Below are 141172 nucleotides of genomic sequence, written 5' to 3'. Positions count from 1 at the left end.
AAATACATCTCAGTACTTCAGATTGCTAATAGTTTGACAGTATAGGATGAAGTGATCAGTGTTTGCTTATCTGTGCAAGTATGAGTGGGTGCTACTCCTAAAGAGAACTTTCCTTGCCTCCTCCCACCCTCCAATACAACCTACTCCAGTAGGTAAAACTATATTGCTGGACAAGGATGAGAGAAGGGCATACTCAATACTGGCCTCATTGTGCAAACTACTTTTATTCAAGAGTCCCAATTAGTAACTTGCCACAGCCAACTCACTGCAGGACAACTCGCCATGGGACAAGAGTTACACTAATATTGAAGAAATAGTGGAATAGAATAATTAAAGAAGGGATGCCAAAGGAGGGACAAAATAAAATGTGAATGACAAAAATTAAAATACGTTTTAAAATTATTTCAAATAATTGAATTGTTGACTTGTCCAGCAGTGAGCTGTTCCATGGTGAATTGGCCATGAAGAGTTCTCCTTTGAAAAACTGGCTGTGGTGAGTTGGCCGTGGGCAAGTTGGCTCCTTCCAGCTCACTCTACCACTGGGGGACCCAAGCCTTTCCCATAACCAAGTAGCTGTTTGCCAATCCACACAAGATTTCTTTCAGGAGAATGGAATTGTGCTTTGCTATTCTAAGGAGAATCATAGTAATGGGGACCCAGCTTGGCATTAAAAAAATACAGTAATATAAAGTAAAAAAAAAAAAAAAGGAGGAGGAGTGATGCAGAAGAATCCTGGGTGGTTTCTGAGCTTGGTTGCTTGCAGATGTTTTGTTATGACTTCACTGCATGTCAGGTGTTACCTAGTCAGGTATCAAACCATCTGCAAACAAGCTCAGACAGCACCAAGAACTCCACAGTTCAAACCTGAGCTACATATATTCCCTTCTTCTTTTTTTAATGTATTATTAGTTTTTTTATTTTTAAATATGCATCAATATCAATACATGAACAGTGTGGTCCCGGGGCATAATTCATTTTGATACAAAATTTTGATAATGATAACCATAATAATTGTTATATTACTCAAACTTAAATAATCCTTTTGTTGCCCTCCAACAGGAAGAACTCGGTATAGGAGCATGTAGATTCGCTTTTCATGTCGGATACCACCGTGACATCAGCCAGAAGTCCCCTACAGATATTCTCTTCTATTGGTACAAAAGGATCCCACTACAATTGGGTTTGTGATGGCAGAGGAAGAAATTAAGTACTTGGTACATCTTAAAATTATATCTGCTTAAACTTCCTCATTATGCTATTACCTGCTACCGCTCAAAAGGCAGAGAATAACAGGTATCTCCTTAAAAAAGGACTGGAAGGGCCGGAATAGCTCAGGCTGTAAGGAGCCTGTTATTAGAACACAGTAGCCTGCAGGTTCAAGCCCGGCCCAAGGTTGACTCAGCCTTCCATCCTTTATAAGGTAGGTAAAATGAGGACCCAGATTGTTGGGGGGGCAATAAGTTGACTTTGTAAATATACAAATAGAATGAGACTATTGCCTTACACACTGTAAGCCGCCCTGAGTCTTTGGAGAAGGGCGGGATATAAATGTAAACAAAAAAAAAAATAGTCAGGAAATGTGTGTGTGTAGATTAAAAATGAGTCCTGAATTCAAAAGATTAGAAGGCCATGAAAACTCTCTTTCCATGCAAATCAAAAATTCGGTGTGACACTTCTTCTGCACTTCAAGTGTATTCCGGAAACTTCTGGAGGGTGCAAGAGTGTCTGTGGCAGCATCATGTGAATTTCTTTCAATATTCAACATGCAAAGGATTTCCTGAAAATACTGAATCCTGCTGAGGCATGGCAGCGATTGCTTCAAGATATATGGGCAATATTCCGATGCTGAAATCAATGAGAAATTTGAAACCAACGCTCAACGCCAGCTTGACGAATTTATGGTATCACATCTGTTTCAGATGCCACAAGAAAGGGAGATCTGTTGTGCAGATATAGTACTCGCAGCCTACGGCAGGTGCTGTTGGGGCTATCATCATAAAGGTTCCAGTTAATAATTTCTCCACTTTCATTGCAGAGCTTTATGAGGAGGAAAACAGAGAGGTTGTTGTGCCAATCCTGACAGCTTTCACATCCTGACCTCTCTATGTGGCTCAAGCTGTGCAGAGGCAAAAGTTGTGCAGAGGAGAGCATTTTCTGCTCTAATAACTGTCATTGTTAGTGCTCAGCCAAAAGAGAAAGATAAGAGAGAGGGAAATGTTAAGCCATTTTTTAAAAATGACACACAGGTGCTGCCTTTTTTGTAAAAAAAAAATAGTCAACTACTGGGATCACTAAGTGAGAGACAAAGAAGAATTAGAACTTGCAACCCAGAGGAAAAGCTTTATTAGCCTATCTAATGTCATGTGTTCAGCCATATATGAAAGGCCATTGATTCACATGGGAAAAATGTTTAATTCTGATCCCACTTAACAGAATAGAATACAATAGAATTTTATAGGCCAAGTGTGATTGGACACACAAGGAATTTGTCTTGGTGCATATGCTCTTAGTGTACATAAAAGAAAAGATACGTTCATCAAGAATTCTAAGGTGCAACACTTAATGATAGTCATAGGGTCCAAATAAGCAATCAGGAAACAATCAATATCAATATAAATCGTAAGGATACAAGCAACAAAGTTATAGTCATAAGTACAGTCATAAGTAGAAGGAGATGGGCGATGGGAACAATGAGAAGATTAATAGTAGTGCAGATTTAGTAAATAGTTTGACAGTGTTGAGGGAATTATTTGTTCGGCAGAATAATGGCATTCAGGAAGAAACTGTTCTTGTGTCTAGTTGTTCTGGTGTGCTCTATAGCATCATTTTGAGGGTAGGAATTGAAACAGTTTATGTCCACGATGTGAGGGGTCTGTAAATATTTTCACAGCCCTCTTTTTGACTCGTGCAGTATACAGGTCCTCAATGGAAAGATACCTGAAGATCACATATTTGGCCTGAATATTGAAGAAGTACTGCACAGACCTAGCACACAAATACACGCACAAAGAGAGAGTATATGTGTTCTGAGCATTTAAATTTGTTATATAAATTGTATCACGCCGCTCCATATTATTAACTTGGGAAGGGAACTGTTTCAGTTTGTCTTAACATTAAAAGCTACTGAGTTCTCAAGGGCATGTGCTGAATGATCATTCTGTTTACATACTTCTATATATATGCATGAAAAGGGACATGGTGGCTCAGTGGCTAAGATGCTGAGTTTGTTGATCGAAAGGTTGGCAGTTCAGCAGTTTGAATCCCTAATGCCACGTAATGGGGTGAGTACCCGTTACTTGTTCCAGTTTCTGCCAACCTAGCAGTTCAAAAGCACGTAAAAAATGCAAGTAGAAAAATAGGGACCACCTTTGATGGGAAGGTAATAGCGTTCCATGCGCCTTTGGCGTTTAGTCATGCCAGCCACATGACCATGGAGATGTCTTTGGACAGCACTGGCTCTTCGGCTTTGAAACGGAGATGAGCACCACCCCCTAGAGTCAGGAACGACTAGCACATATGTATGAGGGGAACCTTTACCTTTAACTTTATGTATATACATAAAGTAGAACTTTCCTCCCTAGCATCATTAGGAGAAGTGAAGAAGGATCCTGTGGGGAGAAATCATGGTTTTATTATCAGTGTATTTACCTGTTCAAGCACGAATACACAATAAATTAAACTTGTATCCATCTTTGATCAGCTAAAGCAGCTGGAATTTGCCTTTAATTCCCTTTGAACTGGAAACACCAAGTTTTACTTAACGATGTGCTAATTACCTATGATATTTGGCCCAGCAAATTTTCCCTATAGAAGAACCTCTTTTAATTACTTTGCAAATCTATCGTACAGGAATTTGGAACGGGATCCTGATTACAGTGTTGGAATTTTTCTCTAATTACTTGCATTTGATCTAATTTTAGCAGCTTAGAGAGTTACAGTCAAATATGTCAGACCATTTTGGAGAGTTTGCTTTATAAAAACCTTGCTGAAATTAAAAGTTGACCTCCTGATCAAATGACTATAAAGTGTTTCCCATCAATGTCCCTGAAGGAAGCTCAGATATTGCTGTGAAAATGTCAACCATGCCTCTCATGCATGTGACACTTCTTTTGGCATAGCTCTATTGGAAGCATTTAGACTTCCCTTCAGTTCGTGGTTGATTTATTTATATTTATTTATTTAATATGTGGCCCATTTCACTGTCAAGTAACTCTGAACAGCTTACAAATTTCACAAAAACAAAGATACAAAACATTCAAACATTAAATATTAAAATAGAGGTAAATAAGTTTGAAAACTAGAATACTGTGGGATAGAGATAGGATCTTCTTCGTACTGCAATAGACATCTCCAACATGGAAAGCCCTCATCAGGATCCCAGGCCAACTGGCAGAGTCAGTTTTTAAGGCTCTTATGGAAGGCCAAGAGGGTGGGGGAAGAACCTACCTTCTACTACAATGAGTAGGGAAGGCCAATTCCATTGGGGTGAGATGGTTCCTCAAGTGGTCTGGACCATAAAGTTAATAACTAACACCTTGACTTGGACCGAGGAGCAGACTGGCAACCAGTGCAGCTTGGGCAACTTGGGACACCTTGAGGACTTCTAGAACTGACCACATGGCGGCATTCTGCATCAGCTGTAACTTCCAAATACTCTTAAGGGTAGCCTCATGTAGAGGGCACTGCAGATGTCCAAATGTGAGATGACTGGGACATGAGCGATTTAATTAACTAATAATTTAAAAAATATAATATCAATAAATATTAATTTAAAGAATAAATTATAAACTCCAAATTAATATTAATTAAATACTTAAACAATTTAATATCATATATTAATTCTTAATTCATTCTTAATACTTAATTCATTCTTAACAAATAAATCCTTGGCTTTAAGACATTTAAGCCATTTATTCAGCAGGTTCTGACTGGTTCTGGAGAACTGGTAGTGAAAATTTTGAGTAATTTGGAGAACTGGCAAATGCCACCTCTGGCTGGCCCCAGAGTGGGGTGGGAATGGAGATTTTGCAATATCCTTTCCCCAAGAGTGGGAGGGAATGAGGATTTTGCCTTCCCCTGCCACGCCCACCAAGCCATGCCCACCAAGCCACACCACGCCTGCCAAGCCATGCCCACAGAACCAGTAGTAAAAAAATTTGAATTCCACCACTGATTTAAGTCATCCTTGTGCAGGGGTTCCTTAACTTTTACCATCATACCTTGCTTTAGGGTAATCTTAATGCACACAGCCTACTCTGAAAATCCCATTGAATGCAAATGATCAATGAAAACAATACAATGGAATGTTAGAGAAGGTGGATTTATGGTAACAATGTGCAATTAAAAGGTTCTTCATAGGTCCCCTGGATTCAGTCTGTTCCACCCGAAGGGAAATATATGGTACCTCATAGTTTGAGAAACCTTGCCCCCGTGGAGTGGTGTCCAACTTTGACAACTTTAAAACTTGTAGACTTCAACTCCCAGAATTCCCCAGCCAGCCATATTCCTCTCATAGGTGAGACCAGCTTGTAGAACTCTCTTCACATCCATGTTTAGAATGCTCCTTTTCATATTTGTTTTAAAGTTTCCTCTCTTAGAACTTGGTTTTTAGGAAGGTCATTCAAATAGTTTTAAAGTTTGAAGTTGTCCAGGTATTATTAGTTACTATTTCGATGCTCGGTTTTGCAGTTGATATTACTGTGATATACTGTGATATAGTACTGTAATTACTGGTAGATTTATATTTTTAATCAAGATGTTTTTTCCCAGGACTGAAGAGTTATAATTATGGTTGTTGATTGATATTACAGAAAACTAAATTGCCTTGGGAATCACTGCAACAAATAAAGAAAAGGGGAAAAAGAGAACAAAAATGAAAATTCACAGAACAAGAGAATTCTGCTAAAGCAGAAAGTAAACTTTGTATTAGGGATTTATTTATTTCTTTATTTATTGCTACTTTTGATGTAAGCTGGCCAGAATCATTTTGGCAGCCCCCAAGTCTCATAAATAAATAAACTACTTCTCCAAACTTTAGCCTGTTGTTTTTTTCAAACTCGGGTTACATGATTGGTTAAATGTTGAACAGAAAGTTATGTGAATTTCAAAAAGCTGAGTTAATTGAATATCTCATAGGTATTAAACTGTTGTGGAGCAATTTTGTGAGAATGCAGCTCCTGAGATATCTGCAGCGTTCCCAAACATAATTTAACCTCATCTTGACCAAATTAACTAGCTGAAATGAATTTTTAATGGTTAAACACCATAGAAAGCGAAATGTTTTGTGTATTTTCTCAGCAGGACCTTTCTTAAGTTTCTCTGAAACAGTTAGGGAGAAGAAAGAGATGTCTGGCAGACATTTCTTTTTCTAAAAAAAAAAGATCCTTGGAGGGAGTAGGAGTAAAATTCGGAATGAGAGGGATTTTCTTAAATGCAGGAATATTATAGTGACAGTAAAGGGATTTGTCATCAAGACCGTGGTTTTCTCAATGGTAACATAGATCATAAAGAATTACTAAAGAAAAAATTTTGTGGTGCTGGAGAAAATCTTAATGGTGCTGAGAATACCTTGAATTACAAGAAGAATTCTTCTCCTTCTCCTCTTCCTCCTCCTCTTTAGGTTCCTGAACGTTCTTTTTTTTTTTTTTACAAGATTTCAGAATGGTTTGTCATTGCCTCCTTCCAGAGCTAAGAAAGAAGGACTACCGGTAACTCAAAGTCACCAAACTGGTGTTAAACCTATTTTATTTTATTTTTTTTATTTTTTTTTTATTATTTAAATTTATATACCGCCCTATCTCCCAAAGGACTCAGGGCGGTTCACAGGCATATAAAACATCAATATACAAAATTAAAATAATCTAGATTTTAAATAAACCTAGAGCAGAACTAGAATGCACAATCTCCAAATTTCTATCCTGGTACCTTAATCACTAAAACAAAGTACAAGAGAAGTACAATAATATTTCAGAGATATTATTGCTTAGCTAGTAAGACATCACTATTTGAATGCATCTGCCCATTTTAGAAGGGATTGGCAGCTGGCATTGCAAAATCTGCTATTCTGCTTCAGATTAAGTGGGATTAGTTGTGGGAATTTTTTATAGATACATAAAAGATGTTTCTTAAACCTCACATGGAAAAAAAGTCATTTTATTTTTTCATTTCTATGTATTTTGGCTCCTGGAAAGAATTGTCAATAATTTCTCAGACTTTTTTACTTATTTAATTCATTTATATCCTGGGTTTCCTAAGAAAATCAAGTATTTGTGTATCCCTTCATATTTATCCTTAATTTCAACCCACACACACAGGAATCAAATCATTTATGTCAGACAGATTAGTATGATGAGTCTTTTACTCCTGTAATTTAGTGTTTGTCAACCTCAACAACCTTAAACTGCATGGACTTCACCTTCTGGAAATCCCCAGCCAGAACGCTAAACTATTCTGGGAGTTGTATTCCATACATCTTGAAATTGTGGAGGTTAAGAAACAGGCTGGGGAATTATGGGAGTCGAAGTCCATACTTCTTAAAGTGAGGTTGAGAAACACTGCGGTACTTTACCAATCTAGCAAAAATCCTATTGAGCAACTGCACCAGCATATTAAAAAAAAATGGCTGATATGTCCACTATGGTTTTCTCATATAACTTTTAAAACAAGCTTGCTGTTGTTAGAGTTCAGATCCTTAAACTGGAGACATAAAGTCCTTGAAGCAATTTTTCACACATTTCCATTACAGTTGCCCACTACAAGGCGGGGTGGGGGAAAAGAAAAAGAAAAAAAGCAAGCATTTAGTTTTCAAGAATGGTGCCTAAGTGTCTCAGAAGCTGCTCATACATTGCATGTTAGCAGACATCATGACTACTAAAAAGTAAAGTGGGGGAACTTGCTTTTTTAAAATCACTTTCATCTCTAAATACCTAAGTTACTCACCAACCAGTGTATCTTTATGAATTACTCCAACACAGCAGGAAATACGATTAAAGCCACTGCATTCCATGCCATAAATCATAAATTGCCTGCTTGTTAGTCATAACTGTACAAAGTCTATATTTTATAAGGAATGCAATTAAAGATACAAACATATGTCTAAGATTACCAGAGATTTTACTATAAAACCTATTAATGGGGTCTTCAGCTCCATCAAGAGGCATTTACTTAAAGAATCAGCATATTTTGCCTTGTTTAAGAAAATGTGCCAATTCCCAGAACTATATATGTTCCTGAAATAAAAGGTAACATTGTTAAAGTTCTCATCTAGGATAAGATGCTAGACTCTGCATGTAATGTAAATTGTGCTTTGTGTCCAGCGTACATATGTTCTGTATTGTGTGAAATTTTTACTTCTTGTTTCTACTGTACAGTTTCTGTATTCTGTATTGGATTAAGACCGTAATGAGCCCAAGAGCTAGTACCTTCCACTTGATTTTCAACACTCATAATTTTCTTTGTAAATAAATGAATAAACAACAATGAAAGCAAAGAAGTTATGGTGCTTGTGAGCCAGTGGTGGGATTCATTTTTTTTAACAATCGGTTCTGTGAGTGTGGCTTGGTGGGTGTGGCTTGGTGGGCATGTGACTGGGTGATTGTGGCCAACTCGATGTCATTCACATCGAGGGACGCCTCGCCTGGTCTCTCCTCACCCCTCCCCTCCCAGACAGTCCTCACCTTGACTTGCATGTTATGGTGAGAGAGGAAGCTTTTTCAAAGTTATCTTCCCCTTGATACTAGCCAATAAGATGAGATTTTGCTATCAGAAGACTCAGGGGTGGGATTCAGCCGGTTCAGACCGGTTTGGGCAAACCAGCTGTTATGATTTTGGGCACCGGTTAGCCCCACCCACCCCACCCTGCCTTATATATTATCTTCCCTTTGCCATGCGGTCCAGCTAATCTCTGTACCTCGCCTCCGCACCTCACCCACTCTGCTCACCAAATATAAGCATGCCACCTGTTTGCCCTTCGCCCAGGGGCACGGCATTCCCCATCTCTACCCTTGCCCCGGAGCCGGCGCCTGCTCACCCCTGCCCCCCCGGCCTCAAATTATGTCCAGGTTCTTCTTACCTAAAGTACTGCAGCAGAGATCTTGCAGCCATCCCTTGCCGAGACTCGCTCGCTCATGGAGACACTCCCTGTGGTCTCCAGGTTAGCAGTTGCTTCTCTCCACTGCTGCTCTTGCTGGGAGATAGAGCGTCTCTTGTGCAATTTAGCAGCTGTGAGCTGCCACTTTCCTGTAAGTCCCATCCAGAAAACGTGCCGTACAGAGAAGCAGCATTCAACCAGTCTGCCAGCCACACTTCACAAGCCAGCCAGCCTGCCTAGCCCGAGTCCAACAAACTCCTGGCCAGTCTCCCAGGACCCGGGCGTGAAGGGATGATTGCGCTCAGCCCCATACTGCCAGGAAAGGCTGGAAAGCAAGGCTTCTGGGTCCAACAAAGGGGCCGGGATAGGACTTCCTCCCCTCCCTCTTTTGGGAAGATTTTCAACAAAGGGCTGGGAACTTCAAGGAAGATGTGCGCTGCAGCCTTGCCCACCCCTGCCAGCAGCTCTGGGCTGGGCAGCAGTTTGGCTTTCCTGGCTGGCTGCGACTATGACCTTACCTTCCTCCCACAGCTGGTGGCAGAGGGGAAAAAGAGCCAGGGTTGAGGCATTGCCACTTTGCTCCCCTCTAGCCCACATCTCGCCCCTTGCCCAGATTCTCCGCAACTGCTGGACCTCACCTGCCAGTGGGTACAGGGTGGGGATGACCAAAGAGCACGAGGCATCACCCCTCTGTCAGCTGCCCCTCCCTCACCTGCCTGCCAACCCAAGTGCTTCAGCCAAGCACAGGCCACTGCTGTGAAAACAGTGCAAGTCCCAGAGGCTGGAAGGTAAGGCTGACAGCAGGGAAGGATGATCCACTCTGGGCTTTCTGCACTCAGCTGAAGGGCTGCTTTGGTGGGGATGGGACATGGAGAGGCTCGGCCCCCTTTTGGACCTTGCTCTGGGCTGCCACCTGCTTGACTTCCACTCACCTCAGGTTCCTCATGACAAAGGGACATGCTGCCCATAACAAGGGGACATGCTGCTTCCAGGCCAGCCCAGCCAGCAGATGGGCAAGTGGGTGGCCCTCGGGGGAGGCATTTTCTTTCAGGCCTACCACCAGGAGGCCCCACAGAAGCCGAAGCTGGGCCTGAAAGGTTGCCAAGCCTCCCCATGTCCCCCCCACACGAGGCGGCCCTTTGGATGAGCACAGCAAGCCCAGAGCAGACCTTCCTTCCCTTCTGTCAGCCTTACCTTCCATCCCATGGGGCTTGCACCATTCTCACAGCAGCAGTCCCAGTGGGCAGGTGAAGGAAGAGTGGCTGGCAGAGGAGAGATGCAGGCCATGTATCCTCAGGCTCTCTGGTTGCCCCCCACCCCTGTCTGCTGGCAGATGAGACCCAGCAGAATTGGCTTGGCAGGAGTCTGTGGGGCTTGGCCTAGGCAGGCTGGCCTAGGCAGACTGGTGCTGGGGTCACCACTTGGGATGAAGCCGGGCCTGGATATGGCTGGCTGCAGGGCGAGGCAATCAGATATGGGTAGGCTGCGGCTGGCGACCAGGTGGGAACAGGTCGACCACTCTTGCCAGCCCTGCTTCCCCAAGGGGGCAGCTGTTCTTCTGGTGGAGCAGTCGACAGCAGCCCCCAAGGCAGGCATCCGGGAGCAGGCCAAGATGAGTGAGAGGCTGCTGCATCGTAGGCCGTGTCAAAGGCAGGCAAGCATATCTGAGGCAAGGGAGCCAAAGAGCAGCTGCAGCTATGCTGCAGCATGACTCTAAGGCACCAACCAAGGCATGCAAGGCCAACAAGTAGTGGAGGGGGTGGGGCAGGGAGGGGAGGGGCGGGGCGGGGCGGGGCCAGCCAGAAATTTAACAACTGGTTTGTCCAAACCAGCCCTAACCAACTGAATACCACCATTGCTTTGAGCTATAATAACAACTATTATAGGTAGATAGATTTGGATTTAGTGAACAAATGTCCTTTCTGCAAATAAACAGGAATGGTTAATATTTTCTTTTTTTTTATTCAATATATGTGTTATTTTTTATTCAGATTGAATATTCAAGGCAATGTAAGTTTCACAAATGGTAAAATGTAAGCTTTTGCAGGCTTCCAGCACCTCTTTGCATCCTTGAACCTCTCTCGAATATGCAGGCTGAATATTTTTTTACCTTATTTTGACATTTGGGGATTTATCAGTCTTTTAAGTAGAAAAATTATGCCTTGTGGCAGTGTTTTTCAAACTTGGTAACTTTAAGATGTGTAATCTTGAACTCATGTTGACTGGGGAATTCTGGGACCTGAAGTCCACACATTAAATTTGTTAAGTTTGAAAAGCAGTATTTTAAGCCTTGTAAATGCTTCATATTCATTTTCTTCCTTAAAATCTCTCCCTTTCCCCACTAAAGTTGAAAGAAACTGGGCCAAAAGCTGAGGCCCCACCCACTTTGGTGATATCACATGTAAATAACATAATTAGCTCCCAGGTAGAAAGAAAATACGAGTATCCTTAAGTGAGCTTCAGCTGACATCATTTTTCACGTAGATTCATATCGTGGTAAATGATTCCTCATACTGATGATTCTGCATAGGCCTTAAATATTAAAATCAACTCCTTGGTTGTTGCTGTGAAAGCAATTTGTTACCAGTGCAACCTTTCAATGTGATTTATCATGTGATGTGAATGTTTTACACTGATTAGCTGCTTAGTGCAGGGGTCTCCAACCTTGGCCACTTTAAGACTTGTGGACTTCAACTCCCAGAATTCCTCAGCCAGCAAAGCTGGCTGAGGAATTCTGGGAGTTGAAGTCCACAAGTCTTAAAGTGGTCAAGGTTGGAGACCCCTGGCTTAGTGGACATCTGGAAATCCCTTTATCCTCAATTCCACTATCATGTTAAGCTACTCAGAATTTCAGTAAGAGATGTAACTCATAGTTATGATTTGCTTTTAAGCATTTTAATGTTTTCACTATCACTTTGATTAAAGTTACTACAATATTGGATCCAGCAGTGAGTTTCAGATATTGTTACCATTGGTTTGCCGCTTTGCTCACTCATGAACCTTCTGTGCATGTTCCCAGTCTCGAAAACATGGCTAATTAGGATGGCATAGTCTGGTGCGGGTGGATGGGTGGACGGACCCACCCGTGAACTCAGCTACCGGTTCGAACAAACCAGATGAATACCATCTGTGATTGGATCTCATAGCAATTCTCCCAGACTAAAAATCCTCCATAGATCACTCTTGATAGTAATGCAAATGGTTTCACAGTTAAACAAGGAGTTTAAAAATCTTTAAATCCAGGATTCCAAATCTTTTGCTCAGCCTTCCATTCTTTTGAGGTCGGTAATATGAGGACCCAGATTGTTAGGGGCAATATGCTGACTGTGTAAACCACTTAGAGAGGGCTGTAAAGCATTCTCTGTGAAGTGGTATATAAGTCTAAGTGCTATTGCTATTAAGATTTTGTGAGTACATCAAATAAAATGGCTGCTGTAGAAAAGAGAGGCTTATCCATTCATGCAGTAATGTTAGTTATAAATCATTAAGTTACCAAATTCAAAGCCAGGAAACTGCTGACACTTTCTAGCTCTTAGTACATGCCCTATTAACTCATTCATGTAAATATATTCTGAATAAGATGGCACTTTTGTAAGCAAAAACTGGAATGCAGCCATTTGTATTTTCTAACAAGATCTTGGAGATGAATCCCAAAGTTGATGCTTTGTTATGCCACATGCCAGCTTCCATTATAATATTGTTCAAATCTATCTTGAAGAATATTGGGGGGGAAAAGTAGAATGGATTAAAACACTTAGAAGAGGGCAAGGAAGACTGAGAATACTTCTACATGTTTTTTAAAAAAGCCACATAGATTAGAAAAGCAGTGAACATCATGGATCTGCAATCAAAATGTTATGTATGCTGTGTTGTGATAAATTTGAGCCAATATTTCTTGCTGAATGTATAACATGAGATGAGAAAGTACAGTTATTCATTTTTGACTTTCAGTTGCAGATAAGATGGGATGAGCAGAAAGTAGCTTATTATCTGTTGCTGGACAGCCAGACTCCACCTAATATATGTTAATTACTAGATGCTTGGAAATCAGGAGGAGGATTTTTACGGACAACTCTCCATATGTGAATATTGTTATTAGATTGTCGGTACATAGTGATGTTTACAGACTTAACATGTGTGTTAAGCCAGGAATTTCTTTCTAGTGTTCTGTTTTTTTTAAAGATGAAACAAAGTTCTTGTAAACCTTTCTGATTAGGGCTTCCTCTGAGCCTTCCACGACCGGGTGATCCACTGAGGCAATCTGAAGGAACAACGCACACACAGTGCATCTATACATTTACTATAAGCTTACTTTAAAGAATGTTAAGAAATTGAAGAAGGGAAAAAAAAGCAGAAAAATTGAGGTAGAGGAAGAGCAAGCAGAAACTACGTAAGAGTGAATTCAAATTATTCACTCTGGAGGTTTATTGAAGTACATTTGTGGCCTTCACAATCCAGAAGTTTAACAAGCCTACTCTTGTGCTTCTGGTCATGGCTTTTGAGATCACAGGGATATGACTGGAGAGTCCTTCTTCTGAAACTTCACCATTGATTGTCTGAAAATAGTTTGGGAGTTATTAACCCCAGCAAAACCCAATTCCTGAAGAGAAGGACAAAAGGAAGGGGGAGGGAACACCCCTCTTGGCTACTTTAACAATTCAGAAATCTTACTGATTTCAGACAAACTGGATGAGGTGAAAAAGCAAAAGTAGCTAAATGTTTGGTATTCTTCTGTGAATGCAATCAGATTCAACCAACAGTATCTACAAAATGATTATAAATGTTAGCATTTCCATCCATTTTCTTTTTACCCATCTGTTTGGAAGTCTGAAAGCCTATAGGTACCATTTTCCCATTTCCTCTAAGGGAAACAGGCATCCGATGACTAGTCTCAACTCATTACAAATTATCCTTTTCTAGGCAGAATAAACAACATATTAACTATAATCAATGTTTCTATCAAGATATCTTTTCCCAGGTGGTTTGACAAGACTTCAGAACACCAAAGGAATCCTGTCACCCCCATCATTAGTGGTCCTCTTGTTCGTCCAGCTAAGTTTCTTTTCTTCTCCCTTTGCTCATTTTTTTCTCTCTCCTTTATCTGTATTTCTTGCAGCCGCCTGTGTTTAATTCCACACTTTGTCTATCTGTACCTTTGTTCACACCTTCCCTCTCACAAAGTCTACCCTTCCTTAAAGGCGCCGTGAAATTATGCAAAGCTTTTCCCTCAGGTCTCCCCTCCATATTTCCCTCCTGCAGACAAGCTCTCACACTCCTAATGAGGTTAGCTGCTGAAACTCAGCAGCTGCCTTCACTCATCTCAGATAAGCTCATAATGAGAGGCACTGACTCCTTGGAACATCAGTTTTGCAATATTTGAGGGGGGCGGGAGAGGGAGAGAGAGGGAGGGAGGAACGGAGGGATGGGGAGAGAGAGAGAGAGAGAATATGATGTGGGTGAAGAGCAGAAAGTGTCTGTGAATTCTGGGAAGAATTCACTCATGAGTACCAAAGGTTCTTGGTAAACATCATCAGAGTAAGGCTTCACAGAAGGGAATTTGCAAGAGACAATAGAAGCAAAGGTTTTTATCAAAGCCAAGGACAAGTGGGTTGGGTCAACCCTAGTTGTGTTCCTATCCTCTCCCCTCACACCCACAATAATTGCCATTCAGACAAGAGGAAAAACCTGCAATGTTTTGCTGAGTGAAGATGCTCTTTGTACATAGACTACTGTCTTAGGATAAACTTGAAATGAGCCTAGTTAATTATGTTAACTACCCAGTGTGCTAAACACTTTTGCATAACTAATAAACTAACGCATAGTAATTGTGTTTCAGTTAACTGGATATAGAAGATTAAAAAAACACTTGTGGAAATAAGCCCCATCCTTGTCACCATATTTAAAAGTCAAGAATAAAATAATGTCAGCAGAAATTAGTAAGCCAGTCAGTTAATAGTTTAGTATTGGGAACGACAATGTTATTACTAATGTGGTAGAAATTTCCCCTACTTTCTTCCTATATGCAACAAGTTATATCAGGCCAGAAAGTTTATTTGACATGTTCTGCAGCCTCCACACCAGCCAGCTTCCAAACTGATGGGTGTGGGGGGGGGTGCCTGCATTTATAGTCCCACCATATCTCAGAAGCATAATTCTTTGGATTCTTTTGCGAAAGTTTTCTAAGATTACAGGGAGGAACCTTCTACAAAATTGCTACCAGAATATTTTTCAAAGAAAACATGCATTTTATCTTTAGCTCCGTTTTCTCTAGCAAGGTTAATTCTGGGGTGTATCCAAATGTTTTTATGTTGGAATAGGTGGGAGTTGATCATCAAATGAAAAGGAAATATTTTTTTTGTTGGGATTGTGATACAGACAAGGGAAATCAAACCTCGTTCCACAATTATCTGACGTGACACAATTTTTTGAGAATCAAACTTATGGTACTGTTGGTTTCTTTAAGTCAAATTATAATATAAAACATGCTTGATGACTTGGCCTGGTCACTTGGTAGATTCATTTGTAAGTTTCTTTTACATGTTTAATAATTATGTATGAAAATATTAAGTAGACCTGATGTGTACATTCGGATTAAGAGCATCCGGCTTTAAATCATGATAAACAGAGCAGGGATAGTATATACAGAAATGACTTCCCTCCAGAAACATTTTATCCCATTGTGTGGCTTACTGGGTTCATTGGCCAGCAAGGCCATGTCATTGGATTTGGGGTATGTTGTACCCCTATATGTGTTATCCTATCATACTATAAAGAAGATAAAATTGGTGATTCCACTGTTTCATTCTTTAGATAAAGGGCTCTTTCCATTTTTAAACAAATGGTTTAAAACATGGACTTTAATGCACACAAGTTTATTCTTTTTCAAAACTCTTAGATTCTAAAGTAACTGAGCCCCGGGATAATTTTTGATGAGTCAAATTATTGTCTGTCTAGAAAAGCACTGTCTGCTAACTCTTAACTAAAAGACAAATTGCAATTTACACTATTCCTCCATTTGTTTATAATGTACATTCCTAGTCATTCAGAACAAGCTAATTAGATTTGCCTGGCCTTTGACTGACTGTTCCCCATTTTGTATTTTAATTGTCTGTAGCAAGAAAATTCTTATTTTTCCCCACTATATTTGGCAAATATAATGAACACATATGGAGAGGAATGTTCTTAATTCCTTGCTATTTTCTCTGAAGTCCAAAAGAACTGGAAGTTCCCAGTTGGCCTTTCCCAATCCATGCAATACTTCTAGTAATTTATCTTTTTGGAGAAAATAGTAAGAAAATGTCAACCTACAGGCCATTGTGGCATTTTGTTGATCCGTCACAGCTGGCTAGCAATAGAGGCAGGAAAATCCAGATTCTTTTGGGAAGCCATTTAGATCCATCAGATACCCAGAGTAAACCTTTTCTCATCCACCATCTCAGCAGAAGTTTAAAGTAGCAGCCAATCTATATCTAATCAGTGAATGATATGCTTAAAACAATAAAGTTACATGTAACTTGTTTAGATCATAAGTTTCACCAGAATAGAAACCATTCGGAGAGTTGATTGTATGCATCTAGCCCAAGGATGTCAAACTCGCAGCCTGAGGGCTTGATGCGTCAAGCACTGGCCATGCCCATGCCCAGTTTAGCGAAGGGGGGGAAAGTCATAATATGTCACGTGATGACACCATGACGATATGAGTTTGACACCCCAATCCAGACAAATACATCCAAGTATATGGATTAATCGACCTGGATCGGGGTGAAATCCAGCAGGTTCTGACAGGTTCTGGAGAACCGGTAGCAGAAATTTTGAGTAGCTGGTCCCAAAGTGGGGTGGAAATGGAAATTTTACAGTATCCTTTCCCTACCATGCCCACCAAGCCACACCCACCAAGCCACACCATGCCCACCAAGCCATGCCCCCAGAACCAGTAGTAAAAAAAATTGGATTTCACCACTGACCTGGATATAGCCTGATCCAGTGCATGTACCTGAAGAAATTTAGAAAATCACCTGGGGCTGAATAAATACAAACATAGACAATCTAATTGGTAAGCAACCCAGTTGCGTTGGCCCCCACCCTGTTGTTTTTCTGAAAGGGCCCAAAACCATGGTTTTGTCAGTGGGCCTGGGAATCACAAATGGAGATAGAGCCAATCAAGTGGTTGATTTGATTGTGTTGTTGCTGCCATGGAGGTGGGGTGGGTGGGGATTTTAATGGTGGGGGGATTATATATTGGATTTTAAAATGTTGTAAGCTGCTTGGAGTCACCTGTGTGTGAGTTGGATGGCTATATAAATCTGTTTAATAAATAAATAAAGGTAATGAGGAGATGCCAAAAATCACTGAGTCATGAAAATACCCGTAGATACACGCAATTCGCCCTTGACCATATGATGAAGAAAAAAAATTACCATATGAATTGGCAGAAAAAAGTTGTAAGTTCGTTACCGTAAGTATCAGGCTTTCAGCTGTGATGACACATGAATCCTTGCCTCATATAAGATTCTGCTGAAGGAAGTTTCACAAGCACACATTTGGCAGCAATATACACTGTTTAATTTGGCATGCCCACTTCCTCCAGAGAGATCCAGTAGGTCAACAGCTGCACACCTGCATAAAGAAATTATTTTGGGGTTGTTGTTTTTTGGCCAAGCTCAATCTATATCCTGTACTTCTGCTTATATTTTTATTAAACCCTGTTTTCTTGTGTGGTCTTACCCTGAGCTGCTCTTTCCAAATGCCTGAAATCATTACTGTATCTTTGTATCAAGCCTCCAAATGAAGAAGTGTCCATCCTTCAATGTGCTGCATTTCAAAAAAATCCCAATGAAGGTGGTTAATTTTGTGTGTTATGCTTTTGTAGATCGAGAATGTTGCTCGTTCTTACATTTTGCATTCATTTCCCTTTTTTAAAAAAATGTTTGCATTTTATTTTTATTTCAGGATTAGAGTTTTGATAAAAGTATATGTTGTGTCTTGCCCGCCCTCAGAGCAGCCGGGGCCTTCTTACCTGCTCCCCAACACTGAGGAATGTATGCCTTCCGGCCCAAGTCCTGGCTCCATGCCCCCACAAACTGCAGAAGAAGGAGCATCTCCCTGCCCCAGCCCTGACTCCATGCCCAGGCAAACGGAGCAGCTAGACCCCTCCCCCTCCTCCACAGCAGGTGAGCCTGAGGAGGGTTTACTCCCAAGAACAGCTGATTGGAGTGACCCTCGCATCAGAAGATTGGAGAGGCGGAGGCAACAGAGGAAGGAGGGCAGGCCTTAATGAGTGCTGAGTCATGGAGCCACACCCCATGGCCTATATAAAGGAGCTACTTTCTGGCAGTCTCTGAGTCAGGCAAAAGTCAAACTTATCTTGCTGAAGTCACTTACTGGTCTCCTGCCTGCTCTGAGGACTTTGCTAGGACTTTGGGCAGAGCTGCAGAGGCAAGCCTGATTCGGATTTCCCGGACCCAGCCGTCAGCGGAGGAGTGGGACACGACAGTATACCTTGCAGTAGCTGATTTTCTTTATTCTCATGGAAACAGAATTCGGGGGTTGGTTGTTGTTGTTTACTTTTTGATGGTGATTTTGAGCATGCTGTATTGTTGGATGCGTTGTAGGTAGATTTCCCCACCCTCTCTGTAAGAGTATATGGCAGTGATGGCTAACCTTTTCTGCATCAAGTGCCCAAAGTGCACGTGTGCGCACAAATACATGTGTTGTGTCTGCGCCCCCCGAGCCGGGCCTCCTGCCAGAAAGTGACTTGGGAAGTGAGGGGGAAGGGCCATCAGGACTTACCTTGGGAGCACCGGCTTCCCTGGCTCAGCTCCAGGAGCCAGAGGCAGGCCAAGTGGTAGAGATAACAAAGCCTCCGTCCCCTGACTCTTTTCCCCCCCAGGCCATGCCTTCAGACCCAGCTGATAGCAATCAGGCCTGGCTGGACCCTAGGTTTCATAGGCAGGAGAGGCGGGAACAACAGAAGCAGGGGTGGGGCAGGCCTAAGAAGTGCTGGGTCATGGAGCCACACCCCACAGGATATAAAGGCAGCAAGAGCTGCTGTGCCTCTTCGTAGCAGGCAAATTAACTGCTTAACTAAGAGCTGAAGTACTGTTTGTTCCTGGGTGACTCATTGGTGTCGAGGGAGATAACAGAGACACTTGGCAGATACTCGCTATTTTGCTGCCAGAGCTGATAGTGCCGGCTAATTAAGCCATCGCTTGGACGGAGGTGAGTGGGGGGGACAGAACAACATGCGTGTGTGTGCACATACCCATAATGTAATGCACACTTGACCCCCCTGCATTCCCTGCCCCATTCATGTCTGTGTGACCCACACACACATGTGCACGACTCCCACATGCCCCACCCCTGCACATGCGTGCGTGACCCTTGTGTGCGCCCCACCCACACACAATAGCATGTGACCCCCGTGTGTACACCTCCACCCCCGCATGCACACATATCTCCTGCATATGCCCCCCACGCCCCCTGCATGCGTGGCAGAGACCCGAAAACTAGCAGGCCAGCAGGAGACATGCACGCATGCGTGGCAGAGCAGAGCTGGAGGGCTCTGCGTGCCACCTATGGCACACATGTCATAGGTTCCCCATCCTGGGTATATGGGAATGACTGTGGGGGACAGAACAAATGAAATGGTTAGATAAGAGACAGCATAACCCATAGTTGCATAGTGGGCAGAGAAAGAAGCTCAGAAGGGAACCCTTGCTAAGTTCTCAGGCTGTAATGGTAACAGCAGGAGAATTGCACTTTCAGACGTCCAAGATTTTTAAATGGATTTTACAATAAAATAGAATTAGCTCATCAGCATGTGTTTTCTGTCTGGTGTTTCCATCTCATCCCAAATCTCCTTGACTTATCCCATCTATAAAAATCCAGTATGTTCTCTTGGGGTTTATTTGAAATGGGGGAAGCAGATTGATCAAGGCTACTGGAGAGAGAGAGAAAAAAACCCCAAGATTTATATACATACTTGGGAACCTTGTAGTAAACTAAGGGCATGAGCATAATACTCCAGCTATGAGAACTTTGCTGAAATTATCTCCTGCTCCAGAAACAAATGGTTTTCATCGTTTTGAATCAAATTTGTTAGGGAAAAATAAAATTATGATACTACATAGCATTATTAACAAGTATAAATATTTTAAATGAGAGTTCCTTTATTGTGACCTGTAAAACACACATAAGCAGCCTAGGAGAGTAGCAGAATATTTTGGGAAGAAAAAGATCAATAACCCTACAAGTAGAGAGCGGAAGGACATTGAAGAGAACAACACAAAAGTCTAACTGTGCATAATTCCCCAGCTCACAACTGCAGGGGAGTCTTTTAAAGGACACTTAGTTTGCAAACCTAAACTTATAATCACTGTCGGAAATTGTTTGCTGTAATAACCATATTAAAGCTATTGAAGTGACCTTCAGAACAAATTCGAAAAGTCATAAGGTGAGTTTTTCTTCCCCTCTGAACAAAAGAAAAATGGCAAGATTGAGAATTTAAAGAATTTGAAATAAACAGTAAAAAGCTAAGATTCTGAACTTAAAAAAAAGTTACACATATATAAGGGTCCAGATAAATTTGGAATATTGACTTTTACTGTAAGATTTTGAAATTGAAATACATAGCTTTGTATGGGAAACCCAGTATTTTGGCTATACTGGGTATTGTAAGTCAAAACGAAACAAAAATAAGTAATAATTTTAGAAATTAGAGATTAGAAGGAACAAAAAAATTATTTAAAAAAATAGAACCTGATCTTAATGTGAGTTAATATTGGTACTTATAAAATGACACAAAATATAACATCGGAAACATTAAAGGAGATTTTTGAAGAATGGTGGCAGAAATTAGTAACTAAAATATCAACACTGTCAATTATGATGTCTGCTTCTATGAGTAGACTATGTTTAAAAGATGTTAATGAAAGAATGACAGATGTAAGACAAATAAAATAGAAAAAGTATTGGAAGTGGAATTACAAGTGACATGCCAAAAGAATGATTTAGAAAAGGACACTTTAATGGATATACAAAAGAAACTGGCCAAAGGTTTAAAAATTAAAAGAGAAGTGCAAACAATAAACCAAGTCAATAATAAACCAAGAAAATGTTTTCTTATTGGATCTGCAAAAGAGGGTTGTTAAAATCTTGAAGAAATCTGTACAATAGGATTTGATTTCTGTTCAATTTTTCTGTATCCCATGACAATATCTGACTGAGTTAAAGAATGAAAAGTAAGGAATATAAAGTTGGTTTATTTTATCAAAGTTAAAATAAGACATTTCTTTTTGCAGTGTTCTGGAAACCCTTTAGGGACTTTTTGCAGACACCAGGAAACTTTGAAAACTTGATGTTTATGGATTTCTTTATAAAAAAGGGATGGGACATAAGATGAAATATCTGTAACCTTAATACATAGGCTGAAGAGTTACTAAATTTATTTATACCTGTTGTGATAAAGGCTGGAAGACATTTCATTAAATGTTTCTTTTTCTTTATTGTATTCTTTTTTCTTTTTCTTTCTTTCTTTTTTTTTCCTGCACATTTTCGTTCCCCATTTTCTTCTCTGTCTGTAAGTTTAGTTTGTATTAGATTTTACTATTGTAATTAAAATTCTTAAAATTGGAAGGACACTGAAGAGGAGGAAGTCTGTTTGCACACTTGATTCATTTCAGCAGTAACATCAGTTTGGAGATCTGTGAGAGGATATTATCAAAAACACCTGAACTAGAAACATTATTAGTTTCCTCAATAAGCCTTTTCATCCTGCTGTATTTGCTTCAGTGAATATTTAAAAATGACAATACATTAGAAGTATTTTAGCACAACCTGGTGGGCAATTAATGAGGTGCAACAGAAACCTTTATCTTCAGAATTGGACAGAGAAGCTGGGCTGTAGAGACTTTTTTCCACCAACCTAATAAAGGGTTGTTTGAAGTCCACTTGGTATATACATAGTTTACCCAGTCAGATGACTCTATATTTAAGATATCATGCATACACACAACTTCAAAAAACAACAACAAGAAGAACAAAATAGTAATAAAAAGAACAGCATTAAATGGGAAGGACAAAGAAGAACAAAATGGAAGCGAGAAGGTAACCAGACAGCTAAAGTGTTAAGAGAGAGAATATTCCTGGTTATGCAATGCAAAAACAATATAGTTATCTGACAGGAATGTCTTCCATGCAATAGCTAGCAATCTAATCTTCCAGCTAATTTAAAGATATTCTCAGGACTGGAGCCATTTGCAATTACAATGGTGTTTTTCAAAGTTGATATCTTTAAGAAGCGTGGACTGCAACTTGCTGGCTGGAGAATTCTAGGAATTCAAGTCCATCCATCTTAAAGTTGCCGAGATTGAAAAACTCTGAACTATACCATGCATGTTTTCCTAGTAGTTTTCCCCTGCCATGCCCACCAAGCCACGCTCACCAAGCCATGTCTACAGAACCGTAGTAAAAAAAATTGGCTTTCACCACTGTTTCTGACTTCTTGGCTCTCCCCTTTGCTGTTACTCCATTGTGAAAATTGCATACTTTTTTATTTCTTATTTCCCTGAAAACCTCATTTAGAAGCTTCCTTACAGATAGTCCTTGACTTACAACCATTATAGAGCCTGCCTGTTGTGACTCAGGTTCCCGGACTCGGATTCCTGGAGGATGATTCAGAAAGTGAGGAAGAGGAACTGGCAAGACTTGCTTCCCCTGGGCCCTCTCCCTCCCTGACACCCACCCAGGAGGAAGAGGAGGGGCCGGCAAGACCTGATTCTCCCGGGCCTTCTTCTGATTTGGCAACACCCCAAGAACAATCTTGGCTTGATGCAAGACTGCGCAGATGTGACCGGCGCACGCAGCAGAGGATGCGTTGGGACAAAGTCAAAGAATGATGAGTCACAGAGTGACACTCACAGGGGCTATAAAGCAGGAGGCGGAACTTCCTGGCTTTTTGTCTTGGACAAAGTAATGAATTTGCGCAGGCAAACTGTATCATGGATAGAAGAATCTGTTTGTGAGTGAATCGTGCTTTATCTATAATTTTCTGGTTATCTCCAGGGATTTTGGCAGGTGTGTGGGGAGACATCTCTGTGCCAGAAGGAATTCAGCCAAATGTAAATAAATTAGAAAGAGGCCTTTGACTGACTCTTTGTTGGAAGTATTGGGGAGGGAAACAGAACACTGCCCCTCATGGTTATAAGTCACGACAATTGTAAAGCAGGTCCCCGTATGACTGATGCAATTTTACGACTTTTTTTTTTTGCAATGGTTATTGATTTGATTGCCATGGTCATTAAGTGAATCAGTGGTTCATTCTTGGCCAGTTTTGCCGAAAACCAGAAGTAGATCTGAGTTCTGACGAAAATGTTGTAAAATGGAGTCATGTGACTCCTGAGCGCTACAAATGGCCATAAATGTGGGTTGGTTGTCAAATACAAATATAGACTATGGGAGTGGGGCAGCAATCGGAACTTCAGAACCAGGTTGTAGGTAATAGTTGTAATTGATAATTGATAATCATTTATAAACATAAATAAATCATTTATAAACATGAATTTTATATATTTATAAAATTGAAGGTTTAGCCTTTCACATTGTCTGAAGGGTTTTTGTCATAATTTTACTTTCTTTTTTTAAAAAAAAAATCCTATACATTATTTTTATTTTAAAGTAGGAAGGATCCAAAAATATAATACCTGAAACTGTTTTCCATATAAAATTTAATGCAAAGTGCAGCCTTTCCAAAGGAATAAACTATAAAGAATAAAATAGAGCATCTTGTAAATAAAAATTCTATTCAAGCCATAGAAACAGAGTACAAAATAGAACATCTGTATTAACATGTCTAAAAAAACATTAGCTGAATTAAGTTTATGCAGCTTTCAGCATTCATAACTTTAGATTTGTTGGCGATTCAGATGAATTCCTTGTACGTACAGTGCCATCGTGAGGCCATGTTTAGATTTGCAATTTGAAAAACTTTTACTAGAAAGTTGTGCTTTGGCAAAACATGTCCACATTGCTGTTGAGAAAAGAATATCTATCATACCTTCTTCACTAGCTGAGCTCATCAAAGGAATTTTAACTTTTTAAGGTTCTTTGCTCAGTTTGTAGTCTTGTAGTTCTCAATTTAAAAATATATTACGCCATATGCAGGCATATGCAGGGAAGGTCAAAAAAGTCAAGATGGTGACTACAAGCGTATACTTAAAGCCTCATCCCTTTTTTACATGTTCTGGGCATTCAGAATCAGTTGTGCTTTCTTTTTGGATACCAACCTGAATATTTTCACAGACAAAACTGTGGATGAATAACTTTCTTCTTAAAAACAACAACAAGGAAGAGAAGAGCCGTTCTCTTTTTCTGGAACTATGGAAAAGACCTTTATAAAAAAAGAAGTATGCTTTTTTACTTCCAAAAATATCAAACAGTACAAATCAAAACCAGTGATTAAAATCTCCATACCTCCATACAAACATGCATACAAAATTCACAGTCTTCTTATATTTACCCAAAAGTTCCTCATTCTTCCATATTGTTCCTTGGAGGAAAATAATCCTTTGAGTTTTACAAAATGTGTTCTCCAAAGGAATGCCCATTTCTAATATTCCGGTTTCAATTTTCTTTTGCAGGTAAGATTTCTGTGGTGCGGACGGAGGATTGATTAAAATTCTAAGCCATGTCACTTAAAACTGGATTTGTAGGTCCATTAATAGAACTCTCTGCTTCCCTAGATGTATCCTTGGCTTTGATATCATCGCATATTTCAGCATCATTTCCATTTTCTTGACTCATAATTTGGAAATCAGATTCCAAAGAGTTACTCTCTTCTTCCTTCTTGACTTCATTCTGGATGTTAGTGATTTGTTCATGGCATTGGGAATTTTGTAGCTGCCCATTCTGGGCAGGATACAGGCTTGCAATAGTATCATATAGAAACTGATAACCTTCCTAAATGGCATGTAAAAAGAGAGAGTTAGCATATGTGCAAACTCATTATGTAGTTTCACTTAATGATACAATAATGCTCCAAAACTTGAGAGAAAGACACAATATGCTGTCTAGACTTAATTAATTAATATATTTCAGTGTTCATAAAGTTCTGCTACTCTCACACTTGGTTTTGATGAACACAGGAAGCCTTTACAAAGTATTCTTAAATAGAAGATATGAGTAACCATTGGCAAGGTTTCCTAAACTATACCTCAGTAATGGCTAACCTTTTCCGGACCAAGTGCCCAAAGTGCGCCTGAACTCCCAAAATGCAATGCGTGAATGGCCCTCACATATGCACCCCATACACATGCGCATGCACCCGTGAACTTGCCCTGCGCCCTGCACATGCAACTCCCCACAAACACCCCACCCTCCCATACATGCACATGCGCCCTCTTACACATGCCCTGCCCACCGCGCATGCGCGGCAGAGACCCAAAGACCAGCTGGCCAGGGGTGGTGCGCGTGCATGCACGGTGGAGGGGAACTGGGGCAATGGCTCATGTGCCTACAGAGAGGGTGCTGCATTCCACCTCTGGAACGTGTGCCATAGGTTCGTCATCACGGCTATAGCTTGTCGCTTGTCCATCACTTACCGTCCCTCACTGCTATAGCACAGAGATATAGCAGAGGAACCCACAACAGGGACAGGAAAGTATCCCCTCCTTTAAATATATTCAGAACAGAAGCCAAATTTACCCAGTATTTACTTCTTCGATTCAACAAAGTATGTGTGTCCTACTTTATATGTTCAATATTCTTTAATATGTAACATACTTTAATATGTTCAGTACTCAAGAATTAAACGACTCTCCAAAATAAATCATAAGGCAAATACACCAGCAAAGCAATCATTGTTTGCATTCCAGACATTTGCCTACTGTACAATAATGACAATGAAAGTATTTCTATAGAACAGGTAGACTTTAAAAAAGAATATAAAAGAAACTAACTACTAATATAATTTACTTACAAAGGAGGAAATCATTTCTGTTCTGGCTCTACGAAGAGCTTTCACAACTTGGAAAACATCGATTACACCTTCAGTCTCAGCAGAGTCCAAGAGATTTAGCAAAGCACAAAATACTCCCGTTTGTTTAGAACCATCACTATAAAAATATTATATTATATTATATTATATTGTATTATTTTACATTACATTACATTACTATATATATATATATATATATATATATATATATATATATATATATATATATATATATATATATATATATATTTTCTGAGGTTTTCGGTGTTTGTATGTAGGTCTTTGGTTATTCGGGTTTTCTCCTGTGTAAAATTGGAAGTGTCTTGGTGATGTTTCGAAGTCTCATTCGTCATCTTCAGGCTGGTGTTTACTGCTTCGTGCTTCTAGGAGCAATGTGTGATCGCAGCTGCCTGAAGATGACGAATGAGACTTCGTCGAAACGTCGCCAAGACACTTCCAATTTTACACGGGAGAAAACCCGAACAACCAAAGACCTACATACAAACACCCGCAAAAACCTCAGAAAACAAATATATATATATATATATATATAAAATCGAAAATATGAGTTAAGAGCAGCAGTAAAATGGAAAGACCAACAAAACTTAACATAGTACAGGTCAACGTATGACCACAATTGAGCCCAAAACTGATATTGCTAAGTGAGAAATTTGTTAAGTGAGTTTTGCCCCATTTTACAACCTTTCTTGCCACAGTTGTTAAGTGAATCATGGCAGTTATCAAATTAGTAACACAGTTTTTTAAGTGAATCTAGTTTCCCCATTGACTTTGCTCGTCAGATGGTTGCAAAAGGGGATCACATGACCCCAGGACACTGCAACCATCATAAATGTGAGTCAGTTATTAAGCCTCTGAATATAAAAGTCACGTGACCACAGGGAATCTGCAATGCTCATAAGTGTGAAAAATAGTCATACGTCACTATTTTCAGTGTCATAACTTTGAACGGTCACTAAGTAAACTGTTTTAAATTGAGGACTATCTCTACAACATATGTACAACTACTATAGGGGAAATTAGAAAGAAGTGCTAAATCCTAAATTAACAGGAGGGCTCACTAGAAGTTCTTAAAATGTAGGGGGGAAACGAACAACTTACTTTGATACTAAACAAATGTTACTACCATTTTTGAGAAAAGAGAAGAAACAAAAAGAACATTCAAATGAATTAACAGTTCAAAGAATAATACAAGGGGGATTAAGAACAGTAATCCATGGTTCCTTGGAAATAGCGCCAAGAGCAGGGGTGAAATGCTATCGGATCGGCCCGGATTGGGCGAGTAGGTAGCGGAGACTGGGTCTGGTTCGCCGATCCGGTAGCAATCGCGGCTGGCCACACCCCGAACCAGTCCATGGCCTGCAGTCCAGCCTTCGCAAGCTGGACACCGGGACACCGGGAAGGCAGTTTGCCACCTGCTCGCCCTTTGGTCAGGGGGCGGGGCCCATTCCCTGAGGCCTCGGAGCTGCCGCCTGCCCCAACCGGGTCAGGTAATGCACCATTCCCCAACTCCGGCCTTTCCCCAGAGCTGCTGCCCACTCACTGCCTGCTCGCCGCCCGTTCGCCCTTCGTCTTTGGTCAGGGCTCAGGGTCCAGGGATGCCTCATTCCCCTGAGACCCTGGAGCCACCACCTGCTTGCTGCCTGCCTCAACTGGGTCAGGGAATGCACCATTCCCCAACACCAGTCTTGCCCCAGAGCCGCCGCCTGCTCTTCCTTTGCCACACGTTGAGGCAGGTGGCGGCTCCGGGGCCTCGGGTAATGGTGCATCCCTGGGCCCCGGTCCCCGACACAAGATGAAGGGAGAACAGGTGACGAGTGGGTGGCAAGCGGGCAGAGAGGCTGCAGCTGCAGGCATCTTGCAAAAAGGGAAAAGGAGAATAGAAATTTTAAAAAAAATTCCTACTGGGTTCTGTGGCTTGGTGGGGGGGGGTTGTGACTGAGTGGGCATGGCTGTGAGGGACATTGAGTTGGCCACGCCCACTCAGTCACAGGACACACCCACCCACCAAGCCACACCCACAGAACAGGTAGCAAAAAAATTTAGATTTCACCCCTGGCCAAGAGTATAGTATTGAACCCTTGAATAATTGTTGAAGACTTAAGTTTTGGTTTAGGGTTCTGCGCAAAGTATAGATTATTGATATAATTTAACCTTATTTTCTTTTATTATTTACATGCTGCCCATCTGGCTCTCCATCTTGCTTGTTGGCTTATTGGTTACATATGTGAATTAACAAAGTGCAGTTGAACATGGTAGGTTTGTGCTTCCCTGATTTATTTCATATTTTCTGAGCCTTGTCCAAATTTCTAATTATTAATCATTGTGTAAAGATAGGTGAAAAGTAAACTATGGTTTAACACCATCATGCTTTCAGAGCACCACTTTTCTCTGTAGTAGCACCAAACTTTTGCTGATTTGTCTCTATGAAGGAAGCGCTGTAGGCTTTTGGTAAGAACCTGCACTGCACAGGGTTACAGATGTTTCATAGATTCGGATAAAGCAGTTTTGAATTCAGAGAGAATGAATATTTATTCCAGAGTTTGGTCCTGGCTAATATGTAGCCACTATGTTCAAGGGTACCACCTGGAAAAATAGACTCTGGACTAAAACAGTATAGAAATCTTCCTTTGGGTAGGATCCAGACAGGATTATAAAACGAATATAAAATAAATAATTTAACTCCTTTTAAAATAGCTGTATGCCACCAAGAGTCTCTTGTTTGTTAAATTGGTGGCTACATAAAATAGTTTAATTCAGCAATAAATAATGTTGCTTTTTTAAAACAAATAATTTATATAATAGCATGAAAGGTTCATTATCATTCCTGTCTGTGGAACAATGTGGTGTGCATTTTCAGGAGGGAGGGGCTGCTTTCCCCACTCAGTGGGCAGAAGGGCAGTGGACTTTGGAAAGTTTGGTTGGCAGGAAAAGAATTAAAATGGTTCCTTCTTAGCTTTTCCCAGAGTATATTGTAGTTATGCATATGGGTGAAATCCAGGGGTGAAATCCAGCAGGTTCTGACAGATTCTGGAGAATCAGTAGCAGAAATTTTGAGTAGTTTGGAGAACCGGCAAATACCACCTCCGGCTGGCCCCAGAGTGGGGTGGGAATAGGGATTTTGCAATATCCTTCCCCCAGGAGTGAAGAGGAATGGGAATTTTGTGGTATCCTTCCCCTGGAGTGGGATGGGAATGGCGATTTTGCAGTATCCTTCCCCTGCCATGCCCACCAAGACACACTCACCAAGCCACAGCATGCCCACCAGGCCACACCACGCCCACCAGGCCACACCCACACAACCGGTAGTAAAAAAAATTGCATTTCACCACTGATATGGTGGCTTTAGTCCGGCAAGATTCTGTCTATAGGTATAATAAAGAAAATTACTGCTAAATCAATCTTGTTTCTTGGGCCTGACATTATCACACTTTTTCATTTTTAGCAAGGGCAGAGCTTTCCTGTTTATGGGACTGATACTATAAATTTGTACTCTGTATCAGGATCAAGAACTACAGAACATAACCTACTCCAATATAAAGATGAAAGTATTATACATGCAACAGGCACACCTCAAAGCATGTCAAAATACCTCTAAAGGTGGTACCTACCCACAGTGGACAACAAGTGGAACGTTCTTCTTCTTGTTGGTCACATTTGCTTCAGCTGCATCTTGGGCTAAAAACTTCTGTTTGAGATTTTGGATCATGGTGATTAAGTCTTGGGGGGTTTCTGGGAGAGAACAACTATCCCATTTATGGTACTGATACTGAAACACTTTTCTGCTGTCTTTCCTCTGTAACGAATGCAGATAGAACAAAACAATCTATACATGTTTAGAGCTGAGGACCCTTACTTGTACATGCACAAAGATCAAAATAGTGAACCTGGAAAGTCTGTCATAACGCTGACCCAAGTGATGACTTTTGCTGCTGAAAGCAAAAGACCTCACTAAGGTTTCCTCAAAAGATTACCTAGAATCTTAGGAGCTATGAGCGTCTTTACAGAGGTTATGAAAGTGTTTAATTGCTTAGTGCCTTGCTCCAGTTTGTCAAATAAAACATGAGTTGATAATTCTGTTGCTATGTGGGGGTATCTTCTGCCTGCAATAGAGACAGAATTCTCCTCTATCCAACATTTCCACATAAAGAAAAACACCAACCTGCAACTTAGATGTAAATGACACAAACTTTGAAGAGAGATTTCCCACTAATACATAGATGACTCTCACAGACCTGTTTTCCAATATCTCATTGACTAGGCTATGTATACAATGAATGAAGGCAAATATATATGTCCTAAAATATTGTTGCAGTATCTAATCTGGGTCGGTTACTGGGACCAGAGGTTTAATCTTCCGAGTTTCAGATTCATGCTGGAGCCCATCCTCAGGGAAATTCTTTCCGGCAGAATATGTTGGAGAGAAGTTAGAAAGAAATTCCCTGAAGATGGGTTCCAGAATGAGTCTGAAAGCTTGGAAGACTAAACCTCAGGATCCTAGGGATCAGCCCAGATTGGATCCTGTTTTTACAATACTTGCTATTTTGTCCTTTTCTTTTCTCTAGTAACAGGTCAGCACTCATAGCTTTATTGTAATTGTTACTATTTCTGCTCATGTGTCCAAACATATTGAAATGGTATACTTGAAAAAGTCACAACAAAATAAAATTATTTAAATAGGGGCTTCTGGTGGCTCAACAGACTAAGCAGTCTGTTATTAACACAGCTGCTTGCAATTACTGCAAGTTCAAGTCCCACCAGGCCCAAGGTTGACTCAGCCTTCCATCCTTTATAAGGTAGGTAAAATGAGGACCCAGATTGTTGGGGGCAATAAGTTGACTTTGTATATAATATACAAATGGATGAAGACTATTGCTTAACATAATGAAAGCCGCCCTGAGTCTTCGGAGAAGGGTGGGATATAAATTAAAAAAAAATAGAAAAAAATAGAAAAATAAAATTACTGCAAAAAGCAATCTTACATAGGCAAGGGAGGGGAAGAGAAGGGAAGGGAAGGGACTCTACATCCTGGTTTAAGTTCAAGATACATTCCTAGTGAGTTGGAGATCATTAGAATCCCCAGAAAATATGGTCAAGGTTTATCAGATTGGCTGAATTATAACAGCTGAAGTCCAGCACGGCTGAAGATCATCAAGCTGAGAAAGCAAGTTGCTATGAATGTGAATCCTATTTACATAACAGTAAATATGCCTTCTTCCTACATGCTACATTAAATCATTTGAAAAACTACAGTTTGTCTCCAAGCTCTGTGCATTAAAATAAATGTTTGTTTATGTATCTCCAATATTTGAAAACATCTATAGTACTGTAGCATTTAAAATAAACCCAGAATTGCTTCATGATATTAATAACATATAGAAACAAACAGGGACACCAAAGGAAGTGGAAAATAAAACTTTGGAAGTGCAACCAAGAGTCAGAGACGAAGTAGACGAGGATGAATAATTAGTCCTTTTACCTTTACGTGAGTTATGTCAAAGGTGCGCATGGTGTAACTGGGGCTACAGTTGCTGTCTTTTAGTTCAACAGTGATATTATCATATGTCATTTTTTCTTCTTGCCAATACTGTGCACAGAGTTCCTAGGATTGAAGAAAGACCAAATCAGTGTGGAAGAAGCATACATGGAAATATGGACAATATGGATAAAATGAGTTGTCTTGAACCAAATTATATAAGAGCAATATACAGGTAGTTCAACCATTTGTTCAGCAACTGTTTGAAGTTAACAACGGCACTGAAAAAGGTGACTTATGACCATTTTTACAGTTATGACCTTTGACCTATGATCATTATGAGCGCTCCATGGCATAGGGCCGGGTTACTTACGGGACCGCCTGCTGCTACCGAATACCTCCCACCGACCCGTGCGCTCTCACAGAGAGGGACTCCTCAGGGTGCCGTCGGCGAGGTAGTGCCGTCTGACGACACCCAAGGGAAGGGCCTTCTCTGTGGGGGCTCCCACCCTCTGGAACGAACTCCCCCCAGGACTTCGTCAACTTCCGGACCTCCGAACCTTCCGTCGCGAGCTTAAAACACATCTATTCATCTGCGCAGGACTGGATTAGATTTTAAATTTATATTGGTTTTAATGGGTTTTATTATTTATATTCTTTTAAAAATTTGGCTATGTAGAATAAGTTTTTTAACTGTTATTTTATTCTGTATTTATATGTAATTTTTTTATTTGCCTGCGAACCGCCCTGAGTCCCTAGGGAGATAGGGCGGTATACAAATGTGATAAATAAATAAATAAATAAAATAAAATAAATAAAATGTGATCAAAATTCAGCTGCTTGGCAACTGGCTCATATTTATGACAGTTGCTGTGTCCCAAGGTCATGTTTTGCGACCTTCTGGCAAATTGGGGGGGGGGGGGGAAGCCCGATTCACTTAACAACCAGGTTCCTAACTTACCAACTTGCACTTAGCGACTGAGGCAGGAAAGGTCGTAAAATGGGGCAAAGCTTAACAAACATCTCACTGAACAACAAACATTTTGGCCTCAATTGTGGTTGTAAGTCAAGGACTGTCTCTAATTTCCATTTGGTATGGTTTCCAACGAGCAAAGCCAGTGAGGGAAGCCAGACTTGCTGAACAACTGACTGATTCACTTTAACAACTGCAATGATTAACCATAGCAAAAAAAAAAGGTTGTAAAATCAAGTTCAATTTTCATAACAATCACCTTATTCAGAAAGGGAGATTCTCATCGCAATTGTGGTCATAACTTGAGGACTACCTGTACACGGTATTCCATTGAGAAAAAACAGCCATTCACTTTCTCGTGAATAAGGTCGCAAAGTGGATCATAGGACATAAACACTGAAGATCTTTTCAAACACAATTTAGTCATGTAGCACGAAGCCCCATTTTACTACTCTTATGTGTGCACAGACCTATTATTTAGATACGCAAAACTAGCGACTTTGGTGAGAAATAGGAAACCAGGCTGAGGAAAACTAGAAATAAATTACCTGGATGAAATGTATGGATGCTTCTTTCACGAATTCTTGTAAATGCTAATGTAAATGTGAAAGGCCAGATAGCTCCAGGATATTTCATGCCAAATTTCATGCTGAATAGCCTGATTAGGTGGCTCATTGGCTAAGACACTGAGCTTGTTGATCAGAAAGGTCGGCAGTTCGAATCCCTAGTACAGGTCTCCTGCATGAGCAGGGGGTTGGACTAGATGACCTCCAAGGTCCCTTCCAACTCTGTTACCATTAGAATTGTCGATGATATTTAGGGAGAAGTTCATTTAGTTTTTTAAATTAACCTAAGTTTGCATTTTCAAACTAATATATGAACTCAACACTATAACATACTGAATATTTTTTTCTAAATGCATATTTCTTGATAAATGAAAATACTTAAATACTTACAATCACGTCTTTCAACCTAGGAGTAGGTGCCACCGAGCCTAGATTCAATCGCTATATTTTGTTTCCTAATGGATATGCTTTCAGTCAGCGTATGTCTACAGTGTTTGGTTTAGAGAATTGAAATCGGCATTTTTCCATAACAGAAACTTTGCAGTATGACTATAGATAAATAAATTCGCTTACCTGATTGTCCGTCAGCATAGCAATAACTTTGACTTTCTTTTGATAAATCATGTTCCAGAAGTCACCTATTGTTTCTGGAAGTGGTCCTTGTGTTGCTATAATTCCATTTTGAACCCAGTAACTCTGTTAAATAATTAAAAAAAACACCAAAATAATTAAAAACCAATAGTATGAAAATATGCAAGGAGTAACATATACCAATACACATAAATTGAATACATGGTAAATTAAAGGAAAGAAATGAAAGATGTCTGACATTACTGTCTGACATTACTTAAAAGTTGGTAACTTGCTTTAAAGACTCGCCTATGCACGGTCACTCACACTCTCGTGATATCTCATCTGGATTACTGCAATGCTCTCTACATGGGGCTCCCCTTGAGGAGCATCCGGAGATTCCAGTTAGCTCAGAATGCGGCTGCGCGGATGATAGAGGGAGCCCCTCGTGGCTCCCATGTGACACCTCTCCTGCGCAGACTGCACTGGCTATCTGTGGCCTTCCGGGTGCACTTCAAGGTTTTGGTAATTATCTTCAAAGCGCTCCATGGCATAGGGCCGGGTTACTTACGGGACCGTCTGCTGCCACCGATTGCCTCTCACCGACCCGTGCGCTCTCACAGAGAGGGACTCCTCAGGGTGCCGTCAGCCAGGCAGTGCCGACTGGTGACACCCAGGGGAAGGGCCTTTTCTGTGGGGGCTCCCACCCTCTGGAACGAACTTCCCCCAGGACTTCGCCAATTTCCTGACCTTCGAACCTTCCACCACGAGCTTAAGACACATCTATTTATTTGCGCAGGACTGGACTAGAATTTTTAAATTTTGAATTTGGTTTTAATGGGGTTTTATTATTTGTATTTCTATTTTAAATATTCAGCCTTATTTAATAAGTTTTTTAATTCTTGTTTTATCCTGTATTTATATGTATGTTTTATTCTGGCTATAAACCACCCTGAGTCCCTAGGAAGATAGGGCAGTATAAAATGCAAAAAATAAATAAATAAATAAATAAATAAAAGATCATCCATGCAATTGGGAGACATCAAATCAAACCAAATCAAACCATAACAAACAAAAACAAATAACAAATCAAACCAAATCAAACCATAACAAAGGCAAATCTCTGTTGATTTAGTTAATTCCTGATACAAAGTTCAAGAAAGCAATATGTTTTTATATATCTATAAGTATCCATTGAAGCATGGGGGCTCAGTGGCCTAATGACGCTGGAGATGGTCTCAGCTCTTAGCAGTCTGAGCGCAAGCAGGGTGAGCTTCTGAAACTCGCCTCAGCTTCTGTCCGCCTAACAGTTTGAAAGCATGTTCTATGCAAGTAGATAGATAAGTATCACTTTGGTGGGGAGACGAGCTGGTACTCTGTGCAGGCAGTCAGATACTTGATGGCTCTGAACCTTCCCAGTTGCATTGTCCACTTGCGAGGCAACTCCAGGAAGGGAGAGGCTTTGGTTGACACTGCAGGAAGAGCCACTCATCTTTCTCTCTGGTGCAAAACCAGCTCGCCCTCCTATGACGTGCCTTGGGAAGCTTGAGCATTTCCTATAACAGGCTGGTACCTTAGCAAGCCAAACTACTACTCTGCAATAGCACTGTTGTTGCCTGGCTATGGTAGCAATGCCATACCCTAATAATAATAATATCCATTGAAAGTAGGAGGGGAAAGAAACAAATACTTTTTACCTCCATGCAAAAAAATCTTATAAGGACATTTTAGGTTTCTATGTTATGAAAAATGCCTTTTCATTAAATGATTTTTTAAAAAAGTTGGAAAATAACTGTCACTTCCGAGACTTATGGCAGTGGCAAAATGAATCAAGTACACATACGGGTATAAAGGAAGCATTGATGTATTTATTGGGTTCCTCTTCACAATCACTATCCTCATCAGATGAATCAGCACCTTGTTCATTCTCTCTGTTCCCTTCCTCTTCGTGTTTGAATAACACTCTGTTGTAATCATCTGCACCACAAGATAGTCAGAACATACAAGTCAAATAGCTTCATAGAAGTTAATAGCACTTCTCGTTACTAGCGCGCTCCCGTTGCGAACCGGTAGTAAAGATAAGTAGAACCCACCCCTGCTCTCAACCCAACCCATCACACAGGGTTCTTACTCTGGGGAAAAACCAGGAGGAAGAAATAACCTGTACAACATTTTGAGTCCTTATAAAAAGTGGATATAAAATTAATTAACAAATAAAGATGATTGGGAAGATTCGGAGTTGTAAAATTCCAAAGTCCACAAGTCTTAAAGTTGCCAATGTTGGAGACCTCTGGCTTAGATGACTGAGGCAAAATCTAATATTTTTAGGGGTCTTTTGCAAATTACTTGGAGAAATGTGTGACTTCTCACAGGAACAGAAAATGCAGAAAGTAAGTTTCCATGCAGTTTGTTATAAAAGGTCTAAGTAAATTGTTTTAAAATATAATGTTATTTTTTACAAATTTCATGGATCAGTTTGAACTCAGAATATATGATTTGCAGATTTCCCCTTGTAATACTCACATGGAATTACTGTGGCACTCCGGTTTTTCTGTGTGTTCTCTTGTTGTCTACCAGCTTTCTGATTCTGCCAGTTCCTGTATAAAGGCAGTCGCTAAAAAAACAGATGTACCAAAGAAAAGTTAGAGTTAAGCAGAAATTCTAAACTGTATTTCACCATTATGCTATGTTTGTTTGTTTGTTTGTTTGTTTGTTTGTTTATTTATTTATTTATTTATTTATTTATTTATTTATTTATTTATTAAATTTTTATACCGCCCTTCTCCCGAAGGACTCAGGGCGGTTCACAGCCAAAATAAAACCACAATGAATAAATACAAAATAAAACAATAATTAAAACACTTATTAAATATGGCCCCAAATTTAAAATGCATTTAGAACAATAAAACCCACTTTAAAATTTAAAACCGAATAATAAAAACTTCTAAAAATTCTATGCCAATCCTGCGCGAATAAATAAAAACGTCTTCAGCTCGCGGCGGAAGGTTCGAAGGTCAGGAAGTTGACGAAGTCCTGGAGGAAGTTCGTTCCAGAGGGTGGGAGCCCCCACAGAGAAGGCCCTTCCCTTGGGAGCCGCCAGCCGACATTGCTTGGCTGACGGTACCCTGAGGAGTCCCTCTCTGAGAGAGTTTACTTAATTTTAAATGCGAATCAACTAAAGTGAGCAGAAACCAACTTGCAATGATACAGAGTATTAACATTCCCACCTCTGCTTAAAATTAAAGTGTTAGTTTAGTAGTCATTTGCTGTATTTATTTTATTTCATTCATTTACTTATAAAAAAAAGGAATCCCTGTGGATTTTATTCTGCTAATCGTTGCTGACTATAGGAGGTGGTTCTCATCATTTCAAGGCCATGTTATTCTAGTCACTTGGCCAGCATGACATCACCAAGTGCTGTTACCTTCCCACCAAAGTGGTACCTATTTATCTACTTGCTTTCAAACTGCTAGGTGGGCAGGAGCTGGAGTGAGGTGAGGACAGAAACTCACCTCATTGCAGGGTGCTCAGGTCTCGAACCTGCCAGCTTTCCAGCTGCTAAGTCACTGCACTGCCTCATTTAATTATATTCCAACTTTATTATTATTATTGTCAGAAATAACTTATGCCAGTGAACATACCCAACACATCTTCTTCCTCATATTTTTCCACAATAGCAACCTTGTGAGGTGGATTGGGCTGAAAAAGATTGACTGTTCTAAAGTCACTCAGCCAGCTTTCATGAATTCACCGTTTGTTGCTTTCTAGCCTGGTGCCTTAACCACTAGACTAAACTGGCTGTTTCTGTATGGCCAGAGAAAGAAATCCTATTTACCTGAAATTCAGCTTCCAGCAGAGATGGATCACTGAGTGAATCCTTTTTCTTTAGCTGGCTGAGATAGTTGGGCAGTTCTGAAACAAAGACCTCTGTTTCGCCAAATTGGACATATTCAACCAAAGCATGGTGGATCAAGATGTACTGTGCCTAATGGATCCAAGGATTGCAGATATTGTAAATGGCAGATGGAAAGTTGCAGTAAAAATGGGACTGGTAATTGAATCAATTCAACATTGGATAAAGTAAAATACAGTGGTACCTAGGTACTCAATATTGATTGGTTCAGGGAGGCACAATGAGTATCTAAAACAATGAGTTCCAAACAAATTTTTCCCATAAGGAATAATGTAGTAAGTCACAAGGTAGTGACACTGACAAGTTCTAGCTTGTGCGTTGAGTACCAAACAAACAATGTGTACCAGGACAAAATTTTCACCTAAAAATTCATTGAATACCAAATTAGATGAGTTTCAAAGCAGTTGAGTACCAAGATACCACACCGTATTCCATTTGAAATAAAATTCTTTTAAATGCCCATAGCATATATGTTAAATGACCCTGATAGGAACTCTGTTTTTAAAAAAATTGCTGGAGATAAGCAAGTTCTTATCTTTGAATGCTATGGTTTTTGTTGCAGAAATATATACAGTCGTGGGCAAGTGAAGCAAAATATCACAATATAACAAAGGTGAGAATTATCTCATACATTACAGAAAACTAGTGCTAATTAATCAAACTCTTTATATATACCTCCACTTGAACCATGAGGCATCGCTGACGTCGTAATTTTGCAATATATCCGTATACATCAACTCGTCCTTCAGCCTCTAATCCCTCCAGCATTGCATCAATCCCAATATAGGTTCCAGTGCGACCTACACCAGCACTGTCATCATTGTAAAAAAAGAAGAAAATGCAACTAGCATCATTCAAGCTGCTGCTGTTAAGATTGACAGATTATGGGAAACCTGCTGAGATTTGCCCTTAAATCAGTTCAACCGAACTCACAGAGATTTTGATGTTTGATAAATTTATTCCTCTGGTTACACATTTATAACATCCCTTTTATTGTTTAAATTGTTAAGTAAGTTTAAGCAAATGCATTGCTTAAACCATTTAGTAAAAATTATGTGTTCTTATCAGTATATCAGGTTTTATCAGTATCATCTATTCTAACTGCATGGGTAAAGGAAGATCAATTGGACACAAGCTTATTGAGCAAAACTTATTTTACCTGCAATGGACTACTATTGGGCCACTAAAGAAGTTGCTTAAAGTATTGACTCGGCGCCGCAGCTTGAGTAGAAGATGGGGGTCATCGGGTACCCCATGATCTGGCCAGCTTGTAAATTGAATGTGGGTCACATCTCTTCCTGCTGATTTGTCTCTTCTCTGGAAAAAAAGTCAGTTTAATGTGAGTTATATATCAAAACGTCCATGTAGCAATCATTGATTAGTATGACATAGGCCAGAGGCGAACAAGATTATGAAATGCCGTCAACATATATTCATCCCAATGACTTTTGTTAAGAGTTCTTCAGCATAATCCAGTATATATAACCCTAACCCTATCCAGGCAAAATTTACGTAGTAGATATGTAGGTGTGGGATAACGAAAATGGGATATGAATCAATAAACTATTGTCAAACTATTTATTAAGTCTGCACTACTATTAATCTTCTCATCATTCCCATCACCCATCTCCTTCCACTTATGACTGTATGAGTGTAACTTTGTTACTTTTATCCTTACAATTTATATTTATTGATTGTTTCCTGATTGCTTATTTGTAGCCTATGACTATCATTAAGTGTTGTACCTTATGATTCTTGATGAACGTATCTCTTTTTTTAGTGTACATTGAGAACATATGCACTAAGACAATATCCTGTGTGTGTCCAATCACACTTGGCCAATAAAAAAATCTACTCTATTCTATTCTAAACCACTGGTCCACATCTCATGATTCTAGGCATTACGTGATACAATTATTGAGCAAACACAATTTTTTTAGTTTCTTACTTACATGGTTGATATGCAGCTTCTGAATTATGTAATCTGGACACACTTTGCGTTCATTTATGTTTACTATAATGTCCCCATAAGATGCAGTCTCCTCCTCCATTGATGGCCAATACTTGGCACATTTGATCTATGGGAATACAAAGATGCTCAACTATTTTGGCAGGATGGAACAGACTGCTTTATTGCTAAACTAATGAGTTGCATAGATTTTCAGTTTGTCTTTGTTATTGAGTATATCACCCTAATGACACCTTTACACAATGATCTAGAGCAAAATATATTTAGATTAAAAAAAGCCATGGTGGCACAGTGGTTAGAATGCAGTATGTGGGCTAATTATGCCTACTGCCAGCAATTCAGTTCTCACTGGCTCAAGGTTGACTCAGCCTTCCATCCTTCCAAGGTTGGTAAAATGAGGACCCAGATTGTTAGGGGAAAATCAGTGGTGGGTTTCTACCGGTTCACCCCGGTTCGGACAAACTAGTAGTGGCAGCGGCCGGAGGCTCCACCCACCTGCCCAGACATCATCATGGATGCTCTGCGCATGCACAAAAGTACCACGAGTGAACAAAGCAACCGCATGCACGCGCGCACTCCCAATTCCAAACCAGTAGCGAAGATAAGTGGAACCCACTACTGGGCAATATGCTGACTCTGTAAACTGCTTAGAGTGGGCTGTAAAGCACTGTGAAGCAGTATCTAAGTCTAACTGCGATTGCTATTGCTAGTTGGGTGTATGCTGCATGTCAAGCTTGGCCAAAGCCAGGTGAAGATACTAAAATAGTTGTTCACTTTTATGCCTTCTAGCTAGCATGAATAAAAAACAAGTCACACCAGAAAAAAAAAATTGCAGCAGTTCGAAACTAGTTTAACGTTCAAATCAAATTAAATCTTTTTTTTAATGGCCCTATACCAGTTTAGATTTACTGTTAGCATTGGTAAGAACTATTTTCTACTCTTGCATCTCCTATTCCAGTTTTGTAACCACCTTTTCACTGAAACAGATTAAGTGGCTTAAGTATTATACTTAATAAAACAAAAGGCAAACAGCAAACCCTCAACACCCTTATGTATCATTTCAAGTAGCTTATAGAAAAGAAGTTTCCTACTAAATTAATCAGCTAAGCAAATTGTGTCACTTTTCAAGTAGCCATTGACACACTGGGATAATGGATGGTCTAAAAATATGGGATTTTTTTTTCCAAGTAAAGGAACTAATAAATAACACAATGGGTATTTTTCCGCTCACCTTGCTGCCTTCCTCACAGCGAGTCACCATGACAACAATGGTTGCTTTTTGTTCCCAGATCATTCTCCAGAAATCATCTATTGTCTCTTCCTTGGGACCTGCCAAAAATATTACTTTGATCACGTGAAGCATTTCAAGGTGATAATTAGGGATGGGCTAATTTGTCAACTGAAATGCCACCGAATTTTCCTTTCCCCAGCCCTAAATGGATTGCATCTCTTAGCTTCTTGGTTTTTCCACAGCATGAATATTTGCAAAAGCGTTCTTTTTCTATGGCTAGCAGAACATTACTTTCTCCAAGTCGAACTAGCACAGGAGAAAAGTGCATGCAAATATTCATATAGTCATGCATTTTTGTATATTTTAATAATAATCATTTATTAAAGCTGTTTGACCCCTGACGCTGGGTGACATTTTTCCTAATATACGCTTGTTTTAGAAGGAATGTTCATTATAGCCACACACATGTATTTAGTTTTATTTACAGGACTCATAGGTCACTCCGATCAGTTGGTATTTGTCTCTGATATATGTATAGGGAATTAATTGTTTACTTTTTATCTGAAACATGAATAATATTTGGCAGAATCTGCTGCAAAGTTCTTTCAGGACCTTTTTTAAGTAGATTGTACTGAAATGGTTGGGATAGCTTTTTATGTGCCTTCTAGACATAGGTCCCCAAAATCTAGGCAATGAAGTATTTCCTGATTGTGTACTACACTCTGGAAGGTGGCTAAATAAAATTTGTTGACTCTGAGCCTTTGAACTAATTTTGTATCAATTAACAGATAAGATTGGAGAATAACTGCACAATTTCATATGGTCTAATTTTAGTTTGCTGTTTAGAAATTTCATAGCAACCTTTGAATTAATGTGAAAAGAAATGAAATTGCTGTTCTTAACCAGCACATTATATCACATTAAGACTTTTAAACTGTATTATAATTTTAAAATTCTAAAGGTTTGGTATTTTTAGTTTTCCCCTTTCCTTTTTGCTTTATTTGTAACTTTTTAAAAATTCTTCTCTATTTGTTTTATATTGTTTTCATTCAATTCCATTTATTTTAATCAAGCATAATTTCTAATTAAAGAACAGAAATTAAGAGGTTGTAATGGCGTTTATTATCAAGAGTTACCTAGAGACCGACATCTCTGTAAAACCCAATGTAAATATTGACAGATTTTGTATAACAAAAATTATATGCAACAACAGAATGTATTTTTTAAAAAAACATTTCTATGGGTTTTTTTAATTGCTTAGGTTTTCCCTTTTATATATTATTTTTACATACTACACACACACACACACACACACACACACACACACACACACAAATACACACATTTATTTCAGTTGGAATATGGAGTAAGTATATATCTTCTTCTTGTGCCATATCCGTCATCGGACCTTGGCAATCATGTTGGTGATCCTATTTTTATCAACAGCTGCACGAAAAAGTGTTGTTGAGTTTTGTCCAAACTAGTCCCTTAGATTTTGAAACCATGATGTTCTTCTGCCTGGACCTTGTTTGCCTTAGATAGATAGATAGATAGATAGATAGATAGATAGATAGATAGATAGATAGATAGATAGATAGATAGATAGATAGATAGATAGATAGGTAGATATTCCATACTCCAAGTGAAAAAAGTAAACTAAAATAAAATGTGAGGGTTCTTTGCTGCTTTCTGAGCTGAACTAAGTTCAGACAACAACAAGAAATCCTAATTTCAATCCTGAAATAATATCCTTTATTGATAAAATAAAATATTTACTGTTAATTGCTACTAAATTGAATATCTTTTAATTTAAAAAAAAAAATCAGAAAGTGGTTTTAAAAAAATGCTTTTAACTATTTTAATTGTTTTCTGGGTTTTGTAAACTACCAAGGGCCTGTTGGAATGGGTGGCTTTAACAAACAAATAAATAACTCAATCCTTAGAGATGGTTAACAAGAACCAATTAAACCTGACTTTCTTTTCAAAGTAACAGCTAGTTAGACACATATTTGATCATCTTTGTACAATCCATGGAAATGAAATAAATTAATCCCTAGTGATGATCATCATAACCAGCTAAAGGTAAATCTATGGAACTTAAAAAAATTATTATTTTGCACATTGTTATGAACGTAAGGAACACATTGCTCTTTAGGACAGAAAGAATAATGGACGAGCAAGTTGTGATGTAGAATAGGAAGGAAACTTCTACCCAAATTTATTTTGTGGTATGGAACAGCACCACCATTTTGCTTGGCGGTCTACTCAGAGAAAATAGAGGCAGCAATGATTGTATTAATTCATTTCTACGTGCTAATCAAAGTCAGAAAGATAATACAAACCTTGTGCAGCAATGTATTTTTTCAATTCTTTAAAACCCTGTGATAGAAAGTCATATATTATTATCCTGCATGTACGGGCTCAGAAAAAAAAAATATTTGCACAATCTGAAGAGTTAGAAGATGATGAATAGCGTCTGACTATGAGTTTGTACATTTTAAATGAAAGTCACTCACGTCGATATAGCTTGCATTTATGTAGTCGTATCCCTGCTCCCCTGGGCTTGAGTTCAGCTCCACACGATTGTAATCATCTTTTCATATGGAAACAAAAAAATCAAGACCAAGAATGTCAATCAATCAATATTGTTAGTTTGGTATAATTTTTGAAAGCGGGCAGGGGAACAAAGAAGTTGAAAAGTTCATGTTTGCATGATGCGCTTACAGGGGAGGATATCGATGTAACGGTTCTTGTTCTGGTTATAAGGCTTGCGTGCTTCTTTTATGGGGTATTTACTGAAGACTCTGGGAATGCTCTGCAAAAGACAATATGCATCTGAGTCAAAAACTTTAGGTAAAAAACATTATAAACTCAGACAAAGAGGATGAGTTACTGAATCCTTGTTTGTTTTTTTTGTTTTTTGCTGGCTATGCTGAATCCAGTTTTCTATTTGCATTTGTTTAGCAAAAGATCCAAATCAATCAGCAGGATATATTTCTAAAATAAACCTATGTAGAAATAAAAATATTTCAGGCCTATTAAATAGACAATGTAATCTGAATGGAAACATAAAGATGCTTATCTTCATTTTCCATATTACGTACTTCAGATTATTATGATGAGGTTGCTATAGCCCTATTCAGACATATCTAATCTCCCTGGTATTGAAAGGGAGGCTTTTTTTATGACCCTGCAATCCCTTGCTTTGGGGTGGGGTCAGGGTGACTGATTGGAACTGAGTGTTTATTGGCCGGATGCCCTTTCTGATGCCTATGCGGAGTTTGCAGCAGACAATTACTCATTGCACCCAGAGAGAGAAATATCTGTTGCTACCTAAGATCGAACCCACAGTCTCCTGTTTGTGAGGCAAAGCTCCACCTCTAGGCCACCATGCTACTCCCTGATATTGAAAGGGAATAAAAGAATTAATGTGTGAGACCCTTAAGGTGGGAACTATCTAGTAAAAAAAGCTAATCACCAAGACCATACAAAGATTTTTGATTGGGATACTAACCTGAAATTCATCCAGAAAAAGCCTTCCTTCATCTGCTATTTTTCTCTTATAAGCTTCCCACAATAACTCTGCAGGAATTGGGTCTATGTTCTTCATCTGTCTTTCATCATCTTTAAAAGAGTTAGAAATATGTCCAGATAAGCATATGTGCATCGCTTCTGATATGTGCAATGAAACTGTAATTCAATACATGCTTGAGCACACGTGTCAAAATTATTGAATGGCTTTGCTGCCTGAATCCAGTGAGCTAAGCTTTAAAATTTACCACCAAATTATTCAATCCAAGGGCATTTAATTCACTTACGGTATATGCATTTAAACTTTCACAGTAACAGTAGAGAAGCGAATAAAACAGCACGTAAAATTAATATGATCATACAACTGTAATTCATAACAACAATTTTTCCATCTTTCCTTTTGGAACCTTACATTTGCCAAGGTTGAGAACACTGAGATGAAGGAAGCATACATTTTTTCTGTACTTATTCCTTTTTTTTTTCAGGAAAAAAAAAGTTACGCGTGGATATTACTTTTAGATACTTTTTTTAACATTCTTCAATGATGCTAATTGCATTTTTTTTTTTTAAAAAAAATCCCTATGTAGCCACAAGGGCTTTGAAATTTGTTTTGATCAAGGATCAGGAAAGAATTAGTCTTTTCCCACATATTGTATAGTTCTTGTGATGCTAATCAGGCCACATTCTGTTTACAATCCAGCCTGAATTAGAGCAAGATGACTTTTATGTCTTATTGAAATTGGTCCTCATTTGCAAAGGAAAAAAAAAAGTCTTTTAGAGTACCTAGTTTAGCACATGTGTATTTTGTATTAAAAATTATTGAAAAGGCTCTAAAGAAATATGAAATTATGCAGAAATGAAGTTTACATTCACTGCTTCAAATGACATCATAATGAAGCTAAAACTTCATTTGTGAATAAAACAGAGAGAATAAGCTAAATAAGATAAAGAGTGGGCCCTGATTTTTACAGTTATTTTCACAATAATAATGAGGGTGTGCTAATTCCATTGATATATAGGCCATGTATCCATTGATGTAAAAAGGGATGATGAAAGAGACAACATTGTGCTTAGAATTTGTTTGTTGTGTCTGCGCCCCCCGAGCCAGGCCTCCTGCCAGAAAGTGACTTGGAAAGTGTTATGTATCTTTAAATATTTTGGCGGGAAACAAGCACGTTGCTGATTGGTTGAAGCCGCCGGTTAAACAGTATATAAAGGGTTGTTTTTCCCCAGCTTGGTTGCTGGGTTCACCATATATTAAAGAGCTGTTGTCACTACCTTGGTCTCCAGCCTCGTTACTTCCCGAACTTAACACTGGCGACGAAGGTGGGATATCGAGGCTAAGGAGCACCAGAACCGAGCTGAAGCACGGAAGAACCGAACCCAGCAAACACAGGGCAGAAAAGCGGAGATGGCCAGTTACACTCCGCCCGCACCGTTTGACCCAGCTAGAGAGAAATGGGGAACGTACATGACCCGTTTCGAAAGCTTTCTAGAAGCCAACGAACTGCAAGGAGTTCCAGACAACCGCAAAAGGGCATACTTCTTGAGCCACTGCGGTCCCGAGGTCATCGACATCGCGGAAGCCCTGGCAGAGCCAACGCCGATACAATCGGTATCGTGGCAAACTCTGCAAACCCTGCTAAAAAACCATTTTGCGCCAACGCCGTCCAAATACGTGCGGCGTTTTGAATTTGGAGAGCGCCGACAGCTAGAGGGCGAATCCATCGGCGACTACATGGCCACCCTGCGGAAAGCCTCCAAAGACTGTGGGTACCGAGACCTGGACGAGGTGCTGCTGGAGCAACTCATTAGGGGGGTCCGAGACATGCGATTGCGGAGGCGGCTGCTATCGAAAAGCAATCTGACGCTGGCAAACGCCCTGGACGAAGCCAGAGCGCATGAAATGTCCACCCAAGCGGCGGAGACACTGCAAAAGCCTCTCACACCAAAGGCGAGCACAAAGTCAACCCCGGTGCACCAAGAAGAGATCCAGACCGAATCCGACGGAGAGGATGAGGAAGGGGTCTGCCGAACCGAGAAACGCGGCAAAGAGGACCGGGACGAATGCGGAAGTTGCGGAGGTCAACACCAGCGCCAACGCTGCAAGTTTAAGGACGCAACATGTCGGCGGTGCGAGAAGAAAGGGCACCTAGCTCAAGTCTGTCGAGCTCCCCAACCTTCCCGCCGAAAATTCAAATCGGCCAATCAGAGCGCGGGATCGGCAAGGCGACCCGCGATTGGCTCAAACAAAAAAGGCACGGATTCGAACCAAACGACTGTGGTCATAGGCCGCGCCTCAACCCGAGTGGAGAAGAAGATCTTCACCAAACCCAAAATAGAAGGAGTACGGTGCCGACTCGAAGTGGACACCGGGTCAGCAATCACCATCATGTCCTGGGACACTTTGGCGAAGTCACTGCCATCAGTCGCGAAGCGCCACCTGCAAACACAACGGCTACGAGTCCACGACTACCAAGGGAATCGAATCCCTGTTCGAGGGACCACCTCTGTCCGAGTCGAGTATGGACCACACAAGAAGACCCTGCCCATCACGATCGTCGAAGGGACCCTGCCTAGTTTGTTGGGACTAGACTGGTTTCGTGCACTGGGCATGGGCGTGACTGGCATCTACAGAAGTGACTGTAACCTGAAAGACATACTCATGAATGAGTTCGAAGATGTCTTCAAGGACTACCTGGGCAAGTACAAGGGGACCCCTATTTCCTTCAACTTAGACCCCCAGGTAGCCCCCATTAGGTTAAAGGCAAGGAGAGTCCCTTTGCCCTCAAACCTAAAATTGACAAGGAGCTAGATAAGCTCATAAATCAGGGATTTTGGTGCCAGTCGATCACGCAAAGTGGGAGGCAATCGTCACCCCAGTAAAACCAGATGGGTCAATTAGAATCTGCGCTGACTACAAGGCGCTAAACAAAGCCTTACAGAAAAGCGCTTACCGGTTCCGTGGTGCAACACTTGCTGCACTCTTTGGGGCAAGGGCAAGTCTTTGCAAAGTTAGACTTGGCCCAAGCCTACCAGCAACTGCCCGTGAGCGCCAACACAGCCGAAGCCCAAACGATTGTAACTCACAGGGTGCATTCAAGTGTACCCGATTACAATTTGGGGTGAGTGTGGCACCGGGCTGTTCAAAACTTAATGGAACGACTTCTGCAAGGGCTCCCAGGGTAGTTCCTACTTGATGATGTATTGATATCAGCCGAAAACGAGAGGAATTGGGGAGCGTTGAGAAAGGTTCTGGGCATTTTCCGGTCAGCGGACTAAAGGTTAAAGTGAACAAATGCCAGATAGGGGTAGAATCCGTCGATTTCTTGGGTTACCGAATAGACAAGAAAGGAATTCACCCACTGAGAGCAAGGTCAAGGCAATCAGAAAGGCTCCAGCGCCCAAAAACAAAACAGAGCTACAGGCATTCCTGGGGCTAGTGAATTTTACGCGGTTTTAAAAACAAAGCAACGTTGCTGAACCGCTGCATAAGCTTCTAGGAAAAATACTGTTTGGTCTTGGGAAAGTCGGAAAGTAGGGCTTTCAAGCAGTAAAAACCTGCTCTCGGCGATAGCCTGCTCATCCAGTATCATAGCTCATTGCCTTAGTGCTGGTTTGCGATGCCTCCCTTACGGGGTGGGGGCTGTGCTCAGCCACAGACTTCAAATGGCACAGAAGCCCCTATAGCCTTCTACTCCAGAGCGATGTCCTCCCAGAGAGGAACTATAGCCAGTTAGATAAGGAAGCTAGCAATTGTGTCAGGGTAAAAATTTCACGAATATGTTTTTGGGGTGAGACTTTGAAATTGTGACTGACCACAGACCGCTGTTAGGAATACTGGCTGGCGATCACCAACGCCTGTGGCACTTTCGCCACGATTGACCCGATGGACTATTTTCTTAGCCGCTTATTCCTACAAGCTGCAGCATCGACCGGGAAAAGAAGTGGGGCATGCGGACGCGTTAAGCAGATGCCCACTGCCAGGGGCGATCGAAGACCCCACTCCGGGGACGCCCATCCTGCTGATTGACTCTTTGGACTCTGGCCCAGTCACATCTAAGGAAGTGGCTCGGGCATCATACCGGGACATTATGCTAAGGACTGTACTCGGTTGGGTACAAAGAGGGTGGCCCGCTGCGCCGGGCGAACAGTTTACAGAATTTGTAAAAAAACGTGAGGAGCTCTCGGCTCAAGGGGGGTGCCTGCTATGGGGTGATCGAGTGGTAATCCCGGAGAAATTGAGGGGAAGGGTATTGGACCTCCTCCACGAGGGTCACCCAGGGATCGTAAGGATGAAGGGGCTAGCAAGAAGCTATGTGTGGTGGCCACTCATGGACTCAGAGATTGCTGAGAGGGTAGGAAAATGCCAGGCTTGCCAAGAGTCCAGACCTCTACCCCCAACGGCCCCAGTCAGGGAATGGGAAAAACCCCAAGGGCCCTGGTCAAGAATCCACATTGATTTTGCTGGCCCTTTCCACGGCCAAACCTTCCTAGTGGTTGTCGATGCTTTCTCTAAATGGTTGGAGATCATACTCATGAAATCCACAACAGCCGAGGCAGTAATCGCAGCCCTGCGCCACCTATTCACAACCCACGGGTTGCCTGACACGCTGGTATCCGACAACGCCCGCAATTCACGGCAGCCCAGTTTGAGAATACTTGGCAGAGGAGGGCATCCGACATGCCCTCTCTGCGCCTTTCCACCCTGCGTCGAATGGCCTTGCAGGCGTTCCGTCCGGGCGCTAAGGAGGCATTGTCCAGGCTCAAGCCAGGTGACCGGCAAACAAAGATAGATTTCTTTCTGGCCGTTCAGCACAGAACCCCAAGCACTGCTACAGGCAGAAGCCCAGCCGAATTATTGATGGGACGGAAACTCCGGTGCCCACTTGACGTTTGAATCCCCATTACACACCAGAGGGTTACAAGGGGAACTAGAAAAACGAGAGAAATGGGCATAGGCGACAGTGTGGGCCCGCAACTATGGGGGCGGCCCAAGTTGGCTAGCAGGCAAATCATAAAAGCAACGGTCCAAAATCATACTTGGTTGAGTTAAAGACAACCGAGTATGGGCGCCACATAGATCAGATAAGAAGCGAATAAGCTGAACAACCCGAGCTAAATGAGACAGATCATGACCACTCATTATTTGAACCCACAGCTGACCATAACCCGGGGGAGGCGCAAGACTTAGCTGAGGTCCCGGAGGTCCAGCGACGCCATCAGGTTCGATGGAAACAGCAGGAAAATTCAAAAAGTAATCCAGGGCGGATGGCCAAGAAAAAGTCTGCAAGTAATCCAGGGCCCGATGGCCTAGAGGAAGAGCTGGGAGGAGAAAACAGCCCTCCGACCAGCTCAAAACACCACCAGGACTGAACCGCAGGTCCGAAAGAATTAGGAGACGCCCAGGTTATTTGCGTGACTACGTCGAAAAATAACATGTAAATAATATGTAAATAGTGGTAAAGTGTTTTCTGGGAGGGGAGGAGTGTTATGTATCTTTAAATATTTTGGCGGGAAACAAGCACGTTGCTGATTGGTTGAAGCCGCCGGTTAAACAGTATATAAAGGGTTGTTTTTCCCCAGCTTGGTTGCTGGGTTCACCATATATTAAAGAGCTGTTGTCACTACCTTGGTCTCCAGCCTCGTTACTTCCCGAACTTAACAGAAAGTGAGGGGGAAGGGCCGTCAGGACTTACCTCGGGAGCACCGGCTTCCCTGGCTCAGCTCCAGGAGCCAGAGGCAGGCCAGGTGGAAGAGATAACGAGGCCTCCATCCCCTGACTCTTTTCTCCCCCAGGCCACGCCTTCAGACCCAGCTGACGGCAATCAGGCCTGGCTGGACCCTAGGTTTCGTAGGCAGGAGAGGCGGGAACAAGAGAAGCAGGGGTGGGGCAGGCCTAAGAAGTGCTGAATCATGGAGCCACACCCCACAAGATATAAAGGCAGCGAGAACTGCTGTGCCTCTTCGTAGCAGGCAAATCAACTGATTAACTAAGAGCTGAAGTTTGTTCCTGGGTGACTCATCTGGCATACGCTCGCTATTCTGCTGCCAGAGCTGATAGTGCCGGCTAATTAAGCCATTACTCGGACAGAGGCGAAGGAGGACAGAACATTGTTGCACTTTGGTTCAGAAGCAGGGTAGGAAAACTCATCAGGGTAGGGCAGGGGTAGGGCAGGGTAGGGCAGGGGTGTCAAACTTGTGGCCACCCCCACCCCATTTAACGAAGGGGGGGAGTCACAATACGTCACGCGATGGCACCATGATTGACACCCCTAGGGAGATAATTCCATATGGCAATGGGCTTTATGAACATCTGGGAAAACTTTTTTTAGTACCATTTCAAAAATCCCGTACTTTCTAGAATTATTTAAATATTTACCTCTGGTTACAAGCCTTACTCCTTCTTCTTCATCTCTACAAAAAACATCAAAGAGAAAAGACTGAATGGTGAGAACAAAATATTACTATTTTTCAATAGTTGTTAATGAGCATGCTGATGTGGTCAGAATGTAAGCACATTAAGCCTTCTTTCTAATTCTGCTACGCCAACTTTGAAAAAAAGCAGGTTCCCCTCCTGCTCACACAAGACCCAGAACAGCAGAGTGTGCTCCCCTGATGCATATTAACAATTATTTCAAATGCCACATTTTTTTTTAGATAAGTATGAGAACTACCTCACCCCTGACATACAACCAAGCATATTCCTGTTCTACATTAAGGTAAAGGTTCCATTCGCACATATGTGCTAGTTGTTTCTGACTCTAGCGGGAGCTGTTCATCTCCGTTTCAAAGCTGAAGAGCCAGCACTATCCAAAGATGTCTCCTTAGTTGTTTTTTTTTAATTTGCATTTATATCCCGCCCTTCTCCGAAGACTCAGGGCGGCTTACACTATGTCAAGCAATAGTCTTCATCCATTTGTATATTATATACAAAGTCAACTTATTGCCCCCAACAATCTGGGTCCTCATTTTACCTACCTTATAAAGGATGGAAGGCTGAGTCAACCTTGGGCCTGGTGGGACTTGAACCTGCAGTAATTGCAAGCAGCTGCTGTTAATAACAGACTGCATTAGTCTGTTGAGCCACCAGAGGCCCTAGTCATGTGGCCAGCATGACTAAACACCAAAGGCGCACGGAATGCTGTTATCTTCCCACCAAAGGTGGTCCCTATTTTTCTACTTGCATTTTTTACATGCTTTCGAACTGCTAGGTTGGCAGAAGCTGGAAAAAGTAACAGAAACTCACCCTGCTACATGGCACAAGGGAATCAAACTGCTGAACTGCAGACCTTTCGATTGACAAGCTCAGCATCTTAGCCACTGAGCCACTGATTAATTACCATTAATTAATTACCATGTCATTAATTGATTTCCCCTAGAGACCACTTGAAACTGGTTTCACTCTACTTGAAGATCATAAGACAGGCATAGCTTCAATGCATGGCTCATATACTTTTACCAGGGTTTGAACCTAAAAAAATCTCCATATGATTATTGCGTTAAGGCAGGGCACTTAATTTAAGAGCTATCTGGACACTTGGTGTCAAGAATTGGAGGAGGGTCTATGTATTCCACGTACATAATAAATACACAAACATCTGGCTGCTTATTGGGAAAAAGTAGGGAAAAAAGGACAGAAAAATAAAAGGTCATCTTCTAGAAGAAAACTTGCTGACTGAAATGGAACTATTCGATCAGCATCCTTCCAAATGTTCAATCTAAGTATAGGTTCATAATGGTCATTGACCAATTTTTTAAAAACAAATCTAAAATTATCAAATTCTAAAGAAAATAAAAACCAAAGGAAAAGGTAAATAAATGAAAGAAGTACATAAAAGATACTTATGATACTAAAAAGAAATTGCAAATAATGTTAAAGAGAAATAAGTTCTAAAAAGAAAATATTACTTAAGTATTAAGTAAATTAAGAAGGCCAAAATATTAATACAGGTAGTCCTCAACTTGAAACATTTGTTTAGTGACCGTTGGAAGTTCCAACAGCGCTGAAAAAATGAGTCGTGACTAGTGCTTACACTCACAACTGTTGTATCATCCTCATGGTCATGTGACCAAATGGTCATGGTCATATGACCAAAAATTAAGCACTTGGCACTTGTGTCATGGGATCATGGGATCACAATTTGAGATCTTCCTAGTTAGTTTCCAATAAACAAAGTCAATGGGGGAAGCTGGATTTATTTAATGACTGTGTGACTTATTTAACAGCTGTAGCGTTTCATTTCTGTGATGATTCAGTTAACAACCGTAGCAAAAATGTCATAAAATTGGGTGCAACTCATTTAGCAACCACCTTGTTTTGCAATGTAAATGTCAGCTTTGGAAGCCATACTAGGCCAGAAGCTTCCATGCTGTCATTTTCTCATGTGTGGGAAAGTAGGAGGGGGATTTAGCAGAGGGGTTGTCTTTAGTCATAATAGCATTCTTCCTGTCGGTCAAGGTCAGGCTGATCCTGCATCTGGAGAAGGAGAGGATGGAGTGCTGTCTCGAGATGGGACGGTTGGTGATTGGAGCATGTGATCGACTGTGGAGTCAGGGAATGGTTTTGCGGAGGGCGGGGGGTTGATTTACTGAGGGAAAACCCAGACCTCTCAAATTCAGGTTTTCCCAGATGTGCCAGTTTACCTATTCTAGTAAATAGAACTTTGAAAGATGCTTGCTTCGGAGTTTTAACTTGGAGTTGGGGAAGGGGTGTTTCCTGGAATGCTGACATTAAATTCTGGTCCCAATTGTGATCGTAAGTTGAGGACTATCTGTGTAAAACCATGCCCCTCAGAAAATCAGAATGACAATGAACTTCTATAAAATCAAAAAAATAAAAATCAACTGAGGGAAGGGGGATATGGAAATATAAGTAGTTAAAATCTGGAAGGCTTTGATCTCTGCTTTGAATGCAACTAACTGTAATTGTGATAATAATAAAGAATTCTGTCTATAATTTTGTGCAAAATTTTCTATGATTTTCTACAACGCAATGACAATGGTAATTATACAGTTCATTTGCAACAAACAAGCTGCCTAAGTGGTCAGTGCCAGACATTTGTAATGGGTGCAGTTTTCCTATTGTTGTCATACACACTTAGGAGAGGAGAAGAATGCATTTCACAAAATTACCTTGAGTTCTTTTTGTTAAGAATGTATATTTTATACAGGACAAGAAGTAAAGCCAAAACTGTTACAATAATCAGGAATGCCAAGAATCCAATGACAGCTTTAGTATCATCTGTAGAATGAAATGAAATAACGAAATGAAATGAAATGAAACAAAGGGTTAAGGAAATGTCAACATTTTGTTATTATCTTGTGTTTGCAGTGTGCAAATTAAACTTAATTAAATTAATTTGCATACTGCAAATTAAATTAATCAGTATATTAAAAGGTCAGATTAGTAGGTCAGCTCCTGAAGATGAAACTGAAATACTTTGGCCACCTAATGAGAAGGAAGGACTCACTGGAGAAGAGCCTAATGCTGGGAAAGATTGAGGGCAAAAGAAGAAGGGGACGACAGAGAACAAGGTGGCTGGATGGAGTCATTGAAACAGTAGGCGTGAGCTTAAATGGACTCCAGAGGATGGTAGAGGACAGGAATGCCTGAAGGAACATTGTCCATGGAGTCGCGATGGGTCGGACACGACTTCGCAACTAACAACAACAAATATTAAAAGGAATTTTTTAAATGTTAACATACATTTGGTAGCAATTGTATTCAGTATTGGCTCTGAAGAATAACGTCCATTGAAAACAGATATCTGATAAGAAAAAGAAATAATTAATGTAGAGATACGAAATGCACAAAAAATTGAACTGTTGTATAAATTTTCCAAAACCTTCTATGAAAGGTATACCATATGAAATATACCACCTTTATTAAGAATATAAACATCTTAATGAGCTGTAAGAATCAGCTCAAAAATACAAAATAGAAGTAAGAAAATATATATTTCACCCCTCATTTATGAGGAAGATGAAAACTTTGATACTATAAAAAAAATGCTACGTAGAAGCTACCCAAGTGTTCAATGCCAGATACAATGTTAATTTTAAGGAAATGGCTGCAGATGCTTGGCTGTTAATTAATTAATTTATTCAATTAGCAATTTGACTGTACTTGATTTAGTTTTGTTTAAAAATGGTTGCAGGGTGCCCCTGACCAAATAAGGATGTAGTTACTACATCTGACCGAAGGGATAAAAGATACACAAGATTTCCACAATTTTGGCCACTACTGTAGATCCAAGTACTGCCAAGTTTTGTCTTATAATTCTGGAGCAATCCACTCCAGTAATACCAGAACAGTGTGTCCTGAATTTAATCACCAGATTAACCAAACACAAACAGCGATTTCGGTTTGTGTGCATGTCAGCCTTTACCCAACCCAGTAGCTTGGTGAAGGACTGATTCAGACCATCAACTTAATTCATTATTTTCTCAAAAATTTGAGTTCACTGATTGATGAATAAGTAGATAGATATACTGCATTTCAGGGGGAAAAAGTGAAATATCTCAGTCTCAAGTTTAGAACAATGCAACTTACTTGAAAAGTGTATGTTTTCAAAAAAGAAAGGTTGTCCACTTTGAATTTGCAAGTGCTGCTGTTCTTTTCATCACTGCCATCCCATTTTAATGTATAGACTTTTTGGGGTCCATTTAATTCATCTGGTCCCTCACAAGAAACATCTACAATATTGTTTCCCTCCCCGGCTATCTTTAAGTCAAGGTTTCTCAAATGACTTGGTTCTGTTGAAAATTAAAATGGTTTTCATTAAAAGAAAATAAGCAGTGTTAAGAGTATAGGAGTCAGAATGCTTCAACAATTTCAAGTAGTTCTTGTTTAATGACTGCAATCAGCAGTTAAGCAAACTGATCACTAAGTAAAGACGTGACTAAGAGACAGTGGTGGACATTGTAAAATTCACTGGTTGCTGCTGTTTCACTCAGATAAAATTCTTTTATACAGTCTCCTGTGTTTGACCCATTCCCCCCCTTTTTTTGCTCCTTTGCAGGGCAGAGAGATTGCTTAAACAAGCTACAGATAGTCCTCGACTTACGATGGCTCTGAAAAATGTCTGTTTTTCATAGTTACGACCTTTGCAGCATCCCCATGATCATGGGATCAAAATTCAGATGCTTGGCAACTAATTCATATTTATGACCATTGCCGTGTCCCAGGGTCACGTGATTTCCCTTTGCAACCTTCTAACAAGCAAAGTCAATGGGGAAGCCAGATTCGTTTAACAACTGTGTTACTAACTTATCAACTACAGTGATTCACTTAGTGACTGTGGTAAGAGAGGTTGTAAAATGGGGCAAAACTCACTGAACAAATATCTCACTTAGCAACAGAAATTTTGGGCTCAGCTGAGCTCGTAATTCGAGGACTACCTGTATGTCTTTCTGTGTTGTTTTTCTCTGCAGTGCAGCAGTTCTATAAAAAGTACTAACCACAATGACAAGCTCAGCTGTGACCTTAATTAGTTGATTAGAACTCTGGGTCACTGGCTGCTGCTGTCTGAAACTGACCAGACCATAATCAGTTTTGCACTGGATATTTTTGTTGTCCTAAATGTGTGCATTGGTTGGGAAATGGTTTTTAATACTGTTTATTACTGTCACATTTACAAAAGGTCACTATCTAAGGCAATTGCTAAACTAGGACTATGTATATAAAATATATTGTCCTGGTGCTACCTGTATTAATTATAGATACTAAATATTTTCACTATTTCACCAGGATTATTTTCACTATTTCACTGGGATTCATCGTCAAGAAAATAAAACCAACTTTCTCAATAATTTCTTCTCCTCTTCACTCCACAAAAACACATATTTTTTTTCCTAGCCATGAGATTTATATACTCAGATATTGATATTCTTTGTGGCACAGAATTGCTTTCTTCCTTTTAAAATCTATTTCTACAAACTATGATGATGATGAATATAATCCACAAAAACCACCAAAACTGCATTAGCAATCAATTAGCATTAATTATAAGCTTCTCATTGGTTGATCCTTTAGCTGGAACATTTTTTTAAGAATTTAGGAAAATCACCAAAATAATTTTTCAAAATAAAATCCTGGTTTTCGCCGTTCTCAATTTAATCGTCATTTTGCTTTGTACAGATGGGGTGTGCTCCAAAAGTCAAAATGGTAGCTAAAGTATTGGGTTGGTTTTTTTTAAATTTTTTATTGATAGCCAAAGCCTGACTTATTCAATATTGTTGACAAAGGAATCGATGCAATGACAGATAATAATAATGAGTCACCTTGTAAGATTCCTCTCTTGATATTAACCTCTCCCAATTTATCACTATTGATCTGCAACCGTGTCTTCCATTGTGCCATTGATCGTTTCACAAAGTTTCTGATGTTTTTACTGAGCCCTGCTTTTTCTAGGCACTTAATTATCTACTCCTATGGCAGGGAGTTGAGTACCTTCTTGTAATCAACCCAAGTTTCATTCAACTTTGTCTTCCCTTTCTTGCAATTTTCCAAAACCCGTCAATTAGGAACGGATTTTTTGTTCATTTGCTGCTTGGGCAGTTTCCTTTCTGTTCAGGTGGAAAGAACATGTTTTCAACTAAGCGCTCTTGGACTTCATCAGCTACAACCAGTCAGCAATTTGAAAGTTGTTGGTAAGCAAATAATTGGTCTGTAGCTGCCTGGTGATGCCCCTTTTGTTGGACTTTTCATTACCAGGTAGAATTTGTATTTTCCAATTCTCAATTTTACCTTCTGGCAGTATGAGTTGGGGTAGGCCAATCAGATGTTTCACCTCCAAACCATGCAGTTTATTTTTATCTGGGGCTGAACAATTCTTGAACTTTCTTGCTCTTTTCTCCACCATTTTTGATGTAATTACAAGTTCTTTCATTTCGGCTTCCTTTTTAATCCAAGCTGCATTCTTGTTGCATTTTTTTTAATTGACACATAGCTGTTCCCAGAACTGTACCAGCGGTGGGTTGCTACTGGTTCACCTCAGGTCAAGCAAACCTGTAGTGGCGGGGGCAAGAGGCTCCGCCCACCCAACTGCACATGCGCCCATGAACAAACTGGTAGCAATGGGTTTTGAAACCTGCCCCTGAATTGTACCATTTCTTAGTCAGGTGTTGACTGGTTAAGTGCAGCTTCTAGATTACTAGAAATGTTTTTGATTTGACTGAAATTGGAGATTTTGTCTATAGTGTACAGTTTGAGATTGATATCTCTGATCTTCTTTATATATAACAATATAGCTGTTATTGCTGCTTTATTATTTCCAATGCTTCCTTAATTTTCCTTGTTTCTAGTTGATATTTCTTGATGTGGTATTCCTTGTGCTTCTTGTTCTTCAGCTTTTCTTTCATCTGTTCTAGCTTGCTGGCATCTGATCTTAGCTTGCTGATCTTATTTTCTAATTTGGTGATTTTTGGCTCCCCCGCACCTTCTTTGTTAATTTTGCATCCTAGGTATTCAATTATAAGTGAAGCCATGCTGTACATTAGTTGATTTGTTTCTTGTAGTAAACTAGTGTTTATATTTGATATTACAGTATCGGTATCTTTTAATACTTGGGCTAGTTGTTTCTTTGGAACAAGCCTCAATGCAGACAGTCTTATTCTGTTGTTTTTGCACTGTTCAAGATGCTGAGTTATTCTTTGTTCCAATTCTTCTTTTTTAGTTAGAAGGTATTGTTCTTCCTGAGGAGAAGGCAAGGAAGTACCTGGTTTGGGAATAAGAATGATTCAATAGCAATGCTGGCTTCTTCTACTGCTGACATCTTCTGGTTTGCCTTTACAATTTGAGGTACTTCTGGCAAGGGTTTCAACTTATTTGCTCTGACTAGACCTTTGCAATTCTTCCAATTCTGCTTCTATGGATTCTTTATTTCATGCTATAAATTGAAGTTGAACTACTAGTCTCTGTTCTCTTATTTCTGATTCTAGGTGTTGTTGTTTCTAGATGCACCTTTTTAAATATTCTCTTCTTGTTACATTTGATTTGTAAATAAAGCATTGGATTGCACTGGGTCAGACAGCAATGATGAGCATATGCCTAATATGGAAAACCAAGGACATCAGCCTGGCAATCATTCTGATGCTGGAGAAGGCTCCTGCATATTCTTTGGACAGCAAAGGTGACTAACAAGCAATACTGGAGTACATAATACCAGACATGTCATTAGAAGGCAAAATCATGAAACTGTGTGTCATTTACTTTGGCCATGTCATGCAGGGGAGTTTACTGGAGAAAACAATATGCTGGGAAGAGTTAATGATAAAAGAAAACCAGGCAGTCAAAGAACATGGTGACTGGACATCATCAAAGCTGATAACAGTCAGATTATAGAAAAACTGAAGGAAGTAGTGCAAGGCTGGAAGATGTGGAGAGATCTGGCCTATAGAATCACTGAGAGTCAGACACAATTGAATGAAAAATATCTTCTTCTTCTTCTTCTTCTTCCTCCTGCTCTTCTTCTGCTTCTCCTTCTCCTCCTCCTCCTCCTCCTCCTCCTCCTCCTCCTCCTCCTCCTCCTCCTCCTCCTCCTCCTCCTCCTCCTCCTCCTCCTCCTCCTCCTCCTCTTTATTTTCAATCTTTATATATTTGCAAAAGGTAAACTCCTTTGGGGATGCAATGGGTCACTCAGTTAAAGATGCAGAGCTTGTCAGGTGGAAAGCTAACAGCCCAGGTTTGAGACCCAAGTACTGCTCAATGGGATGAGTTCCCATTAGTTGCCCCAGCTTCTCCTCACGTAGCAGTTTGAAAGCATGAAAATGCAAATAGATAAATAGGTACGACTTTGGCAGAAAGATAATAATGTTTCATGAACCTTGTCATATAGTCATGCTGGCCATGTGACCACAGAAATGTTTTCGGACAATAATGGTTTCCTTAGCTAAGAAACAGAATGAGCACTGCCCTTACAGTCAGGCACGACTTGAGTGGGAAAACCTTTACCTTTAAACACCTTTTCTTCTAGTAGTCCTGCAGTTACTGGCCTTGGTTGTTCAGCCAACAGTTCTGAGTTCTGTGCCCCGTTTGTACACTTGTGAAGTACACATGATGGCACTTTTTATATATAACCATCCAGAGTCACTGGGAATCAAATAGCATTTGTCTCCCACAGTAAATAAAAAATATTTATTGTGGTTATAACTTTACCCCATAATTATATTTTCACAACTAAATAAAATATTCACAATTAAATATTCAAAACTTACTTGTTGACAGAGTCATAATATGACGAGTACAGGGATACCCCTCAAGTGATAAGTTATTTTTTTTCTCTACAATGGTGTATGCCGATACCATCACTGTATAATTTGTGTAAGGTTTTAAACCAGTCCATATATGTTGCATTCTATTATTTTCTGTCATAACACTTTGATGTTCTGGAAATGTTAAAAGCATAAATATATTCAAATATAAATAAAGTTGATGCAGAGACACAAAGTCAGAAATAATTATTGATTACTGATTTTCATAAAAGGAAACCAATCTCCCATTAAGATTGCCAAAATATAGATGGATGAATGAAAATTGGAGGTCCAAAATTTGGAGATCCAGCCAATCTGAATCCGATCGAACACTAGTAAGGTCTCATATTCAGACCTACCTAGTGGCGATAAGAGCGGCAAAACATGATTATTTTTCCGCTCTTATTGCATCGGCAGATAACTGCCCAGCCACCCTGTTTAGGGTGACCCGCTTTCTTCTTGCACAGGGAGCTCGGGAGGACCCCTTGCAGGGCTGTGCTGAGGATTTTGGACGACATCTGTCCGATAAAATCGCTTGGATCCGGGACGGTCTGGATGCTGATTGGGTAGATTCGGGTGGGATGACAGAGGTAGTTCTTGAGAATGTTACCTGGGGAGAGTTTGATGCTGTGACTCCTGAGGACATGGACAGGATACTGAGAAGGCTGAATGCGACCACATGTTTATTGGACCCGTGTCTCTCCTGGTTGGTACTGGCCACACAGGAGGTTACACAAGGCTGGCTGCTGGGAATTATCAACGCTTCTTTAATGGAGGGTGTCTTTCCTACCGCCTTGAAAGAGGCGGTGGTGAGGCCCCTCCTTAAGAAGCCCTCCTTGGACCCCGCTATTTTGGCAAACTACCGTCCTGTCTCCAACCTTTGCTTTGTGGCATATCAGCTTCCACGGTACCTGGATGAAACTGTCTATCTAGACCCGTTCCAGTCTGGCTTCAGGCCTGGGTACAGAGATGACTTTGGTCGCGTTGGTTGATGATCTCTGGAGGTCTCGGGACAGGGGCTGTTCCTCTGTCCTGGTCCCATTAGATCTCTCAGCAGCTTTTGATACCATTGACCATGGTATCCTGCTGCGGCAGCTGGAGGGCTTGGGAGTGGGGGGCATCTATCTCTCTGACCGATCGCAGATGGTGTTGGCAGGGGGGCAGAGATCGGCCTCAAGGCACCTCATATGTGGGGTGCCACAGGGGTCAGTTCTCTTGCCTCTCCTGTTCAACATCTATATGAAGCCACTGGGTGAGATTATCCATGGTTTTGGGGTGGAATACCATCTGTACGCTGATGACACTCAGCTGTACATTTCCACCCCTTACCACCCCAATGAAGCCGTCGAAGTGATGTCCCAGTGTCAGGAGGCCGTGCGGGTCTGGATGGGGAAGAACAGGTTTCAACTCAACCCGTCCAAGACAGAGTGGCTGTGGATGCCGGCATCCCAGTACAGCCAGTTTATTCCATCGCTGACTGTTGGGGGCGAATCATTGGCCCCCAAGGGGAGGGTTCGCAACTTAGGCATTCTCAAGGACAATCGGCTGTCTTTAGAAGAACATATGACGGCCATCGCCAGGGGAGCTTTTTATCAGGTACGCCTGATACGCCAGTTCCGTCCCTTCCTTGACCGGGATTCCCTACACATGGTCACTCATGCCCTTGTCACTTCCCTCCTGGACTACTGCAATGCTCTCTACATGGGGCTCCCCTTGAAGAGCACCAGGAGGCTCAAGCTAGTCCAGAATGCGGCTGCACGGGTAATAGAGGGAGCACCATGATGCTCCCATGTAACACCTCTCCTGCGCAGCCTGCACTGGCTGCCGGTGGTCTTCCAGGTGCAATTCAAGGTGTTGGTTATCACCTTTAAAGCGCTCCATGGCACAGGACCGGGTTACTTACGGGACTGCCTACTGCCACCAATAGCCTCCCATCGGCCTGTGCACTCCCATAGGGAGGGCCTCCTCAGGGTGCCGTCAGTCAAACAATGCCAACTGGCGGCCCCCAGGGAGAGGGCCTTCTCTGTGGGGGCTCCTGCCCTTTGGAATGAGTTGCCTCCTAGTTGCGTCAACTCCCCGATCTCCGGTCTTTTAAACGCGAGCTCAAGACCTTTTTATTCCACCGTGCGGGGCTAGCCTAACGAAATTTTAATGGGGGTTTTTATGATGGTTTTATGTTAGTTTTAATCTTATTTGGCCAAATTTTAGAATTAGTTTTTTAATATGTTTTTAATTTTTGTTTATGTCTATGTTGTTTTTATTTTGGAGGTAAACCGTCCTGAGTCCTTCGGGAGAAGGGTGGTATAAAAATTGAATAAATAAATAAATAAATAAATTTGATTTCTTGTTTTTTTCTGAATCCAGCAACTTTCATTTGTCAAACTGAGATCTATTTTTTAAAGTTTAAGATTACTATGTATTTTTATGTATATTTTTTCCAAATATATCCATTTCATTACATGGTTATTGCAATTTTCTTGACCAATGCATTTATGAACAATGTTTTTACAAATATATACATTTTTCTCTAATATATTTTTTAAATTAGAAATCTTTAAAATGGTGCTGATTGAATAGTAACTAACTTTAAGTTCTATATTAATATGAATTAGATCTAGGAGTAAATATACTTTCCAATGCAAACTAAACAAATTCTTACCTTATTCTAGAATAATATTTTGCTTCAATTAATTTACCCTTAATTGATTTTTACCTCAGAATATTTATTGTAATTTACAAGGTTTTCCCCCCACTACATTGTTCACTTCAAATGTGTGTAAACATTGAGGCAATTATTATTAATGTTAATGCTGGAATTTGAAAGATGGAGAATCCCATTCCAATAAATTCTAGCTCTATCTATCATCTGTCTCTTCTATCTACTTGGGGAAATTAGTCTCCTAAGAAACACAGTGGCTCATGAAGCTATCGAAGTGTTGTCCCGGTGTCTGGAAGCTGTACAGGTCTGGATGGGGAGAAACAGGCTCAAGCTCAATCCCTCCAAGACAGAGTGGCTGTGGATGCCGGCATCCCGGTACAGTCAGCTGCAGCCGCGGCTGACTGTTGGTGGCGAGTCATTGGCCCCGATGGAGAGGGTGCGCAACTTGGGCGTTCTCCTGGATGAACGGCTGTCCTTTGAAGATCATTTGGCCGCCGTCTACAGGAGAGCTTTTTACCAGGTCCACCTGGTTCGCCAGTTGCGCCCCTTTCTAGACCGGGAGGCCCTATGCACGGTCACTCACACTCTCGTGACGTCTCGTCTGGATTACTGCAATGCTCTCTACATGGGGCTCCCCTTGAGGTGCACCCGGAGGCTCCAGTTAGTTCAGAATGCGGCTGTGCGGGTGATAGAGGGAGCCCCTCGTGGCTCCCATGTGACACCTCTCCTGCGCAGACTGCACTGGCTACCTGTGGTCTTCCGGGTGTGCTTCAAGGTCTTGGTGACTATCTTCAAAGCGCTCCATGGCATAGGGCCGGGTTACTTACGGGACCGTCTGCTGCTACCGAAAACCTCCCACCGACCTGTGCGCTCTCACAGAGAGGGACTCCTCAGGGTGCCGTCGGCCAGACAGTGCCGGCTGGCGACACCCAGGGGAAGGGCCTTCTCTGTGGGGGCTCCCACCCTTTGGAACGAGCTTCCCCCAGGACTTCGCCAACTTCCTGACCTCCGAACCTTTCGCCGCGAGCTTAAGACACATCTATTTATTTGCGCAGGACTGGACTAGATTTTAAATTCAAATTGGTTTTAATGGGGATTTTATTATTTTATTACTATTTTAATTATTCGGCCAGTTATAATAAGTTTTTTAATGGATGTTTTAATTGTATTTATATGTATGTTTTTATTTGGTTGTGAACCGCCCTGAGTCCCTAAGGAGATAGGGCGGTATAAAAATATGAATAAATAAATAAATAAATAAATAAATAAATAAATAAATAAATAAATAAATAAATAAATAAATGAAGTTAGAACTCTGGGCTGATGATTGGCTGGCTCATGTTTGATACCCATAGCTGCAGCGGATGGGGTGTGCTCCCATCACGCACTCTACCTCTTGCCGACCAAGCAGTTTGCCGACCAAACAGTTTGAAAGTGGCAACCATGACTAGATTAATGGGTACTACTTCAGTGAGCAACTTCATGGAGACACAAAAAGAGGCCCGAACTGGGTATCCCTGAGCAATGGTGTTCTCACTGGCAAATCCTTTTGCCACAGAAGCACTTTAGTGGTTCCGACATAAAAAAAAATAGTCTCCTAAGTGGAGGTGATGGATAGGTGGATGGATGCAAGTATGGATGGATACATAAGTAGATGGGTGGGTGGGTGGATGGACTGATGGATGGATGGAGAGATAACTTCCTGTTCTTTCCCTCTGCTGAACTCCTAGCCAAAATACTGGATTTTCCTTTATTTCTATATTGGTCTATATGATAGAACTTTACTTGTACTTAAAATTAAAAAAAAATAAAACTCTCTGATATTTCAGTCCACTCCTTTGTTTAAATTTTGTCCTTTCCCCACCAAGGAAAACACAAGAAGTCAGTAAAGTCTAAAGGAAACTTTTTGAACAAAATTTGGTTTCATGTGACCTCAAGTGAAATTGGACAGGGATATTTTGCAATGAAGGACATACTGACATTCTATTTGTTCAATATATCAATATGAACTGGAGTGGCAACTGGCTTTTATATTGGCACTGACACAAGATACAAGCTGTGTACAGACTGCCAAGATATCTGAGATGTAGTACTGGTTGAGTGGCATCTACTGTCCCACCTTCCAAGAGAGTGGAAATAATTTGAGGACCAGAAGGAGTGGCTGAGGAGTAACCACTGTCCTCCACTAATATCTGCCACATTTGTCTGTTAATTGAAACAGAGGGATGATACTGTCAAGATACATGGGATCTACAGAAAGGAAAATGCCTTCTATTTGGAGGAATCAATACAAAATCAAACTATTTTCAGTGTTAGTGATAGAGATTAGAAAACTACTCTGAAAATAGCCTTTAAATTAACAGAGCTTAATAGAGCAAACCTCTTACTAGGAAAAGAAGTGATCAAGGGCAGCTACTTATCAAGGTTATTACAGTTATCCATCCAGAAAATTTTGAAAATAATTTTTAAAAATCCTGAAAATGCATGAGTAGGTGCTTTCAAACAATTAGAAATATATACCAGTAGTGCATAGCAATAGTAGTATTAGTATTAGTATATATACATACCACCAGTTTTCTTGTTGAATATTTTGATTCTATAACCATGAATAGGGCCGTTTCTCTGGTTTTGTGGTGCACTCCAAGTAACTGTTATTATATTTTCTTCAGTTGACTTTAATGAACAGTTTTCAGGTATGTCTGGCACTGATACAAAAATTAACAGAAAATCAAGTAATGATAAAATAATGATCTCTGGGGCATTACAACAATAAATACAATATGAGCAATATAATCCATGATTACCATGACTTTACAGAAGGGAAATAGAACCAGTGTCAAGCAGTAGATTGTGTATTTGTGCAACATTGAGTATTTCCAGAAAACGTCAGGAATTTCAGGTCTTAGAAAAGTTTATCAACTCCAAACAGAGTAACAATACAAGACCAACAAATGTCCTATGTGATATTAGTCAGCTACCAACATAGACCGATCACTTCAATTCCAACTCTGCTTTTATAACTTCTACTTGCCCCAGATGTGATATTTATTCCTTAGGTTCAAGATAAGATGTATGGTGATAGCCTCTGTTGTGAGTTGGGTGGCATGTAAGTATACTAAATTCCTCTTCCCACAAAATACATCTCTTTAGAAATCATATATTGGTCTCTAGAATCTCCTGCCAGATGGGCCCATGAACAATAAATCATAAACTTTCATCATTTCTAATCGGTTGAATTTTTTATTAGTGACTATAAGAGCAGTTAACCATTCCCAATGACTTTTGATTGGATGAGATGAAAAGTCAACACATCCCATGCTAAATTTGGCACAGGGAAGTAAATATGACCAATTATCCTGTCCCCTGTGTGCAGAGAAAGAGAGAGAGTATTTATAACAACAAAATCTCCAAGTTATTGAAGATTTTGGAAAACCAAAATACAAATGATCTATATTCTCCAAGTAATGTACAATCTTCTTGAAGGAGAATTAATGCAAGATGAGAAAGCCATTAAAGATAGGAATGGCACAAGTTTGTGATTTCCTCCCTGTGTAGGTAACTGCTTTAAAATATTTACTTCTTTTCAAGACTAAAGAAATTATGCATATTAAGTGTGAATATGCATTCAGCATTTAGTTTGGCCCAAAGCTTGTGAAACATTTCTGTTCATGGTCATCTAAAAGACGATGTATAATGCTTGTTAATTATTTACTCCTTTCTTCAATTTTTGTTTGTTTGGTGCAACAGTATAAATACTGTATGATTATCTGATCTTGAGAACATTAGTAATCTCAGGACTTTAGAATAGATTGTGAAAAGCCTAGAAAAAGACAATGGGAACTCAATGCTATTAATTGCTGCTGAGAAAATTAGATGGATATGTCCATAGCATCATAAGGAGTGAAGTTGAACTTGAAGGAATCAAAACCTCGATTAACAAGAAGATTGTACATTACTTGGAGAATATAGATCATTTGTATTTTGGTTTTCCAAAATCTTCAATAACTTGGAGATTTTGTTGTTATAAATACTCTCTCTCTTTCTCTGCACACAGGGGACAGGATAATTGGTCATATCACAGTATCCTGTGATAATGAGATGAAAGAGCCATCCTATGCTTTAGTCATCCTATGCTTTAATTATGGAGTTTTCCAACTTAATTAAAAAACTTTGTTGGTCTGCAGTTGGCCAGGCAAAAGTAAAGTCATGCTTTTCCAGTTATCTATGATGTCTCTACAGCAGGGGTCTCCAACCTTGGTCCCTTTAAGACTTGTGGACTTTAACTCCCAGAGTCCCTTTACTGGCTGAAGGACTCTGGGAGTTGAAATCCATAAGTCTTAAAGGGACCAAGGTTGGAGACCCCTGCTCTACAGCATCTCTAAAGCATTCATTGTATGGAAACATTCACAGGATTCTAAGCATATCCTACCAGAGAAGTGTGATCCTTGAGTCTGATCCAATAGTTCTGAAAAAATCTTTTTAGGGTCTGAATCAGTTCAGTTTAGTTTCCATTAAAATTATTCAGATGTTGGCCAGTAAGACTAAAATGCAAGCTGAGGAGAATGACCACACTTGAGAACTCTGCCTCCATTTCCCCTGTGGACCTGGCTGTTTATAATGAATTTGGCTGATTTAGCATTATAATCTGATATATCTTACCAATTATCAGTTACCAGAATCTCAATACATACCTCTTCCTGTTTAAACATATGCAGAAATATTAAGTTTCTGGGCAAATTCAGCAAGCAGTAAGTAACAAAATATTGAAAAAAATCACGGTGTGATACTCACTTCCATAATCCGTTGTTATATGACGTGTACGATATACTGGTGTATTAAGAAATCTTGATACATGAATAGTTGAATTGCATGTGTAATTTGTGTTGGGTGACATCTGTTTAAACTGATATATTGACTTAGTTACATTACCAGAAATGAAACTAGACTTAGTATCTGTAAGGAATGAAAAAAAAAATATTGTCCTGAAATCCAGGCATCTCAGAGATTCTACATCTTCAATAGTCTTGCCAAGCTTAAACATAATGGTCCTCCCGATGTGTAAACTTCAACTCCTAGAATTCCCAAACCATATAAGCATAACTGAGAATTCTGTAAATTTAAACGCTCAAGAACATCAGGGGTGTTGTATGCTGATAAACTTGTATGCTGAGTTTTGTTTGATTTTTAAAGAAGAAAAAAAATGATTTGCTATTCCAAGGGGAAAAAAAATTAACTGTACAATGGAACAGAAATAATTCTAAAGACAATATACCAAAAGGTTGTATTTCGCTTAATAAATAATAGTACTACAGATAGTCCTCCTGTAGTGGTCATAATTGGGACCCATAATTTGATTGTTAAATGAAGCAGTCACAAAGTGAAATCATGGCTGTGCTTATAATCTTTCTTCAGCTTTCTTTTGGTTTACAGATGTTTGAAGGTCATAAACGTGAAGACTGGTCACAAAGTCACTTTTCATCACCGTATAAGTCAGTTGCTCAATGAGGACTTCTTATATGATCATACATGAAAACTCAAATTCTTTAAACATTTTTATAATATTGCCTTTGTCTTTTATAAGGTGAAGCACTTCTATACAAAGTACTTTTTGATTTTCCCATTAATTTTAGATCAAATGCCAACTGATTGCTTTTTTTAAAAAAATCCTACCATTTTGAAAACAGTAATATGAATATTTCAATTCACACTGATCATCAGGGTGCCAAAATAAAGTTATTGTAGTATCAGTGACTGTTTCCTTCAATTGCTTGTTATCTGAAAGAGAGGGAGAGAGAAAAAATGAATTCATTTAAATATTTTTTATGTTTTTTTAAAAAATGATGGAAAATTACCTCCTTATTTACTTACAACGCATGGGTTACAAAATTGTATACTGGATGAAAAATGAACACAGTTTTCAATATACAAGGGAGGAAAAAGAAAGGTAGAAGTGTAATTGCAATAATGAGCACCTGCTTATTAATCATTTCAAAGATTCTTTTCTCACATTTCGATCACAACATTGGAAACTCTTTTTCTTCCATGGGCTGATAGGCCTGGCTTATCTCTCCCAACGGGATTAAAGTATAAAAGGCCATTTCCAGCCAGAGTTGTCTTTGTTTCTCCCATGTTTCTCCCACTGAAATCTTCACCTGCCTACCAACCACAGTTTGTAGGAAGCTGGGATACAAAGTTATGGGATGAGGGAAGCAGGTATACTAAGTGAAACCCGTTTCTGGTTTTCAGCTGTTAAACGGGAATTCCTGGATAAATTCCCTGAAGGTTGCTAAATCTTCAGCTTTACATTTGAAAAGCAGAATGCCCCAACCATTCCTATTTTAAATTTATTGCACAAATATCCAGGGGCAGGCTTCAAAAATTTTAGCAAAGGGCTGCCTGGTTGCTGGGTGGACGTGGCCATGGTGGGCATGGCTAGTTGGCCTCCTGCACCACAGGTGGGGCGTTTTTGTCCTCCCTGGCCTCTGAAGGCTTTTCTTGAGCCTCCGGGAGGGCAAAAATGGCCTCCACAGGCTCCGAAGGCCCTCTGGAGGCTGGAAACGGGCCCATTTCCAGCCTTCCTGAATTTCTGGTAGGCCCATTTTTCACCTTCCCCAAGCCTCCATGCGTTCCCTGCACTTACCTGAATCCAAAATGGGCTGCATGGGGACTCCTGGGAGAGACGGGACAGGGTGGGAGCGGCCAGCCAGGAGTGGAATTTGGAGGTTCTCCGAACTATACAGAATCTTAGCTAGAGGTTCTCCCGAACCCCTGCAAGCCCCCAGCAGCCCACCCCGGCAAATATCATTTAAAGAAGGAGTGATACTTGGTAACATGTGCGATCTTGAGATCATGTCATACATGAAGGGAGTGTTTCCTATTCAGAAAATTGCTTTCCGATGAGTTACTACCAGCTCCACCTAGCTGGCAAACTCAAGAGCCACTAGGATTTCAGGAAGGCATCTTTAGTGCTAGTACGGATGAAAACATAATTTGGAAAATTCTGACAGTCAAAGTGAAGATAAGTTCAGGTTCTTGCTTAATGATGGTAATTGGGATCATCAACTCCATCACTAAGTGATACAGTTGTAAAGCATGATGCCACACAATAGTGCTGACTTACAATGGCAATGTTGACATTTACTGTTGCCATTGGTACAGAAATCCCACAATAACTGTTAAGCAACTCATCTGTCCAGTTCCCACAGTATTAAAGCAGGTCTATTCAGTCCATCACATTGATCAATTTGTACTATGCATTGCTAAGAAGCACATTAGGATTTACCTAGCGCCCCACTCAAAAAAGATGTTTAAGGCAGGGTTTAACAGAGTATGGAAAACAACACTTAAGAACAATGATGTGGATTTTGTTTTAATGAATTGCAATTACCAGAAATAGGAACATCAATGGAAAAAGATTTATTGCAATTTTCGCTGAAATTTGCTGTTATGTTATAGGTTTGGCATTTTTCCAGACGAGATAAAGTATTGCTCTTTTTTTCCCAATGACAAGAAATACAGAAAACGTTCAGCAAATCTAATGATGCAGTAAAATTAAGATATGCAGCACGACGATCCTCTGTAAAGTTCGGGGAAAGCTGAATAGCATCTATAAGACAGATGAACAAATCAAAGTTGGATGTAATTATTCTGAAACTTTAAAGTAAAAGAATTAAATCCACAGAAGGCCACAAATGAGATAATAAAATATGTAAACCATAAGGTTATAGTTTTATTCCTGTATTAATTAAAATACTCAGTACCCAGAGGATTCGACATCTGCTCTGTGGCAATGACTCTACTCATATAGAAACACAAAACCTCTAGAATCAGTGTAATCTAAATTTTTCTGGTTAGATTTATAAAGCCACCTCAAATCATTCTTCAAAGACCCTTGATGTATTTACTCAATCTGGGTTAGGTTTTCCTATACCGCTTAAGATAGTGATTAAAAATAAATTATGGAAATTTGGCCCAACTAGTTATTATAGATAGATTTAATTCTTTTGGGGGGGGGGGAAGCAGAGGGGTAATTCAGCAACATTTTCACTCTAAAAGTGTTTCTCAACTTTGGCTATTTTTAAGATGTCTAGACTTCAACTCAGAACCCAGAATTCCCCAGTATGTTTAGCTGAGAATTCTGGCATTTGTAGTCCAGACAGCTTTTCAAGGTTGAGAAACACTGGCCTAGATCAAAGTTGATGTTATTAGAGTGACTTTGTCAAATGTGGCTTATCCAGAGCTCACTTTTTTTTTATTAAATCGAAATCTGTACTCTGCTGTTATGTTCATATAAGCATTTTATTGTTGATTTGCAAGAATAAAAAAGATTAAAAAGCAAAAGAAATTAATTCAATCATAATTAAATTAAAACCAATATCATTAAAACCAGTGGAAATAAATTAAATTCCAATTAAATGCTTGGAAATAAAAAAATGTGTGGGTTGAGGTTTGCCTGGTTTTTTTGCCATTTTCCTAAATACTGAAAGAGGGAGGACCAAACAGACATTCCTGGGAAAAATCTTCAGTGATTTGAGAACCTCAAGCAGAAAGAAGTACCTAATATGAGAGCTTCTTCTAAAAGGATCTATTCTGCTGATCAGAGCAACTATCTACTTCATTTATTCAGTCCCTCAGGCATGTATGGCTCTAGAGTCAACACCAACACTTTACATTGTCTCCCAAAGGTACTTTTCAAAAAAGAACTGGATTTTCTTTGTGTTGTTTTTTTCCTTGGAAAACATTTCACTTCTCATCCAAGAAGTTTCTTCATTTCTGACTGAATGGTGGGGAATAATATAATATTCCTCACTATTCAATCAGAAGGGAAGAAGCTTCTTGGATGAAAAGTGAAACATTTTCAATCCCCCCCCCACACCCTACCAAAAAAACCAAAGAAAGTCCAGTAGCATTTTCCAAAGAACCTTTAGGACAACCATGACTTGGATGGTTGAGAATCTCCATAGATACTTTAAATTGTGCTTTGGAGATGACAGGCAGCTCACACAGATCTTTCTGTAGATGTATCATACGATCCCTGTTCTTTGCATTCCTCAGGAGGATGGCTAACACTTTTTTGAAACAGTGTGCACTTCTTGCACCATTTTGCACCATTTGTAACGCACTACAATTTGTCAGTTTGGTTATCTCCTTTATCATAAAGCCCATTCTTGACAAGGGCATACTGGACATTAGCAACTGCAGTGGCTTTCTTAAGAGTTTGATGGAAAGGAGGAACAGAGCTGAGAATCCTCAGAAGGCTGATGTCACCCTGTATATAAAGGTGGAAAGCTACCTATTAAGCAACCTACAAATAGTCCTCCACTTACAACCACAATTGGGCCCAAAATTTACATTGCTAAGTGAGACATTTGTTAAGTGAGTTTTGTCCCATTTTATGACTTTTCTTGCCACAGTCGTTAACTGAATCACTGCAATTGTTAAGTTAGTCACCCAGTTGTTCAGTGTATCTGGCTTCCCCATTGAATTTGCTCATCAGAAGGATGCAAAAGGGGATCACATGACCCCGGGACACTGCAACCGTCATAAATGTGAGTTGTCAAGCATCTGAATGTAAATCACGTGTCCATGGGAATGGTTGTAAGTCTGAAAAATGGTCATAAGTCACTTTTTTCAGTGCCGTTGTATCTTTGAACAGTTACTAATTGAATTGTTGTAAGTCGAGGACTACCTGTATTTGTTACCAAATGACCAAATACAGATGAATGGCCCATGAAAATGATTCTATGCTAAGGATTGTCGCAAAGGTGCTTTTTTCAAGAGGCAACTGGACTTTCTGGTCTTTCTTTGAAGACGTTTCACTTCTCATCCAAGAAGCTTCTTCAGCTCTGAAAGCTGAAAAGGCTTCTTGGATGAGAAATAAAAAACCAGACAGTCCAGTTGCCTCTTGAAAAAGCACCTTTGGGACAGCCATGACTTGGATGACTGAGGATCTCCCTAGACATATACTAAGGATTCCAGCAAAAGCTCTTCTATTTTTTTTAAGAAAAAGGTATAATAGTTTATATGGCATCTGTATGTGTATATTTTAATGGTACAAGAGTATTCAAAAGAACTATGGAGGCAACCTTTCCAGCTTATTCAGATGGTTATATTTCATCTTCTGTGGGAGGGAGAATTAAAAACTTACCACAAGCCTTACGACTGCCTGCAAAGAAAAGAGAGAGAGAGAGAGAGAGAGAGAGAGAGAGAGAGAGAAAGTCATTTGTAACAAATGCCTCTAAGTGGAAAAAAAATCATTTTATTTAACATTTACATATTCATGTACATTATTTCATTGTGTTCTGGTTGAGGGGATGAAGATTACATAACATGTTGCGTTGCTTAATAGAATTATTTCATAGTTTCATGAAAACAATAAGATATTCAGTATCTTGCTATATTTGGAAAGTGGGAACTTGCTATATCTGGGAAGAACCATGCTGAAATGTTCTGCCCCATTAATGACATCAGACCTCAGAAGACATTAATTTCAGTATATAATCTATCTCTGAAGTTTCAGTAGATACCTCAGTAACTCTTGGCTGAATCAGACAGCCCCAGACCCTTGTATTGGATAAGGTTAGTTGGAATGCTCCAATCAGTTGCAAAGTTTTTAACAGCTTCATGGCGATTAAACTAAATGCATGTAATCTTCAGCTTACCACCAGAATGGGGAATGGAATTTCTGTTGTAAACCACTACGATCACATTGAGTCAAACCATGAACAGACCCAATTTTATGAAATTGTTAAGGTGTTGCGAAGAGAGTCAAGTGGTCACAGTTTCCCCAAGGGGGATTTTTTGTCATATTTGATAAGAAACTGACAAAAAAAAAGTTTGTATATTGCGATCACATGACTGCAGACATTGCAACTGGTTGCAAAGTGAGTCAGTTGCCAAGCGCCCAAATTACGATCATGTGACTGCAGGGGAGGGGGCAACAATCATAAGTGTGGGTGCATGTCATAAGTAGCTTTTTATGAGACTGTTATAACTTTGAACCATTGTTAAACAAATTGTCATTAAGTCAAGGACTTCCTGTAACCGGGTAATTGCCCAATACACTACACTAACAAGCTGATCAAGAGTAACCATATTGTAACCTTGCCTTATGCAAATTTCAGGAAACCTTTTGCCAAACATCAGAGCTGACCAGAATTTAGTTATCTTTTATGCAACATTGAATGGGAGCCAGATAATAAATAATATGTCCACCATCCCCCCCCTTTTTTTTAGAAAGTTTTCCAACATGGAGGAAATTAAATGTACTCAGAATCTTCATTAAGGTTGTGGCACAGTAGAACATAATTGTGGCTTGTATTCAAAACTTTGCATGCGCAGTAAGTAAATGGGTGCAGGTTTGTCACCTATTGAGGTGGTGTTTGGGAGAGCTGAAGAGATGCTTGGTGCAGTGCCAGTGGTTGGAGTAAAGAAAGTACTCCCATCATCTGCCAAGAAATAAACAGAATGTTAGCATCACATCCAGAAATAACCGCTAATATATTTCCCATCTAGGGAAATAATTTTAAAGCTGAAAGGAAAGAAAATGTGCCGTGTTGCTTTTCCAAATCAAAAATAGAAAAAAATATAATTTTTCTACTACACGTTATGTAGTATTACATGCTACACTCAATCTATTGCACAATCACATAGCTTACATTCTGAACAAACATGTGTACAACTCATGTTAATTTAAGGTGAAATCCTTCCTCTACTTAATTGGACATTATGAACCTCACAGTGGTTGCATCAGGGGTCATGATGAACAATAGCCCAGCGGTTCTCAACCTGTGGGTCGCGACCCCGTTGGGGGTCGAATGATGATTTGCCAGGGGTCACCTAAGACCATTGGAAATATGGGAAGTATACTTGCAAGTTGAAGAATCGCGCTCCAATGGTTGACTCCACAAGCCAGCTGCAGACTCTTCAAATCGCTAGCCAAATTCGGCTTCAGGCGCGATGAATTAAAAAAGAGAGAAATCTTTGCTTTGCTTTGATGTCTCCCTCTCAAGCCAGCTGCAATCAGTCCCAATCGCTAGCCTAATCTGGCTTCAGGCGCAATAAACTTAATAGGGGAGGAGTCTCCGCTTTAATGCCTCCGTCCTCAAGGCAATCGCAAGCAGTTCAGATCGCTAGCCAATACAGCGATAAATTGAAAACAAAAATAATTTTATGGTTGAGGTTGCCACATCGTGGGGAATTGTATTAAAGGGGTTGCAGCACTATAAAGGTTGAGAACCACTGCAATAGTAAAAGATGGTAATCAGATTAGGGTCAAATTAGTCTTTTTTTCACCCCATGACTTGCTGTAAAGGAAGAAGCTATTAAGAAAAATGTCGCAAACTTGATAGAACAGTCATGAAGACTTTAGAAAAGATAGTTAGATGATACAATGTTTTTAACACAGAAATAGAAGCAGAATTTTGCAATCCATATTAATTGTTGAAGTCAGTACACTTTGTATTTAATAACACATTGATTTCAACGCTACTGAATCAGTGATTTTCTAACTCCCTATAGTACTACAATATCCTATGCTAATTTATAAGACTTTCCCTTAAAAAAATTAACGGTCATACTGCTATTAGGGTTGGACAAGAGATAATATACCATTTATCTTTTAATAGTCAAATGCTAATCTCTTTCTTTCAACTATTTTGAAGGGTTTAGACTTTTACTATTTATAATATTTTTTTTAATTTATTCCTATTAAACATCTCTACATTTTCTGTCTTTGAATCTTGTAACGTCTTTACAAAAAAAAATACTGATCACTGATCATAGCAAATATACTACTGATAATCTATATCTAATCTATTAATTTGTTGTTGTTGTTAGTTACGAAGTCGTGTCCGACCCATCGCAACCCATGGACAACATTCCTCCAGGCCTTCCTGTCCTCTACCATCCTCTGGAGTCCATTTAAACTCATGCCTACTGCTTCAGTGACTCCGTCCAGCCACCTCATTCTCTGTCGTCCCCTTCTTCTTTTGCCCTCAATCTTTCCCAGCATTAGGCTCTTAATCTATTAATATACTAGTCTAAATATCATAAGGGTTGTGAAACTTTGTGGTACTGTAACTGCTCACTCTAGGTTTTGCAGATAGAAGAAGGACCAAAGCCTAGAGCATGTTTTCACAGCATGTTTACTCTACCTGTATCAGTCCAATCAAGTTTTTCAACTCACATAGATACTGTATGTATGCACAGTGACACACACAAACATAGACACACAAGTTGCTTGAAACTTCCAGGGGGTTTAATCCATAGATTGAGAAGTCCTGCTTTCCATGGTCAGAGCACAAAAAAATAATTTGTCCATCAGAATGCCACAACTTAATCAGACAGCAGTCTTATACACCATCCTTTTCCAATGTTATGCTCTCCAGATATGGTGGACCAGCTCCCATAATTCCCCCAGCCTACATTGTTAAAGGATAGATTACTAAGGATCCTGGGGCCTGTAGTCCAGCACATCAGAAAAATGGTCAGGCTGAGCAACTTTGCGATGCATAATTATCTGAGAGTAAGTCTCACTGAAGTCAAATGGACTTGCCAAGCCTTTGCAACTACACAATTGGTTGAAATATTTCTCTCTTGAAATTTTCCGAAAAAAGGAAGATGCTACATTATTCAGATGATCAATGTCCTATAATTTATGCCTCAGCTTGTAGAAACCCCCCTCCCCCCAAAAACACACAAATAGAGATTGACTTTCAATGTGTTAATTCTATGTTAAAAAAGGTAAAGGTAAAGGTTCCCCTCGCACATACGTGCTAGTCGTTGCTGATTGTAGGGGCAGTGCTCATCTCTCTTTCAAAGCCGAAGAGCCAGCACTGTCCAAAGACGTCTCGGTGGTCATGTGGCCGGCATGACTCAACGCCAAAGGCGTACAGAACGCTGTTACCTTCCCACCAAAGATGGTCCCTATTTTTTCTATTTGCATTTTTACGTGCTTTCGAAACTGCTAGGTTGGCAGAAGCTGGGACAAGTAATGGGAGCTCATCCCATTACACGGCAGTACTAGGGATTCGAACTGCTGAGCTGCCGACCTTTCGATTGACAAGCTCAACATCCTAGCCCCTGAGTCACCGTGTCCCTTAATTCTATGTTAACATTTTATTTATTAGTCAAATTTAGGTACTGTCCATCTTACTCTGAGTCAGATACAATAATGTTACATATTGGTCCAAGCATCTGAGTATCCATTATCTACTTATCTTAATCCTGGGGTATCAACCCCCACCCCAGTATCACATTGTTGTCATGTGATTTATCGTGACTTTTTTCCCCTTTACTAAACCAGAGGTGGGCATGGCCAGTGCATGACACATCCAGCCCACGGGATGCGAGTTTCACACCCCTGTCTTAGGGCATAGTCATAGCACAGGTGTCCCACTAATTGTTTCCCTTATTGCCACACTAAGCAAATGGTGTTAACATTCTTGAATCTCAAAATTTTCAGGAGGAGGAGGAGAAGGTAGTTCTGAATATCGCTTAACGGATAAGGCTAGCTGAAGGCTCCCTAGAGGTTCAGCCTTTGCTGGTGCATAAAACAAAGTAGACTTAAGGCCAGCTTGTGCCTTGATGAGATACATCACCTTTCGCACTTTTCTACGTATTTACCTCTCAGACACTATAGAAAGAGCTGCTGCCTCATTTCCTACATATATATATATATATATGTATGTGTATATATATATATATATATATATATATATATATATATATATATATATATATATATATATATATATATATATATAGGTCTTTGGTTGTTCGGGTTTTCTCCGTGTAAGATTGAAGTGTCTTGGCGGCGTTTACGAAGTCTCATTCGTCATCTTCAGGCTTCAGCTTCGTGCTTCTGGGAGCAATGTGTGATCGCAGCTGTTTCTTCCTTTTAACTGCTAGTGGGGGTTTGAACTGATTGGGTGGGAGCTTGGCTGTGCTCTGATTGGATGGGGGTTTTTCTGTGCTCTGATTGGCTGGGGGTGTGTCCTGTGTTGGTGGGGGCTTGGTTGTGCTCAGTCTAGTCTGTGCTGCAGGGGGATTTGAGCTGGTGAGCTGCATAGCTGTTGTTTGGCTTTGTGGTCGTGCTACATCTTCATAGTGGGTGTCAGTCTGCTGCATGAATGGATTGGAGGGGTTTGAAATGGCTAATGTTGCAACTTCTTCCCTGGTCCAACATTTTAAAGTCACAGGACATGATATTATGTTACATTATGGCCGTGGAAGAAGTCTGGAGACCGATCTGTGACCTACAGGGAGTTCTATTTCTATTTCTGGACGTAACTATTCTGGACGTGTTCACTTGGAAACATCTATTTTGGAATCATCTATGGATACCGCTGTCAGGGAGAGTGACACCACCTCCTCCAGGTCATGGATTTTAGGACTGAGCTTTGGGCAGAGCAGTAGTATTTTTGTCATCATGAACGTTGCTCTGCCTATGTTCCAGCTTTCGTCATCTTTAGCCAGCCACCATTTGATCTTCTTTAGTCAATGGGTGTCCAATTGAACTTGGTATGACATTTGACCACTCCGGACAGCATCGCCTCTCGTCGGCCTCTATCCTCTATTTATGTACTCTATTTATGCGATATTCAGCACTCGAACTCTTGCGCCTGCGAGGTGCCCCGCCGCAGGAATGGCCCGCACTATCAAGGGCCGGCCTCAATGACGGGTCTTGGGACCCACAGAGGTGGCATGCGAAAAAAAGGAGCCTTTGGGGGTTTTTAGATAGGGTTTTTTTAAGGGGAGGGAGGGTTAGGGCGGGCGTTGGGGGTAGCCCGTCGGGTGGGGAGCCAGTCCTTGCGCGTGCTCGTGACGGTTTTTTAACGGGTTCGGAGGTTAGGGGGGAAGATTGCGTTCCTGTTGGTGAGGGTGGTCTGATTTGCACGGTAAGTGGGAGGGGCAGATATGGCGGAAGGGGGGGATCATATCGTCCTAGGGGGACGCGCGCTCGATGTTTGCAGGCGATCGCGCGCCCCGATCCCTCGTCCTTTTCCCGTTCCCCGGATGGTCAAGACCCTCAGAGCCTGGGCCTTCGGCTGATGTTATGCAACGCACGGTCCGTAGTCAATAAGGCCCCCCTAATATACGATCTTATTCAGGGGGGCGCCACGGACCTTATAGGCGTTACGGAAACCTGGCTGGGCACGGAAGGGGGTGTGCCCCTTGTTGAGATGTGCCCGCCGGGTTTCCGTGCATTCCATCAGCCGAGGGCTCAGGGTAGGTGGGGGTGGCGGTTGTGATTAGAGAGAGTCTAGAGCCGAGGGAGACCACTGTACCTCAGATTGCCGGGTGAATCCTCTTTGTGAGATGGGGCCATAGGTGTCAGATGGGTTTGCTGATCACGTACCTGGCTCCTTGCTGCGTGTCAGCTGCCTTGCCCGAGCTCCTGGAGGTGCTGGCTGGAGTGGCAGTTGAGACCCCCAGACTTTTAGTCATGGGGGATTTTAACTTGCCATCTTCCGCTCGTCATCAACGGCAGCTCGGGAGTTCATGGCTTCCATGACGGCCTTGGATCTGACCCAAGTAGTTGATGGCCCTACTCACATCGGGGTGGCACTCTGGACCTGGTTTTGTCTCTGGTCAGTGGTTGAGAGATCTGGACTTAAAGGAAATAGTCATTGAACCTTTGTCATGGTCAGATCACTCTTCTTCGCCTGGACTTTCTGACCGCCATTCACCACCGCAGGGAGACGGAGCCGATACGCTGGTTCCGCCCCAGGCGCCTGATGGACCCGGAGGGTTCCGGACGGAGCTTGGGCCATTTCCTGACGGTCTGGCTCACGGCTCGGCTGAGGAACTTGTTGCGGCCTGGGAATGGGCCGCGGCGGGGCCTTAGACCGTGTCGTGCCTTTGCGGCCTCTGACCCGCGCAGGTCCCAACCGCCCTTGGTTCTCCGAGGAGTTGAGAGGATGAAGCGCCGGAGAAGACGCCTAGAGAGTTCTTGGAGGTCTAGCCGCTCGAGGCTGATCGGACACTAGTGAAGTCCTATACTAGGGCTTACCTAGTGGCAATGAGGAAGCGAGGCGAGCTATGCCTCCTCCTCATTGCATCGGCAGATAACCGCCCAGCCGCCCTGTTTGGGTGACTCGCTCCCTCTTACATCAGGGGAGCGGGATGACCCGCTGCAGGGACGTGCTGAGGAGTTTAACGGTTATCTATACGATAAAATCGTTCAGCCGGGAGGGCCTAGACCAAGATTGCAGTGACGTGGTGAGACGGCTGAGGGTGGTCTTGGGGACATTTTATGGGATGAGTTTGACCCTGTCGCCCCGAGGACATGGACAGGTTGCTGGGGAGGTTGAATGCCACCACATGTTTACTGGACCCGTGCCCCTCCTGGCTGGTACTGGCCACTCAGGAGGTGACACGAGGCTGGCTCCAGGCTATTACGATTGCTTCCTTGGTGGAGGGGGTCTTTCCGACCGCCTTGAAAGAGGCGGTGGTGAGACCCCTCCTCAAGAAGCCTTCCTGACCCGCTGTTTTAGGTAATTATCGTCCGGTCTCCAACCTTCCTTCGTGGCGAAGGTTGTAGAGAGTATGGTGGCATATCAGTTTCCTTGCACCTGGATGAAACTGTCTATCTAGACCTGCTCCAGTCTGGCTTCCGCCCGGTTACAGCACTGAGACGGCTTTGGTCGCGTTGGTGGATGATCTCTGGAGGGCCAGGGATAGAGGATGCTCCTCTGCCCTGGTCCTATTAGACCTCTCAGCGGCTTTTGATACCATCGACCATGGTATCCTGCTGCGCCGGTTGGAGGATTGGGAGTGGGAGGCACCGCTTATCGGTGGTTCTCCTCCTATCTCTCCGATCGGTCGCAGACGGTGTTGACAGGGGGCAGAGGTCGGCCCGAGACACCTCACTTGTGGGGTGCCGCAGGGTCGATCCTCTCGCCTTCTGTTCAACATCTATATGAAGCCGCTGGGTGAGATCATCAGTGGCTTCGGTGTGAGGTACCAGCTGTACGCTGATGACACCCAGCTGTACTTTTCCACACCGGGCCACCCCAACGAAGCTATCGAAGTGTTGTCCCGGTGCTTGGAAGCCGTACGGGTCTGGATGGGGAGAAACAGGCTCAGGCTCAATCCCTCCAAGACAGAGTGGCTGTGGATGCCGGCATCTCGGTACAGTCAGCTGAGTCCTCGGCTGACTGTCGGGGGCGAGTCATTGGCCCCGATGGAACGGGTGCGCAACCTGGGCGTCCTCCTGGATGAACGGCTGTCTTTTGAAGATCACTTGACGGCCGTCTCCAGGAGAGCTTTTTACCAGGTTTGCCTGGTGCGCCAGTTGCGCCCTTTCTAGACCGGGATGCCCTGTGCACGGTCACTCATGCCCTCGTGACGTCTCGCCTGGATTACTGCAATGCTCTCTACATGGGGCTCCCCTTGAAGGGCATCCGGAGGCTTCAGTTAGTCCAGAATGCAGCTGCGCGGGTGGTAGAGGGAGCCCCTCGTGGCTCCCGTGTGACACCTATCCTGCGCAGACTGCACTGGCTGCCTGTGGCCTTCCGGGTGCGCTTCAAGGTTTTGGTGAACATCTTCAAAGCGCTCCATGGCATAGGGCCGGGTTACTTACGGGACCGCCTACTGCTACCGGATACCTCTCACCGACCCGTGCGCTCTCACAGAGAGGGACTCCTCAGGGTGCCGTCAGCGAGACAGTGTCGTTTGGCGACACCCAGGGGAAGGGCCTTCTCTGTGGGGGCTCCCACCCTCTGGAACGAACTCCCCAGGACTTCGTCAACTTCCGGACCTCCGAACCTTCCGTCATGAGCTTAAAACTCATTTATTCATCTGCGAGGACTGGATTAGTTTTAAATTCGTGGGTTTTAAGGGGTTTAATGGGTTTTAATGGGTTTTTAATGGGTTTTATTATTTGCTAAATTTTAATTGCGGCCAAATTGAATAAGTTTTTTAGTGGTATTTTAATAGTATTTATTTTGTAATAGTACTGTTTATTTTATCTGCCTGTAAACCGCCCTGAGTCCTTCGGGAGAAGGGCGGTATAAAAATTTAAATAATAAATAATAAATAAATAAATAAATAAATATTGAATTTAAAAAGACCAGAACTATCGCCAAAACTGAACACTTTAACAACAGAATAATCAGAGAAGCCATTGAGATAGAAAAACGCCCACACAGCATGAACAAACGAGATGACACCTCCCGCCTACCAGCCATTTGGAAACCCGCCCTTATTGACAAACGAGTCCCTAACACGAGGAATGACACCAGACCCACACTCACAAGGTCCACACAGGATGTCACCACCGCACATCCACCCAGAAAGCAGACCCAAACCCACACTGATCATGAAGCACGACCAAGGACCAGAAGCCACACCGCAGCTGCAACATTAGCCATTTCAAACCCCTCCAATCCATTCATGCAGCAGACTGACACCCACTATGAAGATGTAGCACGACCACAAAGCCAAACAACAGCTATGCAGCTCACCAGCTCAAATCCCCCTGCAGCACAGACTAGACTGAGCACAACCAAGCCCCCACCAACACAGGACACACCCCCAGCCAATCAGAGCACAGAAAACCCCATCCAATCAGAGCACAGCCAAGCTCCCACCCAATCAGTTCAAACCCCCACTAGCAGATAAAAGGAAGAAACAGCTGCGATCACACATTGCTCCCAGAAGCACGAAGCTGAAGCCTGAAGATGACGAATGAGACTTCGTTGAAACGTCGCCAAGACACTTCCAATCTTACACGGAGAAAACCCGAACAACCAAAGACCTATATATATATATATATATATATATATATATATATATATATATATATATATATATATATATATATATATATATATATATATATATATATATATATATATTTGTTTTCTGAGGTTTTCGGTGTTTAGATAGAGTCTTTGGTTATTGGGTTTTCTCCGTGTAAAATTGGAAGTGTCTTGGCGACGTTGACGAAATCTCATTTGTCATCTTCAGGCTTCAGCTTCATGCTTCTGGGAGCAATCTGGCTGGGAGCTTCTGGCTGCAATCACACATTGCTCCCAGAAGCACGAAGCTGAAGCCTGAAGATGACAAATGAGACTTCGTTGAAACGTCGCCAAGACACTTCCAATTTTACTCGGGAGAAAACCCGAATAACCAAAGACCTATATATATATATATACACAACCTTTGCTAGCCTGATGCCATCCAGATGGGTTGGGAGAGTAGTTCCCAGTATTCTCAGTGTATCGGTCTCAGTCTATGGGAATTTGGAGAGTTACGGGTGTAACCCATCTTAAAGGAGCCAGGTTGTGGAAAGCTGACATAGAGATTGACTATTCCAGACAGAGAGCAGAGCTGTCACCATTAGCTGCATTCCTGCATTGCATCTTAATATATAATCAAGCTTCCAGCCCTATGGAATTCAACTTTGTAACGTGGACACAGAACTTTCCCATTGCAAATAGACAATATTTACAAGGCATTATGACCTGAAATTCTCAGTTTAGCTTAGTTTCCTTATGCCTGAATCGCTAAACGCAAACCTGAATCGCTAAATGCAAACCTGAGGTAGTGAGGGAAGCAGAAGTAGCAATGAAAGCCACACTCTCTTTGCTAAGAGAGCTTTCAGTAAAATTAACAGCCTGAGAAACAGGAGGAGATACTGTTTCGTTGGTTGGAGAACCAGGCTTTGCTTCAAAGGTGCTTGCAGGTGAGAATGGAGTGGTGCGTGGAGGTGTCAATGAAAAGTCAGGAGTTGTTTTTCCTATGGAGGGCAGATAAGGAATGGGGGGGAAAAAAATCAGCATTATTGTACACAGATAAAAAAAAAATTCCCCACAAATTGATTTGGTTCACTCAGAAATGTATGAAACACAGTACAGGTAGCCCTCGATTTGCAACAGTTCATTTAATGGCCGTTCAAAGTTACAATGGCACTAAATAAAGTGAGTTACGGCTGTTTTTCACAGTTATGAGCATCCCCAGGCTCATGTGATCAAAATTCAGATGCATGTGATCACCTTTCGAGACCTTCTGACAAGCAAAGTCAATGGGGAAACCAGATTCACTTAATGACTGGGTTACTAACTTATCTACTGCAGTAATTTACTTAACAACGGTGGCAAAAAAAGTTGTAAAATGGGGGGGGGGAACTCACTTAATAAATACCTCACTTAACAACTGAAATTTTGGGCTCCATTGTGGTTGTAACTCGAGGACTTCCTGTAATAAGATTGTTCCTGAGACAATTTCTCAGAGGCTTTATAATTAAACATTGCAAAACAAAGGTCTACTCACCCATTTCTCATTTTATTACTTCTATCCTTAAGTTTAGCAATTCTGTTTATATTAAAGGCAGTTTAACGTTTAAATACAATTACACTTTAGAAGAATACAACACTGATTGCCTGATAAAGTTTATTGTAGCCACAATGTGTATTTTTAGCACTTTTAACCCTTCTAATTCTTCAGTTATATTGTTATTATTTTTTGAAAAACTTCCTGGAAGTTGCAGTATATGAAATATATTAAATTAAAATAAGACCAGCTTCACTAATCAGAAAGTCATGGAAATCACTCCAAATGATAGTACAAACAATTAGAACATAATTAATTGAAGTAAAATGTTCAGTATTTGCCCCTTGGAAAGAAACTGGTTATAGATATATCAGAGGGAAAGGACACGATTCATTTATACCAGGGCTCTCCAAACTTGGCGACTTTAAGACTTGTGGACTTCAGCTTCCAGAATTCCCCAGCCAGCTGTGCTGGCTGGGGAATTCTGGGAGCTGAAGTTCACAAGTCTTAAAATTGCCATGTTTGGAGACCTCTGATTTATACTGTTAGCATATCATTCAGCAACCACGTTTCTGAATGCAGTTTACAAAACCAGTAAAAGAATAAGATACAAGCACAGATCATAGTCACACATCTCAGTTGCTCCTATACTGTGCTCAGGCAAGTTTGATGAAATCATTGTAAGAAAATCTTATCCAGACTGAGACACTCTTCCAACAGCTTGCAAGATATGCAAGATATCAAATGATAAGCTACCACATCCTCCATTGGCGGAGGTCTCTGCTGCTGTGCCTTGCCATTATTCTTTCCCCCCAAAAAACAATTGTGAATTATTTTCTCTTCTGTGGGTGGGTCTTCTGACATGCATGCACATCCACACCCACAAATATCTACACTGTTGTGTATAAATATATGTGAGTGTACATTTGTGTACACACTTACACACCAAGGCATCCACAACAAACTAGTTTAAATAGCTAATAAGACTTCAGATGACATAAGATGGAAAAGTGTTTTTCAGAGACAGGACAGGAAATCACACCTTGAAGTTGCTTTTATAAGTCAGAAATCCGTAGAGGATGGCATTATCCATTTTTGCCTTCCTATTTTGGCAGTGGGACAACTGTGCAGATAAGGCCATAAGTACTACAACCAATGGTGGGATTCAGCCAGTTCGCACCTATTCGGGAGAACCGGTTGTTAACTTTCTAAGCAGTTCGGAGAACCGGTTGTTGGAAGAAATCTTATTTTTGTTTTTTTCCACTTTACAGGGCTAATCCTGTAAGGAAGGCAGGAAGGAAGCATTCTGGTGGTGTTTCTAGCCTAATCTTTATTGCCCTGCTTAGAGAAACTGCCTCTCTGGTTAACCCTTATTACATTGTTACAGCTAAGACGAAGCGCCCATCGATGTGAGTGATGTTGAGTTGGCCACGCTCACACAGTCACATGACCACCGAGCTACGCCTACCCAGCTGGTCATTAGGACAGAGAACTGGTTGTTAAATTATTTGAATCCCACCACTGACTACAACAGAATTAAATTAACAGCACCAGGGAAAACAAGGAAAGCCAAACTAAACCAATACTTCCCAAAAATGTGGAGAGACAAATGTAAGGTTAGTACCATTTTTTTTTCATTTTACAACCCTGTAAACCCTTGCATCAGGGTGGGGTTGGGGCAACTGAATGGATCCAAGTGTTTACTGGCCAGATGCTCTTCCTGGTGCTTACCTGGAGTTCACAGCAGATATTTTCTCTTTGTGCCCTGATGGAGAAACATGTGCTTCTGCCTAGGATCGAACTCTCAGCCTCCCCGATTGTGAGGCAAGCAACTTAACCTGTCGGCCACCACGCTGCTCAAAGGTTAGGACCATTGAATAATGTTGTGAAATCCATTATATAAGGATAGAATGCAAACCTCTTCTGTTTTTGGTCACTTTCTAGCAACTTAATTTCAAAGCTGTAATGATACATCTCCATCCCATTGCCCTCGTTTCTTAGCAAGGTTCTGCTCATGAGGATGTTGCTGATGAATGGCTATTGTGGCATAAGATCATATCTCATGAAAAACAAAGATTTCACAAAAACAAATCAAATGCACCTACTGCTTACCATTTGTTGCTTTCTTAATAGGTGTTGTCTGTGGTATTGTGGATTGGCCTAAGAAGGAGGAAAAAGGAGACATGAATACATTGTAGTTATGAAAATAATGGTCGAGATATTTTACCAGTAGAAAGAAAAATGCTTCATAGGCCAAAATGTATTTATTTTTTTATTTGAAATCTGTACTTGCCACATGACTAAATGTAACTGAAGGGGAGTGTTTCCCAGTATTCTATATTGGCCAATCTTACTATATCAAATATAATTCAAATGATGTAATCTGCATAATCCACATTATTACATGATGATGACATGACATGCAAGACGACATTGTAGCTTCCATACAACAGGTGCATACCTTCCTTCAAGCTCTTGGAGAGAGACATAGTTGTTAATATGACATGCGCTCAGACTAGAGACTCTGTGATTCAGTAAGTTAACTCTAACATAAGCAGACCTCAATCTAACATAATATCTTTGTGGGTTTTCTGGAAACCAGGTCCGTCTCTGACCATACATTTTAAAAATACTAACATAGGTTTAGTGATATGAAATAAAGGATGGCCATCTCATCCGACATAAGCAGTTTTGAAAACTTTATTACTTTCAGATGCCAGTTTGTATCTAAGGTATATTTTAACTGATTGATAGTTCCCTCCTTACTTCTTATGTAATGATATATTTGATTTAAATCCTGTTTTTGTTTTTCTTAAAGATGGATGCTAACAAAAGTTAGAGTACACAATAAAATGTTAACATGTAAGTTAAATGGAATGCTACACTGAATTAACAGCAGGGGTGAAATCCACCAGGTTTTGGAGAACCAGTAGTGGAAATTTTGAGTAGTTCGGAGAACTGGCAAGTACTACCCCTGGCTGGCCCCAGAGTGGGGTGGGAATGGAGATTTTGCAATATCCTTCCCCTGCCATGCCCACCAAGCCATGCCCACCAATCCACACCACATCCACTAAGCCACACCACGCCCACCAAGCCACACCCACAGAACTGGTAGTAAAAAATATTTGGATTTCACCACTGATTAACAGCCTAGCAAAAGAAAACCCACTCTGGTTCAGGCTCAAGGTTTTGAGATTGTTCACAACTGGATTCACTTGTGGGTTCCTGGGGGAAAATAAGTCCCTTACTTAGGACTTCTTATCTCAAGTTTAGGAAAGTCACTGTCAGTCCTGTCAGGTTCTTTGACATTGTTGTATTGAATGGAATAAGATGAGATGACAGTCACAGGACAGCTTTAAATAATGCCAACACTGTATTATCTAAAAACAGCATTCTGGAATCTGTAAAGAGTAATGTGTCATTCATAATGACTTCTCCTAGAACTCACAGTAAACACCTCTTTGAGCACCTTCCAAATTTACACACATCACGGTAAGAGCCTCTTTGAGCAGACCATCAGATTCCAGATTAGAAAATGGTAATTAAATCAACCCTTTTTAGTTTCTTGAATGTAGGGAAGGAAAAATATGTAAATATATACTGTAGATACTCATCACAAACATACATCCGTTGTATACACAACAGACATACACAAGTTACCTGCAGAGACTGATATGCTCATTGTATTATAGATAGTCTTCAACTTATACTGGTCACTTAGCAATTGTTTGAAGTTACAACAGACCCCCCAAAAATCTACTTATGACCTGGATTCAAAGTTCCAGTGTCTGCTCCTTCCAAGGGTCGCATGACCACATTTCGGATGTTCACCAACGGGCCCGCATTTACAGCCATTTGCAGGGCCCTGCAATCTTGTGACTGCGATTTATGACATTTTTGTTTACTTCCAGCAAAAATTGTTCCAAAGCAAACAATGGATTCACTTAACAACTATGGTATTCGCTCAATGACCACTGCAAAAGAGGTCTGGTTACATGGCTTTAGGACCATGATGGCTTACAACTGAAATCGTAATTACAATCTTAAATTGAGGACCGCTTACTTATCATGATTTGCTTCATTAGTTCACAATAAAGCATAACTCACAAGCAACAAACCATGGTGACTGGGCTTGCGCTAAATGTTAAACCCAAAACAAATAAACGAAATTATGATTTAACTGTCTACACAGATACCGCCAGATACAAAATAAAGTAGCCGCATAGAAAGACAGAGGTGGAGAAAGAATACAGGTGATACATTTGTGTGTTGTGTATATACGTCCGCATGTGCCTATAAGTAAGATTTATATATTATTTGTGCTGGGATAGAAAGTTTATTAATGCTTATATAGCAGTGTTCAGCTGTGAAAGGTACAGTAACTAGAGGACAGTCACCAGGTTATTCTTTTTGCTGTTTTTGCTCTCCCTTGACGTTTTTAAAACAATAAAACAGTAGATGGCACCATAACATAACAAACTCTAACAAACTCTGTGAGGTAGAAATCAGTTTCACTCTAACAAAGTAGCTATGAGCCACCTAGGCAACTGATGAGGAGAGTTGCTTTTAAAAGAGAAAGATGTAAAAACCCTAGCTAGCTAGTTATTTATATTTTACACAGTCCACAGGGGTTTAGGGAAGCTTACATGATTGGAATGTCAACATAAATATGATATTTGTAAGAAAACATTGCTAATTTTTTTGGCATGTTTTTGACAAAAAAACTGGTTTACTGATATCAGATCATCTTAAGGCTTTTTAAAAAGTCATTATCTTAGAAACTTCAATTTGCCCCCATAAGTAGTCCCAACAGATTTGGGCTACGAAAAACCAGGTGACCAACAGCAAAAAAATTGCCATCTAATTTTTCCAGTCCATGTGTGGTCTGCCTTCAACAGGGTACTAAACCTTTCTTAAATAGAAAAAGATGGCAGCCAGTAACATGCCTTGAAATGAAGGATCTTTCATGCAAGATGATCTAATGCAGGGGTGTCAAACTCGATTTCATTGAGGGCTGCATGAGGGTTGTGTTTGTCCTCAGGGAGCTAGGGTGGGCATAGACAGGGTGGGTGTGGCCAGCTCGATGTCACTCATGTCAGGGGCACCTATGGCGGCCAGATCGCTCTGCCAGCAAAAACAGGCATGCGACTCTCCCGAGCTTCATGTCTGGCAGCACTGGAGAGAAATCATTGGATACCATGTCATGGAATGATCCAGGGGATTCAAACAGCTTTCTTACATCACAAGAAGACAAAAAATATGTTTGGCTTGGTCAGGAGAATCTATGAATATTTCAACTGCTTTGCAAATATTGGCTTACGTAACATATTGTACATTGCTAACAAGCTCATTCAACCTGCACAGTTCCTCAATTAACTTCCTAAGTGCAGCTGATATTTAGAAGAGGCCTGGAAATTCTTAAAGCCGCTTATGAGGAGCGCTCACCACCAACAGAAGCTGTAAAACAGGGGTGTCAAACTCGTGTTGTCACAGTGGTGTTACATGACGTATTAGTATTTTTTTTCCCCTTCGCTAAATCGGGCAGGGACAGGGCCAGCACGTGACGCATCCAGCCCGTGGGCTGCAAATTTGACATCCCTGCTGTAAAAGAAGGGCTATGTGGAGCTGTAATGGGGATATGTTGAAAATAAAAACAGCTTTGTGAGTGTGAGATCAGGTTTTGCTGAGCGGAAGTCAGATATAATCTGAATTCTGTGTCAAACAACAGATCACACCTGGTCTACAATGACATGGGTTCAAGCATATTGATCTAAGAAGTAAAGCCTTTTTTTATACTTTCTCCATCTGCAAAACAATCCCATTTCCCCCCTTCCTGCGCTATTATTTTAACATGCAGGACATGGTTAAAAAGAAGGCAACCCTGAATGCGTGATTCAGGCTCTGCCTTCTTTTTAATGTATCGCTCTATCAGAGCAGTAATAGACTGTATCCTCACAGCCTCCATCTTGCCTTTTTTTTAAAAAAAAAATCATATCCTGGAAATCTCTGAAAATGGAAAAGAATTTCTTAGCAGTGCTCCAGTTGGTGGGGTGTCTGACTTGGAGCAATATGCTTAACCAGCATAATCCTTTAGCTTACTGCATATAATTGTATGGATAAGTTTGGATTTTAATTAAGATAAAACCATTTCAAGTTATTAATAGAATGACCCTATATATAAACACCCCAGTTACAATGTATGGCTGTGAAAGTTGGACCATAAGAAAGGCTGAGCACCAAAGAATCGAGGCCTTTGAACTCTGGTGCTGGAGAAGACTCCTGCGAGTCCCTTGGACTGCAAGGTGATCAAACCAGTCAGTCCTAGAGGAGAGCAACCCTGACTGCTCTTTAGATCCTGAAGATGAAACTGAATGAAACTGAAATACTTTGGCCACCTAATGAGGACTCACTGGAGAAGAGCCTAATGCTGGGAAAGATTGAAGGCAAAAGAAGAAGGGGACGACAGAGAATGAGGTGGCTGGATGGAGTCACTGAAGCAGTAAGTGTGAGCTTAAATGGACTCCAGAGGATGGTAGAGGATAGGAAGGCCTGGGAGAACGTTGTCCATGGGGTCACGATGAGTCGGACATAACTTCGCAACTAACAACAACAACAATAATATATAAACACATGTAACAAAGCCTTCACTAAAATATTAACAGACTTAAAAACCAGTTTAGATATTTCTGAAAAGTTTATCAGGAATGAAAGTCATCAGACATAATAAAGAAAGAAGACATCAATGGTTGAAGTCAGCCTTCTTCTATTAACTGATCAAAGTTCGGGCCCAACTTATGGCTATGTGGCAAAGTTAAAGTAATTCTGACCTACAGAATAGAATAGAATAGAATAGAATAGAATAGAATAGAATAGAATAGAATAGAATAGAATAGAATAGAATTTTTATTGGCCAAGTGTGATTGGACACACAAGGAATTTGTCTTGGTGCATATGCTATTTGTCTTGGTGCATATGCTGAAGTCACTTGTGACTAGGGATGGAAAACCCACTCTATTTCAGTTTCACCCAGGCTAATTCTGTTCAAACCCCATGTTTGGCTCAGCTTGTTTTCAAAATGCTTCTCTTGTTTGCATCGTAAAATGCAAACGTGACTTTGTAAGCTTTTGATGCAATTTTACTAATGTGCATATTTTCTAAGCCATGTAATTAAGCTATAATTAAACTTTTGCTGTAATATAAGTATTTTATAAACATTCTTCCATTAAAAAAAAGGTATTTTTAGCTCCATTATTGTATCTTAAGAAGTACATCACAAAATCTAGAAAATTCAGACTTGAGCATATCACTCTGCTCCAGTTAAGGTGAACATTTGGGAAATAAAAAGGAGGCTAATCTGCACTGAAATGAAAATACAATTAATTTCTAATCTTTAGTTGCAATTTACTGTGTGCTGCAAGTTCCCCATTATCTGATCTTCAACTAACTAATTTAGAAAAGGCACAGCAAACAGGATACCTGCAGCAAATGAGTCCTTAGTTACACATGTGCGGTTTCGCTATGTGTATTTCTGTTTTTCTTTTTCAGAAGCCTATAGAAAAGGAAGAGGATATGCAGCACATTGTGGTTTTAGAAGACAAGCTTGTCTAAGTGGCGAAACAGTTTCCATAGCAGCAACAGGCTCAGAGTCTCAGCCCACTCTGAGTGCTAAACCACAACTTCTCCAGTGCAGTTGTCATGTTTCCTGATTCTCACTCTTTGCTACAACTGGGCATTTCTAATGATGCTCGAAAATTGTGTATAGTTGTGCTAAAGACAGAGTTGCTTTTCAGAGTGAGATGGGTGATATTATCAAGGAAGGAAGGAAGGAAGGAAGGAAGGGAAGGGAAGGGAAGGGAAGGGAAGACAGCTTCAAAGAACGGGAAAATGCTATCAAAGAAATATGAGAAAGAAAGGCCGTGGAATTTTCAACTACAATTTATTTGATTGAATACGCACTGATTAAAGTATTATGGTGCTAGAAGAAAAATCAGTCTCAGTTCACCATGACCTTTTTGTTAGCTCCTTCTGGCAGACAGAAATATGAAGTTATTAATCTGAAGGTTATTGGGACAGGTTATTGGGGAGGTTGAATGCCACCACATGTTTACTGGACCCGTGCCCCTCCTGGCTGGTACTGGCCACGCAGGAGGTGACACGAGGCTGGCTCCAGAGGATTACTAATGCTTCTCTGTCGGAGGGGGTCTTTCCTGCCGCCTTGAAAGAGGCGGTGGTGAGACCTCTCCTCAAGAAGCCTTCCCTGGACCCAGCTGTTTTAGGTAATTATCGTCCGGTCTCCAACCTTCGCTTTGCGGCGAAGGTTGTAGAGAGTGTGGTGGCACATCAATTACCCCGGTACCTGGATGAAACTGTCTATCTAGACCCATTCCAGTCCGGCTTTCGGCCCGGATACAGCACGGAGACGGCTTTGGTCACATTGGTTGATGATCTCTGGAGGGTCAGGGATAGGGGTTATTTCTCTGCCTTGGTCCTATTAGACCTCTCTCAGCGGCTTTTGATACCATCGACCATGGTATCTTGCTGCACCGGTTGGAGGGATTGGGAGTGGAAGGCACCGTTTATCGGTGGTTCTCCTCCTATCTCTCTGATCGGTCGCAGACGGTGTTGACGGGGGGGCAGAGGTCGATCCTGAGGCACCTCACTTGTGGGGTGCCGCAGGGGTCGATTCTCTCGCCCCTCCTGTTCAACATCTATATGAAGCCGCCGGGTGAGATCATCAGTGGTTTCGGTGTGAGGGACCAACTGTACGCTGATGATACTCAGCTGTACTTTTCCACACCGGGCCACCCCAACGAAGCTATCGAAGTGCTGTCCCGGTGTCTGGAGGCCATATGGGTCTGGATGGGGAGAAACAGGCTCAAGCTCAATCCCTCCAAGACAGAGTGGTTGTGGATGCCGGCACCCCGGTACAGTCAGCTGCAGCCGCGGCTGACTGTTGGGGGCGAGTCATTGGCCCCAATGGAAAGGGTGCGCAACTTGGGTGTTCTCCTGGATGGACGGCTGTCTTTTGAAGACCATTTGACGGCCGTCTCCAGGAGAGCTTTTTACCAGGTTCGCCTGGTCCACCAGTTGCGCCCCTTCCTAGACCGGGATGCCCTATGCACGGTCACTCATGCTCTCGTGACATCTCGCCTGGATTACTGCAATGCTCTCTACATGGGGCTTCCCTTGAAGAGCATCGGAGGCTCCAGTTAGTCCAGAATGCGGCTGCGCGGGTGATAGAGGGAGCCCCTCGTGGCTCCCATGTGACACCACTCCTGCGCAGACTGCACTGGCTACCTGTGGCCTTTCGGGTGCACTTCAAGGTTTTGGTAACTATCTTCAAAGCGCTCCATGGCTTAGGGCCGGGTTACCTACGGGACCGTCTGCTGCCACCGATTGCCTCCCACTGACCCGTGCGCTCTCACAGGGAGGGACTCCTTAGGGTGCCGTCCGCCAAGCAGTGCCGACTGGTGACACCCAGGGGAAGGGCCTTCTCTGTGGGGTCTCCCACCCTCTGGAACAAACTTCCCACAGGACTCCGTCAACTTCCTGACCTTCGAACCTTTCGCCGCGAGCTTAAGACACATCTATTTATCTGCGCAGGACTGGACTAGAATTTTAATTTTAAATTTAGTTTTTAATGGGGTTTTATTATTTTAATCATAATTTTAAATTCGGCCTTATTCAATAAGTTTTTTAATTAGTGTTTTATCTTGTATTTATATTTGTGTTTTTATCAGGCTGTAAACCGCCCTGAGTCCCTCGGGGGATAGGGCGGTACAAAAATGTGATTAAATAAAATAAATAAATAAATAAAGCAATGAGTAAACTTTCATTCTATTCTACTTTCAAATGTCATCAATGCATTAACAGATAAGTGGCCAATCCCATAACACCAAAAAATGAGAGAACTTTTCCATCTTTTTGCCGTCCTTTTGCTGTCCCAGAAATCTATAACAAAAATGAAAACCTTAAGAACTTATGACCACTTTGGAAACTTTTCACAAACTGTATGTATCTCCCAGATTATATGTCCAATACTTAGAGTCTGGTTGTGAGCACTCTAGCATTGCTAGTGTTTTCAAGCAGTACACAGGCAGCATAAAATTATGTGTATAATTTTGATAAAGTATTGATAAGACCATGTACAAAATAATAAAATTTTAGAATTCTAATGTGACATATTTCACAGTTCAGTGACAGGGCCTCATACAATCTTGGCAAGCCTATATAAAATGTTAGATAGCAAAATTACAATTTTGTAATCTTGTGAGATTTCTGCCACTTAAAAAAATACATTATTTGAGGCTTATCCGCTACATACAAAACTGCATGATTGTCCTTGAAGCCAGAAAAGTTTACGTATACTGACTTAATGTATGTTCACACTAAACTATAGCCATAACACATAACGCTGTATTTGATTGAAGAACTAATTGCATAAATTTGTTCCAGTTTGAGATAAGCATAGGACAGTAATGGGAGCTTTTTCTTACTACAGTATGCTGTAATCTGATTTATGAATTCAATTTTCATTTTATGAAAATTTATTGAATCCTGGACTTTTTTTTCATTCTAAGTCCTGTGCTGAATCATAAATCAGTCTTAATGAAAAATAAGATTCTCAGTGCATTTTGTTTAAGACTTCGACAAAAGGCATCTGAAGCCATTTTAAAGAATTCAAGTTCATTTCTTCAGGATAAATCCCCTTCACTGGAATTTTAAAATGTAGGATATGGTCCATTGAAAAACTTTTAAAGTGGGAATCGAGCTGGTATTCAAATGAGTCTTAACCTAATTTCAGTACATTTATGGACATTCTTCTCATTATAAATTAGTAAAATTCCTGACATAGGTAAGCTGTAGGGTATTAAAGTGAGCTGTTAGGGAACAAAAATGGTCAACCGGGGACAATATTAAGTGCCTTGTGACTCCTTATGTTGATAGATCTCCTATTCAGGGAGAGGACTCAGCTGTGGAGGAGAATTTAAGATTAAAGGATGTAAGTTGTGGTTTTGAATATCTGCATACTCTATTCCATGGCAGTAATGATTTCCCATATTCCCCAGAATCATTAAGAAGGCCCCAGATGGATATCTAATATTGTCAATAATGAATGAAAATCTCTTCCAGTTATTCTTTAAAAAAAAAAAAGGTCCTGGTTTTGAAGATAGATGGACTAAGCAGCTGAAATGAATACCATGTTCACTTAATGCCTCTGAGAATTGCCATGGGCAGCATCTTTCTATGAATATCATGCGCAGTAGCCCAGAATTTCTGAAGTAGTAGGACATGGTAGGGTCATGTCCTATTCTGTCCAGAAGAGAGAGTGGGCAGCTTGGGCAACTAGATTGGTCTTTTTTTCATAGGGAAGGAGAACTTACAATGGTGGCTTTGCGTAGCATGTTTTCCACTTCATATTGCTCTGATATGGCAAGACATTTACTCAGGCTTACACAACAAGTAGTCTGAAGTTGTGTCCTCTGACACCATCAGACAAAACAGAGAAAGATGTCTTTTATTCTGGAAAACAGGGTGACATCAAAGGACAAATTCTTTTTCAGAATGATTGGAACCTTGAAGAACATTCATGGTGTATATTCCCATGTATTTTCCAGCATCTTTTCCAGGGCCTGTCCAAAATATTTTGCTTTGAGGCTGAAAAACAAAATGGAATCCCCAACCCCAACAAACTACTTCTGTTCCTGCTGTTTTTTTCCTTGCATTTGTGGCCTAAGCTCAGTGGCTGCCCAGCTCTTGCTTTGATATAGTCCAATATATTGTTTAACATATGGGTGGGCTGGTGCTAGAACCGACATAAATAAGCTACTTCATGTACCTTGATTTATAAAATTTGATTTCTTTAGCATATAGTATGGGGATGAATAGCCCAAGATAACAATGTGACTGACATCATTTCAATCACTGTAAATTCTAAAAAAAAGAGATGATGATAAAAAGGAGAAAGGAACAAATGGCTTCCCCTATACATTGTTGTGTAACTGTGGAAAGAAAGCAACTTCTGCCCTAATTTCAGTTGGAAAGTAAAATAGCATTTTATACATTTAAAAAAAACGTTTTAAAAAATACTTTCTTTTGAAGTACACATTGATCGTAGTTTATAATTTAAGATAAATTTTATGATGTTGTAAGCCACCCAGAGTCATTTAACAGTAAGATCGGTGGCATATAAATTTGGGAAATAAATAAAATAAATAAATCATTTAAGCCCTTCATTTCAAATATAGTTAGGATCAGGGGTGAAATGCTACTGGTTCGGACCAGTTCAGCCAAACCGGTAGTGGTGGTGGTGCGTGGTTCGGAGAAATGGTAGCGGCAGCAGCACAAAGCTCTGTCCTTCTGTTCGGATGTCGTTAAAACCAGGAAGTAGCTTGTTTTTGACCAGAGAGGGTCCAAGCCCACACGGAGCACGCACTTCCGAACCAATAGGGAAGGTAAGTAGATTTCACCCCTGGTTTGGATCCTTGATTTTGCATGGTTATGGGCCTTTCCTTTCTCTTCCTTTTGCTTCCCTTCCTGAGATAATAGAAATGTGGTGGTTTTCATTTTGAATGAAAACATTCAGAATATTACTGTTCCCTGGCAGCACCGCACAGTGCAGTACTTTGCAGCATCATTCCTCTGCCTTTTATAATGCTAGGAAAGATCTGGATTAAGCATAGCAACCATGAAGTTCTTCAAATCGTAAGTATTATATTGCACCCTGTCTTGCACAAGAACTTTGTTTCTCAATAAATTGCCCCTCAGAATCCTGCTCCTTCTCTCTGTGTGCTTCAATGGAGTCTTCTTGCTATTTCTTTATCTCAAATCCAGCTCTCATGGCTTTCCAGAACTGGTGGTCTCTCAAGAGGTGGCTAGTGCCCACAGAACTGATAGTAAAAAAAAATTGAATTCCACCACTGGTGTGTTGTGTGTGTATTTGAAAGAGCAGGTGCTAGATTTATATCAGGCAGATTTATATCAAACAGTGGGATTGTAGGTACTATAATAAGAAATTGAGGTCAGGGCAGGTGAAAAGCCACCTCTTAAGAGTGTGGCTTGGTGGGCATGGCGTGGCTTGGTGGGCGTGGTGAGCATGGTGTGGCTTGGTGGGCGTGGTGGGTGTGGCTTGGTGGGCGTGGCAGTAGCAAAATCTCCATTCCAACCTCACTCCAGGGGAAGAATATTGCAAAATCCCCATTCCCTCCCCACTCCTGGGGGAAGGATATTGCAAAATCTCCATTCCCACCCCACTCTTGGGGGAAGGATATTGCAAAATCTCCATTCCCACCCCACTCTAGGGCCAGCCAGAGGTGGTGCTGGTTTTCCGAACTACTAAAAATTTCTGCTACCGGTTCTTCAGAACCTGTTGAATAGCACCCCTGCAACACATGCTCACAGTCAGAGTCATGGATCATTTCTATATACAGTCCTGAGTTAACTCAAAGCAGTAGATTACTGGCCCTTGAAATTAATTATATAGCTACAAACACTACATATTGAGTTTCAAACATTTGCCTGATTAAATGGGATAAATCCAAAACCAGGATTTTGTTTTGATTGGCACTCAAAAATGTGTCTTTTTATGCTAACAGAGATACATCCAGGAGCTGAAGGAGGGAAGTAATATACATACAGTATATCAGACATACATACAGAAATGTAAATTGGGTTTCAATAATAATAAAGATCATAACCAAATTCTTCACACAAGTGTGATTAGTACAATGGTAGGCAACTTTTACTGATAGTGAGCAGATACTTATGATCTTTTGATTAAAATAATTTTATAGGAGGCTATATTAATGCTTAGAAGTGCATTATATATTATGAACTTTTTCCCAATGTTTGCAATATTTTGATGGCGCCAGCAATGGTAGCACATGAAACCAGTTTCACCAATATAAATCTTCTTATAAACTTGTTACACATTTTAATTGTAAAGTTTCCAAGAGCACCTAAACTATAGTTAGTACTATAGTCATTGTAAAAACCAACAGACATTTTACAGGATTCTTCTGTCTCTGTCACCATTCTTCCGTCAATGCGGATATTCAAAATCCCATTTCAATGAATGCAGATGTTTCGGGATGTCTCACATATCAGCTGCTTCCATTTTACAATAGATGCCTTGAGAACTAAGCCATTACTATCAGCTTTGCATTTAATCCTGGATCCTCCTTTAGGAGAAGATACTTAAGATTTTTTTTTTTTAATCACAAAATTTTGGGGATGCTCATGAGAGTTTTTTGGTTTTCAGGTGCTTTTAAGGTCCTTCAATCACACCAATCCAAGAGGCTCACAACAATATCTTTGAAAATTTTCTACTAAAATCAAATCTATAAAACACCATATTCACAAAACAATATCATAGTAACAGGTGTATAACCAATCCAGCCTCATACTCCATAATATTTAGATTAATGGTGTCATCACCCATCAGTGGTCAGAACTGTTCTACTTACTATCCAGAAAAATCTGGGAGAACCAGGTTTTCAGCAGTTTTTAAAATGTCTTATGAGATAAATAAGAGGTGAACGTATTGATGCGTTGTCTCACCAATGAACATGTCTTGTGGTACTTTAGCAACCATAGATACCACAATGCCATTCATAGGGTCTTGATTGCCCTTATGGGAATTACTGTCAATTGCTTGATTTCTTTAGTAATCATTTCTATGCTAATGTGTGCAATTACAAGCAATGGCAAAAGAATACTCTCTAAGTTAATGTTTGCATGGGGTTGACTACTCTAGATACGATGAAGAACTGAATCAGTGCAATGAGCATTGAGAATTGATTTTGTTTGTGTAGATCATTCTTCCTGATATGACACCTTCTCTACTTGTCTAACTTCAACTTTCCATCAACTATTGCTTTGCCAATCTTAAGTTTGCCTATCTTGTTCAAAAATCTTGAGGGTTTACTGAAACTCTCTGGAAATAACATCAAAACACAAGCCTTCTCTCTAGAAGTCCCCAAGCTATAGCATATGTTTTCCCCAAGATGTGTGTAGCCATCCTCCCTCTTCTCTTTGCAGACATTTTTTGTTCTACTGTGCATTTGACCCTGATTGAACACATTTGTGTGTGTGTGTGTGTGTGTGTGTGTGTGTGTGAGAGAGAGAGAGAGAGAGATTTTATGTTTCTTTCTTTTTTTAATTTATTTACCTTATTGTGCACTTGCCAGTGTTATGATTCAGTGCTGCCTACAAATTTTGTAAATATAGAATTACTTCCCCTTCAAAATTCCTAGCCAGCACAACTTTACAATTTTTTGACAAAAGTGGTTACATTTAGTTTTGGCTACCCCCATTCCTTTCTTATATTTTAGACCCTCTTTTTTTAATAAACCTATTAGTTAATGTTAATTTTCATTTTTTGTTTCAGTTTTGCAAATAATGGGCACTGAATATTTTTCCAGATTTTTCCAATATTTTTTAATGTTATAATTAAGGCTATGCTATCTTTCTAATTATTATTAAGATTTCACAGTACAACCTTAAACAGGCTGACTACATATAAGCAGCTCTGAAACTCACTGTTGTTACAGTATGTTTATTTATTTTTATTTATTTATTTGACAAGAATGTATTGGGTAATATATATTATAAGCATGGATTGAATACATAAAATAGATACAAATAGAGGAAACATTAGGACAGGTACGGTAGGCACACTGGTGCTCTTATGCACACCCCTAACAGACCTCTTAGGAATGGGGTGAGGTCAACAGTAGACAGTTTTAGGTTAAAATTTTGGAGGGTTTGGGATGAAACCACAGAGGCAGGTAGTGCATTCCAGGCACTGACCACTCTGTTGCTAAAGTCATATTTTCTGCATTCTGGAGCGGTTCACTTTAAGTTTGTATCTATTGTGTGCTCATGTACTGTTGTGGTTGAAGCTAAAGTAGTCATTGACAGGTAGGACATTGTAGCAGATAATTTTAGGAGCTATGTTTAGGTTATACCAAAGACGGCGTAATTCTAAGTTTTCTAAGCCCAGAATTTCAAGTCTGGTGGCATAAAGTATTTTGTTGCGAGCAGAGGAGTGGAGGACTCTTCTTGTGAAGTATTTCTGGACACATTCAATTGTATTAATGTCCGATATGCAGTGCAGATTCCAGACAGATGAGCTGTATTCGAGAATTGGTCTAGCAAATGTTTTGTATGCTCTGGTTAGTAGCGTAATATTACCGGAGAAGAAGCTACGTAAGATTAGGTTTACAAATCTTAATGCCTTTTGGGCAATGTTGTTACAGTGGGCTTTGGCACTTAGATCATTAGATACGAGTACTCCAAGATCCTTGACAGAGTGAGGGTCAGCTACAAGGATGTACAGTGGGGTAAAAAAGTATTTAGTCAGCCACCAGTTGTGCAAGTTCTCCCACTGAAAAAGATGAGAGGGGCCTGTAATTTTCATCATAGGTATACCTCAACTAGGAGAGACAACATGAGAAAACACATCCAGAAAATCACATTGTCTGATTTGTAATGAATTTATTTGCAAATTATGGTGGAAAATAAGTATTTGGTCACCAACAAACAAGCAAGATTTCTGGATTTCACAGACCTGTAACTTCTACTTTAAGAGGCTCCTCTGTTCTCCACTCATTACCTGTATTAATGGTACCTGTTTGAACTTGTTATCAGTATAAAAGACACCTGTCCACAACCTCAAACAGTCACACTCCAAACTCCACTATGGTGAAGACCAAAGAGCTGTCGAAGGACACCAGAAACAAAATTGTAGACCTGCACCAGGCTGGGAAGACTGAATCTGCAATAGGCAAGCAGCTTGGTGTGAAGAAATCAACTGTGGGAGCAATCATTAGAAAATGGAAGACATACAAGACCACTGATAATCTCCCTTGATCTGGGGCTACACGCAAGATGTCACCCTGTGGGGTCAAAATGATCACAAGAACGGTGAGCAAATATCCCAGAACCACATGGGGGGACCTAGTGAATGACCTACAGAGAGCTGGGACCAACGTAACAAAGGCTACCATCAGTAACACACTACACCACCAGGGACTCAGATCCTGCAGTGCCAGACGTGTCCCCCTGCTTAAGCCAGTACATGTCCGGGCCCATCTGAAGTTTGCTAGAGAGCATCTGGATGATGCAGAAGAGGATTGGGAGAATGTCATATGGTCAGATGAAACCAAAGTAGAACTGTTTGGTAGAAACTCAACTCGTCGTGTTTGGAGGAGAGAGAATGCTGAGTTGCATCCAAAGAACACCATACCTACTGTGAAGCATGGGGGTGGCAACATCATGCTGTGGGGCTGTTTCTCTGCAAAGGGACCAGGACGACTGATCCGTGTAAAAGAAAGAATGAATGGGGCCATGTATCATGAGATTTTGAGTGCAAACCTCCTTCGATCAGCAAGGGCATTGAAGATGAAACGTGGCTGGGTCTTTCAGCATGACAATGATCCCAAACACACCGCCCGGGCAACGAAGGAGTGGCTCCGTAAGAAGCATTTCAAGGTCCTGGAGTGGCCTAGCCAGTCTCCAGCTCTCAACCCCATAGAAAACCTTTGGAGGGAGTTGAAAGTCCGTGTTGCCCAGCAACAGCCCCAAAACATCACTGCTCTAGAGGAGATCTGCGTGGAGGAATGGGCCAACATACCAGCAACAGTGTGTGAAAACCTTGTGAAGACGTACAGAAAACGTTTGACCTCTGTCATTGCCAACAAAGGATATATAACAAAGTATTGAGATGAACTTTTGATATTGACCAAATACTTATTTTCCACCATAATTTGCAAATAAATTCGTTACAAATCAGACAATGTGATTTTCTGGATGTGTTTTCTCATGTTGTCTCTCCTAGTTGAGATATACCTATGATGACAATTACAGGCCCCTCTCATCTTTTTCAGTGGGAGAACTTGCACAACTGGTGGCTGACTAAATACTTTTTTACCCCACTGTATAGGATTTGAGTCTTACTTTTATAAAACTGGCACGATCCAGCAAAATGAAGCCATTTTTTAATTTCAGTGAGAACTATAAGCCTAGCTCTAACTTCCTCATTCAAATTAAAATGATTTAGCATGATTGATTCATTTCATGTCTCCAAAATGCAATGTTTATAGCCACAAAGGTCTTTAAAAAAAATTGTTAAATTTTATTGTAGTTACGTGTTCCATTGTACCTGTTTTACAAAATGCTGCTAAAACAATTAATAAGAAGAAAAAGCTACTTCTGCTGGCTATCCCTTTCACCCAAATTCATTTTATTCCACATATTTAATTTGTACCATACTGAGAAAAAGTGGCAGGCAAAGGAAAATGAAAGTGTTTGTGTGTGTGGTTTTAATTTAATATGTTGAGATGCAAAATCTTGAGCGAAGCCGAGGCTTTGAAAATCTGCCACGACTTTTAAAAGTCTCTGCTCCAGGCCTCAGATAAAGCCTTTGGGTGATAGCTGAGAAAACCTGGTGATTACATGCTCCAGTGACTTTCTTTCCTACCCTTCTTCCATTCTCTGAGAAACATGAGCCAGAGGATTCAGCAGACCTGTAAACATGTTTTCTGGGCTTGACAACAAAGTATTTCTAAGGTGGCATTTCAAATATTCCCAGTGAGACACATAGAGAAAATGTGAGAGAGCAAACTATCACAAGGAAAGGACATCAGTGTTATTAGTTGTGTCAACAACAACAAAAAAAACCCTCGGTGTGCTTCCACAATGATAAATGCTTGGCAGTAGATTTGTGTGTACTATGACCAGTAGGCTGTCCAAAAATAAAGCTTCCAAACGTCCTGTTGTAAAAACAAGAAAATCTTTTGTACAGATTTTTTTTATTTCATTTTGTCACAACTGTATATACAAACATCGACATAAAACAACAATACATCATAAAAGAAATATATATATACATAAGCAAAAGTATGCAACAACTATGTTAATTTGATATAATGAAGGGAACAATAGGACAGGAACGGTAGGCACTTTTGTGCTCTTATGCACGCTCCTTATAGTCCTCTTAGGAATGGGATGAGGTCAATAGTAGTCAGTTTTTGGTTGAAGATTTTGGGATTTTGAGTAGAGACTATAGAGTCAGGTAATGAGTGCCAAGCGCTAACAACTCTGTTACAGAAGTCATATTTTCTGCAATCAAGTTTGAAGCGGTTGACATTAAGTTTGAATCTATTGTTTGCTCTTGTATTATTGCAATTGAAGCTGAAGTAGTCTTTTACAGGAAAGATATTGCAATAGATGATTCTGTATGTTAAACACAGGTCATGTCGGAGTCAGCGGAGTTCTAAATTTTCTAATCCCAGGATTTCAAGCCTGGTGGTGTAAGGTATTTTGTTGTTTTCAGAGGAGCGAAGAACACTTCTAGTAAAATATTTTCAGACACGTTCGATTGTATTAATGTCAGAGATGTGGTATGGGTTCCAGACGGATGAGCTGTATTCAAGAATAGGTCTGGCAAATGTTTTGTATGCTCTGGTTAGTAGTGTAGATTTTTTGGAAAAGAAGCTACGTAAAATTCAGCTATTGTACAGTACTATTTGGCTGCCTGACTGGGTACAAAGTTTTATTTTTTAAGGTGCCAGCTCATTTTCTAAATTAGTTCATTGGTTTGCAAAGCAGTTCTTTCTGGAACATAGTGGAGTCTGGACTGTATAGCGTATCTTGCTTATTTCAATTCCTATAACAATGTGACGCTAAGCAGCATCGGGGGATCCAATGAGGAAGTAGGTTCCTTATAGCTAAAGTCGCATGCTGACATAGCAATCCACAGGACACAAAGGCTAACTCAGGAAATGATAAGTCTCTTGCTCTTCCTGTTGGCCCGGGATGTAAACAATTAAAGATGAAGTTCTGGTTTTGGGGTCTGAGAACACAAATGCAAATTTCAACAAGAGGAAAGAAATATAGACAGAGTTGAGATGGGGCCAACAAATATACTGAGAAACAAAGAAGAAACCGTGAGAATTGAGCCTCAATGAGAAAACTATTGGGAAAACTATAAGTCAACAAAAGGGAGCAAGCCTCAAGCCAAAACAACCTGGTATCTTTTAGGTTACCTTTTAAATCTGTTTAAGCAAATTATCAATATAATTTCAGTAGGAATTTAGAGAAGTACTCCATCCTAAGCAAAAGCTGGAGAGAATATTCTGATGTTTATTTATTTACTTGTCAAGTACGTATTAGAATATATATATAAGTATAAGCATGAATTGAATACATAAAATGAATATAAATAAAGGACAGGGACGGTAGGCATGCTGGTGGACTTATGCACGCCCCTTACAGTCCTCTTAGGAATGGAGTGAGGTCAACAGTAGACAGTCTTAGGTTAAAATTTGGGGGGTTTGGGGATGAAACTACAGAGTCTGGTAGTGCATTCCAGGCATTGACCACTCTGTTACTGAAGTCATATTTTCTGCAATTGAGTTTGGAATAGTAATTCTATTCATCTTTATGTATAAAAGGATTAATGGTAGGATGTAATCTTGTTTCATTTACAATCCGATTCCGTTTGGTAGGAGAGTAGAGCAAGTTTTACTTTCTTGCTTGTAAGCCACCCAGAGTCACCTTGTAGAGGAGATAGATGGCATAACAATTTAATAAACAAATAAAATACTGTAAATAGCAGTAGACCTTCCAAATACAGTACAGTACCTATAATGACATCATAATTGTGCCATGAGATAAAAGTTGTCAATTAGATCCATTTGTCCATTGTTGTGAAGTCCAATGTGAAATTTGTGAAATTTCTTTGAAAGTCCAAAGAAAATTTTTGCATCTTAAGTTAGCCAAATGGAGGCCTGTAAGATTCACGCTTTAATGTATATTTCCTTCCTTCCTTCTTTCCTTCCTTCCTTCCTTCCTTCCTTCCTTCCTTCCTTCCTTCCTTCCTTCCTTCCTTCCTTCCTTTCTCTTTCTCTTTCCTTCCTTCCTTCCTTCCTTCCTTCCTTCCTTCTTTCTTTCTTTCTTTCTTTCTTCCTTTCTTCTTTCTTCTTTCTTGCCTGCCTGCCTGACAATAGAACTGAAAGTATTCCCAAGGAATTCAGTTGATCACAAATCATCTTTTAATGGACAGGCTTACCAGAAAAGATAGGTAAGGTAAGCAGAAAGAAACTTTAGACCTTGTTAGACCTCCTTGGTCTGACAAGCTCTGTTTTTGCTTTTCATAAGGAGCAATGCTTGGGTATGATTTCTAAGCCCTCCAAAAAAATACTTTCGAAAAATACCTTTGCTCACAACAGCATTTGCAGATGAGAAAGAAAGAGAATAAGGGGAAAATATATTTCCTTTATGAGAAAAAAATAATAATTACAGAGAAAAGCTCGGTAATTATTTCAGCATCAGCCATTTCACATAGTTTGCTCAGCCCTCTTTAGTAAGGGCATGATAAGTGTTGAAGTAGTTCGCTGGAAATATGAGGGAGACATTTTAGTCAAGGGTAGTGTGGAACACAACGAGAAAAATAATTCCCCTCTTCTTGTACAACAATGAAGAAATGAATTTTTCCCAGCGTTTGGCCACCCCATTAGCAGTGCATATGTAAATACGGCTTTTTGCATTTCATTAGTTTATTTCCTGGCATAGGCTTGATGTATTGAACAACTGACTGGCACCGGATGTGGCTATGCTAATTTTATCTTCCGCATACAGAGTCTTTTTACTTTACAATGGGAGCTAGCACCTGTTTCGGCTCCTACGCTTTCAGAAGCAACCTTCTCATTTCCAAGATCAGATTATTGTAAATGAAGAAGTGAATGAGCACCAATGAGCAAAAACAACATTGCAGAAACTCATGGGGGGGGGAAAGTAGATAAGGATTTTGACCCACTTTAAGAAATTGCAATACCGTTACTGGGTGTGAAGTCTTTGAACATTACATATAGTAGGAAAATCAACATCTTTTGTCATTGCCCCATCAGCAGTTTGGAAGAACTAACTAAACTCCTTGTGTTCTTGACACAAAGTTGGATCTTGTTGGCTCTTTCACATGATTCTTTCCAATATGTTTCCTATCTAGTGTCCTTTATTTGTTGATATGTGGAATTGCATTGTAAGACTTCCATCCTGCAGCAAGTTAGAAAGGCTAGCATACGGCTGAAAATCTTGCAAAATGAAATCTAGTGTTCTTAGTGGACACTTAGTGTTCTTAGGGTATCAGGTACAATGCATCAAGCTTGTAAGGCCACAGCCCTGAACACAATTTTGTCCCACATCACATTGCTTTCTTGAAAATGAACTTGATTTATTTGGTTTTCACTTAAAATCACTTAATTATTCTCCCTGGAACAGTGTAAGATATTCTTTCTTAAAATCCTTCTTTTGCATCAAAATATGTTGCTGTCACTGAAACTCCCAAACATTTGCTAAATTAGAGGACTCTTTTTTTAAAATCTGAGTATTCATTTAAGCTAAAATTATATTTTACTGTGTGCTGACCTTTACATTCTAAATGTGAAACAATTCCCAATGTGAATCACATGGATTCTAGAATGTTTCCACGTACGTCAATAAACTTTATATATAAATGTAATAAACATTAGCGTGTCCTACCTGAATTTTCTTGAAACAACAAAGGTCTATTAGTCTGATGTTGTATCCACATTCTTCAAATGTCCAGCCCAGAAAAAAGTCCTCCTAACCGTTCAAACTTTTAAAAAACACATCCAAAAATAGAATTTCTGATTTGTAAGAAATTAATCAGATATCACCTAACACACTCTAAAATGTAAGATAAAAATAGGCATGTGAACTCATTAAATGTTGACAGTTTTGGAGAAATGATTAATAATTAGGAATTATTGCTACAAGATGATTCTTAAATACAGAAATTTTAAAGTCTGAAATCTTTGTGGGGGGGGGTTTATACTGTATATGTATTGTGGATATTTAAATATGTAAAAATCTACATAAGGATGTGATACAAAATTACAATGGGAATTAGAATTAGAATAACAGAGTTAGAAGGGACCTTGGAGGTCTTCTAATTCAACCCTCTGCTTAGGCAGGAAATCCTATATTATTTCAGACAAATTGTTATCCAATCTCTTCTTAAAAAATTCCAGTGTTGGAGCATTCACAACTTCTGGATCATATAGAAGCATTGCATGGAGAGAACTGTTATCAGCTGACAAGTAATGTGGTACACAAATGAGGGTAAGCAGCAAGTAAAAACAGAATTTGAATAGCAATAAGTATTGCTGTTCGTATTCCTGGAAATTACTTTCTTGTATGGAAACTATATGGGGGAGATGTTCTTAGCAAAATCTTTGGAACTACTATGTTAGATGTCTGCCTGAATCTACCCCCAAGGTTAAACGACACATTACAAACTATTTTCTGTATAATATACGTTTTATATTTAGATAGGCATACCTAAACAAAAAAACAAGTTGTCAAAGTGATATTGACCTTACCCCATTCCTAAGAAGGGGGCGTGCATAAGAGCACCAGCGTGCCTACCGTTCCTGTCCTAATGTTCCCTTTGATTGTATCCAATTCGTATGGTTATTTTATGCTTATACTTATATATACTGTTGTGTTTGACAAATAAATAAATAAATAAATAAATAAATAAATAAATAAATAAATAAATAAATAAATAAATAAATCTAAATCAGGTATTGTTCAACCTAAAGACTTAGGAAAGTATCTCCATCAGTTTGCTAAAACAGCTTAAGGAGATTTTAACTCCCAGAATTCCTCAGCCATCATAAAGTTGCCAAGGTTAAGAAACATTGTCCTGGAGTGGTTTTAGACTCAAATAGCAGGTTAGCAGAACACCAGAGAAAAAGATCCATGCACAGAGATGCACATATGTAGACAGAAGCCCTATAAGATGCAGATCATGGAACCCCAAACCATGCAGCTCAATGCACAGTGACTCCAGCCTGAAGCAGACAAACACAAATAATTTATCATTCTGAAAGAGATTTAATTTTTAAACTACACTTGTCATACTTGTCATACAATAACCTGGTACAGCCTTTCAGGATTGCAGGGGTCAGAAATACATGCACCAGAACTTAGCAGCAATTTTCCATCCCTCCCTCAGTCTACTGTCCAAAACAATAATTTCATTGCGCCTAATGTGAGGATCAGCATGGATTGTTCCCCAGATAGCAAACACATAGCCAAGATGCGTAGCAGGTGAGGATTGGCGTTTTGCTTGAGTCTTTGCTCTGTATAATCGGTAAAAGAATTTCTCCTAAGTGTCTGATTGATACTGGTTCCTGTAATTGGTATAGGTTAGTTTCACATCCTTCTGCACAATCTACAGCATGTTGCCATTTCATATTTAAAAGAGAGCATGCTGTGGATGAATGTAATCTAGAACTGCAGAAGGGAGGGGTTCGTTCACAGAGGGCAAAGAGACGATGTAGCTTGGAATCTTTGGTAAGCAGGAAGAGGGCGAAGGTGGACCCTTCCTAGCAGTTCACAAGTATATTTAATAGTTGTGCAGGTAGATACTTTAGACTGGCAAGATTTCTGCCTATAGGCAAACCACAATTTAAAAAAAAACTATTCTGAAATAATTCCTTGTGTCATTCTTGGTCTCCTGGACCTATATATGCTATTGTTGAATCATCAACCAACTCAGTAAGCTCAAACTGCCCAAAGAGCTGCTGATCCAATTCTACAGAGGAATTATTGAGTCTGTCATTTGCACCTCTATAACTGTCTGGTTCGGTTTTGCAACCCAACAAGAAAAACACAGACTTCAGAGGATAATTAGAACTGCAGAAAAAATAATTGCTACCAACCTGCCTTCCATTGAGGACCTGTATACTGCAAATCAAGAAGAAGGCTGTGAAAATATTTACAGACCCCTCGCATCCTGGACATAAACTGTTTCAACTCCTACCCTCAAAACGACGCGATAGAGCACTGCACACCAGAACAACTAGACACAAGAACAGTTTTTTCCCGAAGGCCATCACTCTGCTAAACAAATAATTCCCTCAACACTGTCAGACTATTTACTGAATCTGCACTACTATTAATCGTTTCATAGTTCCCATCACCAATCTCTTTCCACTTATGACTGTATGACTATAACTTGTTGCTGGCAATCCTTATGATTTACATTGATATATTGATCATCAATTGTGTTGTAAATGTTGTACCTTGATGAACGTATCTTTTCTTTTATGTACACTGAGAGCATATGCACCAAGACAAATTCCTTGTGTGTCCAATCACACTTGGCCAATAAATTCTAATTCTAATTCTAATTCTAATTCTAATTTAGAAATGGGTCTCTCTCAAAGGCCTGATAATGAACTATATACATGCATTCAGTTTTCTTTTCACTACACGCATTCAGATGCAAGCCTGTAAAGCACTTTTGCTTGCTGCTTGCTCTTGGTTTACTGCATTTTCTGATTTTACTACCATGTGTGGCTACCAGTCGCCACAGAGTCAAGGTTTGGAAGACTTTTTTTCATGCCTTACATTTTCTGTTAAAAGCAAGATCAACCATTTCAACAGATGCCCTTTGATTTTGTCGATTTAGGTCCAGAAAAGTTCGCTGCAAAATAATTTTGAGCTAAGTTGTAGAGCGAGCAATAAGCCCATGAAACATTCTGACTGACTCCTCATAGTAATACAGAAACAATTGAAAATAAAACTGAACCAGAGAAAAAATATTGCATCCAAATTGGCTGAGCTATTAGGATTTCTGGGTTCTCAGATTTACAAAGTCAGACTTACTACTTTGAAGGCCATGAACATGCTTGATTTTATGTTCCCTTATGTTATCACTTTTTATTCTGTCATTAGCCATGGCTAGTGGACACTTTAAAACGTGAGTGTCAAACTCGACGCATCACATTGCCATCTTGTGATGTTTCACAATGTTTTCCCCATTTGTGGAGCTGGGGTGGGCATGACGCATCTGGCCTGGGCTGCCAGTTTGACACCCCTACTTTAAATGGAAGATTAATTGGTTAAAGTTGTAATTCTCCTAATTTAGTTAAGGATATATTTAATGATTAGACTACCTTGGTCCTGGCTTTTTTAATCAAATAAAATGTATAGAATAAGCATTAAAAGTAGTTTCTCCTTCAACTTTTATTCTATTTAAATGTGAATGTTAATCTTTCTTTAAATACTACTAAAGTATTTGACCAGTTAGTTAACCTATGTTAAAAAATACTGGTTATATGAAAGAAAGAAAGAAAGAAAGAAAGAAAGAAAGAAAGAAAGAAAGAAAGAAAGAAAGAAAGAAAGAAAGAAAGAAGGAGGGAGGGAGGGAGGGAGGGAGGGAGGGAAGGAAGGAAGGAAGGAAGGAAGGAAGGAAGGAAGGAAGGAAGGAAGGAAGGAAAAGAGTCTATATGTGGAGGAAGGGAAAATTGACCATTTTCATCTTTACACAGGAACATACTAGCAGAAAGAGAAAATGCTCAAACATACAGTAAGAAGGATAACGAATGAGCAGTGAAAAGGAAGTAGAATTGAAGAACCAAAATAGATTGAGAAAGAAAAAGCTGAAGGAGAATGATCAGTCATGAATTAACTATGAAGCAAGATAAGCACATGCTTGGGGCACCAAAAGAAGGAGGGCACCACAGAGATTTTTCCCTTAGATATCATGTCCTTAACTCTTTCATTGCAACATTTGACTATACTTCAGATTTTTGTCATTTTCCTTATGTGGAATAATCTGCCTTTGGCATGGTGAATGGCTAAAGTTTAAAAGCTTGGTTTGAATTGATCATTGGTTATCACTCTTGTTTTCATCCCATGGCATGAGAATTTTGCTTCTGTTGAGATATATTAGTGCGGCTGTTCTTCAGGGCATTGCTTGGCCTTAATCCAACTCTGAAAAAGATGCTTGAGGGAGACAATCAAGATCTGGGACAAGAATGGGTCTGAATGCTTGGAGTAAGTGTGGAATTCAATTTGAGCAGCCCAGATGAATGCAGAGGAGACTAAAGGCTTAAAATAGAATAGAAGGGTAAAACAGGGGAGAGGATTTGTAGGATTGGTAAAATGAACACATTTTAAATAAAGTTTATGTATTTCCATTTTTTTAAAAAAAAGGAGCAAGATTTTGCAGAAAGTGCAAATAATATAGTTTAGGAGTTGGACTGGGAAGGGTTAATTCAGTTATTACATTCAGTAGGTGAGTTTCATCTGTTTTTCAATATTTAACATTGAAGAACATTTTAATACAAAGAAAATGAAATGAATTTAACAACATTCAGCATAGATGGGAGTGGTCACACACATCTATAATCCCTGACCCAGTTCTAATTTCCCTTGAAAAACTGAAATAACTGAAACCATCAACCAAGAATAGTTTGTGTTTTTATGTTTCAGATTCTTAAAAAATGGGTCTTCCTTTGACAGCCACACTGTTTTAATAAGGATGCCATGTAAATGTCACAACAATGAAGCTGTTGTTTATTATAGCTATTTACTTTTCCTCTGGATCAGTCCGACGTATATGGCTCCTCCCTCATTTTAATCCTCTCAAGAGCCTTGTGAGGTAGTGTGGGCTGAGAAACAGATGAAACTCACCTATTGAATGTAATAGCTGAATTAACTCTTCCTAGTCCAACTCCTACACTAGATTAGTTTGACCATGAGTGACAACAAATAAAATGTAGGGTTTTGCAGAGACAAGAATGTTTATGATCATAGAGAGTCATGGCAAATTCACACCCTTTCCATTTTCATCCATGTTTTTATTGGATAACGGAAATATGAAATTAAGTAGCAACTAGATTTGGGGGATGTACTACATTTTACTGTATTCAGAAGATTGAACGCTCCTTTATGGAACAAAAGCAAAATGAAGTCACATTTAGAAAAAGCAGAAGTCAAGGAGGAGACTCTCTTAAGTGGGACTGAGATACTAAAAGGTCAAGTAAAAACAGGAGACAGAAAATGGGAAACAGATTTGTGATGTAGATCAAATTACAGTTCCATGAATATATGGTTAGAAAGCTTAGACACCAGGGTTGTCAAACTCCTGACCCACGGACCGGATGTATCATATACTGGCCACACCCACGCCCGGGGTGTGAAAGCAAAACTTTAGCGTATCCCAAGCTAGTTCTAACTGAAGAGTTAGAAAATTGTATTTGGTAGTTACGTACTGTATAACAAAGACAAAGAAAACATCCATGGTATCTTTAATTTTATAAGCCGAAAATTTCTATTCACAGACGTTTTACTAGTGTTCTACTTACAGAATTCCTGTACACACAGTTTGCTTCTAAATAATACCTATATTGGTCATAAAAGATTTCTTAAAGTCTCTTTGTTAGGCTAAACAGCCCCTTAGATTGTCTTTAATTCTGCTGACAGTGAAGCAAATACCATCAATATATCTGCATTGATTAGATCTATAGGGAGGCAGATAAACCATGTAATTGTATATTGCACCTACATAAGGGGTCGGGTACTGAATCACTACTGAAACATCTTGAAATCAACCATTAATCATGGGGGAGAAAACAAATAAAGTTTCAGTATTTGCCTTTTTTCCCCTTCTTAAAAAGAAAGAGTTCCTGGCAATTTTAGCACTGACCAGACACACATAAATGAATTTCCTGCATTGTAAGATGAAGGCCAATGGATTTCATATCTCCTGTGTTGCATTTCAAAATGGTTGAACAATTTTTCATTACTCAGTAATAAAACTTTTCTACCTTAAAAGACATGTGATATACTCACTTCAAGACAATTCATGAAGCTAAAATCACTCCTTATTAGACTGGGTGGCTGAATGTTCTAAGCTGTGAACGTCTGCAATATCACAAGCCTTTTTCAATTTTCTGCTATCAACCTAGTGCAGGGGTCTCCAACCTTTGCAACTTTAAGACTTGTGGACTTCAACTCCCAGAGCTCCGCAGCCAGTTTTGCTGGCTGAGGAACTCTGGGAGTTGAAGTCCACAAGTCTTAAAGTTGTCAAGGTTGGAGACCCCTGACATAGTGTGTGTTCCTTAACAACAGCCATAATATTTGTGGCTTCTACTTCACTCACTTTGTTTCTTTCTTACCATTAACAGGTCATGGTGATGTAATCAATTCAAAGAGTTTTTATCATATGTCATGCTTATATCTTATGCAGGTCATTCTATCTTCAGGCTATTTTACGTTTTGACAAAGCAAAGTTTTAATACATGATTGCTGAGCTTTTATTCTACTATGCTTTTTTTTAAAAATTATCTAGACTTTGCATATGAATAGAGTTCAGCGTTGGGGAAGAACAATCTTAATTCTAACATGGAGGTTATAAATCAGTAATGAATTAAATGCATTAAGCTCATTGACTGTTTTGGTTTAATTTGTTCTTTTATTCTGACTGATTTAATCCTATCCTTCAATCGTTACTGCAGTTCAGTACACAAGATGAATCTTGCTATTAGAATTACAGATAAAAGGTTAAAGGACCTTCAGAGAATAATTGCAGAGTATGGGAAGAGAGGAAGCTCACATAACATTATGTGCTGCTGAGCATTTATATTACATTAAACAAAAGTAGCAATGCTTTAATTAGCTATCTTTACTTAACTGCATTCACACAACATGCTAAACTCTCTTTGGTTAGGATTTCTGTGATTTAGAAGAGCATTCGTACAAATAAGAGTTATCACTCACACTAAAAATCAGTTAAGACCAAATTGCTTCAGAAACCCATAACAGATAAGGAACAGATAAGGGTCAAGGAACTAAATGCAGAAAACGCAACATTCAGAAAATGCAACATTCTGCATGTAGCTGCAGATAAGGCCATTCATCAGTTCCAGGCATCAACTGTTCCATTATTAGTGACACCCAGAGAGAAATGCTTCCTGTTGGTCTTCTTAAAGGATAATGTGGCTGCTTCATTTGAATACTGCACCCAAAACGACCAAGTATAACTTATTTTCTCTTCCTGCCACTTTCCTCCTCTTCCTCCTGGATATTCAATCCTATTGTTATTTATTTGCTATTTATCCATTCCATCTGCATAGTCATCTATCTCAACAAGCAACTCTGAGCAGAGAACAAAATTACAAGCTATTTCTATGATCCAAAATGCCTGTTGTGAAAAATCAAGGTGTTGGGTTTTTTTTACTTAAACCTTAAAATAAAACCTCCAGATCCCATTTTGTGCAATTCCAAATGTGGAAACAGAATTAAGATTTCCATTCAATTTGGGCTTCACCCCAAAGCAAGATAGATACAGTCTACAGATTGGACATTAAGATACAAGAAGTCTGTATAGTTTTTGGCCCATGCTGAATGTGGACCAGTAATATATAATCTCCTAGAACACGGGTGTCAAACCTGCGGGCCGGATGTGTCACGTGCTGGCCACGCCCATCCCTGGTTTAGCAAAGGGGGGGGGAGTCACAATATGTCACATGACAACATGGCGCCACGAGTTTGACACCCCTGTCCTAGGACAATTTTCTTGTGAAGCAAGCTGGTTTTTAGGATGTAGCCTGAGCGAGAATGATTGTGAAGCAGAAAATCTTGTTATGGCCTACACGCATTAAAACGTATAGTTTAAACTGGCTTGGTCTAATGCAGGGGTCTCCAACCTTGCAACTTTAAGCCTGGCGGACTTCAACTCCCAGAACCCCCCCAGCCAGCAAAGCTGGCTGTAGTCTGGGAGTTGAAGTCCACCAGGCTTAAAGTTGCCAAGGTTGGAGACCCCTGGTCTAATGCATCTATTCAGAAACAAACCCCATGTATTTATTTCAGTGGCACTGCTTCAAGACTGTGGCACTGCTTGAAGACTGGTCCTTTTGATATTATACCAGGAAACACTGCTGAAAGTTGTTTTAGCTACTGGCTGGGGGTAATTTGATGATATCACACATTCCCGTTCTCCAGAAATGGTGATTGGCTTATGATGGGATAAGATCAGTGGTGGGATTCAGCCAGTTTGCACCACTTTGGGAGAACCGGTTGTTAACTTTCTGAGCAGTCTGGCAAACTGGTTGTTGGAAGAAATCATTAGGGCAGAAGACCGGTTGTTAAATTATTTGAATCCCACCACTGGATAAGATGGAAGCATGGATCTACCCACAAACGTTCACTTTCATCATTCATGCATCAGGTTTCAAATTCTGTTTGGAAAAACCCTTCCTATCTGAAAAATTGGGAAGTTCCCGCCCTCCACCCCAAGCATAATTGCAATACAGGATACAGCCGGAAAGAGATGGCAGGTAAGGTTGCCTTCTCCTGGGAGAGGAGAACACATTTTTCATATGAAGAAATAACAGACTGTTCCTGAACATGACCCTCACTTTTTAAGCAGACTTTTCTGGAGAAAAAGAGAGAAGAACAGCACCATCTTCCACAGCAAATGGTTAAAATAAAGGCATATTCATACATCCAGTTATAAAAAGCCTGACCTAACTCTATGGTTCCTTTTCTCCCTCTTCAATTGTACCTCTATAAAATCTTTTTTATTTTTTGAGCTGCAGGAAACTTTATTCTCTAGAGCAGCGGTTCTCAACCTGTGGGTCGGGACCCCTTTGGGGGTAGAATGACGATTTGCCAGGGGTCGCCTAAGACCATTTGAAATATGGGAAGTATACTTGTGAGTCGAAGAATCGCGCTCCAATGGTTGACTCCACAAGCCAGCTACAGGCTCTTCAAATCGCTAGCCGAATTCGGCTTCAGGCGTGATCAATTAAAAAAGAGAGAAATCTTTGCTCTGATGTCTCCCTCTCAAGCCAGCTGCAATCACTCCCAATCGCTAGCCTAATCTGGCTTCAGGCATGATAAACTTAATAGGGGAGGAGTCTCGACTTTAATGCCTCCGTCCTGAAGACAATCGCAAGCAGTTCAGATCGCTAGCCAATATGGCTTCAGGCGCAATAAATTCAAAACAAAAATAATTTTATGGTTGGGGTCGCCACATCATGGGGAATTGTATTAAAGGGGTCGCCACATCGTGGGGAATTGTATTAAAGGGGTCGCAGCACTATAAAGGTTGAGAACCACTGCTCTAGAGTATGATTACTTAGATGACTTTTTTTTTTCTTATGTGCCATCATATTTCCTTATTTGTGGAATTTTATGATGCTGGAGAAGTAAGAAGAATCGTGATTGTATCATCTTCCATTTATAATTTTCCTGTGTCTCCTGTTTTTTCCAATTTTTGTTCTTTGAAATATAAAAAAGACAAGGAAAAATACAAAATACAGGTAATCCTCCGCTTATAACAGTTCATTTAGTGGCCATTTGAAGTTACAACGGCACTGAAAAAGGTGACTTATGACTGTTTTTCACACTTACGACAGTTGCGGTATTCCCATGGTCACATGATCAAAATTCAGACATTTGGCAACTGACTCACATTTATGATGGTTGCAGTATCCCGGGGTCATTTTTGTGAACCTCTGACAAGCAAAGTCAATAGGGAAACCAGTTTCACTTAACAGCCATGTTACTAAGTCAACAACAGCTGTGATTCACTGCTTCAGGTTGTAAAATAGGGCAAAATTCACTTAACAAATATCTCACGTAGCAATAGAAAATTTGGGCTCAATTGTGTTCATAAGTCGAGGACTACCTGTAGTGTCACATATTGCTTTTGGTTTGATTAATTGCACTAGGAACTGTTGATGTGGAAAAGATGAGAAACGGAGTGTAGCAAATTTATTCAGTTTCTGACTTTCATTGGTAGGTGGCAATTAAATTCAAAAATGAGAAGGCAGATCTAATATCTGAGATATTAAGGTTCATGTCCCCTTCAAATCTATTTGGTTTGGGATAAATCTTCATTTCTTGGTTCACATAGATTGGAAAAAAGAAGCAATAATCAACTTTCTAATCCCAAAATTCTGAAACTGAGTATGTATGCCTGACAGAGGAGTCCATTTTCAAACATTGTTTATAAAGATGTAAATAAGGACTGTCTTTATATAGTAGAAGGCTATTTCCTCCTGTGAGATTTGGACAAAGGTGCCTTTCTTTTCAATTTGTTTTCTGGAATCTGGTGAGGAGATGAAAAAAATTATCATTATTTTGAAAGTGCTGATCACTAGGTTTATAGTTCTGAAATTTCTCGTTCAAGAAGGGCACCTGTCTTCAATGTTATCTTCAATGTCTAATAATTCGACTTTGTGATCTAACTGTTGAGAATGGGAAATTACTGGTTTTGATTTGCAATTTTTTTTCTTTCTGTATAAAATAAAAGTATATCTCGAGGACCTGTATAGAATCATACATACTTCTGTGCTTAAACAAATAGCTATTAAGTCACCTTCCCGTAAATTAATTGACACATGTTTCATATGTGATACCTATCTAAAACCCTTTTTTAAATTCCTAAATGTAATCTGACATGGTTTGCAAGGGCTTACTATATATCCAGAAGAAATCTTCCTTAACAACATTCTGCGATTCATTTAATGCATTTCATGAATCTTATTTGCCATTGTTAACGTTGCAACAACAGATCTCTTAGCAAGAGCAACTTTGATCTATTTCCATTTTCCACTCGTCTACCAGCCAGTACGATTATTTTCAATATTTTTCAGATAAAGAATATTTCAAAAGTAATTTTAATACCTCAGAAACTACATCTTTTGAAACAGATGAACATTCTGGGTCAAGTATGTATAATGCAAGACCTAGTTGACAGTACTAACTTTACTGAGGTACAAAATCATGAATTAGGAGTAAAAGGATGCAAACTCTTTGAACTGGCAAAAGAAGAATCAAGCAAGCATATCAACTAAGGACATGTTGACACAGAAGGAATAATGGCTACCCTGAAGAGCGAAAGGGGAAATTTTTGAAAAGAACTAAAAAATAGCCTGCTTTTCTTTTGAACGTTATATACATTTGTGGAGCATGCTGAAAGAGTCATAGCTAGTTTTTAAACATCTAGTTAACTACAGCCACAAAAGGATTTCTTTTTTATTTTTTTTATTTGAAAGAATGGAGAAAATATTTGAAAATAGATAAATGGCTTAGAGGTTCTTAAAAGGATAGCAAGCATGACTTGCTTGCAAGGGTCCTATTTTATTGACATATGCAGCTGAAACTCAGCAGATGGTATCTCCTGCTAGAAATTCATTCTCCAGCTGTGCTTTCCCATTTCATTCTTATCACAGCCTTTTTCTTGTCAATTCTAAAAAGCCTTCTAAAGCTAATAAACAAAATGATTTTTTTAATAAAAGGAAAGACACTGAAATATACAAAGTACATAGAGCATATGTTTGAGTTGCTTCTTTTTCCTATTGTTACCCTAAATTATTTTACCGGGCTTGGGGTTCAGCAGGTATAGTTGATACCATATATTAGTTATGCTGGTTTGTTACTGTTGAGTTTATTTTGTATCTTGGCTGATGTTTATCTACACGTTGTCATTGCCTGTTTTTATTGTTGTTGTTTTAATGCTTTTTAAAATATATATGGTGTTAATTGTCTAGAGGAGGGGTGTCAAACTCACAGCGTCACATTGTTATCATGTGACATATCGCGACATTTTTCTCCTTCACTAAAATGGGGGTGGGCGGCAGCATGTGATGCATCCGGCCCGCGGGCCGCGAGTTTAACACTCCTGGTCTAGAGTCATGAATTTGAGATTGGTGGCCATATAAATTGAAATATAAATCAACAATATAAACAATAAATAATTCAGCTGTCATAATTATGTCAAGAAAATTTTAGAATTGAACAAATTTGAAATTGAAGCTGATCCCACAAAACTAAGCAGTCTCAAACCTGCTTAGTTTTGTGGGATCAGTTTCAATTTCAAATTTGTTCAACTGAAATTAAATACATAGAAGGACAGCTAAACGAAGCCGACAACTTTGCTTTAAAGCTAGTTCCCTGGCTAAAATTTAAGCCTTGGTTGTACCATCTTATGGCTAATGTTCTTAAAAAACACATTAAAATTTAAATCTTGAACAGAATCACTACAATTACCAAGGCTTTAAACTAAATTTAAGCTTACTTATTAGTCCCAAAAAGTAAATAGCTTGGTTGGGCCTTGTAAGTGTTTGGACTTGAAACCACTAGGATTAAGCTAGACCAGGAAGTAAAAAAAAAAACCACTTATAAGAAGGCAATGGAAAATTACTTCATATTATTGCCAAGAAAATTACACGGAGTTGTCCATGACATCACCAGAGATTTTCCTCAACTTGAAGGACTTTATCTGGTGGTGGTTGTTTTGGTCTTTGCATCAGGACTTTGGTTGAGAGTTTTATTTTATTTTTATGAATTGCTTGTAATGTGCTTTATAAAATACATTACATGAATAAAAAATGCCATGGACTTTCTATTTTTCTAGAAATAGAAAAATTGTTTTAATACACTCTTTATCACAGTTACTAACACTTAAAAAAATGAAAGCCAGAGTTTGGTGAAGTTCAGTTTGTTCAAAAACTCAAAGTTACAATCAGCACTATTACCATTCTGTTATTTGAAAAATAACTTGTACATATTAACCAGTGGTGGGTTTCAAATTTTTTTTACTACTGGTTCTGTGACTGTGGCTTGGTGGGCGTAGCAGGGAAAAGATATTGCAAAATTTCCATTCCCTCCCCAATCCAGGAGAAGGTTACTGCAAAATCCCCATTTCCTCCCTCCGATAGATGGGGATGGGGCCAGTCAGAATTTCTGCTACCGGTTCTCCAGAACTGGTCAGAACCTGCTGAAACCCACCTCTGATATTAACCCAGCTGAGCATAGAGGATAGGGGCACCACTGAGGCCTTTTAACAGCTTGGAAAGCAGCCATTATTTCTTCCTCATTTAAGCCACTAGATATTACTGAAAAAAGAGAATGGCTCATAAGATGTGGCATTTGTATTGTTTTGCAAGTAATATTTTCTTTTAGCTCATGACTTCATTAGAAGACCACCCAGCCTAGTTTCATTTTGAAAGGGTACCTTTTCAGATCTGACTTCTATTTAAAATATCTGACCCAGGGTCACTTTAAAAAGTGATCTTGGGACAGTCACTCTCTCTCAGTGTGGTTGTTGTGGGGAAAATAGGAGGAGGAAGGTATGTCACTTATGTTTACTGCCTTAATTAATTTGTAAAAATAATAAAGCTGGGAAATAAATACGTGTTATTCTTGAGGTAAAATCTAAAAATATGGACTGTATTGGTTTCATTTGTGATGGCATTTGTGAACCTTTAATCAAGTGGTACAAGACCCAGTTTGGTGTAGTAGTTAAGGCATCAGGCTAGAAACCAGGAGGTCTAATTCCAATTTAGGCACAGAGCCAGCTGTATTACCTTGAGCCAGTCACCTTTTTTCAGCCCTAGGAAAGAGGTAATGGCAAACCATTTCTGAAAAACATTGGCAAGTAAACAGCAGAGACTTACTTGTCCAGGCAAGTCTCTGAGAATCAAACACAATTTACCAGAATTTTTTTGGGGGGGGGGATGGGGGGGAATAAGTGGTACTACTTGAGCACCAGTTCCAGGACCAATCATTTTTTCCAACAAAAGCCTGAAATAAATGACTTTGCAGAGACATCTTAGCCCCAATTACCTGATCTAGCAACCCACATTTCAGAGGATCTGGATATTTATTGCTCTGTGAAGGAGGAGCTGTAGCATTTCAGATGTTGCTAGATTGTAAGCCCCCAGCATCCCTCATGATGAGCCATGCTAGATGGGGTTGCTGAAGCTGTACTTTAGCAACATCTGGAACATCAGCATTTTCTTACGCCTTCTGTAAATGCTTTAATAACTCTAAAATACATCAATCAAGGCTTTCATATACGTAAGAAATTTGGAGCACCCTAAAACTCTGAACAATTTGGTTGGAGCAATGAACAAAAGGCACTGTTTCAATAGAGTGCATCTCCTCATTGTAAAAACTAGAGCAGAGGTCTCCAACCTTGGCAACTTTAAGACTTGTGGACTTCAGCTCCCAGAACTCCACAAGTCTTAAAGTTGCCAAGGTTGGAGACCCCTGAACTAAAGGAAATATTCACACGACCGTAGTATCCCTGCTCTTTTTTTTTTTTTTTTGAAAATGCCTAAGATGCTTTTGCACTTCTTTCAAAGGTGCTATTTTCTGCAAGTTTAGAGAAGATACAAAGGTTTTCCTTTTTCTCCTTGAATTTTATACCTGGCAGTCTTCCCAAAATTTATTTCCTCTCCATGATGCAGAAGTGAAAGAAATACAACCTTATTAAACATATCTATTATGGGATCTTAAAGCAATAGAGACCCATATAGGAGGTAGGAATGGTTATTTTCTTACATTGGTCTTCTTCATTATTACTCTCCTTAGAGCGTAAGGCATTTTTAGCTACACACGTGGCAGGATATTGAGAATGTTGTTGTTTTTTCCTATTGGTACATTTTCACATCTCATTCCAACTATACTCCCCCACTAAGCTGCAGGTTGCAGGGTGATCTGGGCCAGAAAATCTCTCTCTGCTGGCAGGAATCTCTGGGTTCATCTAAGGGCACAGTGCTATGAACAGTACCACCATTAAACCTCTCACAATGCCTTGGTGTACCCTACGTCATGGGCATTGTAGGAAATTAATACAATGGCTAAACTCAATGACTATGTTACTCAGAACTCAAGAAAGGGTGGGGGGTTTACCAGCAGATCCAGGTAGATATCTGCAGTGAGACACTATCAGCTTGCTGGTCTCACTTCTCACTCCAATCTGCCTCACAAACTTGTGTTAACATGGAAGAAAGAATATAACTTTAAGCTCCCAGAGAAAAAGTGGGGTATTAATAAATGAATAAATCTAAAAAATAGTTAGGGAGAACATTGAAACGTATGTAGTAGGGTGAAAAATTGGGTAATTCAGAAGATTTGTAAGGTGCCAGGCTCTCAATTGTAACTTTATGATAAGAGAGCTTTGAACGATTGTTTGGTTTCTCTGCCTTTCTACTATGATGTGTACTCAAGATGATTAACAAAATTAAAAGAAAAATAGAATATATGGTTAGAAACAGTGGTGAAATCCAAATATTTTTACTACCGGTTCTGTGGGCATGGCTTGGTGGGCATGGCTTGGTGGGCATGGCAGGGCAAGGATACTGCAAAATCTCCATTCCCACCCCACTCCAGGGGAAGGATACTACAAAATCTCTATTCCCGCCCCCCCTCCAGGGGAAAGATACCGCAGAATTTCCATTCCCACCCCACTCCAGGGGAAGGATATTGCAAAATCTCCATTCCCACCTCACTCTGGGGCCAGCCAGAGGTGGTATTTGCCAGTTCTCTGAACTACTCAAAATTTCCATTGCCGGTTCTCCGAACTGCTCAAAATTTCCGCTACCTGTTCTTCAGAACCTGCTGGATTTCACCCCTGGTTAGAAGCCATAAATTAACATTTAAACAGGCAATAACAGTGTCACAAAAGTCTGGGGAAAGAGGTACATTTTACTCATTTTCTAATGCAGGGGTCTCCAACCTTAGTAACTTTAAGGCTTGTGGATTTCAACTCCCAGAGCTTTGCTGGCTGAGGAACTCTGGGAGTTGAAGTCCACAAGCCTTAAAGTTACTAAGGTTGGAGACCCTTGTTCTAATGGAATAACACTGGATAGAACCTTCTGTGTGTTAAGTGTCAGAAAAAGAAACCTATGATCCCAGGGTCACTTCAAACAGATCTTTCCTGCAGATCGGTGGTTCTCAATCTTTTCTTCACCATGGACCCCCTTCAAATACCTTTTATGGCCACAAACCATGGCCACTGACCTCCCCCCCGCAAGATTTAACTCAAGATTTAAATCATAACATTTCTTCAAGCCTTTGTGGACCCTCTGTGATGACATTGTTCCCACCCAACCACCCACTCAGGGGCCCACAGGTTGAGAACCACTGTTGCAGATAATAAAGTCGAGACAATTTTGTAAGAAAAAAGATGGTCCCAAGATAGTCGGATTATAAACCATCTAGTCCTTTAAAGATCAATTCCAAAGATGTGGTAAGCAGTTGACAATGAGCACAGTGTTTATTTGACCCCCAATAGTAGCCAACCATCTTGCATCAACAACAGCAACCACAAGACCTTTTCTGAGGATAACCCTCATAGTAAACATGCTACAAGTAATCCAATTGGGAATAACTCTCACCAAAACAGACTGCACCAGCTATAATTACGCAGAGATGCTGCTCACCACAGATGCTACCTGAAAATTGAGTAGCAGCCGTGGATCAAGAGGCATTCCCAGGCCACAGAGCTGCTCCTTCAGAAACTACACAACCCATCCAAGGCAGACTGAGCTACAGACTAAGCTACAGACTGCAGCTCCTTATTTACCTATAGCACCTTTGCCTTGCCAGGATTGAATTTTCTTTCGTCTCCTTTGCTCTGCCCTAAAGTTAAATTAGGCAAGGGAGGAAGTATCTCCCAGACTAATTTATGTGACAGGAGTAGAAGTGAAAGTCAGAATATGAGAACTTGGAAAAAGCAGCACATACTCTGATGGGAAGATTCCTATGCGCTTAATCAACTACTTGAAAATGATCTCTTTTGGCTTTATTTTCAGAAATGTATATCCTATTCATTCATCTCCACGGCAGGCAGAGCAAAACACGCTTTCCTTTTTCACAAAAAAAGGTGTCTTTTCTGGCTGAAAAGTACAGACAATATCCTTGTAACAGGTGATGTGATAGATGTACAAATAGTCCTCAACTTACAACCTCAATTGAGTCCAAAATTTATGTTGTTAAATGAGAAATTTGTTATGTGAGTTTTCTCCATTTACGATTTTTCTCGCCACATTTCTTAAGTGAATCACTGCAGTTCTTCCATTAGTAACACGATAAGTGAATCTGGTTTCCCCATTGACTTTGATTGTCAATAAGGTGCAAAAGAGGATCACTTTTGTGAAAAATAGTCATAAGTCACTTTTTTCAGTGCTATTGTAACGTTGAACGATCACTAACTGAACTGTTGTAAGTCAAGGACTACCTGTATAAACACAGAAGAGAATGCCAAACATGCAACTATTCCCTTCCAAAAGGATAATTAAGGGAGGAAAAAGAGACTTTCTTCCTTACTTCTCAATTGTGAAGCAGATATACCTTGAAATATGGCGTCTAACTCTTAGGTAATAGTTAGCATTTCTATAACAGCAATTTGTTAGGATATCCTGGATATCTATGTCAGGCAGTCAAAGAAGATTGCAATCTGTTTTTAAAAGAAAATTATTGCCATATATCTTTCCCTGTTGGACATCATATGAAGTCACAATGCAGGGAAGCTGCAGAAATAAACACTGGGCCGCATCAGAGAGAGAAATGGTTGAAGAAGAAATACATTTTCCCCCTATATTGTATATATTTGCTTCCTTACCACAATCATTCAAGTCTTATATTCTCTCTCTTGATGACCAATTTAATCAGTGTTTAACAAGACCATTAGGAAGAAAGGTGTTCAGAAAACATTTTAACGCTCATTTTCTAATTTCAATATATAACAATATGTAAAAAGACTTCTTTGAAATTTGTATTTTTCTGAATTTAGCAGCCCCATTCTGCAATAACAAACAAACAAACAAACAAAAAAACAGCCACCACAATGGGTACAAAAAGACTTATTATTGCCATGTGCTCATTACAGTTGTTTTAATAAGCATATGAGAATAATATTTTGACAAAAATGTCAGGAAAAAAATTGTTTTGTTTGCAATTTGTTTGTTTGTTTGTTATGCCTCCCATCTCCTGTCAAAGGGATTTTTACCCAATTTTACATTGTCAAGTTAGCATTCCTTTAAAATTCTCATTTTTCTATATTTTATGATGCAATTATATTTTGTCAAAAATGTAAACTGCAAAAAAATATATATATTGACAAATTTGCAAATCTTTATAAAATGGCGCAGGGAGAAAAATTACAAGATTAAAAAAAAAAATGAAATTTCAATACTGATACTCTTATTCGGGAAACCTGTATCAGTGCTGGACTTTTGGATTCTTTTTTACGATTTTAAAATTTGAACTCATATAACAGGCATAAATACTGAGAAACATAGCTGACAAACTAATAGATGTTCAGAATACCACCTTCATGTATTAAAAAAAAGTAAAACGTGGATCATTTTAATGGAAGTTGAATCATGGTGACTTTATTTTGACATATTAAAATTTTAAATGTTAATATTAACATTTAAAAATGTTTTTCATTTTCATTCACACCTTAAAAAGGGAATTAAACTGAGTAGTAAATGTTCACAGAAGAATAAGATTTCCTCCTTCTCCTCACTCCCCCACCCCCAAAATACAGATGTATACAAACTGCTTTTTAAAATTTTGTAGCAATTTTATCAAGTTGCAAAATGAGTTGAAATGAATCTACGTAGCATTAGTTGTAAACAACAAAAGCAGAACCATCTGGACTGAACTCTGCATTAGAAAGAAACATGGGGGGGGTCTTCATTCTCACACTCTCCTTATAACACTAATTTGGCAAGAAGAAAATGGCTTGTTGCATGAAGAATCATTAGTGAGTAATGCACTATTAGCTTTTTAGGTGGAAACCAGCTTATGCATGAATGGATCATGCAAGGCCCTTTATATACAGGGTGGCCTTCTGTGAAAGTTTTATAACCCTTAGATTTCCATATCCAGGCAACTTAAAAACTCATAACAGTATTTATTCCAGAATTAAATCTGCTCTTGTTTGTTGTAATCTTGGAATTTTTTAGTCCATATAAAGGTAGTCCTTGACTTGCAATCACAATTGAGCCTGAAATTTCTGCTGCTGAGACATTTGTTAAATTGAATGTTGCCCCATTTCTTGCCACAGTTTGTTAAGTGAATCACTGCAGGTGTTACGTTAGTGACACGGTTCTTAAATGAATCTGGCTTCCCCACCGGCTCTGCTTTCCAGAAGGTTGCAAAAGGGGATCACATGAAGCTGGGACACTGCAACCGTCATAAATATGAGTCAGTCCCCAAGCATCTGAATTTTGACAAGGGAGGAAGCTGCAATGGTCGTAAGTGGAAAACAGTCACGTCATTTTTTTCAATGCCGTTGTGACTTTGAACAGCCATTAAATGAACTGTTATAAGTCTGTATTTTATGAGAAGCTGTGAATGTTATTAGCTAATGCTTTACATATCGTCTGGTGTAAATTTTGAAGTTTCCCTTTGCCTTTTTTCTTAAATTGATAGTGCACTTTTGTGAACAGGCTGGACATCATCAGTGGAAAGAAAAGCAAACAACAACAACAACAACAACAACAACCCACCAGTGGCACCAACAACAACAGAAGATGTAAACTGTGGGACCTCAATATTTTCTAACCATTTGAGGAACTGTTGAAATTAAGCAATGGGAAAGAACATTCTTAAAAGTTGGAGGGCCAGCGTTATATACAGTAACACAGTGTTTATACTGTTGCTAAACTATACATTCAGCAGCAAACAGATTGAGAAACTGGCTGCTAGTTCTAGGTTGCAAAAATATGCAGAAACATACTTTTGAAGAGGATACAGATAAAGGTTCAGCCCTTCCCATGATCAGATTCTTTATCACTATAAATCAAGCCATGAGCATCTTCTCACCAGCTAGACAAAAAAGATGCACAAATACTTTTATCAAGTGAAGCAGTTTTCTTCCTGTGAATAATAAGCTTTTTGGCTTATTCTATATTTGCCTGAATCCAAAATGATCATCTTTGGGATTCCCAAGGAATTGTGAGTTATACTGTACAATAAGTTCAGGTTTCCAGATACTCAAAATGGTTCACAAGCTTGGTTAAGTGAAATTGAAATAAAATGGCAGTACAGTACATGATGACTTGTTAACCACCTAAGCCACCTAACCCAATCAGTGGAAGCACATGTATAAAATAAGACTTCTAATCTGGGACATCATAAAAACAATGGTTAGCAGTGACTGCATAAAATGAAAAATATAGTTGTGTCAGCCATTATGAATACCTGTATAGACTATACTGTATCTATATGCAAGAAATTGGCATCATTTATAATCTGATGATATTTTAACTAAAGAATTTTAAATTGTATTTTATCCAAATCCATTTTAAATTGTTTTTATCAGATTTTAGTAATGATTTGTGTCTGGAACCCTGCACTTTGATATGGCCCAAGGGCTAATCAGTAAAGTTAAGTTAAGAACTAAAAAAGAAACAAAAAATATGTGATGCAGTAGAGCTTGAAATCTGAGGAACTAAATACAGGATCTGAGATTAGGGAGTGGCTCAAAATGTAATGCAGAAGTCCATCTTAAAGCTGGGGAAATTCACTGTAACATTATTGCTTAAACAAACATATGAAAAAACTGTGTACTTGTATAACATCCAAATGTGAATCTATTGAGTTACATATCATACTAAGGAATAACAGCACTAGGACTGCAATCTTAAATGTTCTTCACAAAAAAGCCCAAATTTTAAGCACATTGCACTGAAAAAAAATCTGTTCCAAAGGAGATCTAGGAAAAGTCATTTCACCTTCACCGTGGTGTGAACACTTTCATGGTTTGCACAACCCAAAGACCACATAGGCAATGAAGGAAGACCTTAACCCCTAGTGGACAGCCTCAGATGCAGTGTGGGGGAAAAAAAATAATCAAACCACATGGTTCAGATCCCAAATGATGAAGTTATCTGGGATTTTTTTAAAAAGTTCCCTGTGAAAAGGAAACTACTTCCATGTGGACACACCTCTGCTTCCTCAAATGTTGCAGGCATGTTTAGAGCTGATTTCTGCAGGCTGCTTGTTTATATAACTCAAGGCTGTGCCTGAATTTTCCTCAGCCAAATGGTGTTGCTTAGTTTGAGGTTCTTGATGATCACGGAATTGTGGAACTCAAAAAAAAGGGATATCAAGGCCTAAGACTTTTTAAGGTTATGGTCAACCCCAACCTTTCTTCAAAAAGACTAAGCTTGAGAGCCTGACTTTCTGTTCTAGAGTTAATTATCTCACCAGACTGATTCAAGGCAACATAATGCTGTTGCTACAGTTACCAAGAGAACCTGTGGTATCAAAACAAATGAAGACACCTACCATTTATGAAAACTTCCATGTCCACAAGAGCCAAGCCAAACACCAAGAGTTCTAGCCACAAAAACATGGTTATATCCAGGGATTATATGTATCCTTACAAAACAGCATGTGGATGTCTGTCTCTGGAAAGTAAAATAAAAGTTATTGCTCTCTATGAAAGTCATGCAAAGTCCCCAGCATCAAATGTAGAACAGGCTGTACGCATACATTGAAACACGTCTTTATAATCCAAGAAGCAGCTTCCTCTGTCAAGCAAAATTTAACTACTGACAGTCACACTCTACACAAAGTGATGTCAGTTTTACTCACTTCTCTAAAACCACTTTTTCTTCTTTCTTCAGTTTCCAGGAAGTAACAGAGTTCCCCCCCCCCACAAAGTTAGTGCTGTTCTGATATCCTACTTAAGAAGCAATCGCTTCTGCAGAATTGAATGTTGAAGTAATTTTAAATATTCTTGCCTTTGATCAAAGAAAAAATAAAACCCTACTATTAAAAAAGAGAATAAGGCAAACTTTTCTATGATATAATATAGTGGCAAGTTTAAAAACAAGTCTACACTAAATTATCTAATTCTTCTTGAAAGTTCTCACTGGTAAAGTAAATGAAGTAACTGTGTTGCAATTCTCCTTCACGATCAAGGAAGCTAGCTAGGGTTATGGACATAGTACAACAACATAAGAAGAAATTAGCCTGGGAGCTAATTTAAGAATCACTCATCTAAATTAGTTGCATAACTTTTAGAGATCATCCAAAAGTTATGCGACTTTTTTTTTTCTTCAGACCAAGGGCCTTCAAGTAGAAAGTCTGCCTTCCAAAAATGAATGAGCTTAGGAGAAAAATCAAACTAAATTTAAATGAAATTATAATTATATTTATATTAGCATGCATCTAAGGTCTCTTTTCTGTTACAGTCCTGTAACAACTTCTAGAGGGTTCTATGAAGAGTATGCATTCCTCCTAATGGTTGATCTGAGTGTAATACAACACCAATCCATGGAAGGTCCATCAAAAATGACCCTATTTCCCCTGTTTCCTTTACTTGCAGTCATTTACACATGTGTCGCTATGGACACAGGTGGGTATATGTGACTTTTCTCCAATCCTGTCTCCCATGTCAATTACCCAGTAAGTAATCCTATGCTAAAGCAGTTTTCAAAGCAGTAGAAATACTGAAGTAGAGTCATTTTCTATGAGATTGACAGCCATAGAAATTTGATTAATAAAATATAAATAAACCCTGATGAAACTGTCCCACAATTTTTATTGGTTTATTTATTTATTAAATTGATACGCCACCCATCTCACTCTGAAAAGCAACTTTGGACAGCCTAAAAGTAAAATATATATTAAAAAACATTAAGTACAAAGGCAAGAAGCAAAAAATGGTAAGATCAGTAGCATCTTTTCAGTGAATTAATCTGTCCCCACCAAGACTCCAAGCTAAGTGGTAGAGCCAGGTTATAAAACCCACCTGGAAAGCCAAAAGGATGTTCAAGGTTTTAGCTGCAGTAAATTTTACAAAATTGACTTGGGGCCTGATTTGGGACCAGGCTGGCATAATCTTTCTTTCCACAATAGTCTGTATATTGTTAGCATATGTGCTGAAAGAGAGAAAAGAATAGGTGATCTTCCTGATGCTATCAGACATGGAATCCGAATTCTTGGGAGACAAAATTGAGTCTCCCATTGATCTATTGACGATAATCACTGGACATTTTCATTGTGCCAGGTGTTAGCTTCTTATGCTATAATATGGGGGGAGGGGGGAAATGAAGCAAGAAGATATTGAAAAGTGGAATAACGAAAATCTCCCAATGACTCCTTTGACTGATTAACATGTACTTCAATCATTTCCAAAGGGGATATAAAATTGTTTCATAAGGCTCTCTGTATGGGGAAAAATATGTTGTGTAGATATGCTAACTTCCATTGTAAGAGCCCATACACACTATCTTTTTCCCCCCAAATCTTGACAATATGGTAATCAGTATGTTGACATATCTCAAATGCCTGAGCATCAGCCAGTTATTGAAAGAAGAAATGAGCTTTCGGGATAACAAACTTTCTATTTTTTAAAAGAGCCACTTGTTCCAATTTTAGTAAAAGCTAACCTCCCTGCTATTAGTCATATCATGGAAGAGTTGAAACCACTTTCAATTATGATATAATTGAATATGTTGTTTAATATATCAAACAAGACATGTAGTAGCAGTTGCTCATATGATTCACAAGTTTAGATAGAATTCTGAAAGTACAAAGACAGATATGTGTTTGCCAAATGATCATTTAAGGCAGTGGTTCTCAACCTTTATAGTGCTGCGACCCCTTTAATACAATTCCCCATGATGTGGCAACCCCTTTAATACAATTCCCCACGATGTGGCGACCCCCAACCATAAAATTATTTTTGTTTTGAATTTATCACGCCTGAAGCCATATTGGCTAGCGATCTGAACTGCTTGTGATTGCCTTGAGGACGGAGGCATTAAAGCGGAGATTCCTCCCCTATTAAGTTTATCGCACCTGAAGCCAGATTAGGCTAGCGATTGGGAGTGATTGCAGCTGGCTTGAGAGGGAGACATCAGAGCAAAGATTTCTCTCTTTTTTAATTGATCACGCCTGAAGCCGAATTCGGCTAGCGATTTGAAGAGCCTGCAGCTGGGTTGTGGTGTCAACCATTGGAGCGCGATTCTTCGACTTGCAAGTATACTTCCCATATTTCCGATGGTCTTAGGCGACCCCTGGCAAATCGTCATTCGACCCCCAACGGGGTCCCGACTCACAGGTTGAAAACCGCTGATTTAAGGGGATCTGTTATACTTTTTGCTATTTATGACAGACCAAGTATTTAGCAGTTACATTAGCTCCGCCATTTTCTATCTTCATTCTGCAAATGTTGTCACCTATTACATAGCTATCTATGTAGTAGTTTTAAAGAGCCCATTGGCAATGCCATCAAACAAAGGTGCATAATTGGTATCTGATATCAGTAACAAGAGTGCTTTTTTAGTTTGTTGCTGAATTTTGGGGTCCATGCCATGGTATCTTAAGAGATTTAGCATCTATCAAATTAGATATGTCTTCTTTCTATTTTCTCTGAAAGAGAAGTAAGATGGCTTTTCTGGAACTTGACAACTCTAGGTGCATGCCTCCAATGGTTCTTCTTAAAAGACATTTTTGACCAGAAATTTCATGAAACAAACATTCCCAATACCTCTACTTGTCTAGGTCTATCGAATGTGAGCTGTAGAAATCCAGATGGTCAAAGAGATACTGAAACCTTTAACTCTTTCATGTCTTCTTCTAGTCATCCAGATGTTGGTAGCTCTAATATGGTAATATAATCTCATCCATTTTTCCAACCAGAAAAAGTGAGAGTTGTGTGATATTAGGAGGCTAGAAAAATATATTCAATAATAATAATAATAATAACAACAACAACAACAACAACAACAGAGTTGGAAGGGACCTTGGAGGCCTTCTAGTCTGTAGAATACTCTGTAGAACTGCTGATTCAGTCCTACAGAGGAATTATTGAGTCTGTCATTTGCACCTCTATAACTGTCTGGTTCAGTTCTGCAACCCAACAAGAAAAACACAGACTTCAGAGGATAATTAGAGCTGCAGAAAAAATAATTGCTACCAACCTGCCTTCCATTGAGGACCTGTATACTGCACGAATCAAGAAGAGGGCCGTGAAAATATTTACAGACCCCTCGCATCCTGGACATAAACTGTTTCAACTCCTACCCTCAAAATGACGCTATAGAGCACTGCACACCAGAACAACTAGACACAAGAACAGTTTTTTCCCGAAGGCCATCACTCTGCTAAACAAATAATTCCATCAACACTGTCAAACTATTTACTGAATCTGCACTACTATTAATCTTCTCATAGTTCCCATCACCAATCTCTTTCCATTTATGACTGTATGACTATAACTTGTTGCTGGCAATCCTTATGATTTATATTGATATATTGACCATCAATTGTGTTGTAAATGTTGTACCTTGATGAACGTATCTTTTCTTTTATGTACACTGAGAGCATATGCACCAAGACAAATTCCTTGTGTGTCCAATCACACTTGGCCAATAAAAATTCTATTCTATTCTATTCTATTCTATTCTATTCTATTCTATTCTATTCTATTCTATTCTATTCTATTCTATTCTAGTCCAACCCCCTGCCCAGGCAGGAAACCCTACACCATCTCAGAAAGATGGTTATCCAATATTTTCTTAAAATTTTCCAGTGTTGGAGCATTCACAACTTAATTTAATGAGAAGGGAATTCAGAGAGAAATAAAGAGGAAACAGATGGGTCAAAAAAGTTGTTCACCAGCAGCCATGACATGACATGTTGCATATACCACAACCAGTAGGTATATGCAACATGTCATGGCTGTTGGTACCCTTTGCCTCTTTTTCAACAACTTTCCACAAGTTCTTGTTTTTTCTTTTAACCAACTTCTAGTACATCAGACATTGTTTAAAGGAAGAATGAGAAGAATTGAGTATCATTAGTGTCGTTTTCTTTATACATAAGATCTTTCTCTAATAGACCATCTGGACTTTTATTCCATTTCTCTTTGAAGTTCATCCTGAAGGAAAATTACAATATTGATACGGGTAGATTGGAATCACTGTGTCTGTATGCAGTATATGATTATTTTTTTTTGGTTTACATTTATATCCCGCCCTTCTCCAAAGACTCAGGGCGGCTTACAGTGTATCAGGCAATAGTCTCATTCTATTTGTATATTTACAAAGTCAACTTATTGCCCCCCCCCAACAATCTGGGTCCTCATTTTACCTACCTTATAAAGGATGGAAGGCTGAGTCAACCTTGGACCTGGTGGGACTAGAACCTGCAGTAATTACAGGCAGCTGTGTTTTAATAACAGGCTTCTTACAGCCTGAGCCACACCGCGGCCCTTACGAGTTACGAGTTTGTATGGAGGGGGGTATGTGAATAATACATTCATCTGAAGATTATTTGGAAAAACAAAAATATTGAAGATGCCAGGTTCATGCAGTCATTGCTGTCAATTACTTACATTTTTTTCTCAGTAGTTATTAAAGTAACTTATTATATAATGGAATCCATTTAAATGTTGTACATAATATCACTAATCATGCCTCCCTTGCAAGGTTTTATAGGGCTTTGGCTAAAAACAAAACAAAGAGCAATATAATGATATTTTAAAAGACAAAGAAAATTAGTGTTGTCAAATTTTGGGGCAATGGAGACTTTAGGGTTTACATTAGTTAAAGTTATCTTACAAAAATAGCCAAGAATATAACTGAGGAGGAAAATGGAAAGAAGTAAAGGAGAAAGAAAAAAAAATCAAGTAAGTTGACATTGTTAATATCTGAATATCCAAACCAAATAGATTTGAGATTTAATTATACTTTGTATTGATGCAATAAAATAAAATTGTATTATTTATAATCCAGGAACCTAAGATGGTAGGTTCCTTTTTCTCTAGGAACCTAAGATGGTACGTATTCCATAGTCTTCCCCCAAAACAATAACCCTGAGCTCAGAGAAGTTGTGATTTACCAGTCCAATATATTGGCTCTCATAATTGATGTTGAATTTAGCCAAAACTGTCTGAGAGGTATAAATCCCTAGAAGTGGAAAAGTTTTAGAATATAGGTGGGAAGAACTATTGTAGGAAGTGGGTGAAATATATTTGATGGTTGCTAAGTGTGTATGTTGTTAAATTGTTTATGGATATGAATGTCGAAAGGAAACCAGAAGCAATACAGAAGGAAAACAGTGAATAATGAGATGGAATGGAGTGTATATCTGACTAGCTATGTGGAAGAAGCCTACTGCATACTACTGCCAATCCACTAATGAGTGGATGATAGGCTAGGTTAGTTCAAACCAAGTTAAATATGTTTTATTTCAGTGTGCTTTGGGTGCTGTGTTTTCTTTTAACCAACTTCTAGTACATCAGACATTGTTTAAAGGAAGAATGAGAAGAATTGAGTATCATTAGTGTCGTTTTCTTTATACATAAGATCTTTCTCTAATAGACCATCTGGACTTTTATTCCATTTCTCTTTGAAGTTCATCCTGAAGGAAAATTACAATATTGATACGGGTAGATCGGAATCGCTGTGTCTGTATGCAGTATATGAATTTTTATATATTTTTTGGTTTACATTTATATCCCGCCCTTCTCCAAAGACTCAGGGCGGCTTACAGTGTGTAAGGCAATAGTCTCATTCTATTTGTATATTTACAAAGTCAACTTATTGCCCCCCCCACAACAATCTGGGTCCTCATTTTACCTACCTTATAAAGGATGGAAGGCTGAGTCAACCTTGGACCTGGTGGGACTAGAACTTGCAGTAATTACAGGCAGCTGTGTTTTAATAACAGGCTTCTTACAGCCTGAGCCACACCGCGGCCCTTACGAGTTACGAGTTTGTATGGAGGGGGGTATGTGAATAATACATTCATCTGAAGATTATTTGGAAAAACAAAAATATTGAAGATGCCAGGTTCATGCAGTCCTTGCTGTCAATTACTTACATTTTTTCTCAGTAGTTATTAAAGTAACTTATTATATAATGGAATGCATTTAAATGTTGTACATAATATCACTAATCATGCCTCCCTTGCAAGGTTTTAATTGAACCACCTGTTAGAAGCATGTTTAAATAATCCTTCACATTTGCTTAGACATTACACTGCATGCAGGACAGCAATTATTTACAAAAATAAACGATGTATCTGGTCATAGTAAGATCTTTTTAAAAGAGTTCTTGGTAGAGTGTTTGGGAATAAAAAATCAAAATTACACACAAGAGTTTAATAATAACAAAAATTAAACTAGATTTTTTTAAACTGGAGTTATATAGTAGGCCTTAAGAAAATTCTTTAGTTCTAAATGCTTATGAAATCAAAAGTGTGAACTCCCATTTATGAAATCAGTTTATGCAAAACTGAAATATTAGTTTATGCAAAACTGAACGATTAGAAATTATTTTTGACCAAACACAGCAACTTTTTTTTAAAAAAAACCTGAATAATTGATTCTGAGACCTAATCAATGAATGAATCTAGAAGAGGAATTAGAGCGCTGTGATCAGATTTGACCACTTAAAGTTATTTTTCAGATTTGATGCTGAATTTAACCAAAACTGTCTGAAAGGTATAAATCCCCTAGAAGTGGAAAAGTTTTAGAATATAGGTGGGAAGAACTATTGTAGGAAGTGGGTGAAATATATTTGATGGTTGCTAAGTGTGTATGTTGTTAAATTGTTTATGGATATGAATATCGAAAGGAAACCAGAAGTGATACAGAAGGAAAACAGTGAATAATGAGATGGAATGGAGTGTATATCTGACTAGCTATGTGGAAGAAGCCTACTGCATACTACTGCCAATCCACTAATGAGTGGATAATAGGCTAGGGTTAGTTCCAAACCAAGTTAAATATGTTTTATTTCAGTGTGCTTTGGGTGCTGTGTTTTCTTTTTCTTTTGTAGTTAGGCTTTGTTTTAGTTATTGATTTTGACTTCGTTATTTATTAAGTTTTTATTTGATGTTGCACAGTCTTCAGGATCCTCTGGGATGGATAGGTTTATAAATATTTTAAAACAAACAAACAATAAGAACCTGCCATCCAGTATAGATAACTAGAGAAAATCTGGTAAGGATCTTCCCATATTATAATATATGGGATCTGGAGCAGATAATGGGCCTTTTTTATTGGATTTTTCATTCTATGGAACACCTGTCTCCTAGAAGTCTGATGGCCCCAATCCTCTTTGCTTCCTAGAAGGAAATTAAATCTGTATCCATTCAATGAGTTTTTGGTTGTTAGTGATTTTGGGTGACTATTGTAGATAGTTTACTATTACTACTATTATTATTGAAGTGTTGTTTGCCAAAAGAATCTGTACAAATTGGAACAGACTGTAAATACTTAAAGAACTAAGTATTTAAATATGGAAAAATATTCAGGGGATCTTTTTTTTTATTGAAAAAGTTTTAACAAACTAAAACATTTTTCCCCCTTTTCCCCCCCCTCTCCCCCACAAAACCCCCTTCCCCTCCTTCCCCCGGCTTCCCCGGTCAATCACAAGGTATTGTTATACATAAACCAAACATAGAGTAAAATTTTCCCTTCTAATCCAATAAACCTCATCCAAATCTTTTCATTTCCCAACCCCCCCCTTACATAAAATAATACTTCCTAATTATTCAAAGGCAATCTGATATTTCTTAATCTGATATCTGTTTTGTAAATAATCAATCCATTTTTTCCATTCAATTAAATATCTTCCTGCGTATTGTCTTTCAAAAAATCTGAGATTTTAGCCATCTCAGCCAAATTAGTAACTTTCAATATCCATTCTTCTATTGTAGGTAACTCTTTTTTCTTCCAATATTGTCCAATCAACAGCCTTGCTGCTGTTATTAAATAATGATTATAAGATTTTTGTTAAAATAATAGCTAATAGATTAATGTTGATTTTGCAGCGAAGAATTCATAATGATCAATCTGAATTTATAAAAGGGAGACAGATGAGGAATAATGTTAGGCAGATTGTTAATTTACTGGAGTATTTAGAAAAGAAAAATTGTATTCCAGCAGCATTTATTTTTCTTGATGCAGAAAAAGCTCTTGATCGATTGCATTGGGATTTTTTATTTAAATTAATAGAAAAGATGCAATTTGGAGATGGTTTTACAAGAATAATTAGGGCAATTTATGGAGAGCAAACAGCACAGATTATAATTAATGGTAGCTTAACAGAACCTTTTAAGATTGCGAAAGGAACAAGACAGGGATGTCCTTTATCACCATTATTGTTTATTCTAACTCTAGAACCATTATTGGATAAAATACAAAAAGTAAAGGAGATAGAGCGAATTAGAGTTAGACAACATGAATATAAGTTAAGAGTTTTTGCAGATAACCTGGTGTTTACTTTAACAAACCCTATAAATTCTAGTAAATCTTTGTTGGAAATAATTGATCAATATGGGAAGGTTTCAGGGTTTAAGGTAAATCAGAAAAAGACAAAAGTGATAATAAAAAATATGGCCAGACAACAGAAAGAAAAACTAGAGGAAATAACAGGATTTGAAATTGTAAAGAAGGTTAAATACCTAGGGTCTATATTACATCGTCAAATGTGAAATTGTATAAGAATAACTATGAGGTTTTATGGCAAAAGTTCAGAAGGAGTTGATTGTTTGGAAAAATTGCAATTATCTTTGCTGGGAGAATAGCTGCTATTAAAATGAATGTTTTACCTAGATTTTTATTCCTCTTTCAGATGATACCAATAATTAAGAAAGATAAGAATCTTGAGGAATGGCAGAAGGAATTAACAAATTTATATGGGAAGGTAAAAAGCTAGGGTTAAAATGAAAATAATTCAAGATTCTCGGAAAGGGAGGTTTAAAATGAAAATAATTCAAGATTCTCGGAAAGGGAGGTTTAAAATGCCTAATTTTAAATTATATTATGAAGCAGCTGCTCTCTCTGCAATAAGTGATTGGTTTAATTTAACAGAGGAAAGAATTTTGAATATGAATAATTGATTCTGAGACCTAATCAATGAATGAATCTAGAAGAGGAATTAGAGCGCTGTGATCAGATTTGACCATTTAAAGTTATTTTTCAGATTTGATGTTGAATTTAGCCAAAACTGTCTGAGAGGTATAAATCCCCTAGAAGTGGAAAAGTTTTAGAATATAGGTGGGAAGAACTATTGTAGGAAGTGGGCGAAATATATTTGATGGTTGCTAAGTGTGTATGTTGTTAAATTGTTTATGGATATGAATGTCGAAAGGAAACCAGAAGCAATACAGAAGGAAAACAGTGAATAATGAGATGGAATGGAGTGTATATCTGACTAGCTATGTGGAAGAAGCCTACTGCATACTACTGCCAATCCACTAATGAGTGGATGATAGGCTAGGGTTAGTTCCAAACCAAGTTAAATATGTTTTATTTCAGTGTGCTTTGGGTGCTGTGTTTTCTTTTTCTTTTGTAGTTAGGCTTTGTTTTAGTTATTGATTTTGACTTCGTTATTTATTAAGTTTTTATTTGATGTTGCACAGTCTTCAGGATCCTCTGGGATGGACAGGTTTATAAGTATTTTAAAACAAACAAACAATAAGAACCTGCCATCCAGTATAGATAACTAGAGAAAATCTGGTAAGGATCTTCCCATATTATAATATATGGGATCTGGAGCAGATAATGGGCCTTTTTTATTGGGTTTTTCATTCTATGGAACACCTGTCTCCTAGAAGTCTGATGGCCCCAATCCTCTTTGCTTCCTAGAAAGAAATCTGTATCCATTCAATGAGTTTTTGGTTGTTAGTGATTTTGGGTGACTATTGTAGATAGTTTACTATTACTACTATTATTATTGAAGTGTTGTTTGCCAAAAGAATCTGTACAAATTGGAACCGACTGTATATACCTAAAGAACTAAGTATTTAAATATGGAAAAATATTCAGGGGATCTTCTTTTTTTTTTATTGAAAAAGTTTTAACAAACAAAAACATTTTCCCCCTTTCCCCCCCCCTCTCCCCCACAAAACCCCCTTCCCCTCCTTCCCCCGGCTTCCCGGTCAATCACAAGGTATTGTTATACATAAACCAAACATAGAGTAAAATTTTCCCTTCCAATCCAATTAACCTCATCCAAATCTTTTCATTTCCCAACCCCCCCATTACATAAAATAATACTTCCTAATTATTCAAAGGCAATCTGATATTTCTTAATCTGATATCTGTTTTGTAAATAATCATTCCTTTTTTCCATTCAATTAAATATCTTTCCTGCGTATTGTCTTTCAAAAAAGCTGAGATTTTAGCCATCTCAGCCAAATTAGTAACTTTCAATATCCATTCTTCTATTGTAGGTAACTCTTTTTTCTTCCAATATTGTCCAATCAACAGCCTTGCTGCTGTTATTAAATTCAGAATCAATTTAGTCTCAATCCCTGTACAATCCGTTATAATTCCCAAAAGGAAAAATTGCGGCAGGAACTTTATCTTCTTCTTCAGGACATTTTGAATAATCCACCAAATTCTTATCCAAAAGGCCTTAATTTTCTTGCAAGTCCACCAAATATGAAAATATGTAGCGTCATCACAGTCACACCTCCAACATTTCGCTTGGATATCAGGATACATACATGATAATTTTTTGGGATCTAAGTGCCATCTATAAAACATCTTATTCAGGGGATCTTCTCATTAAATCATGCATGCAGCATTTCTTACTTTTTTGCAGTGATCCGAAATATTTGCAAGGGTATATGTGCAAGGAACTATGTGTGTTGGGGAAAAAATAGAATTCGGACAGATAGTCAAGAGAGTATTTGCCTTGAAGAAATAGGTGGCTTTCAACAAGGCCATTTCATGCTAGACTTTGGTCAGTATGTCCTGTTCTTCACATATATTGTCCCGGATCCTTTCTATTCTACCCAGCTTCTATGCCAGTTTCTATAGCTTCTTTTTCCTCTGCATCTTTGCCCATCTGTGCTTTCTTAATTTATGATTTGGGTTTGTGTGAATGTATGTATCTGCATTTCATTCTCAGTCACTGTGATTTTTAGTCATAAAATACATGGATGTTAGATATTTTTCTACAAATGTATGTTTGTTTCAGTATTTTTATGCAGCGATTTTTCTGTGTGTGTTTCTTTGTATTTTATTATTTTGATGTATCTGTATAAATGTGTGTATGTTTCTTTGTATGAGGAGGTTGTTTCTTTGTTGGTTTAAGGCAAATATACATGTGGTACTTTGTATTTCTATCACTTTATTTAATTTGTATCTTCTCCTTCCTCCAAAACACATTGTTTCTCCACTATCTTTTCTCTCTCACAATATTCTTGAGAAACAGAGTGTGGTGGTGGTGGTTAACAACTTCTAAGTTGCATTTTGCATCTTTAATTTTCACATAAAACAGGCAACTAGACAGCAAACAGGGTTGATTCAACAGAATGAAACATCTGCATTAACATTTCTTTACAATTCTCGTTCCATCAATTCCCTTCAACTGGTGGGATTAGTATATGCAGACAGCATGTATGTGAATGTATGGGCATGGATTCTGTTGTTGCAATTACATAAAAAACTAAGTTTGGTTAATTTTAGTCTTGGTTATTGAATTAAAACCAGTTAGTTTATCTTGCGCATAGAACAGAATGAAAAAGCTTACCAGAAAAGATAAGAGCTCGGTTTATCTGGAAGTAAAAAATCTTCTTCTCCTATGTTTATATTGTTAAAAATTGATATGTCAGCTTTGGAAGCCATACTAAGCCAAAGGCTTCCACAGGTTGCCACTTTCTCCGGTGTGGGAAAGTAGGAGAGGGGGGGTGAGGATACAAGAGGCTATTTGACATAACAACATTTTTCCTGCCAGTCAAGGTCAGGCTGGGCTCACATCTGGAGGACGAGTGGCCGGAGTGATGCTTCGACATGGGACGGTTAAGGATTGGAACATGTGACCGGCAGAGGGGTCATGAGGGTGGAGATTTTGGAGTTTGTATTACTGAGGGAGGAACCCGAATCCCCAGTTTCGGTTTTCATCCAACTGTGCCAGTTTACCTATGCTAGTAAAAGAACTTTGAAAGATGTTGGTTTTGGAGTCTTTTCTGCAGGAGGGGTTTTCTGGAACGTTGACATGATATACATTTAATAATCTGAAACCCTTTGATGTTTATGGAGCACAGGAACATTACAAATCCCAGGCCTCTTTCAGAACATCAGGAATTGTCTCAAAAACTATGAAGAATTTGTTCAGCTGGATTTGCTATAATTGAGTTTAACAGGTCACACTGCTTTTCAAGTCAAACTTAGACTCAAGTATTAATGAAGAAGGATACCTGTGATCAAAATGTCCCCAACTAAATTATGGCATATATACAGCACATTATGCTTCTTTAAAATTACATGTCCTATAATAATTATGTGAGCAAAAATTCACTAGGTCCACAATCTATTCAATCTTTTCCAACAGACACCCTTGGTGCATTTTAACCATTTCATTACTGTATTGTACTGTAAACTGTACTGTAAACTATTTGATATAATAAAAATAATAGATACATACAATATTAACAATATAATTGACTTTCAAAATTATTTATCATCATAATTTAAAAAGGAGGAACAGGAAGGAAAACTTGAGAATAATTCCCACAAAATTTGGCAGCTTTAATGTCTTAACCAGAAGCTTAATGTCAAAAAACGCAAAAATCTTAATTGTAATGTTGGCAAATATTACATATTGAATCAGTAATTTGTTGCTGCTGATCAGACAGATTTCTCTTTCCACTGTTGTATGAGAATGCTTTTAGCCTGTCCCATACCTGAAAGGTCCATAATTCTTGCTGTTTTCCTAGATTCAAAACACGGGGAATATAGACAAGAAGTAAATACGCACTGTTAAATATTTTCTGAGGTGTTCAGTATATACAAAATGTTTTTATTTGATTGTTTTGTTTTTTAAAATGGCCTTCTGATGATTTACCAGAAAAGAGCCTTGAAGTTCATTATTCCATAAATTGCATAAATAACCAGTCTCAGTTTAATTAATTTTCTTCAATTTTCTGTAAAAAAAAAAAAGAGTTAGAACGTAGAAGCAAAGTGGTGACTTGCTAAATGAGGCTGCTGGCCCATCAAGACCAGCAGTCTGTTCCCACAATGGCCAACCAATTGTACAAAAC

At 39.6% G+C, this 141172-nt stretch overlaps 1 protein-coding gene across 5 annotated transcripts; it reads right to left on the bottom strand.

Annotated features, from left to right (window-relative positions):
- Positions 1 to 21137: 21137 nt before the first annotated feature.
- PTPRC (protein tyrosine phosphatase receptor type C) lies at positions 21138 to 127712 on the bottom strand. 5 transcript variants are annotated; one of them, XR_009154493.1, is made up of 32 exons: positions 127649 to 127712; positions 127442 to 127563; positions 85631 to 85678; positions 82785 to 82985; positions 73606 to 73686; positions 72387 to 72404; positions 69627 to 69845; positions 67910 to 68014; positions 67031 to 67192; positions 64807 to 64944; positions 59545 to 59715; positions 54881 to 55083; positions 54035 to 54095; positions 53461 to 53569; positions 50708 to 50742; positions 44309 to 44418; positions 43519 to 43609; positions 43311 to 43387; positions 43137 to 43173; positions 40795 to 40892; positions 39547 to 39672; positions 38754 to 38911; positions 38270 to 38405; positions 37517 to 37666; positions 36205 to 36295; positions 35525 to 35658; positions 33685 to 33807; positions 31576 to 31698; positions 29708 to 29892; positions 26061 to 26196; positions 24603 to 25042; positions 21142 to 24473 (listed from the first exon to the last, which is right to left on the bottom strand). XR_009154493.1 is itself a non-coding variant. In XM_058177648.1 (31 exons), exons 2-31 carry the CDS (start codon positions 127506 to 127508, stop codon positions 24764 to 24766), a joined length of 3672 nt encoding a protein of 1223 aa, XP_058033631.1. In that variant the 5' UTR covers positions 127509 to 127563; positions 127649 to 127712; the 3' UTR covers positions 21143 to 24763. The 5 variants fall into 5 exon arrangements, 4 of the variants coding, with proteins under 4 accessions (XP_058033633.1, XP_058033631.1, XP_058033632.1 ...); XM_058177648.1 differs by having other exon boundaries at positions 21143 to 25042; XM_058177650.1 differs by lacking the exon at positions 26061 to 26196 and having other exon boundaries at positions 21138 to 25042.
- Between the last annotated feature and the right edge of the window lie 13460 nt (positions 127713 to 141172).

The sequence above is a fragment of the Ahaetulla prasina genome, chromosome 3 (genome assembly GCF_028640845.1).
Source record: "Ahaetulla prasina isolate Xishuangbanna chromosome 3, ASM2864084v1, whole genome shotgun sequence".
NCBI lineage: Eukaryota > Metazoa > Chordata > Lepidosauria > Squamata > Colubridae > Ahaetulla > Ahaetulla prasina.
The sequence above is the reverse complement of the archived record's forward strand: the minus strand, read 5'-3'. Positions and strand labels throughout refer to the sequence as shown.

Excerpts from the sequence above, each read along its gene's own strand:
- PTPRC (XM_058177648.1), bottom strand. The coding sequence starts at position 127,508 with ATGTTTTTGTGGCTAGAACTCTTGGTGTTTGGCTTGGCTCTTGTGGAC. Across the intron at positions 64,945-67,030 it reads TATAACAACGGATTATGGAA|TGCCAGACATACCTGAAAAC; the intron begins GTGAGTATCACA and ends TTTTTGTATCAG. Across the intron at positions 33,808-35,524 it reads TCAATGCTTCCTTTATACCC|AGTTACTGGGTTCAAAATGG; the intron begins GTATGTGTACTT and ends ATTATTTAACAG.